Source organism: Dama dama, chromosome 10 (genome assembly GCF_033118175.1).
Source record: "Dama dama isolate Ldn47 chromosome 10, ASM3311817v1, whole genome shotgun sequence".
Taxonomy (NCBI): domain Eukaryota; kingdom Metazoa; phylum Chordata; class Mammalia; order Artiodactyla; family Cervidae; genus Dama; species Dama dama.
The window spans coordinates 41,827,844-41,964,783 of NC_083690.1; the positions used below are offsets into that span (position 1 = coordinate 41,827,844).

At 64.0% G+C, this 136,940-nt stretch overlaps 2 protein-coding genes across 5 annotated transcripts; both read left to right on the forward strand.

The window, feature by feature from the left end:
- Nucleotides 1-6,922: 6,922 nt before the first annotated feature.
- INTS1 (integrator complex subunit 1) lies at nucleotides 6,923-31,260 on the forward strand. Its single transcript, XM_061153816.1, has 47 exons — nucleotides 6,923-7,252; nucleotides 7,889-8,179; nucleotides 10,347-10,543; nucleotides 10,636-10,773; nucleotides 11,029-11,188; nucleotides 11,282-11,387; nucleotides 11,481-11,667; nucleotides 11,756-11,901; nucleotides 12,043-12,184; nucleotides 12,414-12,590; nucleotides 13,056-13,164; nucleotides 13,769-13,889; nucleotides 14,256-14,333; nucleotides 14,935-15,092; nucleotides 15,559-15,655; nucleotides 16,152-16,243; nucleotides 16,402-16,462; nucleotides 16,926-17,123; nucleotides 17,337-17,466; nucleotides 17,691-17,870; nucleotides 17,995-18,144; nucleotides 18,477-18,656; nucleotides 18,848-18,952; nucleotides 19,793-19,960; nucleotides 20,038-20,149; nucleotides 20,925-21,086; nucleotides 21,707-21,853; nucleotides 21,995-22,093; nucleotides 22,318-22,442; nucleotides 22,731-22,985; nucleotides 23,188-23,347; nucleotides 23,547-23,687; nucleotides 23,840-24,014; nucleotides 24,091-24,214; nucleotides 24,803-24,933; nucleotides 25,474-25,561; nucleotides 25,649-25,875; nucleotides 26,051-26,174; nucleotides 27,091-27,224; nucleotides 27,527-27,719; nucleotides 28,194-28,321; nucleotides 28,563-28,675; nucleotides 29,408-29,521; nucleotides 30,271-30,341; nucleotides 30,554-30,645; nucleotides 30,761-30,870; nucleotides 30,967-31,260. The coding sequence occupies exons 1-47, from the start codon at nucleotides 7,195-7,197 to the stop codon at nucleotides 31,080-31,082; spliced, it is 6,570 nt and encodes a 2,189-aa protein (XP_061009799.1). The 5' UTR covers nucleotides 6,923-7,194; the 3' UTR covers nucleotides 31,083-31,260.
- A 7,791-nt stretch (nucleotides 31,261-39,051) lies between these two features.
- MICALL2 (MICAL like 2) lies at nucleotides 39,052-58,347 on the forward strand. 4 transcript variants are annotated; one of them, XM_061153817.1, is made up of 17 exons: nucleotides 39,052-39,258; nucleotides 46,496-46,544; nucleotides 48,122-48,263; nucleotides 48,913-49,100; nucleotides 49,649-49,761; nucleotides 50,498-51,241; nucleotides 52,620-52,879; nucleotides 53,619-53,709; nucleotides 54,205-54,365; nucleotides 54,721-54,873; nucleotides 55,459-55,523; nucleotides 55,610-55,730; nucleotides 55,876-55,966; nucleotides 56,268-56,341; nucleotides 56,882-56,996; nucleotides 57,395-57,441; nucleotides 58,152-58,347. In XM_061153817.1, exons 1-17 carry the CDS (start codon nucleotides 39,116-39,118, stop codon nucleotides 58,244-58,246), a joined length of 2,652 nt encoding a protein of 883 aa, XP_061009800.1. In that variant the 5' UTR covers nucleotides 39,052-39,115; the 3' UTR covers nucleotides 58,247-58,347. The 4 variants fall into 4 exon arrangements, with proteins under 4 accessions (XP_061009800.1, XP_061009801.1, XP_061009802.1 ...); XM_061153818.1 differs by having other exon boundaries at nucleotides 57,402-57,441; XM_061153819.1 differs by lacking the exon at nucleotides 39,052-39,258 and adding an exon at nucleotides 41,893-42,244.
- Nucleotides 58,348-136,940: the final 78,593 nt, after the last annotated feature.

The window sequence follows — 136,940 nt, forward strand, 5'->3', positions numbered from 1 at the left end:
AACTCAATTCCACTTGAGCACTCACTACCCGGGTCAGTGCAGACCCGGCGGGTGAGGGCTCGGTCCCATAAGGCCCCCCACGATTTCAGGAGCCCATTCTAAGCCCCAGGTCCCCAGGCTCCCCACACATCTACCTGTCTGACAGCAGATTTGGGGGTTCTCATGACCCCAACCTCGGGTTCAATGATTCACTCAAAGAGAACAACGCACAGGATCCAGGAACGACTTATACTCAGGGCAGGGTGTCACTGAGGGTGCAACCCAGGAACCACCGGGGCGCGCTCACGGGGAAGGCGCGGGGAGGCCCGGGGCGCGCTCACGGGGGAGGCGCGGGGAGGCCCGGGGCCTGGTCACAGGCCGTGGGTGGGGCGGGCCGGGGCGCAGACATCCTCCCCGCACAGCTGCGCCCGCAGCGGCCTGGAGGCTCCTAGGAACGCTCCTTCCAGAGTTTCTATCAAGGTTTCATTATGTACACAGGATCGATCCAGCCCCTGGCCATTGCCCATTGCCCTCACTGGACCTTCTCCGGTCCCCCCGCCTCCACCTCCTCCGGGTTTGGGGTGGGGTGCAACTGTAAGCTCCGCCCCCTCCTCACGAGGGCGGTTCCACCCGCAGGTGCGCAAGGCCCCGCCCAGAGCCTCCTCCTTAGCGTGAACTCTGGTGGGGTTCACGGGGGCTTGTTAGGACCAACCGCAGGCCACCCTGTCCTTCAGGAAGCGTCAAGGCTTCAGGATCTCCCTGCCGGGAGGTCTGCACAAAGACCAAACACATCCGTCATTTTTTTTTTAAAAAAAGGTCATTTGGCCCTGGTGGGTCTTAGTTGTAGTCCAAGGGATCTAGTTCCCTGACCAGGGATCACACTCCCGGTGCTGGGAGCGAGCGGTCTTAGCCGCGGGACCACCGGGGAAGGGCACACCCTTTTTGCTACACAGCGTCTCTCTGCCTCCTGACCTGGAAACCCGGTGTCCTGCAGTGAGGAGGAGGCCCGAGCTGCGGGCAGCCGCCTCTAAGGAGGTCCCAACCTCTGACCAGACTGACTGCCGGTGCTTCCATGTGGCCCTCTGTCCCTGCCTCCCCCGCCCCACACGTGTGCATGCACACACACACACACACACACACAGACCAGAGTGACCGCAGATGGCTGCAGCCCGTCCATCTGTGCCTGCCTCTGTCTCCCTCACTGCATGCATGCCCGTGGGGACACAGACACACACACAAATACACACACAGACACACACGCACACAGATACACACACAGATGCACGCACGCGCACGCACACACAGATACACCCCAGAACTGCACAGCTGAGCCCAGTGAGCCCTGGGCCAGGAGAGATGATAACAGGAGCTGTGAAGAGTCCCGTGACCCGTGGGGCCTGCAGGTCAGCCACCTGGGGGCGCCCCCCGCCACCGGCCTCTGCTCAGCCTGAGAATATCACGGAGACCAAGCCAGCCTGGGGACATCTGACTCGTTTCTGAGCCAAAACTGGAACACGTGACGGAGTGTGAGTCTGTGAGGGCACTTCCCACAGAAAAGTGTCAACTGGGAGAAGCGGGCCTGGAAGGGGGTCGGAACCTCTGGGACATTTGTCTGTGTATCTGCGTTTAAGAAAAGTAGGAAGAAGAAAGAAAAATAGGTGAGGGTATTTTCCTAATTTCAAACCTGGTGCATACTCTTTGCAGGCAGCCTGAGCAAACCCCACAAGGAACCTGAGCCCGGCCGGCGGGGCTGGGAGGTGCCGCGGCGGTGTCGGGAGTGTGGACCCGGGGCTGCCCTGGGCAGAGGGGCGCTGTCCTCGCCGTGGTGGTCACAGGAGCCCCCGTGCGGCCCGCCAGTGGAGGACGGGAGAGGAGGAGGGGCTGGGCTGAGGGTCTCCGTGCGCTGAGCAGGGCAGTGCAGGCCTGGAGGAGCCCTCCCACCCAGGCCGCCCCCCGTCCCGTGATGTTGGCCCCGACACCAGTGACCCAGTCCTGCCAGCCCCGTGCCCTTGACCCCTGACCTCTTCTCCCCACCATTGCTGACTGGCCCCCGAGGTGCCCCTGGGGCTTCCCAGCCACAGTGGAGGTGCTCAGCCTCCACCGTTCCGGGGAGCCGGGAACCCGGCGAAGCACAGGTCGGGAGGGTCGGACTGGGTCTGGGGTCCCTGCTGCCTAGCCCGCTTGCCCTGTTTCCCCAGCGGTGTTCCCTGGGGCCCCAGGGTTCCGCAGGCAGAAGAGTTCGGCCCCCCGCCCCCCGCCCCTGTTCCGGGGCACCCGGCTCCTCCCGCCCGGCTCTCTGTGGCTGACACTTGCTTCCCGCCGCCTCGCAGGCTCTCGAAGGCGTGGGAGCAGCGTGTCATAAGTGGGTTGGCGTTTCCACTGGAGGTGGGCCCGGGCTCAGTCCTGTCCCCAGAGGCACTGAGCCTGGTCCTGGGTGCTGGGGTGGGTGGGTGCCAGCCCTCACTGCGCAGGAGGGGGCGCCGGCCGACATGGGACCCCCGTCTGTTTCCCCATCCCTGGTGGGAAACGTGCCCTCAGAGAGGCGCTCCCGTGGGGGGCTGCCCCCCAGGCCTGCTTCCTCAGCCAAACGTCCCCACACCCGCGCGGTGCCGGCGGAGAAACTGAGGCCTGGGGCCCCTCCGGGCCGGGCAGCCTTCCTGCTCCCACCCCTTCCCCTGACGGGTCAGCTTCCTCGGGAGCTGCCTGTTCTATTTTCAGACCATTGTTGGAAGGCGCTTCCCACCTCCGGCCAGAGGCGGCCTCCCTGGGGCTTCCGCTCCACCTTCCCAGCTCCCCGGTCCCCAGAGAGGTTTCAGGCGGGGGGTGGGGGGGTGGGGGGCGCCCAGGGCACCCAGTCCCCAGCTGGCCTCATCACAGCCGCACCCCACGGCAGGCCCCTGCGCCCCCCGACAGTCCCAGCGTTGGCGGAGGGAATTCCCGAGAGTCCCCACGGCCGCTGACTCAGGGCTGACCCGGCCTCCAGCGCGGATGAGGCGGCTTCCAGATTTAGGAGCTGACGGTCGCGCGGGGGCACCCATCTCTCAGCCCCCCCCCGCCCACCATGAGTGCCGGGCTGGGCCAGGCCTGGCTGGGCTGGGGACCCCTGCCCCGGGCGAGGAGACCTCAGCCGGAGACACCCTGCCCCCCGGGGCTGGAGCCCAGCTCAGGGGGCGCCCAGGGCCCCAGGCTGGGGCAGCTGCTTCCTGCGTGGAGGCCGTTAGACCACACGCAGCTGCAGCCCTGCCCCCTCCCCAGGGGAGGTGCCTCTCACCTCTGACCCCCTCCTCCCAGCCCGCTCTGCTCTGAGACCCGCAGATTCCTCCTGCAGAGCCGCGGGGGCTTGGCGGAGGTGCGTGCCGCCACGCGGCCGCTAGGTCGGGAGTCTGGGGGCCGAGGGCTCTCGCCCAGGCTCCGGGGCTGCCACCCAGATGACCTGGGGCTGCGGGGGTCAGAGGCCGGGGCTTGTCCAGCCGACGTGTCCGTCCAGGCTGAACCCCGCTCTGGCCCATCACGGCTCCTCTGCTTGTGATCTCGCTCTGCCCACCCGGTCCCCTCACCCCACCCGCGTTCAGCTGGCAGGGGACACGCCGGCGAGGTGCTGCTGGGGGGAGGCAGGAGGAGGCAGGCCTTAAAGAAGGAGGTGAACGATAGGATTTTGGGGTGGTAGGGGCTCCAAAGGGAGCTGCTGGGGGCCCGGGCCACAGTCCTGGGGTGAGGACGGCAGCGCCTGGGGTTTCTGACGCAGGAAGAGCCCTGGCAGGCAGAGGCCCGGAGACAGGAGCCTGGCGGGCACAGAGATAAGAAGGCTGGGGAGCCGGACGGGGTCTGGGGGCGCGGCAGACCAGGCGGGGGTCCTCGGAATGCAGCTGCCGCGGGAGGGAGGGCAACCCCAAAACACATGCCCCCCCCCCCGGACCCGCAGAGTGGACCTTGTCGGGAAACAGGGTCTTTGTGGCTCTAATTCAGGGAACGCTCTCTAGCTGAGGTCATGCTGGGTTGGGGGCCCTAAATCCACCGAGAGAAAAGGAGGCCTGGGCAGCCCCCGCAGGAGGAGCCTGGACAGCCCCGGGGGGCAGGCGCACGGCCCTTCATTCCCTAGTGGGAACCTTTTCAGGGCCATTCACGTATCAGTGAAAACGAAGCACAGAGGACGGCTTGTCCGCTGTCCCCCGCCCCAGCCCGGCCCTGCTTATAGCCATGGGGACCACTGGGTGTGCGTCTTCCCAGGCCGTTTCCACCGTTACATAGACGTGGTCACTTCCGGCCTCCTGACGCACGGATGGCCTCCTTCTCTTCCCCGCCGATCAGGCTGTTCCGTCACAGGAGGTCTGCTTGGTCCTTCCGCAGCAGCTTCGAACGAGTGCGTCGTCTGGACACCTCGTGGCTGTGCTGACCGGTCCAGGCAGCTGGACCCGGGGCCTCCGAGAGGATCAGCTTGGTGCTGGGATTCCTGCACATTTGGGGTCAGACCCTCGGAGCGCTGGCTGGGTCAGAGGTCGGGCAGAGCTCACAGAATCAGGCTGTTGCCAGACACCCCCAGGATGGTCGTGCGTTCACGTGGTGTGGGGGCGGCTGGCAGTCCCGGGGGAAGGCCTGCGTTGGCAGAGCCTCTGCCGGAACCTGGCCTTGGCGTGACGGCTCCCTGGGCCGTCTTCCTAGAACCCCGCTGTCTGCAGCAGCCCGGCTCCCACTCGGTGTTTGAGAAGGGGGCCTCTCCAGCGCCGCCAGGGGCAGCCTTGATGGGGAGCACTGGGCGGGCCGCCGGGAGTCTGATGCAGAGGGGTTTTCTTTCTTTGTTTCAATTTTTTTAATTTATTCTTAATTGAAGGATAATTACACTGCTGTATCAGTATCTGCCACACACCGACACGGATCAGCCGTAGGTGTACACGTGTCCCCTGCTCTGGAGCCCCCCTCCCATCCCCAACCCCGTCAGACGGGGCGTGTCTTGATCTGTCCACCCAAACGCACCCCTGGCTGTCCACCCACCCCAGCGTCCCTACAGCCAGGCCTCCCCACCTGTCTTCCCTCTCAGGAGGCGGGCACCTCTGTCCTCACTGAGCATCCCTCCCTGTTCCACCCTTCATCTTTCACCATCCATTACTTCTCTGGGCAGACGAGCTCCAAGGAGGCAAAACAGAGAGTCCAGCCCTCCCTGCAGCCTCTGCTGAGCCTTTGGCCCTCCTGCCTGGTCTCAGCAGACCGGCCCCCGCTCCCTGGCACCTTCCAGGGCTTGCCTGGCCCCGTCCGGGGGGCTCAAGGTCAGCCTCTCTGGCGCTGAGGGTCCCTGGAGAGTGGTCCTTCCTGCAGACGCCCCTGGGAGCCTTTGGACCCTTGGCCTAGAACCTCAACACCCCAACTGCAACTGATGTTGTCATCGCAGAGGGAAGAGTGACCACGGCCCACCTTGCCCCAGGTGGACAGCAGTGGCCCGAGGGAGCAGGGGCGGGGCTGGTGGGGTCAGGGAAGACCCCTCTCGGGCTGGGGCTGGGTTGTGAGAACCACACACCATCTCTGCTTAGGGGGTTCCCTGGCGGTGCAGTGGAGAAGAATCCGCGTGCCAATGCAGGGGACACGGGCTCGGTCCCTGGTCTGGGAAGACCCCACATCCCGTGGAGCAATTAAGCGTCTGTACCGCAATTTCTGAAGCCCTTGCGCTCAGAAGCCCGTGCTCTGCGTCAAAAGAAGCCACTGAAGTGAGCCACTCGCACCCCAAAATCCCAAAAGAGTAGGGAAGCCCCCACTCACCGCAGCTGGAGGGAAGCCCACACTGCAAGGAAGACCCAGCACAGGCACAAACAAATAAACTTAATTTTAAAAAACAAACAAGAAACCACCTCTGTACAAACACCCTCACTCAGAGACGTGACCGAGACCAGCAGGGCTTCTAGCTGACGCCGCGTCCCAGGACGCCCGCCTCCGTGTGCGCTCCCGTCAGGCAACGTCGGGGCAGCCAAGAGGACTGACTGTGCAGCCAGCGCCTGCGCCCCCGCCCCCCGGACCCCTTCCCCTGCAGGAGCCTCTCCAGGATCGCAGCCCTGTCTCCGAACACCACCCTCGGAAGGCCGTCCGGGGCTCGGAGGGCAGACCCCCGCCTCTGAGAGCCGCTGGCAGCTGACCCGGTGCGTCCACACTGACCACCACCCGCAGGTTCTCACCTGAGCCCGCGCCCTCTGCACCTTTGGAAACCCAGCGCTGCCCCCACTGCAGCAGTTACTGCATGAAATCCCTTTCTCAGCTCCGGCCCACGTCCGGCTTCCTTCGTCAGCGGTGCCGCCTTTCCGACGAGCTCGGTCGGTGAGTGGCGCCCGCGTCCTTCCCACGGTCACCTCGTCCTTCTCGCGGGGACCCTCCGCTCTGCCTTCAAGGGAGGCCGCCCACTGCAAGTGGCCGGGTGGGGCCGGGCTGTCCGCCCGATCCTCGTCCCTGGTTAGGAGATGGGGACGGCGTGGAGACCCGCAGGAAGAGGAGGCTGAGGGTCCGACGTGGACCCTCACTCGGCGCGTGGTGGGCTGCCACGTCCTCAGCGAGGGGCCCCGCTGCGCAGGCCGGCACCCCGAGGCCCTGCCCGGTGCCGGCTTCGCCCACTCCCGGCCGCCGAGCTACCTCCTAGACGCCCCCAGGGGACCCCGCCACCTGCCCTTCGGCCCACAGGTGGGAGAGGACGCTGAAGGCCCAGCACGTACGGGAAAACGCCGCGGCCCCCGTTCCGAGCGGCGTGTCCTTGGGCTCGACACTCATTAAGGGCAGCCGCACCTGCCGGAGCGAGTGACAACCCGCCACACCGAGGAGGCGGCACCGGCCTCCCGCCGCAAGGGGGCGCTGCAGGCACCGCGGACCTGCTCGTCTAATCCCTCCTGCCCCGCCCCCTCGCTGTTTTGCTTCCAGGTGTTCCGGAAGTCAGGCTCGGATGACGACTTCCGGTTCCGGGGAGGCCGCAGCGGTACCCGGGCGCCGCTGCGATGGGCACCTATCGATCTCACTAGAAGTGACTGGGCCGCCTCTGCCGGAGAGACAGAGCTTCCCGCGATCCGAGGCGGAGAGGCGGGGTCGCGCGGCCGCTTCAGGAGTTGCTGCCCGCGGCGGGGCGGAGCGTTCGCCCCGGGCCCCAGTCCCAGATTGGAATGAATGGGCGAGCGGCGGACTGCTGACTAGCGCCGGTCTTCCCCCCAGTGCGGCGTCGGCAGCGCGGAGCGGCGAGGGCCCGGGGACAGGATGAACCGGGCTAAGCCCACCGCTGTCCGCAGGCCCAGCGCTGCGGCCAAGCCTTCGGGTGCGCGGCCTCCTCGCAGCACGCGGCGCTGCGCCTTCGGGTCGCGGCTTTGTTTCTCCGAGCCGAACGCGGTTCCCAGGAATGGGGTCTCAGACAGCAGCCCTTGGTCCCGGCGGCCCTGGGAGTCCCGGGGCGGTGGGTTGGGACCGCCGCCACCGCCTCCTCGACCCAGGCCGTCTCGTTGGTCTGCGCGTCCGAGGCCGTGGACAGCATCCCTGGGGGGAGGAGGCGGCGGCACAAACGCAGGGGCTGACGGCAGGCTGGAGCCAGACTGGCCTACAACCCGCGCTTCGCTCCTCCTAGCTGAGTGGCCTCGGGCGCTTTACTTAACTTCTCTGTGCCTGGTGGTACTCAAACTGTAAAGTGAGGTTAATGATGCTTGCTTCAGAAACTTGTTGAGGATGATGGGAACGGATGCCAATCAGCTGGAAACGGCCTGGTCTGCAGTCAGCGCCAGTGTGACTGGCCGTTGTTGCTCACTGTCTGGTCCCAGCACTGCTGTGGACTTGCTGGGTGTCTTGTTTTTTCGCCTCCCCTGACCATAGTTGAATCCCCATGGAAATCGTGGGAGGTTGGAGTTGTTCTCCGACACCCTTTCCACCTAGCTGCTGTGTGAAGGTGCATGTCCCTCTGCAGGTCACCCTCCACCAGGAGACTTCATTGCTCTGGGCTCAAAGGGTCAGACCACTGAGTCGAAAACAGCCTCTACCCTGCTGAAGCCTGCCCCTTCCGGCCTGCCCTCGGAGCGGAAGCGCGATGCTGCGGCTGCGTTGGCGGGTGCCTCGGCCCTGCCGGGGCTCACCAAGCGCCCCAAACTCTCCTCCACGCCCCCACTGAGTGCCCTGGGACGCCTGGCTGAGGCTGCAGTTGCAGAGAAGCGTGCCATCTCTCCCTCGATTAAAGAGCCGTCCGTGGTCCCGATTGAAGGTAAAGACGGCCTCTGGACGTCCCCCAGCCCCTGTGTCGTCCGTGCACCGGGGTTCAGAAAGGCTCCTTCCAGGCTTAGCAGTGTAGGCTCTTTGGAGAATGGAGAACAGGAGTCAGCTGTGAGTTTGTTTTTTAGAGCGTGTCTCCTAGGGCCGCCTTCACCACACTTCTGCTTCAGACTGTCAGTGACACGAGGTGCTTATGTCACTCAGGGCAGGGTGGCCTGCGTCGATCCGGGGCCCGAAGGGGCTGCTGCTGCGTGCGCGCCTCCGTGGCCCTCCCTGGGGAGCAGACAGCCGTGCAGGGGCCTCCGGCATTGGAAAACCTTGTACGGATTTCTGTTGGCCCAGCTCCGGGGCTGGAGCCGGTGTGAGCCTGATGCCCTCCTGGAGGGCTGCCTGCTCCTGTCCTCGGGGAACAGGATCACTCTCTTGTTCCCTTGCTGGTCTGGTGTATTTTCCGAGGCCGCCTTTGTGATAGTCTTCTCTGAGTGCAGGGAGTCCAGGGCAGTGCAGACAGACAGGTGCTGTCCTTGGGGGCTGTGCGTCTCGTGAGGACTCTGTCCACCCAGGATGGGGTGGTTTGTGCTGCCTCAAACCTCTTCCCAATTCCTAACAACACAGAGTTTACCTGCTTGCTTTTTATCTCTTAGCTGATGAGGTATCATGCTAGCACTAGAGACAGGTATAAAGCTTATCCACAAGCCCGCTGTTTACACAGAAGCTGTTAGTTCTGCACGTGACATTGCCCTGTTTTTCTGTAGATTGCGTCTGTTTAACATCACTCCAGTCCCAGGTGTTAAAGTGTACAGGTGCTCACGTGGCGGCATGGGGAGAGGGCCCATCAGGGAGCCTGGGAGAGAGGAGGCCCATCAGGGACTGTGGCGGGAGATCGAGCCCGAAAGGCTGGGCTGGGATTTGACTGGCAGCGCGGGGCTAGGAGAGAAGCTGTGGCGTGGAGGCCTTCGTGCTGGTGGAGGGACCTGTGCTTGGGGACTGGCCGGGGCTGCGCTGAGAGGGCTGCGCTGGGGGGTGGCCCCCTCGGAGCCCTGACTCAGTGCCCCCCCCCCCCCCCCCCCGGTGGCTGGGCCGGGTCAGCGCTGGGAGCACTTGAGGGGCCAAGTCCCGACTCAGGCTGCAGCTCTCTCCTCACTGGCCGTGCATTGGTTTTATCATCACACGAGTCCCAGATAAGGTGGATTTGAAGGTTACGTGGAGTATGGTTATGAAAGGCCTATTACAAATGAAACACATTTAGCAAAACAGAAGAGGCTGAGTTCAGCTATTTCGTGGCGTCTGGCACTTGGAGTGTCTCCACAGCCAGGACCTTCTGAGCTCCACCCCTCTGTCCTGCCTGTTTGTGTTTCTCCCTGGCACATGGAAAGCACTCGGGGAGTATCGGTCAACCTCTGTTCTCCATGCATTTGAGTCAGAAATCCGTCGCGTCGCCATCACTTGGGTATCTAAAAACACAGTCCTAAAAAACTCTTTGGTTCAGAGAAGAAATCACAGTGGAAGTGAGAGAACAGATGGGCCCAAGTGATGGCAAGTGAGGTACAGAGCAGACGTGGGTGGAGCCGAGCCTGGCCCGGGGGGACCCCCAGAGGTGGGGGGTGGGGAGGGGGGCCTCCAGTCCCATCAGAGAAGGAAGGTGGGGGCCAGGACGCCTGAGGAGGTAGCAGGAGGGAAATAGCAGAGGGCAGCTGCACAGGGGGGAAGAGTTGGAGCCCCTGGCAGGCTCTCGCAGAGATGCGGGGAGCAGCCTCGGAGGGGCAGACGCGAGGAGACCACGCAGGAGCGGCCGCAGTGGAGGAGGAGGCCACAGGTGGCACTCTGCCGGCTCGCTCGGAAGCTCAGAGAAAAGGACCAATTTGTAGATAAAGAGGTGTTCCTAGGCCAGGTCACCCTAGAGTGGCCATGTGGGCGCAGCACAGCGGGAGGGCTCTGGCAGCGCCTGATGGGCTCCAGCGTGGCCCCTCCTGGGCCTGCTCACTCCCGGGGTCGGGCGATCCCTGCCCTGCGCTGCCCGGCTGCCCCCACTCCCTGCGGTTTCGGCCCAGGCCCTCGGACAGCTCTCTGAAGGTCGCCCCAGGCAGCCCCTGGCCTGAGGGCCCTGCGGGGCAGTCTCGCTTGGGGCCGCCCGCCTGACCGGCCGTCCCCCTGGCCAGTCCCGCCGACAGTGCTGCTGGACGAGATTGAGGCGGCCGAGCTGGAGGGCAACGATGACCGGCTGGAGGGCGTGCTGTGTGGGGCCGTGAGGCAGCTGAAGGTGACGCGGGCCAAGCCGGACAGCGTCCTGTACCTCAGTCTCATGTACCTGGCCAAGATGAAACCCAACATCTTCGCCACGGAAGGGGTCATCGAGGTGAGGGCCACCGTCCCCTCCTCTGTGCCGGGAAGCGGGGAGGGGCGGGCGGAGCCAGCCAGGCCTCCCTGCCACCGCACTGTCTCCTGCAGGCCCTATGCAGCCTCTTGCGGCGGGACGCCTCCATCAACTTCAAGGCCAAGGGCAACAGCCTGGTGTCTGTGCTGGCCTGCAACCTCCTCATGGCCGCGTACGAGGAGGACGAGAACTGGCCCGAGATCTTTGTCAAGGTGAGCGGCCTCTCCCAGGTGATCACTCTGGTGAAGGCAGAGGGCTGCGATCAGGGTGGGCAGACCACTGGACCACCGGGGGGTTAAAGGCATCTGAGCCCCGAGGGCTGCGTGTGGCAACCCAGGGCATCTCCTCTCCCGAGCTGCTGGCTGTGAAGGGGCAGCGGGAGGCCGGAGAGGCTCCCAGCTTCCTCCTGCTCATGCGCAGGGGGATGCATTGGAGGGCAGGCTGAGGTTCTGGCTCCGTCCTCACAGGTGTACATTGAAGACTCCCTAGGGGAGCGGATCTGGGTGGACAGCCCGCATTGCAGGACCTTCGTGGACAACATCCAGACGGCTTTCAACACCAAGATGCCCCCCAAGAGTGTGCTCCTGCAGGGGGAGGCGGGGCGTGGCGGAGGGGACCTCAGTGCTGGTGAGACCCCCCGCCCCGCCCCGCAGCTGGGCTGGGTTCCCCGTGGCATGTGGTGCCGGGGGAGCCGGTGTCCACGAGGCGCTCCTTCTGCAGGGAGCAGCCCACACCCGTCCCTCACGGAGGAGGAGGACAGCCAGACAGAGCTCCTGATCGCTGAGGAGAAGCTCAGCCCCGAGCAGGAGGGCCAGCTCATGCCCAGGTAGGTGTGCTGCGCGCCCCCCGCCCGCACGGCCCCAGGAGAGCCCCCCACCTGCCTGCCTTCCTGCCCGCTGCCGTCCCCCCTCTGGCCTAGGTACGAGGAGCTGGCGGAGAGCGTGGAGGAGTACGTCCTGGACATGCTGCGCGACCAGCTCAACCGCCGGCAGCCCATCGACAGCGTCTCTCGGAACCTCCTGCGGCTGCTCACCTCCACCTGCGGCTACAAGGAGGTGCGGCTGATGACGGTGCAGAAGCTGGAGATGTGGCTGCAGAACCCCAAGGTGAGGGCGCACGAGCACGTGCACGCGGGGCCCTCCCGGCGCCCGAGGCCGTGGGGCTGACGAGTCTCCCCCACCCCACCGTCTGCAGCTGACGCGGCCCGCCCAGGACCTGCTCATGTCCGTGTGCATGAACTGCAGCACGCACGGCGCCGAGGACATGGACGTCATCTCCCACCTGATCAAGATCCGCCTCAAGCCCAAGGTCCTGCTGAACCACTACATGCTCTGCATCAGGTGCGCGGGGGGCGCGGGGGGCTCGGGGGCGTGGGGGGGCGTGGCGGCATGGGGGCGTGGCCTCCGGGGGCGGGCAGTGGGGGCGTGGCCGCCGGGTGTGGGGGGCAGCTGCTCCAGCTCCCTCTGCCTGGCCGTGCCCAGGGAGCTGCTGAACGCGCACAAGGACAACCTGGGCACCACGATCAAGTTCGTGATCTTCAACGAGCTCTCCAATGCGCGGAACCCCAACAACATGCAGATCCTGTACACCGTGCTCCAGCACAGCTCCGAGCTGGCGCCCAAGGTGGGCCCTGGGACCCCCCGCCCCGGCCCCCGCGGGAGAGAGGGCGTGAGGAGGCCCTGGCAGGGGCCAGGGGCCGGGCCTGGCCGTGCAGCAGCAGCCGTCGGGGCCTGTCCTGGGGCCTCTGGGTCGCGGGGACTCTGGGCGGCCTCCTGTTGTCCCAAGGATGAGAGCTGCAGGGGCCGCGTGACCTGGGGCAGGCGGCCGGCAGCTCCCCGCTCTCTCTCCCCAGTTCCTGGCCATGGTGTTCCAGGACCTACTGACCAACAAGGACGACTACCTGCGGGCCTCCCGGGCCTTGTTGCGTGAGATCATCAAGCAGACCAAGCACGAGATTAACTTCCAGGCCTTCTGCCTCGGGCTCATGCAGGAGCGCAAGGAGCCCCAGTACCTGGACATGGAGTTCAAGGTGTGCAGAACCCCGCCGCAGGCCACCGGCCCTCACGGTCTCCGGGATGGGTGTGGGGGTGGGGCGGCCGAGTCTGGTGTGCGCAGGCCACCGTCCAGGACGGTCTCCAGGATGGGGGTGGGGGTGGGGCGGCAGTGTCTGGTGTGCGCAGACCGCCGGCGCCCCCAGGGCGGGGAAGTCTGCTCAGGGTAGATTTTAGGAGGTGGAGGAGGTGGGAAGGGCCTCCTGAGAATAGGACTTGGGGCCGAGGGTGGCGGATCTGGAGTGCCACGTGAGCGAGTCAGCAGACAGCCCGTGGGGGTCCTGTTCTCGGGAGGGTAGCTCTGTGGGCTGAACCTCCCGCTGTGGCCCGACCTGGCCTTGCTGTGGCCAGTTCTGGGTCCCCAGCCTCCTGCCGTCCGGCTGGCCGTGTGGGGGGTGGGGGGAGACAGGGATGTGGACCCGCTGAGCTGAGCTGTCCCACAGGAGCGCTTTGTGGTGCACGTCACGGACGTGCTGGCCGTGTCCATGATGCTCGGCATCACCGCCCAGGTGAAGGAGGCTGGCGTCGCCTGGGACAAAGGAGAGAAGAAGAGTGAGGAGCTGGGGGCGGGCTGCCTGCTGCGGGGGCTCTCCTGGTGGGGAGGCGGCCTGGGGTAGCAGAAGGGGGCTCTGCTCTGAGTGTGGGCCAGGGAGGGTGGGGCGGGAGGGCAACTTGCCTTCTGGAGTCCCAGAAGCTTCTGAAACTGCTGGTTCCCACTCTGTCCAGGCGGAGAGCAGCAGCGCCCAGCCCGGGGTCCTCTCTGCTGGTCTGCTTGTGCGATCCTGGAGTCTTTGGGCTGGGGGTAGGGTGGGGGGCAGGGCAGCGGTGTCAGGGTCAGCCTGCTCTGGGTCATTACTGACCTTGGAAAGGGTTGGCTGCAAGGCCCTTTAAGCGATTGGCTGGAAGGACACTTGGGATTTCAGGGTTTCATTTCCCTGAGGTGCCCTCAGCTCTGGAGGGCGGTCAGGTCAGGTGCTCGCTGAGCCTTGCTCCAGCGTCTCGGCCCCGCCCCGTCTTGGCCCCGCCCCGTCTCGGCCCCGCCCCTCTGTGGGGGTCTCAGGATGCTTGTGCCGCCCTCCTAGCCTTCTCCGTGCGCCTGGCCTTGAGGCCACCACTGGCCGCCGTTCAGGCACCGTAACCATCTCCTCCTCCCCAGATCTCGAGGTGCTGCGCTCCTTCCAGAACCAGATTGCCGCGATCCAGCGGGACGCCGTGTGGTGGCTGCACACCGTCGTGCCCTCCATTAGCAAGCTCGCCCCCAAGGACTACGTGCACTGGTACGGCCAGCTCTGCCCCGCTCCCGACCAGCTGCGGCTCCCAGCTCACGGTGACGAGTGACAGGGTCCCTCCCCGGGTGACAGTCACTAGCTGGCGCCAGCCTCTCAGAGACCAGAGGAGCCAGTGGGCAGCAGCCAACACCTCGTGGTGTCCGAGCTTCCCGCAGGGCCTCAGGAAGGCGGGGTCCTGTCTGGTTGGAGTGGGGAGCGCCCTGTTGGGAGGGGCCCATCGCCTGCCAGCCTCCCCAGGCCTCACTGCAGAGCCAGGAGGCGGGTCATCCCTCTGCACACGGGCTTCCCTGCCCGTGGGGGCTGATGAGGTGGCGGGGCCCAGGACCCCGCCCTGATGGCCCTGCCGCCCTGCAGCCTCCATAAGGTTCTCTTCACGGAGCAGCCCGAGACCTACTACAAATGGGACAACTGGCCGCCCGAGAGTGACCGCAAGTGAGCAGGCCAATTGGTGGGGGCGGGGCTGGGCACCCAGACCAGGCAGGCCGCGGGCGGTCCTGGGGGTCACCGTCCCTGTGCCCACACCTGTGCCGCCCTTCCCCCAGGTGCTCTGCAGTCCCCTGCTCCCCCCCCCTCTGGTGCTTGGCTGCGCAGGGGCCCGAGATGTCCCTGTCCCCACCCCCTCCCCTCGCGTCCAGGCAGGCACACACGTGTCCTCTGTCTGCCCCTCCGGCCCCCGAGCCAGGTCACTCTCCCTGAGCTTCCGACAGCTCACTCCCCTCTGTTGCCGCTTTGGGCCCCACCGCGGGGTTAGCGTGCTCCCCTCACATCCACCTGAGCCCCACCGCTGTCTGGGGGCATGGCTTGGGGGCGAGGCTGACTTGTGAGACCCCGAGGCCGGGCTCCCACTCACAGTCCTCCTCGGGGCTGCGGGGCCCGGTCCACACGGGCATGAGGCACAGGAGACCACGGGGAGGGTGGGCAGTGCCCCCTCTGCCCAGACGAGATGAGCTGGCGCTTCCTCTGCCCCGGGGGCAGGCGGGCCCTGCGGGCCTGGGGGCTTTCACGAGCCCGCCACTGCCCACTCTGCCCGCAGCTTCTTCCTCCGCCTCTGCTCGGAGGTGCCCATCCTGGAGGACACGCTGATGCGCATCCTGGTCATCGGGCTCTCGCGGGAGCTCCCGCTGGGCCCCGCCGATGCCATGGAGCTGGCCGACCACCTGGTGAAGCGGGCTGCGGCTGTGCAGGCTGACGGTGAGGGCCTCCTACCACCGGCTCCCCTCCCCGTGACCTCCGGGGCCTCACCTGGACTCGCATGTTCTCTGCATGGTTTAACCCGGCAGGAGCGTCTGTCCCCCGCCTCTCTGAAGGGTCGTGGGGGGACCTGACGCAGAGCGGCCCTCCGTCTAGAGCACGGGTCTCGCTGCTGGTGGGCCTGGGCCGGCGTGCAGTGTGGGGGCTCCCCGTCCCCCTGCCCTCTCTGGGGCATCCGCTGCACCCACAGGTCGGCGCATCCTTGCCCGCCCCCGAGCCCGGCCACACTGCACCCTCTAGAGCGCCAGCAGTGCAGATGCGCCCTGGCGCCCCGGGGCTCCTTGGCCGCACATCCCTTGCCGGTATCGTCCCCGCCCCACCCCCGTGTCCTCGTGCTCGGACAGCCACGGCCCGAGTCCGGGCGGGACGTCCGCCGAGGGACCCGCGTGTGGCTCCTGCGTTTCAGACGTGGAAGTGCTGAAGGTGGAGCGAGTGCAGCTGATCGACGCCGTCCTGAACCTGTGCACCTACCACCACCCCGAGAACATCCAGCTCCCGCCGGGGTGAGGCCCCAGCCCCCGGGTCCCCCTGCCCACTGCCTGTTCTCTCCCTGGCCCGTGTCACCTCAATGCTTATTTCCTGCTTAGTTCCTGTGTGTGAACTAGGAAACCATGTCTGGCTCCTAGACGGCAGTGCGTTCACGCTGTTTCCTCAGCACCTGATCGCGGTGCAGTTTTCACTTGTCGTGTGCGTCATTCGTTTGCAGTTGTGATAGGGTGGTTTCAGCACACCCGCAGCCAGGGTCTGTGTAAACTGACAGCGTCGTCCCTCCAAGAAGCCTGTTCCCATCAGCTGGTGCTCCCATCCCCTTCCCCTCACACACAACAGCCGCCAGACACCACGAATCCTGTAGCTTGGACGTTTCTGGACGTCTTACATCTGAGATGCGGTGTCCGGGTGGCCCTTCACAGGATGTCGGGCTGTTGGGGCCCTGGTCTGGACCCGTCCGCCTCGCGGACCTCGGGTGCCGAGGCTGAGCTGTGGACACCTTGGTTCCAGGTACCAGCCTCCGAACCTCGCCATCTCCACCCTCTACTGGAAGGCGTGGCCCCTCCTGCTGGTCGTCGCTGCGTTCAACCCGGAGAACATTGGTGAGAGCCCAGGCCCCCCGGCCCCGCCCCGGCCTGGCCCCGCCCCTGAGCCTGTGTGGGCCTCTCCTCTCCTGGTTGGGCTGGGGGCCGGGTGGTGAGTGGGGAGGGGCTGGGGCTCGGGCCAGGGTCCTGCCACCACCTGTCACCTTGCCCCCTAGGCCTGGCCGCCTGGGAAGAGTACCCCACGCTGAAGATGCTCATGGAGATGGCGATGACCAAGTGAGTCGCTCGCCGCCACGCAGGGTCAGGACGTGGGGGCTCGGTCACGTTCAGAACGTGTGTCGGGGGTCCCGGCAGTCGGGCCCCCAGAGGGCACCTGTGTCTCTAAAGTGGGAGTCGGCCTGGGTGCCTGTGCCAGACCACCTGGCCCAGTGGCCGGGGTCTCCCGTGGCCCTCCTCCCACACACATGCCGCTCTGGGGTCCGGGGCCCTGACACCTGTTGGCCAGTTTTGGAGGCACCAGCGTGCGGTCGTGTGGAAGGAGGGTGGCCGGCTGTCTGAGGGCCACCCGCTCCCTCACTGGGGTCTGACTGTGGCCGTGTTGCCAATGGCCCCCAGACGCCTTCCACAGTCCACTGGCTCCAGCCGGGCCAGGGCGGGGGCGTCGCCGTGGGCTCTGACCACTACTCTTGAGCGCCACCTGGGGGCGGCACGGCGACACACTCCTGTTCCCTGGTCCCAGCAACTACTCGTACCCGCCCTGCACCCTGACGGACGAGGAGAGCCGTGCCGAGATGATCAGCCGGGAGCTGCAGGTCTCGCAGCGGGAGAAGCAGGAGATCCTGGCGTTCGAGGGGCACCTAGCCGCGGCCTCCACCCGGCAGACCATCACCGAGAGCAGCAGCCTGCTGCTGTCCCAGCTCACCAGCCTCGAGCCCCAGTGCGTGAGGGGTGGGGCGGCTGGGCCTGGGGGGCGGCCGGGCGGGGGTGGGGGCGAATGGGAGGCCAGGCTGAGAGGGGAGGAGTCACGGGCCTGCGGGAGGACGGCAGCTGGCTGCAGGTGGGAGGCAGGCAGGCGCCCCCCACCCACTCTCAGCTGGGCAGGGCCCTGCACTTGCGGCTCTGACACGTGCGTGTCGCCTGGCGCTCTCAGAGGGCCGCCTCGGAGGCCTCCCCCTCACATCCTGGACCAGGTGAAAGGCCTCAACCAGTCCCTGCGCCTTGGGCACCTGCTGTGTCGTAGCCGGAACCCTGACTTCCTCCTCAACATCATCCAGAGGCAGGTGAGTGCCCCCGAGGCTGCGGGGGGGCCCTTCCCGAGGCACTGGGGGCCCTGGCATTAGATGAGACCGTGGGCTGGAGGGCACACCCTGAGACCGGGCCCCTCAGCGATGGCTCTGGGGTGTAGAGAGATGCCTCCGGAGTCCCTGCGGGTGGCGGGCCGTTGCGTGGGGGAGGGCGGCAGCGGGACTGACTAGAAAGAGCCGTGTGCCTGCTGCCCGCCCAGGCCTCCTCGCAGTCCATGCCATGGCTGGCCGACCTGGTGCAGTCCAGCGAGGGCTCCCTGGATGTGCTGCCCGTCCAGTGCCTCTGCGAGTTCCTACTGCATGATGCCGCCGACGAGCCCGCCTCTGGCGGGGAGGAGGAGGAGGGCGAGAGCAAGGAGCAGAAGGCCAGGAAGCGGCAGGTCAGTGCCGGCCCGGGGCCCACACACCCGCCCTGACTCCTGTCTCCTGACCCCCCGCCCCCCACCCGGGTGACCACACGCCCACCCCAACCCCGTCTCCTGACCCCTGACCCCACCCCCACAGCGGCAGCAGAAGCAGAAGCAGCTGCTGGGCCGCCTGCAGGACCTGCTGCTGGGCCCCAAGGCCGACGAGCAGACCACGTGTGAGGTGCTGGACTACTTCCTGCGGCGGCTGGGCTCCTCGCAGGTGGCCGCCCGGGTGCTGGCTATGAAGGTGAGGGGCCGGGCCCTCTGCTCCCCTGGCATGATTGTCTTTTCTGTTAAAACAACCGTTTTTCTCACCGGGGCTTCACCGTAAGAGACCATCAAGGAAAAGGGCACGGTAGTAGCGTATAGACACTGGGTCCTTTCCTGCTGGGCCCTTCCCGCCCCGGGGGTTGCCGGAAGTGCCCCAGGGGCAGCCCCGTGTCCGTCCTGCTGCCTCCCCGAGGCGCTGGCGCCGGACTCCCAGGCAGCCAGCCCTCCGTCGTGGCAGCTCTGAGCGTGCGGCGTCTCTGCTGGGCTGGAGGGAGCCGGCAGCCCCAGAGCCCGCGTGTCCGCTTGCAGGGCCTGTCCCTGGTGCTCTCGGAGGGCAGCCTGCGGGACGGGGAGGAGAAGGAGCCGCCCCTGGAGGAGGACTCGGGCGACGCGGACGCGCTGCAGGGCTACCAGTGGCTGCTGCGGGACCTGCCCCGGCTGCCGCTGTTCGAGAGCGTGAAAAGCACCACTGCGCTGGCGCTGCAGCAGGTGCGGCGGGGGCGGGGCAGGGGCGGGGCCGGGTGTCATGGGCGGGGCGGGGCACCGATGCGGGGGCGGGTGTCATGGGGCAGGGCGAGGAGGGCGAGGGGCGGGGCCAGGCGCGAGGGCAGGGGCTGGGTGGAGGGGGGCCAGGGGCCATCCCCCCTGCCGGCATCTGCTCACACGGCCCCCCTCCGCAGGCCATCCACATGGAGACCGACCCACAGACCATCAGCGCCTACTTGGTCTACCTGTCCCAGCACACGCCCGTGGAGGAGCAGGGCCAGCACAGCGACCTGGCCCTGGTGAGGGGGCAGGGATGGGGGAGCTTGTGACCCAACCTGGTCAAGAGCGGACAGGTGGCAGGGCCACTCCTTAGCTCTGGGCCCCAAGTGCCAAGCTGCCTCAGCAGGGACCTTCTGTTCAGAGCAGGAGTAGAGGGCAGGATGCCCCCCTGTCTGTGGTCACCCAGGGCTGCTTATCTCTGTGGCTCTGGGCCAGAGAGGTGTGGTTTGGCCAGCCTGGGAGGTGGAGGGGCCAGGTCCACGCATCCTGCTCCCGCGGGGCCCTGTGAGCTGGGCATGGGCCTGTGTTCTCCCGTGGCCTGCTCTTTCGTGGCTGTCTTTCTCCTGACTTTGCTCTTCTGTGAGTTTGTCGGCTGGCAGCCGCGGGGGTCCTGAAGGTCCCAGGTCCCTATAGAGGGAGTGAGTGGAGGGAATGGCCCAGGACCGAGGTTGGTGGACAGTGGGGATTCTGTCCAACCTTGGGTTCTTGCCGAGGGGCCGGCGGCCTCACCCTTCTGAGTCTGGTCTAGGGGCCAGCTTGCCCTGCGTCACTGCTGCCGGTTGCAAGCAGACGCGTGTCTGGCTGTGGGCAGGCGACTTTTCCCTGTGGGCCTGAGACGCCTGTGTTCCTTTCACTCCCTCCTCTCCGCGGGGCCAGCCCTTTACAGTTCACAGCCCATGTGTCTGAGGGGGCTGCACGTTGGGGCCTCCTCTGTCGTCGGCGTGCTGGCCGGTGTCGGGGTGTCTGTGCCGAATGGGATGCGGCGTCAGGTGGCCTTGGACGGGGATGGGCCGTTGGCCCGGTGTGATGGGAGGAGAGCCCGAGCCGCTGACCCCGCCCCCTGCCTCCCGGTCCCCCAGGACGTGGCCCGGCTCATCGTGGAGCGCTCCACCATCATGTCCCACCTCTTCTCCAAGCGCTCCTGCAGCGCCGAGTCCGACGCGGTGCTGGCGGCCCTGCTATCCATCTTCTCCCGCTACGTGCAGCGCATGCGCAAGAGCAAGGAAGGCGAAGAGGTCTACAGCTGGGTAAGAGGGCGGTGCCCCGCCAGGCCCCGCCCAGCCCCGTGCCCCGCCTCTGCCGCTCACCCCTGCTTCTGCTGCAGTCAGAGTCACAGGACCAGGTCTTCCTGCGCTGGAGCAGCGGGGAGACGGCCACCATGCACATCCTCGTGGTCCACGCCATGGTCATCCTCCTGACTCTGGGCCCGCCCCGTGGTGAGCAGGCTGCGGGCGGGGGGGCCGGGTCTCCCGTGGAGGCAGATGCCCCTGCTGGGGAGCACCCGCACCTCTCCCTGACGGGACCCCTGAGGTCCAGGCACTGTCCCGTTGTCCTGAGATGCACATGGGTGTTGCTGGACACCTGGGCCTTCTCCTGTCGGGTTTCTGGAGGTGGAGATGGCCACACGGCTGCCCGCCGAAGGGCCGCGGGGGCCCAGAGCACCAAGTCCCCAGCCCCCTCCACAGGCCTGGGCATGGCCCTTGACGCGTCGGCCGGGGGCTGTGTCCAGAGCTGGCTGATCCTCTGGCCACCTGAAACCTCCCGGCCTGGCAGCCTCTCCATCCCTCCTGTGAGGCTGATGGTGTGGGTGACTCTGTGTCTTATGTTCAGGGAGGTGGCCTTATGCTGGTCTGGTCTGCTGGCTGCCCAGGGCTTTGTGGAGACGAGGGTGGGAAGGAGCTGGTTCGGCCAAGCCCATGGAGTCCATGGTGGCCCATGCTGGCCCCGGCCTCACCTGGGCTCCTGGGGGGCCTGGCCAGCTCCCTGCACTTGGGTTTCCTTGACTGAGGGGAGAACACAGCGGTTGTGAGGATTAGATAAGCCCGCCCCTCGAAGCCTCTGGTGCTGATTGCGGTCGGTCTTGGTAGATGCCCCCCCTCCCCGTTCCTCAGCAGCCTTGGCTCCCCCCGTAAACTGGGGACATGCTGGCCTGAGCCTTCAGCGTGAGGTCCTGGAGTGGCCCCGGTGCTGACCCCGCCATCTCTCTTGAAGCTGGTGACAGCGAGTTCCAGGCGCTGCTGGACATCTGGTTCCCAGAGAAGAAGCCACTGCCCACGGCATTCCTGGTGGACACGTCGGAGGAGGCGCTGCTGCTGCCTGACTGGCTGAAGCTGCGTATGATCCGCTCAGAAGTCCCGCGGCTGGTGGATGCCGGTATTGCCCGGGGGAGGGGCACCGATACTGCTCAGGGTGGGGGTGGGGGGGATGGCCGGTACTGCCCGGGGCGGGGGGGGGATGGCCGGGGGGGGGGTCGGCCTGGGAAGGGGGACACTGGTACTGCCCGGAGGCGGACGGCCAGGAGCAGATGCTGGTACTGCCCGGGGTGGGGAGGGGATGGCTGGGGGAAATGCTGGTATGGCCCAAGGGGAACTGGGCCTTGCTGCAGGCTGTTGCCGAGGACAGAGGGCAGCTTGGGGGCCTCTGGCAGGTTCTGGGGCATCCGTTATTCGGCTTGTGTCTAGATCACTCAGGGAGCTGACCCTGTGTGCAAGCTCTTATGGCCTTACGAGGCCTTGGAGAGAACAGGGCACTGGAGGAGGGAGGGAGGCAGTGGTCTGGACTGTGGGGTAGGCTCAGGCAGCCTGCAGTGAGGAGGAAGGGTGCCCAGCAGCTGGGGAGGCTGGGCAGGTTGGGGGTGAGCTGGTTTGGAAAGCACAGAGGACACACTTGGGCGAGTCTGACGCGGGGCGCGGGCCGGAGGACCCAGCGGCCGCCCTCGGGGCTGCCCTCCGGCGCTGTGCCCGCCCGCCGGCCGCTGAGGGGAGCCGCCACAGCCCTGCAGGACCTGGAGCCGCAGCAGCTGCTGCTGTTCGTGCAGTCCTTCGGCATCCCCGTGTCCAGCATGAGCAAGCTGCTGCAGTACCTGGACCAGGCCGTGGCCCACGACCCCCAGACCCTGGAGCAGAACATCATGGACAAGAGTGAGCGCCCCGGGCAGGGCTCTGCGCGGGCGGCCTCCTCAGACCCCGCTTGCTGGTCCCGGGGAGGCATGGGGCTCTGTGGGCGCCCTGGGGAGGAGCCCTCTTCTCTGACCCCGCGGCATCCCCGCGGTGTCCCCGCAGACTACATGGCGCACCTGGTGGAGGTCCAGCATGAGCGTGGGGCGTCCGGAGGCCAGACTTTCCACTCGCTGCTCACAGCCTCCCTGCCCGCCCGGCGAGGTACCCACACCCGCCCGAGTCCCCGTGCACGGCCGCCAGGCTGCATCTGCCCCCGCGCCCCCCTGTTAGCAGGCTCTGTACTTCATAGGCCTCGGGAGCCCTGGCGAGAGCTCTCAGTAGGGCCCGTGAGCTGTTTTCTCTGTGGGCAGCTGGCTTTGGTTGGCAGGGTCCCCGTGAAGCAGGTGGGAGGGCCTCTCGCTGACGCTGCTCCTCCCTTTCTGCAGATAGCGCGGAGGCGCCGAAACCCAAAAGCAGCCCGGAGCAGCCGCCGGGCCAGGGCAGGACCCGCGCCATGACGCAGGTGCGAGTGCTGGGCCCGGAGGACGACCTGGCTGGCTTGCTCCTGCAGGTACGGGTGCCCCCGCCCCGCCCCCACCCCTGCCCCCCCGCCTGTCCCCCGACCTGGGCCCATGGTCTGGGCTCCCCGGGCCCAGTGATGGGTGCTGCAGAGCACATGTGCCGTTTCCTGGCTGACATCCTTGCACACGCACGTGTATGCACAGGTCCACGTGCACTCTCCCGGGCCTGTTGCCCTGGGCCCCGTCCCCAGTCCACAGCCCCCTCCTCACGCCCGCCTGGAGAGTGTAGTGGGTCAGGGTGCCCGCTGCTGGCCTGACGGCCCCCCTTCTCTGCGCAGATCTTCCCACTGAGCCCGGGCCCCCGGTGGCAGAGCTCCAGCGCGCGCCCTGCCGCCCTGGCGCTGCAGCAGGCCCTGGGCCGGGAGCTGGCGCGCGTCCGCCAGGGGAGCCCCGAGGTGCCGGGCGTCGCAGTGCGCCTCCTGCAGGCCCTCGCCACCCTGCTGAGCTCCCCGCACGGCGGGGCCCTGGCCCTGGCCATGCACCGAGGCCACGTCCTCGCCTGCCCGCTGATGCGCCAGCTCTGCCAGTACCAGGTGGGCCGGGGTGGGCCGCGACGCCTCGCCCGCCCTGTCTGTGCCCGCACGCGTGCTCGCCCCCGTTGTGTGTCCCCGGGTCACTGGGAGGAGCTGCACATGGGCCCTCACCGGCCGAGGGTGGGGCGCTCACGCGGCACCGCTGTGCGGCGGGTGGGTTCCGGGGCTCTGGCCCCGTCTGAGCTGTGCCCTGCCCCCCCAGCGCTGCGCGCCCCAGGACACCGGCTTCTCGTCGCTCTTCCTCAAAGTGCTCGTACAGGCCCTGCAGTGGCTGGACGGTCCCTCCGTGGAGGCCGGGCCCCTGCAGGCCCAGCTCAGACTGTTTGCCGCCCAGTGCTCGGCGCGGCGCCGGATCAGCAATGGTGAGGCAGGGCTCCTGGGCTCTGCCGCTGTGTCGGGGGGCCTGTTCCTGGGGGGCCCAGAGGCATCGGGGGCGTGGCCCAGTGGTTTCAGGGCCGGGACCCAGGGGCGGCCCCTTGGGGAGGAGAGTGTGTGTGGGAACCTAGGGGGTCACGCCTGGGGTCCTGGTGGGAGTCCAGCTGGTCACATGCTCCCCTGCAGTGCGGAGCGGGTTCGTGCACCTGGCGGAGGCCCTGACGTTCCGCGGGGACCTGGAAGCGGTCAGCTCCACCGTGCGTGCCATCGTGGCCACCCTCAAGTCTGGGGAGCAGTGTGACGTGGAGCCCGAGCTCGTCAGCAAAGGTGCCCGGGCCGCGGGCTCCACTGGGGACCCCTCGCTGCTCCAGAGTCCCTCTGCCGGGCGCCCCCAGGAAAAGCGAACCCCGGGGGCGGGTTGTGTGCTGGAGTCAGGCGCGCCCTGGGCCAGTGTGACACGCACCCCCTCTGCCCCGCAGTCCTCCGGGGTTTGATCGAGGCGAGGTCGCCTCACTTGGAGGAGTTGCTGGCCGCGCTCTTCTCCACTGCGTCCGCCATCCCAGCCTCGGGGCCGGTGGCGGTGGTCAGCTCGCTGCTGCTGCCGGAGCAGGAGGAGCCCCTGGCCCCAGGGAAGCAGGACGCCGACAGCTGCAGGTGAGCCAGCGGAGCTGCGGCCGGGCCTGGGGGCAGCCCTGGGCGGCTGTGTCTGACCATCCCCCCTCCCCTGCAGCCAGGAGGCCGTGCGCCTGGGGCCCTGCTCGGGGCTGCTCGTCGACTGGCTGGAGATGCTGGACCCTGAGGTGGTCGGCAGCTGCCCCGACCTTCAGCAGAAGCTGCTCTTCTCCCGGGGCAAGGTGGGCCTCGCCGGGCCTGGCGCGCGCTCTTCCCGTCGGTTCTGGCAGGCCCCAGGCCGGAGTCTCATTGGCCGGACAGGTCCCCATTGTGCCGAGCCAGTCGCCATGACCGGCCAGATCTGGTCACAGAGGCGGGACGGCAGGGGTGGAGTTGGTCCCTGTGGGCCCAGGTCCTCACAGGGTGCTGGAGGGAGAGTGGAGGCTTGCTCCCCTGAAGAGGGGCGAGGCCGGAGCCCACGTCAGGGCCCCTCTGGCCCTGGGAAGATGAAGAAACTGACCGGGAGGCCGGGGAGGGGCTGTGTGGCCCCGCCCCGTTCCTGCCCCATGCTGGCGGGTCTGCGCTTCCGAGGGTGTGGGTCACGCTCCTGCGCCCACAGCGCTGCTCGCGTGTCCCCACCTCTGAGAGGTGGGTTCAGTTCAGCCCACGTTTAACCTGCGGAGTGACCTGCCAGCCTGGGAGGCCCTGCCCTGAAGCGGCGGCTTCTCTCTGCCCTGTGCCGCCTCCCGCAGGCAGCCCGCTGTCCACTGACCCAACTCCCCAGAGCTGGGCAGCCCAGCGGGGGCCAACCCAGGTTTCCTCCGTCCCAGGGCAAAGGCCACCCTGGCCCCCAGGTGCCATCTTTCCGCCCCTACCTACTGGCCCTGCTCACACACCAGTCCAGCTGGTCCACCCTGCACCAGTGTATCCGCATCCTGCTGGGCAGGGGCCGGGAACAGAGGTGAGCCCCCCCGCCGGCCTTCCCCCGGGGTAAACCCCCTCCGCCTCGCCAGCCCTCCCCTGGGGTGAGGCCCCCCCACCGCGTCCCGCCAGCCCTCCCCTGGGGTGAGCCCCCCCCCCCCCCCGGCGCCCCACCGGCCCTCCCCCGGGGTGAGCCCCCGCCCCCACAGGCCGGCTCCTTCCCTGGCACCACGGGCATCGCGAGGCCCCAGGGTGCCGTGTGGAGCCGCCTGGTGCAGAGCTCGTCTGGGAGCCTGGCCCGGGGGATCTGGCCCAGCACCACCCCAGCCCCTCAGGAGCAGCTCTCTGGCCTGGGTGGCCGGTCCCCTGGCCTCCAGTCACATTGAAGGGCTATTGTCTGTGCCGTGTGGCTGCGAGTGAGGGGGCGGGTAGGGGCAGGGCTGGGACGAGGTCGGGCAGGTGGCCCATGTCCTCCGCGGCCAGCCGGGGTCCCAGCAGGCAGGGCATCTTGCCTGTCTCCTCCATCTCCCTCCCCTGGAGTCACGCCTCCTGCTGGGTCTGGCCTCCCCGCCTCCTCCAGGTTTGACCCCTCGGCCTCCCTTGACTTCCTCTGGGCCTGCATCCACGTCCCTCGGATCTGGCAGGGCAGGGACCAGCGCACCCCGCAGGCAGGTTTGGGGTGTCCCCTGCCCGGAGGGCGGGGTGGCCGGGCACGGCCGTCCCACGTGGGGCTGACCGATGGCGTCCGACTGCAGAAGCGGCGGGAAGAGCTGGTGCTGCAGGTGCAGCCGGCTGAGCTCGTGGGGCTGGTGGAGCTGATCCTGGCTGAGGCAGAAGCGCGCAGCCAGGACGGGGCCGCGGGCGCCTGCGGGCTGCTCCAGGCACGGCTGCCCCTGCTGCTCAGCTGCTGCCGCGGTGGCGACGAGGGCGTCAGGAAGGTGACGGCGCACTTGACGGGCTGCGTCCAGCAGTGGGGTGACAGGTGAGGGCCCACCCGGCTCAGGGCCCCGTGGGGGGGGCGGGGGGCGACAGATGAGGGCCCGCCCGGCTCAGGGCCCCGTGGGGGGGGTGGGGGGCGACAGGTGAGGGCCTGCCCGGCTCAGGGCCCCGTGGAGGGGGCGCCCTGGCCACACGGTAACCGTGTCTGCTCTCCGCAGTGTCCTGGGCAGGTGCGGCCGTGACCTGCTGGTGCAGCTCTACCTGCAGCGGCCGGACTTGCGTGTGCCCCTGCCTGACGTCCTGCTGCATAGCCAAGGGGCTGCCGGCAGCAGCGTCTGCAAGGTGAGGCCCGACAGGCTCCTGGGGCGCCTGGGTCCTTTGCTTGGGAGTAGGAACCCAGACTGGGAGGTAGGGAAGTGCTTTTTCTCAAACCTAAAGGCCGAGAAGGAATCGGTGAGTGGATAGAGTGTCTGAGGGTGGAGCCTGCCCTGCCACCCGCTCCTATCTGACCTCTTGGAGGGTCCTTCCTCCTCCAGGAAGTCCTCCAGGTGTGGAGCAGAGCAGAGTGGGCATCCCCCCATGTCCCCCTCCTTCCCTGATGGGGACTGTTGACAACCGCAGGCTGCATGTGTGTGACGTCTCCTGTGCCCCAGCCCCCTGCTCTGTCCCTGCATGTCAGCAGGCTCTCAGTGGGTGTGCTAGCTTCAGAGCCGCCGTGCTGGGCGCATGTGGACAGCGTGTCCCTCCCTGGCTCCTGCCTCCCCCGCCTGCCTAGTGTGGGTCCTCTGTGTGCAGTGTCTGCCTTCTCCTGCTTTCGGTGGTGCGGGGGGGCGTGTGGTCTCGCGGTCTCCCTACCCCCGCCCCGCCTTCCCCGAGTCGGCTCTGCCTCCAGCGCTGCTTCTCAGGATGGGGTGGGGGGGCGGCGTTTCTCCAGCCGTGCCTCCTTCCCTTTGTGTGTGCCGTGTTTCACGCACCTGAAGTTAAGCTTTACCTGTGAGGTTGGTCTTTCTCACCTGCGTTAGTTCAGGGCTTCTGTCTGCGGGGAGCGGCTGACGTCACACCGCGTGCTGAGGTTGGCTGGGAGCTCCGGCTTCGGCCAGCTTGATCCTCCGAAGCCCCAGAAGGCAGTGGGGGCAGGTTTCTCTGGGACACCGTGTGGGTCCTCGGGGACCATGCCAGGGTCTCAGGGCTGAGGCTGGGTGGGCAGGTGGGTGCGAAAGTTGCGGGGGCCCTGGCCCTGACTCCCTGCCCCTCTCAGCTGGACGGCCTCATCCACCGCTTCATCACCCTCCTGGCGGACACCAGTGACTCCCGGGCGGCCGAGAGCCGAGTGGCCGATGCCAGCATGGCCTGTCGGAAGCTGGCGGTGGCCCACCCCCTCCTGCTACTGAGGTACCGCCTGGCTATCTGGTCTGGTGTCTCCCCACCCCCAGCCAGGGGCAGGCCCCACACCTGGCGTTCCTGCAAGAATGGGCTCTGCGGCGGAATATGGCCGAGGGTTACGCTCCCGTCATCCTCAGGGCGGTCAGGGCCGGAGGCTGCTTGCTGACAAGCCAAGCCTGGTGGGGCGGGGCTGGGCGGGTCAGTCGAGCGGGCATCCGCGGCCGGCGGGTGGTCTGGGTCCCAGAGGATGAGGTCTCTGAGAGGAGGGGCTGGAAGACGCCCACAACCAGGCGGCTCTTGCTTGGCTGCAGGCACCTGCCCATGATCGCTGCCCTCCTGCACGGCCGCACGCACCTCAACTTCCAGGAGTTCCGCCAGCAGAACCACCTGACCTTCTTCATGCACGTGCTGGGGGTCTTGGAGCTGCTGCAGCCGCAGGTGTTCCAGAGCGAGCACCAGGGGGCGCTGTGGGACTGCCTGCTCTCCTTCGTGCGCCTGCTGCGGGTGGGTGCCAGCCCCGCCCCGCCTCCACCTCCCGGCCTCCCACGCGCACCGCCCCCACTCCGCCCCGCCCGGCCCCGCCCCCATTCTGAATTCTCTCCCCAGTCGGTTTGTCCTGCTTCCACAATTCCGGCAGGCTCCTCCTGACCAGGTCCTCCTGACCAGGATTGGGGGCCTGTCCCCAGAGGCTGCTGGGTGAGGGCAGACGCGGCTCCAGGGAGCCCTGCGGAAGAGCAGAGCCCCGGGCCGCAGGAGGGCAGGGCAGGGCCAGGCCCCCCCAGCTGCCCCCCTGCCTGGGGAGCCCCTGCAGGGTGTGGGCCTCGGCCACTCCTGAGCCTTAGGGACCCAGCAGAGGGCGGCGCCTGGGGGTGTCCAGCCTGCGTTGTGAGGCTCCGGGAGGGGTGCGAGCGGGACCGGGGACACGGCCTCTGTCTCGGGCAGACCCGGCTCAGCGCTGCCTCGCGATGCCCTTTGCAGAACTACCGGAAGTCCTCCCGCCACCTGGTGCCCTTCGCCAGCAAGTTCGTGCGGTTCACGCACAAGTACATCAGCTGCAGCCCTGCGGCCGCCGTCGCCTTCTTGCAGAAGCACCTGAACGTGCTCCAGTGAGTGCGCCCCTGTCCGGGCTGTCTCGGTCAGGGCGCAGCGTGGCGGGGCTCAGGGCTGCGAGCTCCAAGGGTCGTGGTGCCCGGGTCACAGACGCTGGGTCTGCGCCAGGGCTGTCCTGAGCTGACTCCCTCCTCCCCGGCCCCCCCACCCCCATGCTCCTCAGGCACAGCCTTGCCCCCCGCCCCCCCGTGTGGTCCTCACGCAGAGCCTTGTCCCTCCCGCCTTTTGTCCCCCTAGTGACCTGTCCCTTGACAGCAGCGACCTGGTGATGCTTAAGTCACTCCTGGCAGGGCTCAGCCTTCCCAGCAGGGACGGTGGGGCTGACCGGGTCCTGGACGAGGAGGGTGAGGGTGAGTGGGGCTGGACTTCTGCTGGGCACGGGGTGTGTTGGACTGCCCTGGGTGGCCCTGGGGTGTCGTTGGCCCCAGCTCTGTGATGCGCATGCAGCCCCAGGTGGTGCTGTGGCCCTCATGACCTCCAGCACTTGCCCTCTGGGACCAGCCAGGTCCTCTGTTCCCCTGCCTGGCTGCATCCGCGTTCCTGCCCCCATTCCGCGGCCCCCACTGCCCCGGCGGCAACCTGTCGCCTGCAGCAGCGTGTCCGGCGAGTGGTGGGTTCGTGAACAGGCTGAGGACCAGGGACCGCTCTGATGCTGGCCCTTCACGGCCATCCTGCCCCGGTTTTGCCCAGTTGTCGGTGCTGAGTGTGACTCTCAGCCGTCCACCGACACGCCTGGCACGGTGCTGTGCGCAGCAGTGCCTTTATTGAGCACCTGCTGTCTGCGCGGCGGCAGTGGGGAGTCCAGGGCTCTCGGAGAAGTGCGCGTCTCACAGGCGCCCCCTGCAGGCCTGTGGGCTCGACACACTCTCTGAGCGCCCGCCGCGTGTAGGCGTTCTGCCCCGTCTTCGGGGGTCGGCTGTGACTCCAGATGCTGCTCAGCAGGGACAGCCCTCCCCTCCACGCCGGGGTCCTGTGGCCGCAGCGTTGAGTGTCTGGGCCGCACAGGCCCTCTGCAGCTGGCGGCCGGGGGCGGGCCATCCTGCCCCCCGGCCCCTGACTGGCCCCGGCTTCCTGTCTTGCAGATGAGAGCTCTGCCGGCTCCCTGCCTTTGGTCAGCGTCTACATCTTCACCCCTCTGACTGCAGCTGAGATGGCCCCCTACATGAAGAGGCTGTCCCGGGGCCAGACGGTCGAGGGTGAGTTAGGGGGTGTGGCTCCTCCAGGCCGGCTGCCCCTGTGGTGGGGGTGGTCTCCCGTTCTGTCCCAGCTTCTCCTGGGGGGCATCCAGGAGACTGCAGGGCCCCTGGGAGGGCTGGGTCTTTGCTCACAGTGGGGGAGGGGCCATGGAGAGGGGATTGGAGGAGGAAGCTGGAGACCAGAGTGGGGGCTGCTCTGCTGGCCGGTGTTCTTGGGGAACCCCCTGGAGTCCCTGTGGGCACCAAGGAAGGGAGGAGCTGGCCGGTGGTCCCTGGTCCCCTCCGTGGGAGCTGAGCCCGGGTGGCCCCTGGGGGCGGGCAGGGCGGTGAGTCTGCAGCGTGACTCTGAGGTGGCCAGGAACAGACACCCAGGGATGTGGTGCACACGCAGATCCCAGGCCCTGCAGACCTGGAGGAGGGTCTTGGGGGAGCGGGCACGTCCTGGTCGATCCCAAACCAGAGGCGCCGTCCTAGGAAGGCAGCAGAACCCCAGTGTTTGGCATCCAGAGGTGCTGGGGGCTCCCTGGCCTGAGCGAGCGCTGAGGCAGCGTGGAGGGTCCCAGGAGGCTCGGGTGCCTTGTTCTGAGCAGCTGTGCTGCATCTGGGACCCTGGGGCCTCGGCCAGGCTGGGATCCCTGCCCAGCTGGTGTCAGAGGGCAGTGGGCCGGCCCTGGACTCCGTCGCCTGCCTCCAGGTTGCTGGGGTAGGGGGTACACAGCTCCATCACACGCGCCCTCTGCCCGACCTAGATCTGCTGGAGGTCCTGAGCGACGTGGACGAGATGTCCCGGCGGAGACCGGAGATCCTGGGCTTTTTCTCGGTGCGGAGTGGCCACAGGCCCCAGGGGGCTGGGGCGGGAGGCACAGCCACCCCCACCCCCTTTCCTGCGGGGGCAGGGTGCCTCACCGGCCAGCCTGGAACCAAGGCAGCCCAGCAAGGCGGAGTGGGGCTGGGGGAGTGGGGTCCTCGGCCACGCTTGCTGAGGGGGTAGCCCCAATGGGAGATGACCTGCTGACGTGCGTCCTCCCACAGACCAGCCTGCAGCGGCTCATGAGCTCGGCTGAGGAGTCCTGCCGCAGCCTGGCCTTCAGCCTGGCCCTGCGCTCCATCCAGAACAACCCCGGGTAAGCCAGCGTCCCTGCCTGGGGCCGGGGCTGTGGGGGGCCTCGGGGCCTCAGCCGTCCTGGCTTGGGTTAGGGGTGGAGGGCTGAGGCTGCCCTGGACATGTGGCTTTTTCAGCATCGCAGCCGACTTCCTGCCCACGTTCATGTACTGCCTGGGCAGCCGCGACTTCGAGGTGGTGCAGACGGCCCTGAGGAACCTGCCCGAGTACACCCTCCTCTGCCAAGGTCCGTCTGCTGCCCCCGGGGGCCTCGGTCCTCTGGCCCGGAGCGAGAGCAGCCGGGGTGTGGGGGCAGAGCTGACAGGCCCTCGTCTGTCCGCAGAGCACGCGGCCGTGTTACTGCACCGAGCCTTCCTGGTGGGCATGTACGGCCAGATGGACACCAGCGCCCAGATCTCCGAGGCCCTGAGGATCCTGCACTTGGAGGCCGTGATGTGAGCCGAGCTTCAGGACCACCAAGGCGGGCCGCGGGCACTTGGAGCCCACACCCAGGGCCCTGCTGGCAGTGGGGGGCCGCCCGCCCCAGAGGCTGTCCCGCCTGCAGCTGCTGGGGGTGCAGCCGGGGGGAGGGGTGCTGACATCCTGCGGGTTCAAATGAAACTTGCTGAATTCCCTGGTCCCGCTGCCTGTGTGGTTTCTGGAGACCTTGGTGGGGGGGTCGGGGGGAGTGAGTGGGAGCCGGGAGCCTGGCCCCTAGACCCAGCCTGCCTGCCCCTGGGGGGCACGGGGGGTGTCCGTCTGGAGACAGGAGGCCCCCCTGCCTGGGCACGGTCCTGGCCCTCCAGCTGACTCTTCTTTCTGGCAGCGCTGGGGGGAAAGAGACGACAGTGCCCGGGCACTCCCTGCCCCCGGCCCGGCCTCATCGGCTCCCAGGGGAGTGGGGTGTGCTGGGGGTGCAAACCAGTCCCCGCTCCATCCCCAGAAGGGACCACAGGGCCTGGGGCCTGAGGCTTCAGGCTTCTCTTCCAGAAGCCTCTGTGTTCCACTGCAGGGGGACGACCAGCCCCGTCTGCCCACTGGGGGTGGGGGTGGCTGGCAGCCCCGTGGAGCCGCAGTGCTGGAGGATGGTCTGCCCGAGAATCTGGCACCGAGGGCGGGGGAGGGCCGTGTCCAGTGAGGGCCCGGGCTCCCAGGCGGCACTGGTTTCTCCAGGCCAATGTCCCTCTCACAGGGTGACACTGTCCCGCCCCATCAACGCTCATAGCAGCGGGGTGTTCCCCGCACACAGGGCGCTTCCGTCTTCCCTCCTGCTGCCCCCTGGGTTCATCACTGCCACCCCCCAGCAGGGTCACCGGGTTCCTGCACAGCCGGGGCCACCAGGGGGCGCTGAGGCTCTGCCGGGCCCAGGCCAGTGAGGCCGGCCTGGGTGAGGTGAACAGGCCCTCAGGGGCGGGGGCAGGCAGTGCCTCCAGCCCGCCAGGGACAGGGCCTTGCTCCCCGCCCCGGGGCCCCGGGTCAGCCAGGGCCTTGTCCGCTGCAGGACGGCCTCACCAGGCCCCCTCCCACTCCTGCGCCCACACCCAGCCTCCCTGCTCCCCGTGACCCTCATGGGTCAGCCACACAGCTGCCTGTGCGACGGCCCCTTGGTGTCCAGGTCCCACCCACTCCCCGGTGGAGTCCAGGGAGCCCCTCCCGTCCTGTCTGTGTGGCTCCTGCCCTGGGCACGTGGGATGGATGCCCCTCCTGGGGGCTGGAGCCCTGCTGCTGCCCCTGCAGAAGCAGGCATGGACCTGAAGGGTCCCCTCCCTGCCCGGGTGCCCTGTGGGGGGCCCCATGGCACCTCCACAGTGCCGCAGCCCCCCATCCGAGCCTGCGTGGCGCCGTGGGGACACCCGCAGGCCTCACCCCTGGCCAGGGTGGCCGGGAACACAGGTGCCCTGGGGTTTGGGAGGATGGGGGCTGGGGCGTTTCACCCCAGCATGGGCTCAGGACGGGCCTAGCTGGCAGGCAGGCTCTGGGGATCCTGGGGCTCCTTGCTGCCCAGTCCCAACGTCGGGGCCAAGGCGGGGGGCAGGCACAGCCGGGCCCTGGGGGAGGGGTGCTGCCCGCCCCCACCCACAGGGGCAAAGGCAGGGCTGCGGGCGGGTGGCTGGGGCTCGGCGGTGTCTGTGGCCCCCGCGTTCACCAGCCTGGGTGCTGTAGCGTTGCCTGACGGGTGGGGGCCGCGGGGCCCTCGGGGCCGGCTTGGGGAGCACGTGGCCATGTGCAGGGGAGGGCAGAGCGGGGCTGCCGGCGGCCTCCTGGCTTGGCCCCTTGAGTGCCCTCGGCCAGCTCCATCTTACACAGGGCCCAGCGGAGGGGGCCAGGGGCGGAGTGTGCATGTGTAGGGTGAGCGGGGGCGTGGGGACGCCAACTGAGCCCCTCTGGGGGGAGCAAGGCCGCCTGACGGGCACCTGTGTGTGCACAGCCGTGCGGGGGGGCAGCCCGAGTCCCAGCTCCCTGCAAGGCGGAAACTCGGGGCCTCTCCCCACAGAGCAGGGTGGGCTCAGCTGCCCAGGGGATGTCCAAGGTCCAGAAGCCTGGCTGGACCCACAGGGCCCAGCGGGGGTGGGGTGGAGCCCCCCGGCCCCAGTCCCAGTCCAGACGTGTGAGCCCCGCACCCTCCCTGGGCCTCAGCGCCCCTCGACAAGCAGAGGGAGGCAGTGAGCTGAGGAGTCCCGCCAGCCCGCAGCCCCCTCGCTGTCCAGGGAGGGCTGTCGGAGGGCGCAGGGGACCTGGCTATCCTCACCAGTTGCCAAGGGGTGGGGCCAGATGCACCGTTGCCATGGTGACAAGTTCACCTGTTTCCTTACAGCCTCTTTAACAAACACTTCCTGGTTTCATTTTTGGTCCTGGCAAGGGGGGGACCCTGACCTGCAGATGGCCAGGCGGCCAGGCAGAGGGCCAGAGGGGCGTGGGCAGCGGGGGCCCAGGGCCCAGGTGTCCTCACGGAGGTTCCCAGCAGCAGAGCCCCACCTTCACCCAGGGAGGGCCGGCTCATGGCCCCACTTTGCAGATGAGGCCCTGAGGCCCAGTTAGTTGTTCAGGTCACACGAGGTAGAGCTGCCCTGGAGTCCTGGGCCAGGATGCTCCCTCTCTTTTCCTCCCTCAGAGCAACTGAAAACTGATGCAGTTTGGTCTGGCTGGGCTGAGGTGGGGTTATTTCAGGCATCTTGGCCATGAGGAGTATGGCGGGGGGCTCCCCCGGGATTGCCAGCCCCTCGCTCCCGGGGGAAGTGGCCTGTTTGGAAGGCTCTGGGGAGAACAGGCTGGGCGGGGGTGGGGGGCGGGTGGAGAAAGAAGGGAAAGGTACCCACCCACGAGGCCCTTCCTGCAGGACTTCTCAGAGCCTTCATCCCCTGCCGAGCAGCATGACGCCCAAGGGAGTGGCCAAACTGACCCCCTCGTCAGGGCTGTCGGGAAGCAGCGCTGGGAGCCCGGGCCTGTGCGGACAACACGCTCAGACCCCACCGGACCCCTCCTGTGCTTCAGGGCAAGGCGGGCGGCTTGTCCCAGCAGCACCGGCGCTGACCATGGAAGTGAGGGCAGCTGCGGTTGTGGTCACCGGATGCTTGGGGGGAACAGCTGAGCGGAGCACCGTGAGGGGAACCAGAGCCACTTGCGGGGGCACCAGGGGGGTCACATGGACTTCACAGCGGAGCATCCAAGGGGCGTCCCGTCCTCCCCTGGTTCCCAAGGCCACGGTCAGTTCAGCCGATGGCCCACATGGGCGGCTGTGGATGCCAGCACCCCAGGCAGGAGGGAGCTGGAAGCTGTGACACCCCATTTTAAGGGGCCACCTATTAATTAATTAGGCCCCATGAATAATGCATGCTGCCTTGGGTATATTAATAGCATATTTATACGGCGTGCTATGGATAGTATACGTTCTCGTCTGAACACCTCAGGAATAATTCACGACCCGCTCCTTCCCCAGGATCCAGGGGAACCCGGCCGGTGCTTCGGCTGGGACTCGTGGTTTGCTTCCAACAGCCGAATTTTACATTTCATTATAAATGGCTTTGCTGGGCATGTCGGTAACTTTTACATTTCCATCCACTTTATTATTAATGGCTTTCCCGAACTGTAGCAGCCCAACATTGCACACAATGCATTATAAATATTTGATCCGGCATCTATAGTCTGCCATTTATCATTTATAACGGGTTACAAAAACATTATAAAACATTAACCGCACATTTATAGATCATTTTCGGCTACCACGACGATGTGTTATAAATACATTATTAATTCTCCTCATGCCATTTATAAGAACCCCGTGTAATGGGGCCCAGCCCTCCCATCCTGTTAACATTACGCAGAGGCTGGTGGGGGCACCAGCCAGTGGGACCAGGGCCAAAGGAAGCCCAGCCCTGCCTGCAGTGACTGTGTGTCCTTGGTGAGATCGCACCATCTCTCTGTTCAAAAAGCAGGTTGCAAGGACAGACCCCCTTCACTGAGCACTGGCCCTCTTCTCACAGCCACCCAGACCTGGGCGTTGTTGTCGCGTTTCATTATGTGGAAGCAGAGGCTGCAATCAGGATGCTGAGCTGGCCGTGGAGGCCTGGGGTGCCCCGAGTCACCAGCCCCCAGCTTGGGGGTGAGAGTTCAGACACGGCTGCTCCTGGCCTTGAAGGGAGCAGGACTGGAGGACCCCGGGGTGAAGCAGAGATTCAGGGTGAGGGCACCCAGGCAGAAGCGTAGGAGGCTCAGAGAAGGGGGGTGACAGACAGGGTAAAGCTGTGCCTAGCGGGGCTGCCAGCCTGGCCTGCCCGATGGGGTCCGCGCATGTCGTCCGCACAGGCCTGGGCTCCCAGCACTATTTCCCAACAGCTCTGACGAGGGGGTCAGTTTGGGAACCCCTGTGCAGCGTGGCCACTCCCTTGGGCATCATGCTGCTCGGCAGCGGATGAAGGCTCTGAGAAGTCCTGCAAGAAGGGCCTCGTGGGTGGGTACCTTTCCCTTCTTTCCCCACCCGCCCCCCACTCCCGCTCTGGTTTCCTCCCTCTGCTTCAAGGCTCCAGGCACTGCCAGCTCTGCCGTGTCTGGACAGGCACCCCCCATTTTGTTCCAGCTCAGGCCATCAGCCTTGACCAGATCTGTTACTTGCGGTTCAATCTACCGGTTAAAGGGTCTGCAGACCCCACCCCACCACTCCACGGTCCCCCCACCGCGAACCTGCCTAGGGGCCCAGCAGGCTTTTTGGATACAAATCAGTGCTGCCTGTGGCCGGAATGTCCCTGGTCCCCAGCACTGGGCCTGCCAGCCTTCCTTCCAGGGAGGGCCCCCCAGTGTCACCAAGAAGTCTGGAAAGCAGGAGGGGGCAGATCGAGAACATCCGGCCTGGAAGTCCTGCCCTGGACCAGGGTGTCCCCCCCATACAGGAGGCTGGCCGGGCTGACCCAGGCTCCCTCGGCCCTCCCCCACGCCGGGGCTGGGGCTCCGAGGTCTCAGCTCTGTCTGCCGATCCGGTGGTCCCCTCTCCCCTCAGAGCCTCATTTTCCTGAGCTGCAGAACAGATCGGGTCAACCCACTTTTCGTGAGAAAATGGGTGTGGAAATACTAGAAAAGGCTGGATTGGGGCCGGCCTGGCCCTGCTGCCTCCCCGAACCCTGCCAGCCGCCCCTGCAGCTGGGTCTCTCCATCCCTCCGGTGCTCCTCTGGTGCTCCTCCATCCCTCGGGAGCTCCTCTGGCTTCATTCCTGCTGCCGAGCTCTGTGCAGGCCAGTTCCTGTGCCTGGGACACTCCCCCCTTTCCTCTGTGACAAGCCAATTCCCACTTACCCTCAGGTCTCAGTTCTCATGTCTCCTCCCCAGGGAAGCCATCTCCTGCCTCTGGCTCAACACAGGGGCCCCTCGTTCACCATCTAAAGGGACTGCGGATCCCCTTGGGGTGCTGTCATGCGGGCAGTTTTGCCTTTGTCTGTGTTACGTGTATCAGTCAGGTAGGAATGCTAGCTGCTGTAACAAACAGGTCCCAGAGTTCCAGCAACTGGATCCAGCCCACCAGTGTTGCTCACTACCCAGAGGCCAACCTGGTCAGTGATGACCTTCTGCCGGACCCGCATCGTCCAAGCTCCTCCATCTGCGGCCCCATCACCTGGTAAGTTCTCTCCACCCAGCCAGCAGACCATGGAGAAGATGGAGGCCGAGTGCACCCACCGCCTCCGTCAGCCACAGCAGCCCCCTGACCTGCGGGGCAGGCTGGAGACACAGCCCCAGGCAGCGGAAACGACAGGAAGAGGAGGACGTCCGAGGGGCAGTGGTGGAAGGGGACGTAGAGAGCTGACTTTGGGGGAGGGGTGGGTGGCCCCATTTTGAAGACAGTGCTTTTCTGTTGAGTGGGGGGGCGGGTCAGAGGAGGGGTTTGAGAAGTTGGGGGGCAAGTTCTGGCCCCCACTGCTGTCAAAGATTTTGTGCTGAGAAGAGACTGAAGGTGCCACACCAGAAGCAGAGGCATGGCTAAGATGATTCCTGGATTCCTGGAGAAACACAGGCTTGCAGCAGCTGCTGGCTATGGAGGTGGTGGCAACCGTCAGCTTCCGGCTAGACTGGATGTGGGCAGGGAGAAGACAGGAGGCGAGGGTCATGCCCAGGCTTGCGGCCCCAGCCGCAGGACAGGACCACGTAGGCAGGCTGCGGGTGGGGCTGGTTGGGGGCTGGGAGGCCCAGGAGCGGACGATTGCAGGGGGCCCTGGGGCAGAGGCTCTAGGCCAGAGGGGCAGGGCGGGCATGGGAGGGTGGGGCCAGGGAGCAGCCGGAGATGTGATAAGAGGCAGGACTTCACTCGGGGTGCTGCAGGGGCCAAGCTGGGAAGGGCTTGTTCTGCTGGCTTTCTGGAAGGATCCCTAGGCTGCCGGGGAGGGGTGGACTATGGTGGCCGGAGGACAGGAGGACGGGAGGGAGCTGAGGGAGACGGGCCCACAGTCAGGGGCCAGGTGTTGGTGGCCTGGACGAGAGGGGCCGCGGCGGGGAGAATGGGGGTATCCTGTCTGGGGGGCTGGAGAGGAGCAGAGCTGGTGGAAGGACACGCTCTCTGTGAGGTGCTGAAGGGGACACCCCACACATGCTGCCTTCCACGTCACTCTCCCCAGAGGCAGCCACGTGGCCAAGGGTGCAGCTTAAACTCCTAAGAGTCAGAGCTCTGGCCACCTCCCTCTTCCTTCTGAGCCCCCAGCCTCATCCAGCCCTGACCGCCACTTCGTGGCCATGGCCTTCCCCTGCCTCACTGGCTTTTCCAGTTCTAAATTCTGCCCTGGAGTCAGGAAAACCCACTTGGCTCTAGGACTAACCAACAGCCCAGCCGAGCTGGCAGGACATCACCCTTTGTCCTCTATCTGGAAAACCCCAGCAGGTCAGGGCAGCGGCCACGGTCTCAGGTCACAGGGGCTCCCTGTCTAGTACCTGCTTGCCCCTGGTGATGGGAAGCTCACCACCACTGGGCCCAGTCGCAGAAAGGAGTTGGCTCTGCACGGGAAGACCGTCTCCACTCCTTCGAGTGGGCACAGAGGCCACCCTGTCCCCTTGCTGGGCCTCTATTGGGGAAAACACCTTCCTTCCTGCCCTTCGGAGGCCTTGTCTGGACAAGCCCTGGGCCCGGCCGGGTGGGCGGGGTCACCGCACATGTCTGGTGTCAGTGTTTCTGACCGGCTGTCCTCCCTACAGACAGGGTTCCCCGAGTTCGCGGACGGCCGGGAGCAGCCCTGTAACTGAGGTCCCCGCGGGGACCTTTTCCTTAATAGCCTGGGTCTCAGATGGTCGTAGTGGAAAACTGGGACACAGATCAGAACACCGAGACCCCCCAGGGGTCTCAGGCAGGGAGACTCCTGGAGGACGTCGCCCCACCGGCAGGGCCGCCAACGACGCCACGCCCCTTCCCCGGTCTCCGCTGCCTCTTCCTTGAATCCGGAAGGTTCACGGGCCCGCCGGCAAGACAAGCCGGATCGGAAAGTCCTTCCAAAGGCCAGAAATGCGAGGGCCATTCCTGCCGCGCGCCCGGAGGGCGTGGGGGCGGGGGGAGGCACCGGCCGGCCCGCCTGGCGGCACCCGGATCAGTCCTCAGTCTCCGCGCCCCAGGAGGGTGCGGGAGGGGGTTGGAAAGAAAAAGCGTCGAAGCGCCTCCGCGGGGCCCCGGGAGGGAGGGGCGAGCGGCGGGCGGGGCCTGGGCGGGGCCTGTGGGGCGGGGCTTGCTCGGGCCGAAGCCTTGCAGGGCCAGGCGGGGGCGGGGCCCGACCCTGCCCGGGGGCGTGGCCCCTCCGGGACGCATCCTGACTGGAGGAGCGGGGCCTGGTGGGCGGGACCTCGTGGTAGGGGGCGGGGCTTCGTCGGGGGCAGGGCCAGGCGGGCGGACTCCGGCCGCGCTCCCGCCGGTTCCTCGTCCCCCCGGGGCTCCTCGGCCGCGTCTCCCCGTCCTCCCCGCGCTCGGGCCGGGCGGCGGCCCCGGGAAGCGCTGTCCGAGCCCCGGCCCCGGCTGGGCGGACGCCGCCGCGCGCATGGCGGCCACCAAGGCTCTGGAGCAGTGGTGCCGGCAACAGTGCGAGGGTTACCGGGACGTGAGCATCACCAACATGACCACGTCGTTCCGCGACGGCCTGGCCTTCTGCGCCATCCTGCACCGCCACCGGCCGGACCTCCTGTGAGTGCGCCCGCCGCCCGCGCGCCGCCGGGGGGGCCGAGGCCGGGCTGCTCGGGCCGGGGGCGGCGCAGTGAGCTGCCCCGGCGGCCTCCGTTTGTCCGACCACCGGAGCCAGGACCTCCGGCCGCCCCCGCCGGCTTAGTCAGTCTGTGACTCAGGCCAGCGATCTGGGCTCTGGCCACAGCCGGCCTTCCTGGCCAGTCTCCTGGGAAAGGGCCGGCGCAGCTGCCCTTCTGGGCCCTCTGAGACCCCCCACTGTCCTGAGACCTAGCCACCAGATCAGGGGTCCTTACTGATGGGAATGACTGTGGGGTACTGCCCCTACCCGAGCCTGTTTAGGCACCTTTAGGAATGCAGCCCCGGGTCACTGTGGGGGAGGGGCCAACAGAACTGAAAGCTTGAGACCACCCGGTCCAGGTCCCACTGGCCAGGCCTCAGTACCAGAGGGTGATAGGGCCAGAGGCAGGATGGGAGGTGGGGAGGCCTGGGGACTAGGTCGTCTCCCCCCAGGAGGGTCTCGGTGCCGAGGCTGGGAGGTGGATCCTGCCCTGCTGCCAGACCTTGTCCCCATTCTGGGCCCTCCGTCTGTTACTCAGTCAGCAAACACTCTTTGGCTGGGATTGGGACCCAGCTGGCTGGGACAAAGCTTTGTGCTGTGAGGCCCTGGCCCCCCGCATCGTGAGAATTCACAATGAGTAAAGCTGCCCGGGCGGGTGCCTGGGCTGGCCAGACAGAGGCTTGGGAAGGGTGTCCTCAGAAAATGCCTTCTGGGAAAGTAGGGTGTTTCAAAGTTCTCCCCGAGAAGTCGTGGGTGGAGCCAGAGGTGGGTGGAGCGGGTTTTCCAGGGAGCCCGCGGGTGGGAGAGGCCCGAGGCTGCACCTCCCACAGTAAGTGCTGCCCTCAGGGGTCTGCTGTTCAGACCGAGGCCCAGGGAGGGGGCATCCTTGCTTGGGGCACAGAGCATGTCGGGCAGAACCAGGGCTGGCACATGCCCCGTCCCCCTCCACACCCAGATGCCCCCTGTACCCCCGGGGACTGTCCCCAGGCCCTCTAGAGGGAAGCTGGTCTTAAGAAAGAGGCCCGCAAGGATTTCCTCCTGTAGCCGGGGGTTGTGAAATGCATGTGTGGAGCTGGTGGGCCGTGCTCTCTGCTCCCAGCCCCGGCCTGGGGATGTGCCTTGGTCGTCCTTGGAGCCAAATATCAGGGCAGTGAGTGTTCCACACTGAACAGCTGAAGCTGGGCTTTGAGGGGTGGGCTGGGGTCTTGGAGACTGGGGCATGGACTAGTCGTGGAGGCTGGGGCAGGCAGAGTCCTGGGGAAGGCTGGCTGGTGACTGAGCCCAGGAAATCCAGATGGGGTCAGCGGGAGGAGTCTGCCATTGGCGGAAAAACCGGCGGGTGCGGCCCTCTGCCAGCCCCTCAGCCTCAGGACACCGCGTGGGTGTAGCTGGAAATCTGGGGCCTTTCCGAGCCCCAGGAGTGCCCATCTGTTCTCAGCTGAGCTGGGGTTGGAGGCCTTTTTGTGTGTGTGTGTGTGTGTGTGTGTGTGCGCGCGCACGCTCGCGCAAGCCTGTCCCAGCATGCACTGCCCACAGGTGAGCACAGGCGTGCACATGTGGGTGTGTCCGTGTCCTGGCCAAGCTGGTGTCTTACAGCCGTTCCGATAACCATTATTGAGTGCCTGCTGTATACTCAGCACTGCGTACTGTGCAAGGTGGCCTTGGCCCCTGCCTCAGGCAGGGACTGATGTAGAGACGGACAGCAAACAGACACATGGACAGAAGCTCCGGGCAGCTCCGGGGGGTGGTGAGGGTGGGGCAGGGGCCGCTGGGGGGAGGAGGAGGGGTAGAGTAGCCGCTTCCTGCTGGCTTGGTGTCACCTGCCCCCACTGGACTTTCAGCTCCAGGGGGTGGGGATGTCTGCTTTGTGCACTGCTGTGTCCCCAGTGCCTGGAACCATATCTGGCATGTGCCAGGCGCCCAGTAGCTAACAGCACGCAGCTGGAGGTCGACAGATGTGGCTGGTGCTTGGGGCCCAGCAGGTACGGCTGTCGTTGCCAGGTGAGGGCTCTGCAGGTGCCTGGGAGCAGCAGACAGGGGCAGAGGCGGCCTGTGATCACAGAGGCAGGGATGGAGGCATGTGCCTGCAGCCGGGGAAGGCCACCGGAGGCTAGAGGGACATGGAGCTTCCGCAGGGAGCTCAGCCCTGCCGACACCTTGATGTTGGACTTCCGGTCTCCAGCGTGGAAGGGAGTAAACATCTGTTACTCTCAGCCGTCCTGTTTGCGGATGTTTGTCACGGCAGCTGTGGGCGACGCGTCAGGCTCCTGTACGTGGCGGGGCCTGGAAGGGACTCCAGAGCTACTAACTGGTGGGATCCCATGAGCGTGGGCCCACGTGCATCACGGGCCTCTGTCTGTGCCCTAAACACCCCTACGCCACCTCTGGTTCCGGCCATGCCTCTGGGCAAGGGGGTGGCCTCCCCAAGAAGCTCTGAGCCGTCCCGCCGGCCCTGTGGTGCGGGACGGGGAGGAAGCACGTGGGAACTTGGCAGGGTGGCTGTCCTCCCTGGTCAGACCTGGGTGACACTTGCCCCTTCCCTCCCCATCCTGTGAAGACCCCCCGGCTGCAGGAAAGTGGACATCCTGTCTCCGCGTCTCCTAGCTTTGCCACCAGGAAGGCCTTCCCTTTATCTCATCTCAGCCCTTCCTGCTGCCTGTCTCCTCCTGGCGCCCAACGGAGGAGCAAAGCCCTGGAGGAGGGGGCGCTGAGCCCGCCAGTGGGTCCTCACGGCGGCACTGCCCAGCGGGACCTGGCGTTCCCGTCTGCCCTGCGCTGGGTGGGGAGGCAGGCTCTCCCAGCCATCTGTGCCTGCCCCCAGCCCGCCTGCCAAGCCCACCCTGCAGCTGCAGCTTGCACAGCTGGGCCTGGAGGTGCCTGCCTGCAGGGTCTGCTTCCCGACTGACGCCACACCTGCCCGGCAGCCAGGTGAGCTCAGGAACGGCTCAAAGTAAACACTCCCGTTCCGCCTCCAGGCAGTAAACCTGTGGGGCTGGACCTGGAGGGACCAAGGCTCCAGGAGGCAGGAAGGCGGGCGGGCACGGTGCCAGGGCGGGAGCCCTTCCCAAAGGCAGGGCTTCCTTCTACAGGGCCTTTGGGGCGGGCGGGCCGCTGGAGCCCACCCCCTTGTGCTGGGCAGGAAGCCACCTGGGGACCAGGCCCTGGCTCTGGCCCGAGAGCTGCAGTTGCCGCCTTCCGGCCAGCTCTTCAGGGTGCCCGTGGGAAGAGGCTCGGGTCTGAACCCCCGCCCCCCGACTCCCCGGTCCGCCGCTGCAGGAGCCCCAGGCTGACCCCTCTTGGCTGCGTCTGCTCAGGTGGGGGTCGGTCTGCTCCGGCTTGGGGGAGACCTGCAGCTGGACGGCAAGCAGTAGGGTGTCCTGGGACCCAGCTCCGTGCGTGGGGACCACACCCCGCCTCACCCCGGTCCCCCAGCTCCGTCTGCCCTCCCCCGGCCTCTTCTGGGGCGTCTGCCTTGGTGTCTCTGGCCCCAAACCAGCTCCCCCCGCCCCAACACTCTCTTCTGCCCTATGGCCTCTCCCGTCTCCTCCCTGGTGCTTTGGTGCCCACGTGTCCCTCCGTCTGTGTCTCGGCCTGTCTGTCCGTCTGTCCCCCCCTCTCCTCCCTGCTCCCCTTCGCCGCAGGATTAGCCCCAGATGTGCTGGGGGCACCTGGAAAAAAGCTCTGCTTCTGGCATTCCCCACCCCCCTCCCCAGCCCCAGAGCCCACCCCCATGCAGCTGCTTTTAGTTCCAGGAAATAAACAGTGTGAGGTCAGCCCTCCAAGAATTTGGAAGGGGGTACACCCTCCCAAGAGCCCCCGGGGCGTTGGAGGTCAGCAGCCCTGCTCAGCTGTGGCCACGGGGGGCAGGCCAGCAGGGGCTGTGCGTGCCCGGGCACTCGGCCAGGCTGGGCGCCGGCCAGGGCAGGGCACGCAGACCCAGTGAGTTCATTCATTCGGCCAGTGTTGCAACAGTGAACAGATGCCGCAGGGGCCGCTCGCTCAGCCAGCACTGGACAGAGGAGCTCGTCAGCAGCGTTTATGGAGCACCAGCTGTGTGCCTGGCCCCAGCCAGGGGCCTTGGAGTCCTAACAGAACATCCATGGTTTTATCGTTGCTGTGGTTATTTTATTTTTATTTTTGGCTACACCAAGTGGCTTGCGGTATCTTATTGCCCGACCAGGGATTAAACCAGTGCGCCCCCCTTCCCCCGCCCAGGGGAAGCAGCAGAGAGTCCTAACCAGTGCACTGATGGGAAAGTCCGGGAACATGTCTGATTTACCTGGGGCGAGGGGGCGGTGCTCTGGGTCCCCGCCCACGGGTATGAGGTTCTGACCCCTCCAGGCCTTAAACCAAAGCACAAGCTGGCGATGGGCCTCCCCGAGTCAGACCAAGGGATCAGCCCGCAGGGCCTGTTGAACAAGGTCCCGCAAACGGCGGCTGAGACACAGAAGGAAGCCGCCCCACCGGCCCGTCCAGGAGCCCCAGGCGGCTGTCCGCGGGGCCAGTTCCCTCTGGGCCTCTGCCCTGGACATGCGGATGCGGTCTGCTCCCCGAGCCTTCACTCTGCGCCTCTCTTCGTCCACGTTTCCTGTTTAGAAGGACGGCAGGTGTTTTGGGTTAGGGTCCCCACTGACTTACCTTGATTCTCTCTGTGAAGTCCCTGCTTCCCAGCAGGGTTACGTCCTGAGGTCGTGGGGGTTAGGGCTCCAAAGGGCCCCTTGGGGAGGATAATTCCGCCCATCCCAGGGGATTCGCTGGCGGCCTGGGGTGGGCGCTCCTTGGCGCTCTCTAAAAGGGTTTGCGAGGCCTCTCTGACTCTGGCAGTTTCCACCACCCCGCTGGACCAGGGCGATGCTGGCCGAACCCCCTGCTGAGGGAGCTGTGAGCTCAGGTTCTGGGAGAGGGGAAGGGGTGCTCTGCCTGTAAGGAACAGCGTGAGCCAAGGCCCGGAGGCAGGAGACAGGGAGTTTGGAGAGAGCCGGGTCTGGGTGGGGCATGGTCGCTGTGGGCCTGACCAGGGTGGTCTGGCCCAGCAAGGCGCCTTCGGGAGGCAGGTTGGCTTTTGTGCTGAGGGTGGTGGCCTGCAACGTGAGTGGAAGGGCGGTTCTGCACGCTCTGGCTGGCACACCTTGAGCCTGCTCGGCGGGGCTGGCCCTGAGTCGTGGGTGCCTCGACCTGCCTTGGGTTCTGAGACGCTCACTCTGGGTCTGCAGGCGGACAGGGTCCTGCGAGCAGCTGGCTGCCCTCCCCGCAGGACGGAGCCTCTGCAGCCCCCCGGGTGGACCGAGGCCACCGCAGGGGGCAGAGGGCTTCCTTCTGCTTGTTTGGAGACAAAACAGACCTTGTTATCCTGCCCTGCAATGCCGAGCATCTTGCTGAGGACACGGCCGTTTTGGTCAGTGACCCAGGGCAGATCTGGAGAAGAGATTGGGCTTTCAAAGGGATGGTTGGGGGCGGCGGGGAGGGGGTGCTCCCGAGCCCCCAGATGCTGAGGTCAGAAGGGCCAGCCTGGCTGGGAGTCCCCGGGCGATGGACAGAGCCCGGCCAGTCCTCGGGCCACGGACGGTGGGGGAGGGGAGGCCAGGCCGCCACGCCCACCTTCCCGCCCCGCCGTCATTTGTCCCCGCAGACAGGTCTGCCGGCCGCCCTGTCCGCACAAAGCACCTCTGTTCTCCCGGGTGGTCTCACATCTGGGACACATTACCTGGGAGGTGGGCGTCCAGGCGGAGACTGGGAGGGTCCCGAGGAGCCGGGCAGGGCAATGAACAGCCAGAAGCCCGTGGGCCCCTCCCGGTGTGTGGCCCAGGGCCGCCTCAGTTTCCTCACTTGTGTGCTCGGCCTCCCCGGGACGTCAGGGGTCGGGGGTCCGTGCACAGTCAGGGCTGGGAGCCAGGGCCTCCCGGGCCAGGTGGCTGCAGGGTCTCCTCTCCGTTTGTGACCCTCCCAGCTTCGAGCCAGCGCTGTGGCCGTCAGCAGCTGTGGTCGCCCTCTTAGGTGGGGCCCCAAGAGAAGAGGGCCCTGCCCGGCTCGGGCAGCACTGGGGTGCAGTGCTCAGCTCTCTGCTGTGCCCCGAGGCTTCCGGAGCAGTTCCCCCCAAAGTGGCGAGGCTGCCGCCCAGCACGTGGACAGACAGATGGACCCGTATGTGACCAGGCCTCCCGGAGGCATCGGGCCGCCCAGCTGAGCGTCCAGGGCCGGGCCGGCTGCCTGCTGGGGCCCGGCTGTGTCTTCTGCCCGGACCGTCCTCCCGGGGGTGCCATGCGGTGCTATGCAGAGTCCCAGGGCCCGCCTGGAGCCGGTGCTAGGCTTCTTCCCCTTCCGGAGCGACCTCTGTGCCTCGGCTTCTCCAGGCCGGGCCTGGGGTCCCTGCACACTCGCGGGAAAGTGCAGGGTGGGAGTGGGCATGGGGGCTCTGACATTCTCAGCCTGGAGGGTCTGCCCCCCTTAGGAGGACGGCTGGGCACTGGTGGGCACGCTTAAACCTCAAACGCCAGGACTCTGGGGCCTTGACCCTACTCTGGTCCTGTCGTCCTGCTGTGTGGCCTCAGGCGTGTTACGGAGGCTCTCTGTGCCGCCTCCCTGTCTGTGAGGGGGGCGTGGACAGAGCCTGCAGGTGCGGGGCAGTGTTTGTACGGAGCCGAGGACAGCAGGGGGCTGGGTTCATACAGGGAGCGAGGGGAGCCCGGAGCTGGCGCGGGGCCCGGCCTGCCCTGACCACTGGGCCGTGCGCACCTCCATCTATGGGGCCACTCGCTCGGGACGCTGGCCTCTCGGGACCCACAGGCCTGTCAGCTGCCTGCCAGGGGGCTGCCTTCCCTGAGTGGGGGCCTGGCCGGGCTGACCGCTCTGCCACCCGGGGCCTGCTTCCAGCCACACCTAACAGGCGGCACGGTGCTTGGGGCTCGGCCTCCACAGGGCGAGAGGTGAAGGCTGCAGCTGGGGGCCCGTGTGGGCCGCGGGGGCCCGCGTCGGCGGAAGCGCTGGACGGCCTCCCCGGGCCAGAGCGGGGCCGGAGCCTGCAGCCTGCTACCCAGCCCTGCCCTCCTCACGGTTGCCGTGTGACCTGGTTCCTTCCTGGCCCCCACCCCGGCCTCAGTTTCCCCCTCCCCCCAGGCTCTTCTGGCCCCTCCCTTTCTTGGACCCTGAGCTGCTTTGAACACCAGTGTTCTTATTTTCCAGAAACTTCGATGCTCTCAGGAAGGAGAACATTTACGAGAACAACAAACTGGTGGGTGCCTGTTGGTGCCTCCGGGCCCGTGTCCCAGGTGCCCTCGTGGAGTGACATCCCCAGGGGCTGCCTCAGGGTCGCCACTGCCCGCAGGCGGTCGGGGAAGGGCCAGCCCGCACGGGGAGACCCCCGCTCCCAGAGCAGCCCCTGATCTTGAAGCCAGGCCTTCCCGGTCCGTCTTCTTGGACCCTCCTTCCCACCCGCAGCAGAGCAAGGGGGAGTGGGCTGGGCAGGGCTCCGGGGGTCCTGGGACGGCCTGCTCTCAGGCTAATGGCCTCAAGTGCTGCCTGGCCCTCCTGCCGTGAACCCTTCTGGGCCAGCCTCAGCTTCTCTGCTGCTCAGCGAGCTCCTGACTGCCCACTGGTGCCCAGTGTGCCGGCCCGTGCTCACCACGCTCCCTTGCGGGCCCGTCCGGGTGCAGGACCCGCTTGGCGTGGGCGACGGGAATTTAAACATAACTTAATTGATGTGAAATGAAACGGTGTTTTCAGTTCCTCAGCGGTGCTGGCCACGTTTCAGACCCTCACCAGCCACGCGTGGATGGCTTGGAATGGGATGGGACGAGGGCGGAGGCTGGAAAAGAAAGAGGAGGCTGGAACAGAGGGAGAGGCTGGAACAGAGGGGGAGGCTGGAACAGAGGGAGGGGCTGGAACAGAAAGAGGAGGCTGGAACAGAGGGGGAAGTCTGGAACAGAGCTGGAGGGGAGGCTGGAACAGGGAGGAGCCTGGAGCAGCAGGCAGCCTGGGGTGTGGGGAGAACTTGGCTTTTTCTCTGAAGGCTGTTGTTCTGGGAGCTGCCCCTGGTGCCACAGGGTCTGTGCAGGGCGGGGGGCAGCCGGAGGAGCCAGATCCCGCCTGTGTGTTGAAGGAGTTAGAGGCGGTGGGAGGCCTCTGTATCTGGCGTGGAGGGGCCATCACTGCTGGGGGGCTGCAAGTCTGCAGGCCCAGGAGCCTCTTGGATGCACAGAGATTGGGGGAGTTGTGGTAGTTTAGGGGAGGACTGGAACACAAAGTGGGGGGCCCACTGGGCGGGCAGGAGCGGGGAGGCAGGAGGGGGCAGGCCGGAAGAGCCCTCACAACGCAGAGCCAGGCAGGGGCGGAGAGGCGCAGAGGCCGCGGCCAGTGGGGAGCCCCTCCTGCCAGTGCCCCTCCCGCTGCCCCCGGCTTTGGCTCCTAGGACACGGGGCCCCATTGGCCTGGGGAGGGCTTCTCCCATGGAGAAAGCTGCCCCCTGACCTGTAAGGCCCGCGTCAGCCAGGGGCGCACAGGTTTGCGGGTGGGGACCATTGAAGGGTCTCCACAGTGATGGGCTGGAGTCCCTGAGGACCAGGGCCCGGACCGGCCCCCGGCTCCTTCAATCCTGTTGTCAGGGTGCGATCCCCGTTGTACAGAAGGGTAAACTGAGGCCAGGGAGCCCACGCAGGCCGAGCAGACAGCGAACCGGAAGCAGACCTTTCTGGGCGCCAGGCGGTTCTGCTGCCTCAGGCCCCTCCCCCTCCTCCGGGGGGAGCTGGTGGCCTGGCCCAGGAGGGTTGGGGTCTCCCGGCCCCCGCCCCACTGGCCGCCGCCCTCCCTCAGGCCTTCCGTGTGGCGGAGGAGCAGCTGGGCATCCCGGCCCTGCTGGACGCCGAGGACATGGTGGCCCTGAGGGTGCCTGACCGGCTGAGCATCCTGACCTACGTGTCCCAGTACTACAACTACTTCCAGAGGCGTGCCCCCGGTGAGGCCCCGCCCCGCCGCGGCCCGGGCCTGCCGTGGCCCCCGCGGACACAGGCTCGGCCGTGCACCTCCCTGTCCGCTCCCCCGTTCCCCTCCGGGCCTGGATCTGCCTGTCTACACCCCTGGGGTCTGTGCCCACAGCTCTTGCCTCAGGCAGCGGGGCCGACCCCACATAGGCTGTCAGGCCTGACGCGGAGACCCCCCGTTTGGTGCTGACGGTCAGCTGGCCCTGGCAGAGTGCGGCTGCGAGCAGGCTGGACTCGGGGGCCGTCACTCCGGATACTTTGTGCAGCAGTACCCCCGCCTCCCGCCTCGCCTAGCCTCACTCGGGCTCAGAAATCCCCGGATCGCTCTGGGCTCAGGGCCAGCCTGTCCTAGAGCCCCACTCGGTGGGGAAACAGAAAGTCCCTATTCCCTGACCGCAGAGCAGGGCTCCTGGGGCTGGGGGGGGGAGGGTGGAGGGAGCGGGGGAGGCCAGGCCCTGCTGGGAGTGGAAGCCGTCGGGGCCACCCCCCGCCCCCGCCCATGCCCCCCACTCCAGCTCCCGAGCTGGCACTGGCACCTCCAGGGAACCCGCATGGGGTGGGATGGGCCTGGACTCTCAGAGCCAGCGTGCGGGGCCTGGGCCCTGACCCCACATCTCATGCCAGCTGAGCGCACGGCCGGTGTCAAAAGGCCCCCATCCGACACCAGTGAGGAGCCATCTGGAAAGAAGGCCCCGTCCCAGCCTGCCCAGCCCACACCCGTCCCGGCCCGGGGACAGCCGCTGTCTCCAGTCAGCCTAAACCGCACCGTCCAGCGGAAGGATGGGGGCTCGGAGGGCCCCCCGCAGAAGGCTGTAAGCGCCCCGCCCCTCCCTCTGGTTCAGGGGTTCTCTGTCAGCTTCCCCCAAGCAGGGCTCTGGGGCCTGAGTGCGCCTGGGGTGGGGCGGTCCCCCTGGGGCCCAGACGTGGCCGCAGCTGCCCGCAAGACTGGCCCCCTGAGCTCCTTCAATGCTGTGTGATGGTGGGGGTGTGATGCCCACTGTACAGATGGGTAAATGGAGGGCAGGGAGGCCCCGCAGGCCCAGCAGGCTGCAAGCAGCTGCTTTGCCCCACCCCTCCCCCGCCCGTTGGGCCCGGAGGACGCGCAGTGTGTCCTTTGCTCCCAGGCTGGCCCTGCAAGGTGAGGTGGAGACAGGATGGGGTAGGCAGTCACTCCAGGCTTCCCCGCCCTGGGCGCTGGGAATGGGGTTGGCTTTCTGCACCTTGGGGTGGGAACGGAGGTGTTGGAACCTGTCCTGGTCCTCAGGGGCCCCCAACATCAGCCCCCAGCCCCCCTCCCCTTGGGCCAGGCTGGGTGTGAGGAGGGCGCGGGGCAGGCAGCTCAGCGGTGCCCAACCCCCAGGGCCAGGCCGTAGGGGGCTCCCTCAGCAGCACCTGCGGCGTCTGCGGGCAGCACGTGCACCTCATGCAGCGCCACCTGGCGGACGGGAGGCTGTACCACCGCGGCTGCTTCAGGTGGGCGCGTGTGTGCACGCTGTGTGCGCGTGTACTCGTGTGCATGCACTCGTGTCTATGTGCATGTGTATGCACTTGTGTGTGTGTGCACTTGTGAGCGTGTGCACTTGTGTGCGCGTGTGCACTTGTGTGCGCGTGTGCACTTGTGTCTATGTGCGTGTGCATTCACTTGTGTGTGTGTGCACTTGTGAGCGTGTGCACTGTGTGTGCGTGTGTACTCGTGTGTGCCTGCACTCGTGTCTATGTGCATGTGCATGCACTTGTGAGCGTGTTCACTCGTGTGTGCGTGTGCGCTCATGTCTGTGTGCATGTGCATGCACTCATGTGTGTGCACTTGTGAGCGTGTGCACTCGTGTGTGCGTGTGCACTTGTGTCTATGTGCGTGTGCATTCACTCGTGTGTGTGCACTTGTGAGTGCATGTGCATGCATTTGTGTGTGCATGTGCAGTTGTATGTGCGTGTGTGTGTGTGAGTGCCTGTGTGCACATGTGTGTGCCTGTGTGCACATGTACATCCGTGTGTGTGCTGATGGGTATGGGCACTTCCCAGGGTGTCCACAACCCTACTGAGGGCCTTGGGGGAGACCACCTTAAAACGATTAGGGGATGGGGTGTTTGTTGAGTGACTCACCAGGCACACGAGGGGACACGGGATGCACATGTGTGTGCTCTGGGGAGGAAGGAATGAACATGCATGTGGTTGGAGCCTCCCCTGGTCTCCCCGCCCCGCCCCCCAGGTGTAAGCAATGCTCCGGCACACTGCACTCGGGGGCCTACAGGGCCACAGGAGAGCCCGGCGTCTTCGTCTGCTCCAGCCATCACCCCGAAACCGCCTCTGCCAGCCCCACGTCGCCCAGCCTGGCCTCCAGGTGGCCTGGAGCCACGTCCATGGACTTGGAGACCCCTGGAGGCCTGAGGAAGACGCGGGAGGCGAGCGGACAGAGAGACACGGGGCCAAAGGCCAAGCTGCCCGGCTGGGACCCTGCGGCGGGCAGTGCGTCTGCCAGAGGTTCCACTCCAACTGCAACCAACCCGCCGGCCCCTACCTCATCCCGAGTCCCCGCAGGGAGCCCAGCTGCACCCAGGCTCATGGCGGGCCCTGTGGGGGGTAAAGCCAGCACTCACGTGACCAGCAGCTCCCTGACGATATGGCCGTCGCCAGCAGGCAGCCCCCCTCCCACCGGGACCTCGTGTGCCCCGGACCCTTGCCCAGCCACACCGCAAGGCTGGGCCACGCCCCGAGTCACAGCCCCCCAGACCAAGCTCAGTTCCAGGCCAGCATCTCCGGCACCAGCAAGCACCCCAGCCTGGACCCCGTCATCCTCTAAGACCCAGCAGGCCCGGGAGCGGTTCTTCCAGACCCCCGGAGCCACCCCCGGCCCTGGCCCGGCTGCCGCAGACACGCCTTCCGGGGACAGCCGCAGGGAGCAGGCGCTGAGCTTCCTCCGCAAGGCCCTCCCGGAGCTTGGGGCGCCCGGCAGGTGGGTGAAGGAGGGGCCTGGGGCCCGGCGGGGTCGGGGCAGCCGGGGAGGCGCTCGGGGCTCCGGCCCTGCCTGGCATGTGGCGCTGGGGCTGCCCGTCCCCGGCCTGTTTCCCGACCGGGGGGTGTGGGGCCTGAGCTGGCCGCGGAGAGCCTGGTGGCCATAGGCAGGGTCCGTGGCTGGCCCTGTAGAGCTGGCCGCGTGTGTGCGGGGCGCCTGGCCACGCTCAGTCCGCCGTGAGGACACCGTGCACAATGAGGGAGCGGGGCCGCGGGTGGTCCGAGCGTCGGCGGGGCTGAGCACGGCCCAGCACCTTCGGCGCGGGGACCCAGGGCAGGGGGTGGTGGGTAGAGGCGGGTCTCTGGGCTCGCATCCTGGGGCTGCTGGACAAGCAGGGCCTGGGTGGCTGCAACCGCAGGCATTGTTCCTTCACGGAGCTGGAGCCCTGGGTCCGAGCTCCAGAGGTGGGCAGGGCCGCGCCCCAGCGCAGGCTCACGGGGCGCTCGTGGCCCCCGGCTCCTCTCTGCTGCCTTCACGGGCTGCTGTCTGTCTGTCTGTCTTCTCTTCTCCTTTCCCTCTCGTCTTTGGCGTCAGGGACCCCCCCATCCAGGATGAGCGAGTCCTAGCTTGATCTCACCTGCAAAGAGCCTGTTTCCAAATAAGGTCATGCCTGGAGCCCCGGGGGGGGGACGGGAAAATGGGGGACACCGTGGCACCCAGTACATGCTGGAGGGTCCAAGCCAGTCCGGCGACAAGGCTGTACCCACTGCCCGGAGCGGCCCCTCCCATCGGGGGCACTCCTGGCTCGGAGCTGCTGACACCGGCAGGTGCCAGGGCCTCCCAGGGCGGGCACGGGCAGGCAGACCCCCTGCCGCCACAGCACTGAGGGGTGTCCAGAGCTCTCGGGGGCCGCGGCTGTGTGAGCGCTCCCGGGGGAGCTCCCCTGTGGGGAGCCCAGTCTACGGGGGCCTGGGGGAGAGAACTGCCTTGCCTGAGGGGCCCAGGGCCCCATTTCCTGCCCGAGTGCGCCCCCCGGGGACGCGGTGGCCGTGGGCAGGCCTCGTGCGAGTCATCAGGATGGAGCGCAGACTCCACGGTGCAGGCCTGGCTGCTCCATGCAGGCCGGGGGGTCAGCGAGGGAGGTCTGGGTGCCGCCCTCCCCCACGCCCTGCACGTGGCGCCTCGGGGGGTGTTCAGTGCCAGCCGACCCCAGAGCTCAGAGGAGGGTGACGCGTGCCAGGGCCAGATGAGAGGCCCACACCCGCGGCGGCCCTCTGGAGGGTGGGCCTCGGGAAGCATCTCAGGGAGACGAGGGGCTGCTTACTGCCTGGGGGTCGAGGGGGCTCCCACCCCTGCTGACACCCGTGCCCCCCCACAGGTCCCCCACTGCCGCTGCCCCCGTTCCCAACTCCCATCCCAGATTCGAGGGGCCCGGAGCCAGTCCACCAGCCAGAGCGTCACAGCCCACATCCCCACAGACCCTCAGCCCCACCACAAGGACGGGGCCGCCCACCGCCCCAGGTGTGGGCAGCTCCTCACAGTCGTCCCAGGAGGCCAAGAAGGGCCCAGCTGTCTCCTCTGGGGCCGTCGGAGCCGGTGCTGGCTCCCGGCTGAAGCTGGAGGCCCCGCCGGCCAAGAGTAAGAGCCCCGAACGTGGGTGGGGCAAGGGCTGGGCTGTGGGGGTGGTGGGGTCCCTGGGGTCCCCGCGCCCAGCCTCCTGCTCTGTTCCCGGCCCGCGGTCTTGTTTCACAGCCCGGCTCCTGGGGGCCCGTCTAGGGGGCAGTCACCTGCTGTCCCAGCCCACCTGCCCCGCCACTCCATGGTGACGGCGCCCGGCAGGGTACCCCTCCCGTGGGGGGTGCACCCACGGCCTGTGTCCCTCATCACTGCCCCGAACTGGCCATGGGGGCCCTGTTCTCTGAAGGCCCCGAGGTCCCTGGACTGCCCGGGCCTCGTGTTCCAGGGCCAGTGTTGCGGACACTTTGCTGTAGGACTGTGGACCTGGCTTTTTCTGGGCTCCGGGGCTGCCCCTGAGGGCACCCGTGGGGTCACTGGGCGGGTCAGAGAACGCAGGACCCAAAGCATTCTTCCCACTCATTCGTGGTTGAGCCCCCGGCCCGAAGGCCACGCTGCCCGGAGCCGAGGAGGCCTGCAGACGGTCACCCCACACCCGCGCGGGGTCCCTGGGGCTCACACGCCCTGTTTGGCAGCAGAAGCGGGCAGGGACCCCCCCAGGCACACAGCACAGGGGGAAGTCCTGTGCCCAACTCAGCGCCCCTTCCCAGGAGCCAGGCTGGCTGCGGGGGCACCCGAAGGTGGGGCGGTGGGAGGAGGGGGAGGGGCAGCCTTTCCCAGCAGAGCCCTCGCTCCCACCCAGGCCCGGGCGCCAGCCCCCAGGACGGCCCAGAGGACCAGCCGGCGGGGTGGAGGGCCCGCCTGAAGCCCGTGGAGAAGAGCCCCGCGCACAGGTGCGTGCGGCGGACTCCCCGGGGGCACCTAGCCTGCGGACACCCAGCCTGCGGCCAGGGCGGGCCCACAGCAGGCGCTTCTCACAGGCCAGCCACACGGTGGCCACTTGGCACCCACGGCAGGGCCGTGTGCCGTCGGCCTGTGTGGGTCAGCTGTGGAAGCAGAAGCCTGCGTGGACAGGCCACGTGCCTTCGGGCCGCTGGACTCAAGGGGGTCAGACGGCTCCAGGGAGGGTCCCCCAGCCCTCGGATCCTCACTGAACCAGCCTGGAGGCCCCGGGGAATGAGAGCACCTGATGTGCGTCCCCCCAGGGCTGACCCCGGAGCCTGGCCGGGACCCCCACTCGCCACAGGCTTGGCAGAGGGGCGGGGAGGGCGAGAGGGCCACTCCAGGTCCGCGGTGCAGGGCGGCCGCCTGTGTGAGCCACGGGGGACCCGCCCTCATACATGCTCCAGGGGGCCCGTGTGCCTCCGCTGACCTGCCTCTCTGCCCAGGGCCCCAGAGCCAAAGGAGCCTCGGGTCCTGGGAGAGCCATGGGCAGGTGACGCAGCTGGGAAGGCCTCCGGGAGCTCTGCGAGGGGCATCCGCATCACGGTGACCTCCGTGCAGGTGGACAGGACACCGGGCGCGGCCGGCCCCGGGGCCAGCCTTCCAGGTACTGCCGGCCAGAGGCCCCCGACCCTCCTCAGCCAGGCAGCCCTGGTGTAGCGGGCCCTTTCCCCGGGGGCAGAGGAGCCAGTGGTCCCGGTGGGCAGGCGTGTGTGCGTATGTGAGGTGTGACTGCATGTCTGCTCCCAGCCGCGCTCTGCCTCCCCAAAGCAGATCCCCAGTGCTCTCAAGGGTCAGCCTTCTGTCCCCTTCCCCTCCCATGGACGTGGCCAGCCAGGCAGACGTGGATCGTGGCCTGGCACCCGTGTGGGCGCCCCTCCAATGGGGCCCAGCTCAGGAAAGCAGGAGGGGGATGGCCCGGGCCTACCGGCCTCACACGTGGCTCATCCCCCCGCGGGCAGCCACGTCTGCATCTGCATCCCCTCTCAAGAAGCTGGCCGTCCCAGCCAGCCTGGATGCTTCCGGCGACTGGCTGCAGCTTGAACCATCGAGGAAGGAAGGTCCTGCTCGGAGCCAGAAGGAGAAGGAGAAAGGCCCTCCCCAAGGCAAACCAGGTGAGTCCAGGGCACACCGCATTCCTGCTTGGGGTGGCAGTTGGGGGGGGCTCCTTTGGAGAACGTGCCCTGTGGGGCTTTGGAGGATGCATAGGAGCTCATGGAGCCCAGAATGGAGGAAGACAGGCCTCCAGTGCCAGCAGGCTCGAGCACACCTGGAGGTGGCTGGGCTCTGTGTATCTGAGGTGGGGCTGGGGGTCTGGAGGGTCTGGGCTGGGCCCCAGGCCCTTCCGACGTGTAGGGACTGCAGGACGGGATACAGGCCCTGCCTTCCTCCTGGAGCCTGAGTCACCCTGGCAGCGATGGGGCGTTTGCTCCCAGCATCTCATGGGAAGGACGGCTGGGGTGCTGGCAGGGTGTCCTTGCTGCCAACCTGGAGGAGGGCAGGGCCCGGGTGGGCACAGCGTCTCCCAGGATGTGTCTGCCAGCTCGCACCCTTTGGGCACCAGCAGGGGCTGCTGGGCCTGGCAGGCATACCAGGATGCCAGGGCTTCCTGGGGGCAGAACTGGGTGGGCCCCCTCCGGACCACGTCTGGGTCATGCTGGGCCTGGTTCCTGAAGAGGCTTGTTCTGCCCCTTCCCCAGGGAGGCCCCCGGGCCCAGCCAGCGTAGCCACTCCACCTGCCAAGTCAGCAACCTCCCCGGTCAGGGTGAGTGGGCTGGGGTGTGGGTGGGTGAGGAGCTCATCCCCGGGCCCACGGCCACCCCCCACCTCTCACCACCCCCTCGTCCCCAGCTGCACCCTGACTACGTGCCGCCCGAGATCCAGCGGCAGGTACAGGACATCGAGAGGCAGCTGGATGCCCTAGAGCTCCAGGGCGTGGAGTTGGAGAAGCGTCTGCGAGCGGCTGAGGGTGGTGAGCACCCCCCACACCCTGGGTTGGGCCCCCCTTTTCCTCCCCCGGTCGGGCCTCCCTCCCCGCCCAGCACCCTGACCTGGCCTCGGGCAGCATGGCCCTGGGCCCCTCGGCCCGCCCGCACCCAGCCTGCTCCTCTCCGTAGATGACTCGGAGGACGCCCTCATGGTGGACTGGTTCCGGCTCGTCCACGAGAAGCAGCTGCTGCTGAGGCTGGAGTCAGAGCTGATGTACAAGTGAGTGTCTGGCTGTGGCCCCCTGGATGGGCCTTCTCCGTGCACGTGCACGGGTGCACACACAGGCATGCACACGGACGTGCTCACCAGCATCCACACAGGTGTGCTCACAGGCGTGCTAACGGGTGTGCTCACGGGCATGCTAACGGGCGTGCTCAGGGGCGTGCTAACGGGCGTGCTCAGGGGCGTGCTAATGGGCGTGCTCACAGGTGTGCTCACGGGTGTGCTCATGGGTGTGCTTGCGGCTCTGCTCGCGGGCGTGCTCGCAGGCAGCGGGCTCACAGCCACAACCCCTCGGCAGGGCCAGGGACCAGCGCCTGGAGGAGCGGCAGCTGGACCTCGAGGGGGAGCTACGCCGGCTGATGGCCAAACCGGGTGTGTCCACCCAGCGGCGCGGGGTGGGGCCGGCGGGGCGTGGGTGGGGCTGAGGGGCTCCGGTTCAGGCTTCCCCAGGCCCTTGGGCTGGCTGCCTGGCTGAGCTCTCAACCTCTCTGTGCCTGGGTTTCATTCCTGGAAAGTGGGGCCAGTTCTAGCACCCCTCCTATGGTGGTGGTGAGGGTTGTGTGGGGCGTTCAGGGAGCAGCTGACGAGAGTCTGTTGGTGTCATGGTCCCCGCGGCTGAGTGCTGGGCTGGGGGTCCGGGTCCTGGCAGGCCCACCCACCCGCTGTTTGCCACCCCGAGTCCGCGGAGTCTGGGACGGGCGGGCGGTGGCTGTGACAGCTGGGAGGGGCCCACAGCGCCCGCCTCCCGTTCAGGCGCTGTTCACTCACTCCCTCAGCCAGCGCTGCCCCTCACGGGCCCAGGGACCCCCCTTCTCCACCGGGGGAGGAGCCTGACCCTTGGGGAGTGGGGACACCGCGTCCCTGAGCAGGGTGGGGACAGCAGGGCTCCGCTGACACCAGCTGTCCCTGCAGAGGGTCTGAAGTCCCCCCAGGACCGGCAGCGGGAGCAGGATTTGCTGGACCAGTACGTGGACACGGTCAACAACCGCAGTGACATCATCGACTTCCTGGATGAGGACCGGCTCAGGTGAGGAGGTCCAGGGGGGTCCGGGTAAGGTGGGTCGGGGTGGAGGGGTACTAGGTGAGGGGGGTCCGGTGAGGGGGGCTCAGGACCTCCCCTCCTGATCAGCCGGAGGAGACTCACCCTGTGCATTTTGCAGGTGGGGCCCGAGGCTGAGGGTGGGCCCTGCCAGGCAGCCCAGCTCCCAGTGTCTTCCCCAGTGAGGCCCCTGGTGCATCCTGGCCCTTCCGGCCCCGGGTCACTGTCCCAGGTCCTGCGGGGCCGAGAGGCGAGAACCTGCGCCGGGCGGGAGAGGGTTGTTCCATGCTGTGGCCCGCGGGCAGGTGGTCAGAGGGCTGGTGAGGTCGGGCGGTGTGCAGGGGCCCGCACCCCCGCCGCGTGCCCTCACTGCCGCTCCGTTTCAGGGAGCAGGAGGAGGACGAGGTGCTGCAGAGCATGATCCAGAAGCTGGGTGACTGGCGGCGCTGGCGCGGGGGCGGGGCCGTGGGGGCGGGGCGGGGCCTGTGGGTGGGAGGGGCGGGGCCCTCGGGGGCGGGGCGGGGAGGAGTGGGGCCTGTGGGTGGGAGGGGCCGGGCCCTCGGGGGCGGGGCCGGGGAGGAGTGGGGCCTGTGGGTGGGAGGGGCCGGGCCCTCGGGGGCGGGGCCGTGGGGGCGGGGCGGGGCCTGTGGGTGGGAGGGGCGGGGCCGTGGGGGCGGGGCGGGGCCTGTGGGTGGGAGGGGCGGGGCCCTCGGGGGCGGGGCGGGGAGGAGTGGGGCCTGTGGGTGGGAGGGGCCGGGCCCTCGGGGGCGGGGCCGGGGAGGAGTGGGGCCTGTGGGTGGGAGGGGCCGGGCCCTCGGGGGCGGGGCCGGGGAGGAGTGGGGCCTGTGGGTGGGTGGGTGGGGGCGGGCCGGCCCGCAGGCCGCAGCGGTGCGCGCCTGGTCAGGAAGGCTCACCGTGAGGGAGTGAGTCCCCCAGGCTTGAGGGGCCCCGTGGTCGGGGCGAGGGGAGGCCTCGTCGTCCAGATGTGCCCAGCCAGGCGGGTGCTCTCGGGGCAGGCGCTCAGTGTGTCCCCCTGGGGAGGGCGGCGGGTGCTCTGCTGTGGCCCCAGGAGGCCCCGCCAGTGGGAGGCCGTGGGGAGCCAGCCTCCAGGTGGGCGAGCGAGGCCCCTGTGTTCACCCCCAGACCTGCAGAGGAGCGGCGAGGAGCAGAGGAAGAAGCCCAGGTTCCGCTTGTCCAGCATCTGGTCCCCCAAGAGCCGGAGCAGGACCCCCGAGTAGCCGCTTGGCGGCGCTGCAAGACCTTCGCCCGCGGGCGGGGTGGGACCCATGCTGCCCGCTCTGCGGGGTCCGGGGTGTCTCAATAAAGAAACTGACCTGTGGCCTGGGCTCCATGTCCCGTCTGGCCCTGAGCTCCTAGGCAGCACAGAGGTCTCAGCCACTGTCCACCTCTGCCGCCGCGTGGACCGGCCTGTGGCCTCTGGCGCTTGCTGCCTCTCTGGGCCCGGCCTGGGCCCTCTGGGATGGGCCTGCTGGCTGCTTCCTGGCCTGGCTGCGCAGACAGGCTGACGTGAGCCTTCCAGGAGCCGGGACAGGGCTGGGTCTCTGCAAACCGCACCCCTTCCTGGGGATCTCGGTCTAGATCTGTGACTTTGACCTTTGAGGTGGAGGCCAGCTGGACCCATGTGGGCCGCGTTCCTGGCGTCCAGCAAGGGAGCCGGCACCGCCCTGCCCGACCCTGGATGAGGGGGCCACGGTCACGTGCAGCAGGCCTGAGGGAGCAGAGCTTCGTCCCAGACCCGCATCCTCGGTGGCGCCAGCCCAGCCCCCTGGACTGCAGTCCCCTTCCCTCCCAGGGCTCAGCCTCCCAGCCTGGCACGCCGGGTCACAGCCATGTCTTCCTGTGGGGTCTGCAGCCACCGCGGAGCCCACCGTGGTGGTCCCGCCTCAGGGCCCCTCAGCAACAGCAAAGCACGGACACTCCCCCAACTGGTGACAAGTGGCGTCAGGACCCTGTGGGTCCCCATGGGGATGGGAGCCCCCGGCCGAGTGTGCCGGGCCCACCGGCTCTCAGCTCCGTCCTCACGGGCTGTGGGGGTCTCTGCTGGGGTCAGGATGTGACCTGAGAGGGCGGGGGGCTGCCTGGTGTGGAGGTGGACTCCCTGTCCCGGCTGTGCTGCTCAGCCGCGTGGCCTTGGGCCAGGGCCCTGCCCTCCTTGAGCCTTTGGTGGCGATGACTGCGTGCTCCCTGTGAGGTTGATGGGGTCACGGGGCTGAGCCTGGCTCAGCAGTGATGGCGGAGGGGCTCAGAGACCTCCTGCCACCCCCTCATCGCAGCCAGATCCCGCTGGAGGGTGGGGTGACGGGGTGCATGGACAGCCTTGGGTGGTCAGTGGGGCCTGGGCCCTGCAGGGTCTTGGCCAGGTAGGGCAGCCAGACATCCTTCCGCAAGCTCTGGGCACCGTGGTGGCTCTGAGCAGAGGCCCCGGGGCCCTCGCGTGTTAGGAGGAGGACCGGGAAGGGCAGCCTGGCGGTCAGCGCCCACGCCATCCTCCCACGCGGGCCCCCACGGCAGTGCGGCCTCTTCACCACCAGGGGGAGGCAGAGGGCCGCTCAGCAGAACTGGTAGGTCCACTTCACCGACAAGGAGAGGGGCTCAGAGAGGTGAGGCCGGCCCCCCGCGGTCACACAGCAAGCGAGGTGTGGCGGGGGGCTGGAACCTGCGGCCCTCCACCAGCACTCCTGCAGCAGTGCCCTCCACGTGGCTCGGGAGCCCGGTGGGTGGGTGCACAGGGCGTCTCGAGACGGGGTGGGAAGGATTCCTCCGGGCGTGTGTTAGGGGACGGCCCTGCTGGGGACATGCACCTCAGAGGCACCCCCTGCCCCCCCGGGGAGAGGGGGCTGCCCTCCATCATGGCTCCTCCTTGGGGCCCTGGAGGCCACCCTGGGGGTGCTGGGGGCTCAGGGTAGCAGAGCCCCTGCTGGCGGTCACACTCCCAGGGTCTGAGCTGCTGGCAGGCTGTGCTTGCTGTCCATGCCGGGTCATGGTGGTGTCCTTGGGGGCAGAGGAGGTACTAGGTCATACAGAGTCCATCCATCGGGGGCAGGGCAGGAGGGGCTGCAGGGACCACCCTCGAGGGGTATAGGTGGGGCCTGGCTTCACTGAGGCCCCCAACTTGGAGGGGAATCAGCTGGTGCTCCCACCCCAGGGGACCCCGACGACTGCAAGGGGCCCGCAGCCCAGACGGGAGTGGGCACGGCAGTGTCCAGAGGGCACAGCGCTGAGTGGGAGGCTTAGCTGGACCCAAGGCCACATCTGCCGGGCGGCTCCTGGGGCTTCGAGATCCACCTGTGCATACAGGAGGCGCTTAGTATGGCCTTTCGCTTCCCAGACATGGCCTGGAGGAACCGTGCTCCCCTCAGCGGACACGGTGGTGGGCTGTGTGTTCGGAGGCTGTTCCCCGGGGGCTCTCCTGGGGCCCACACGCGGGCCTGGGGCCTCACCGACGGACTTTCACGGCAGAGGCGACCCTCAGACCGAGGCCTGGCTGCGTGGAGGGTCCGGGGTGTTGAGGGGAGCTCAGGGTGGGGAGTGGGTGGCGTGGCTGCAGGAGGAAGGGTGAGGTGGCCCAGCAGGGGCTCCTGTCTGCCGGACCCCGAACCCACCGGGAGCCTCCAGCCTGGCCTCCTCCCTCTGCTGCCACCGGAGGCTCCGCCACCCCGGCCTCCCCTCCACCTGGGGCAGACGTATGGCAGCCCTGACCGCCCCTCGCCTGGAGCCCTGCCCTCCACAAGCCTGGCTCCTCAGAGGCTCCCTGAACCCCCGGCTGCCCACCACCCTGGCCCATCTGGGGCTCTGGAGGTCACCCTGGTTTAGGTGCTTTGTCTCCTCGCCCTTCCTAGGCCTGAGTGTTCTCACCCGGGGAGGGGCTCGCGATGCTGCTGGGCGGCCCCGGCCCCTGGAGAGAGCCGGCCTGAGCCCTGGGGTGGCACCAAACTGCTGCAGGGAGGAGGGGGTGCCGCCCGGGGCTGGAGAGCTGCGTGGGCTCAGGGGGGCAGAGCGCCCACAGGTGGGCGGCCCCTCCTGCCCTGCTCGGACCTGAGGGAGCCAGGGAGGGACGGGGCAGGGGTCAAGGCCTGGGGGTTCCTGGGGCATCTCAGGGCCGGCGGCCCCGCCTCCCAAGCCCAGAGGGCGCTCAGCCTGGGGAGCCCCGGGCCCCCTGGAGTGTCAGAGAGAGGGTCTCCCTCTGGGGACCCCCTCCCAGCACAGCCCGTGGGCAGGAGTGGGGGACGAGCATGCATACGAGGCCCCCGTGGCTGTAAACAGCGGAGACCTCAGCAGGGTCCCGCGGCCTCCTTCACCCCCGCAACCCCCACTGGCTCCTCCCGACCCGCTTCTCAGCCATGTCCGCGGGGCTGGGGCCTGCGGGGCGTGCCCGGGGCAGGAGCGTCGGGCTGTGATGGCCCCTCCCACGGACTGCCCGGGATCCCTGCGCCCAGCCCCCAGCCACCTGCACTCCCACCCTAGACGGGGGAAGGGCCCCCCTGGATCAGAGGCAGGAGGAGGAGGGGTCAACAGGGCCGTCCTTGGCTGGGCTGGGCTGGGCTGGGCTGGGCTGGGCTGGGCGGCTGGGGCGGGGCCGGCCCTGGGGCTAGCGTGCAGGTGTGGCCCGTCTGGGAGCCGAGGAGTCAGGTGAGCATCACTGCCTCTGCCAGGGAGGTGAGTGGGTCCCGGAGGAGGACCAGGTCACACAGCGGGCGTGGCGGGGCCTGGACTTGGGTGTCCTTAGCCTCCATCTGGGAGGTGTGAGGGGCAGAGCCTGGACCTGCTGCAGGCCCCCCTCCTGTCTGGGGCCTCACTGGGGAGGGGCCCTGTCTGGCTGGGCCCAGGCAGGAGCCACAGTCGCCCCACAGTCTGTGGTCACCGCTGTGGTCACGTTTTCACCTCTCAGCATCTCAGGCGTCCCAGGAAGAAGGGGCTGCCCAGGCCTCTAGGGGACACAGGCAGGGTGTGCCCGGCTTCCGCCAGCCCGCCCGAGTCCCTCCTGGGCCACGGACCCCAGGGCTGGCCACGGCCCTAGTGGAGTCAGTGTGAAGGCGCTGGAGGTCGAGCTGGGTCTCTCAGGGGAGGGGCCTCCCTGGAGCCCGTGGGCCACACTCTTGTCTCCCCACGGGGCCTGTCCTGCCCTGGGAGGGGTCTCCTCGCCCGTGGTAGATGCAGGAGTGGGCCTAGGAGCATGCACACCAGTGGATGGGGGCTCGTGAAGACCCCAAGGGGGGTGTCAGAGCTAGGCTGTCAGGTCAGGGCACCCTGGAGCCCGGGGACCCAGAGCACGCTGTGTGGGCAGTGGATGTGAGCTCAGGGTGGACACCCCTCGGCCCACAGGCGCCCAGCCCTGCAGGAGGGGTGCGACGGGAAGATGGGGGTCCCTGCCCTCCTCCTGCCTCACATGCAGCCCCCCCGCCCCTGAGGCTGCTGGGGCTCCCACTCACCCCCAACAGCAGAGCTCTGACTCTAGGGCCTCCCCATGCCTCCTCCCACCCCTCCCAGCAGAGGCCTGTGCCCGGGGGCCGGGGGGCCTGGGAACCCCTCTGCAGGTCCACCCAGGCTCCTCTCCCAGCCGTCCTGTCCCGGGGTCCCAGGTTCTGTGCTGACGGGCTCTGCCAGGTGGGCCAGAGACCCTGATGAGGGCGGATGGTGTGACCGCCGGCCCATTATGCTGTTAGCCAAGAATGTCCCCCTGACACACGCCTCACCTGCAGCCGCTGACACCTCCCAAAGTCCGTGAGGATGGAATCCACTCGGAATGCAATCTGAGGACATCTTATCTCATCACAAATTGAAATTATATCGTATTAAATTAAAAAGCTGAAACCGCACGGCTGTGTGAAACTTCATCAGTGGTTTTAACAACGTGATGCTTCCATATGGGCCATTTCTCCTCTCATTTATTGAGGCGGGAGGACCTGCTGGGGAGAGGGGATGGGGGCGTCTGGGGCTGGCCCCCGGGGGTGGACCTGCCCCTCTCTGTGAGTCAGGGGCTGGGGTCAGGGTCCGAGGCTCCATGGGGGGACGGGGGCGTCTTAGTGGGAAAATGCTGTCTCTAGGACAGAGCGGGAGAGGCAGGGATTGGCGGTACCATGAGGGACAAGCTGAGCGGCCAGGGGGGCGCGTAGGGGGGGAAGGAAGCCCCTCGGAGCTGGGGGTTGGAGGGCGGGCAGGTAGGTGAACACCGGGGTGACCCTGAGTGCAGCTGGGCTTCCTTGGGGCAGAGGAAGCTGGGCTGCAGCCTTGAGTTCTGGCAGAGCCCCCCACTCGCCAGTCCGGGGAAGAGGGGCGCTCAGAGGGCCTGGGTGATGGCTGGGGCATCGCACACCTGCAGCCCGGCCAGTCCCGGGAAAGCTCACCCCAGGGTGAGAGGCAGGTGGGCTTTCCCACACTGTGCCCGCGGGAAGGACAGGACCGCCGTTCAGAGCATTTTATGTTGATCACATATTGAAATGGAGACTTTTCACACATATCGGGTTCAATAAGATATATTACGAGACTGATCTCGTCTCTTGCTCGTTTTTTTAGTGCAGCAGCTAGAGAATTCACCATCACGTGCCCGGCCCTCACGGCTGTGGCCTGAACCCTCTGTCCTGCAGTCAGGGCTGCTGCCCCGTCAGTGGCTACGACCCCGCCTGCCCGCTGGGGACGTCCACCTGTGCCGGCTCGGTGGCTGTCTATTCCTGCCCACCTCTAGGGGTGCGGACACCACCCTCGCCCACCACCCCTGCCCCTGCCCTCCTTCCAGACCCCGCCTCCCCTCTTATCAAAGGGCCTGCAGTGCTGTGACCAGGCTGCTGTCAGCCGGGCTGAGAGGCTGCTGTCTAGTTCCCACAGGGGGCCTGTTCCCACCCGCTGCCCCCCAGAGTCCCCACAGCGTCCCCTCTGCTGCTCACTCCCAGGGCCCTGTGTGTGCCGGAGGGCAGACCCTGCTGGCTTCCCCATTTCGTCTGGTTGTCCCCCTCCAGGGTAGATGGCTCATGGTATCCTTGGCTCAGGGCAGATGGCCCCCTCCCCAACCCTAGGAAATGAGTCATACATCGTACAAGCCAATCATGGCCATTCTCATCCCCAGTAAAGGAGGCTCTGGGAGGCTCAGACCGTAAAGAACCCGCCTGCAATGCAGGAGACCAGGGTTCGATCCCTGGGTCAGGAAGATCCCCTGGAGGAGGGCATGTCAACCCACTCTAGTGTTCTTGCCTGGAGAATCCCATGGACACAGGAGCCTGGCGGGCTGCAGTCCACGGGGTCACAAAAGAGTCGGACACGACTGAGAGTCTTAGTGCGCACTCAGAACCTCTGTATCTTTGGATTTCTTATGGTGTATGAATTTCCTAGGGCTGTGAAAACAAAGTACGACTAACTTGCTAGCTTGAAAAACAGACATTTGGGGATTCCCTGGGAGTCCAGTGGTTAGGACTCTGAGCTTTCACTGCCGAGGGCCTGGACACAATCCCTGCTCAGGGAACTAAGATCCCATGAGCCAAGTGGTGCGGCCAGAAAGTACCCCCTTCCGGAACCCAGGTGTCTGTGGGGCTGGCTCCCTCTGAGGCTGTGAGGAAGGCCTGTTCTGGGCCTCTCACTAGCTCCTGGTGTTGCCAGCAATCCCCGGTGTGCAGGTCTGGGTCCAGACGCCTCCTTTCACATGGACACGTCACACCAGATCAGGGCCCTCTCTGATGACCCCATTTCCAAATAAAGTTGCATTGTGAGGTTCCTGGTGGACATGAAGTTTTAGGGGGCATCGTTCAACCTACTCTGTATGGGAAAATCATCCCCTTTCTGTTGTACTCAGATTTTCTGATATTTGTAGATGACTGGGAATTTATTTGCTGGAATGGAGGTGTGGCCACTAGCAGAACCTCAGACGTGGAACTGTCTGCAGGAGGGCCGGTGGGCGGCGGGCAGTGAGGCCCGGTGCTCTGGTTGGGAAGTTGGTGATCGTAACGATGAACTCATGGAAAGTTAGATGCAGCTGTTAACCTGTGCTGCCTTGGCTTCCAGACCACAGATTCATCAAAGCTTGGGAAATAGTAGGAAAATAGTCAGAATATCAGTGTTAACTGACTGTTTCTTGTGGCCTTTGATAAGTCTTATGACAGAGGTGTTTGGGGTGAAGGTAGTCAAGCCGAAAGCTAGAGGAAGGACACTGCAGATTTGCTAACAGCACTTTCATCCAGACTGGTGAAGCATTCCACGAAGGAGCTCTGCTGTGGGAGGGAAGCCAGCTCTCATGGGCCAAGCTGGAGCTCTTGCCAAAAGCAGAAAGGAAGAAGGCTCGTCGGGAGAAAAGCTCACGTTTCTAGGCCTCCCTGCAAACCTGCTGTTAAGACAGTCATATGATTAGCGAGACACCACTCCCCTCCCATCTTTGCTGGATGCCACCTGGGATGTGGGGGTGCCATGCGACTGCCGGTGCCACAGCAGCCAGTTTGGGACCACGAGGGAAGATATGGTCGCCACACAGAGACTGGCAGGGCAGAAACAGGGAAGGCTCCTGGATGTTTGCTGACATCCTGTGGCTGTTGCCTTGCCCCGAATTAGCTGATCTAGAACCTTCCTACGTGGAGACTTCTTGTTCCAAGGGATGATAAACCAGGGTTGTCTCAGCCTCTGCCTTGCGTGTTCTGAGAGCCAGGTCGAGCCCCCTAAGGACACCCAGCTACGCGTGCAGTCCTTCCCCTTGCCTGTGTGAGCCCCACGGAGATGAGGCCCTGGCCCTGACCACGGGATCACGTGCTCCCTCAGGGCTGTCCCCCATCTGTGGCAGTGTGGCCCGGGACCAGCAGCCCGCCCTCCTGCGCTCCCTGCCCTCCCTGGGGCCTGCGTCGGGTCTGCGGTGAGACCTGGAGCTTCCCGGAAAGCAGAGGCGCCAGTGACGGCGTTACACCCCTTGCTGTGCTGTGGGCAGGTGGCTGTGTGCGCTTTGTCGGCTCATCGGGGAGTGTGGCCCGCCGGGGGGGCGGATCTCAGCGGCTCCCCTTTCCTCTGGTCTCAGGTCTACCTGCCACAGGGGGTGGGCAGCCCTCCACCCTTGGGAGGGTTGGAGCAAAGTCAGAGAAGTTCTCCAAAGCCAGCTCCACCTGCTGATGGACGTCAGAGAGCTGGGCACACAGTCCCACCCCCCCACCTGCTCCCACGGTCTCCAGTCTTTCTCCGCCATGTGGGATAATCTGTGCTGACTTCCAGCAGGCCCAGGAAGTCCCCCGTTCTATCTGCCCATTGCAGAAGGCTGTGGGCTGCCCAGGCACGTCAGCCCATGGGCTTGGATGCAGGGCTGGGAGGGCTGCCCTCCTCCCCCACGCTTGCTCAGGCTGACCTTGGAGTGACCCCAGACCCAGTGCTCCGGGTGGGGGCGGCTGTCACCTCAACAGGAGGAGTGGGGGGGGGGGGGGGCAGGACCAGCCAGCAGCACCTGGAGGGGCTCCAGGCAGCAGCCAGGTAGCCGGCTGCGTGCCTCCCTCCCCTGGAAGTGGGGGGCCCCCAGGGGACCCCCGCATCATGTGACCCGTCAGCTGACAAAACAGGATGACTCAGCCGGCAGCTGTCGGCCCCTGAAATAATGACAAAAACAATTAGCAATCCAAGCAGTAGCCTTTCCTTAATTATCTCCTCCGAGTTTAATTAACTAGCTAAATTATCAGCAGTAATGTAGGCATTAATTATGTCAAATTACAGTGTAAAACTCACAAAGTGTGGAAAATGTCAATTCAGCTTGGCTCACCTGCCAAGCGGGGGCGGCGGTGTGCGCGCGGTACCTGCGCTTCAACCTGCGGGCTGAGGCCACGGGGGCCCTGGGCCGGGCGGGCTGGCTGCGGGCGGCGACCACAGAACTGGACGCAAGAAGGTGTGGGGACCAGGGAGGCCGGGCCCCGGGGACACGGACAGCGTGGTGGGGACGCTCCTGCAAGGACCAAGGGAGGGAAGGGAGTCGCTCCTGGACCAGATGGCCAGGATGCTGAATTATTAAATTATGAATATTAATACAAATCAGACACAAAAGAGGTAATAATTTTGCTGCCCTACAGAAATAATTAACATAATTTTGATAAATTACATGATAAGAGAATCTCAAAATTGAGGTAGATTTATCTTAATTAATATCTTGGACCGGCTCTGAAAGGTAAATTGTTCCTTGGGGGCCGGGGCAGGGTGAGTCCATGGTGGGCCGCAGCCCCCGGCCCAGGCATCTTTTTGTCACGAGGCCAGGGGGACAGGGCAGGAAGAGGGGGCACTGTCTGACCCAGGTGCCCTGGAGCTTCTCAGGAGCTGGCAGGCCTGCTCCCGGCCTCAGTATCCCTTTCTGGAAGCCCAGTTGGTGGACCCAGCTGGCCTCGTAGGGCCTTTAGCTCTGCCTGGCACTTTGACTGGTTCTCCCATCGGAACAGTCGGCTGTGCCCTGTCACACCTGCCCAGCAGGTAAGCCATGCACCTGCCTGCCTACCTGTATACACCTGGCCGGGGAAGCAGGGGATCCAACAGCTAGTCCCAGAAGCTTGTTCTGAGTCTCCTCTGAGCCTCAGTTTCCCTTTGGCATGATGGGAGTTGGGCTGCCCGGATTCTGAAGACCGTTGGCCACCCCTCCTGCCCCATCCCTGCTTGCCCCCATTTCCCTGCCAGTCCTGTGATGGGCGGTGGGGGGGTGGGCATTCAGTAAACCAGAGGGAGACTTCTGAATATAGTGGAAGAGCCTGGTGCAGTAGGCACCCAAGACATCCAGGGCCTGCCAGCCGGCCAGCCCCCAGACTCCAGCAGCCTGGTCCTGTGTGACCTGGGACCACGGACGTCCCACTGGGGGGCTTGTCACCCAGGAGGCCCTGGTCTCCTCGAGTCCCCTCACTCTGCTGCAGCCGCGCTGGCCTCTCTGCTGTTCTCAAGCGGAGCAGATGAGCGCCCGCCTCAGGGCCTTTGCACCCGCTCTCGCGGGCCTGTGATGCTTTTCCCTGAGTTGTTGCTTGGCTCCCTCACCTGCTCAAGGAGGTCTTGGTGTTTCTAGGGGCCTCCTGGGACATCCCCCTTCACCGCCATGATCTCCCATCCCCCTGGCCTCTTGCATTCTTCACAGACCTCCAGTCAGTACAGTATGCGCCTGTTTGTGTACGGTCAGTTGCCCCCCGCCGCCCCAGAACACAAGCCCCACCCGGGACTTGAATCAATGCTATTGTAAACCCAGGGCTTGGCACATAGAAGGTGCTCAGTAAAATTACTATGGTGTCCTTCACCCTAGTGTTGAGAGGTAACAGGGCCCAGAATACAAGGGCCCCAAGATTTCTTCCACCCAGGCTGGCCTTGTGGCCCCGGAAACAGGGCCAGGAAGGCAGTGAGGTGGAAAGCGCTGGTCCACAGGACAGACTCTGGCTTCTAGCCCACACCCCTCTAGTCACTGGGCGGCCTCAGCTTCCCCATCTCTGAAATGGGAGAACAACGCCTGCCTCACAGGTGGCCCCTAGATCTGGGCCTGGGGGTAGGGAGAGCTTCATGCACCACAACTCGTGATGTCCAGTGAGGTGACCCCTCAGGGGCTGGGAATCTGTGACCCCTCCCTACAAAGGCTGGATCTGCCAGAGCTGCAGGCGGGCAGCCTGGTCCAGGGGCCAGAACCCGGCAAACTTGAAGGCGTTTGTCCCTGTGTGACATGGAAGCCAAATGCTGGGGATTGGCCAAGCCTCGTGGGACATCAGAGGGCAAATCCCTAGGGATTGGCCAGGCCTTGTGTGACGTTAGAGGGCAGAGCCCTAGTGATTGGCCAGGCCCTGTGTGACATCAGGGTAAAGTGGTGGGCGGGAGAGTCCTGGGCTGTCTTGGGGAGGAGGTTAAGAATTTTGCACTAAATCCTAAAGTTTAAGGGGGTCTTTGGAGGGTGTCAGGGCTGGGTAATGTATTAGATTTGGGTTTGTTTTTTCTTAAATGTTTAATTATGAGACATTTCAAACACACAGAAAACAATGTAACAGATACCAGCTGCCTCACCACAGCCGCTGAGTCATGTCCGACACTTGTGACCCCATGGACTGTGACCGGCCAGGATCCTCTGTCCATGGGATTCTCTAGGCAAGAATACTGGAGTGGGTTGCCGGTTCCTACTCCAGGGGATCTTCCCGACCAAGATCGAATCCACGTCTCTTAACCTCTCCTGCACTGGCAAGAGGGTTCTTTGATTCTTTACCACTAGCGCCCCCCAGGAAACCCCCACTCCCAACCAAGATTAAACAGCTGTGAACATTTCACCATACTTTAATCAGATCCCTGGTACGCACTCTACCTCATTTTAAAACATTTTTTATTTTAGGATAGTTTAGATTTACAGAGCAGGTGCAGAGACGGCAGGGAGGGCTCCTGGGCACGCGCAGGCCACCCCCTCCTGCAACACCTCACCTCATCTGGTGGGCTGTGGGTGCTGGCGGAGACACCCAGGCTGGTACCTTCCTGGTAGTTCACCTCACACTTGACTCAGATTTCCTTGTTTCCGCTAATCCCCTTTCCTGTTCCGCTATCCCACGTGACATTCCGTCCCTGCGTCTCCTTTGTTTTGTGACAGTCCTTGCTTCTGAGGGCCTCTGGGCAGGCATTTTGCAGGGCGCCCCTTCGTTTGGGTTTATCTGAAGCTTTTCTCGGGCTTAGGCTGGGGTTCTGGGTTTCTGGAGGAAGAGTCCCATCGTCAGATGCGGGTTTTGAGAACATGAGTCTGGCTGCCTGGGAGGTGGTGGAGGGGCTGCATCCGGGCCCCTCAGGGTGGGCCGGACAGGACTCGGGGGCAGGGGTGGGTGGGAGAGGGCTGGAGCCCAGGACAGTAAGGGAGGGGCAGGTGGGCAGCTCAGGAGTTTAGTCTTGAGCAGGGCCAGGAGGACCCCTGTCTCTGGCCTTGGCGCCTGGGTGGGCGGCTGCTAGAGCTGGGGGTGGGAGGGGGCCTGTGGAGGTGGGGTGAATGGGCTCTGCTCTCCTAGAACATCGCCCCCACTTCGCAGCTCAGAGCCACCACTGCACACTGGGTGGGGAGGAGGAAAGCGAGGGGTCTGTGTCCTGGTGATGAATTCATCAGGCCCCGTGCTGGGGTATCTGATGACACTCAAGTGTTTAATTACAAGCTTCTGAGTACTGTGCGCTGTGAACGCTGTGGGCGGGGAGAGTTCCGGGCTTCATCCCGCTGTGTGCTGCTTCTGAGCCCCTCGGGTCCGGCCCAGGTGGGGAGGGGGTCTAGAGAGCCAGGTGTGGCAGGTCCCCAGGCCACTGGGGCCTGACCTGCAGGCCCGGGGAGCAGGTGGCCCCCGGTACAGGACTGCGGGAGGTGCTGAAACCAGTGCCTGAGACCTGCATGGCTGTGGTGCCAACACCACCGGCGTCACCAGGCCAGGCGGGCGCCTCCCTGGAAACTGGGTCCTGGGCATCACTGAGAGCTCGCCGTGTGACCCGTGCCAGTCACTTCATACCTCCTGCCTCTGTTTCCTCATCTATGACATGGGTTCATAGCAGGCCTTAGAGTAACCTGTCTTGACCAGGAAGCAATGGGGGTGTGAGCAGCGCACTCAGCTTCAACTTTTCTACCCACCATCTGCCTGTCCGTCCCTCCCTCCCTGTCTATCCTTCCATCCTTCCAGCAACTGCAGTGGACATTTGTCTGCCCAGCGTCAACATATGAAAGCAGGTACCTGACTTAACTCAGCCTACAGCCTACAGGCACACCTGTGGTGGGTGGGTGGGCAGGTGTGAGTCTGGGCACACCTGTGTGCATATGTGTGTGCACATGTGTCTGTGTGTGGGGGGATCAGGCAAATAGTTACAGCCCGGAGGGACATCTGTCCTGGGCCCTTGGTCTCAGGCCTCCTCGCTCTGAGCTGGGGGTTGAACCCAAGGATGGAGGAAGTCAGGCCCTGACCCCTCGGCTCTTGCTGTTCTCTGGGGCCCCAGAGGGGAGCCTGTCATCAGCGTGGGGGTGTGGCCACAGTATGCTCGGGGCTGTGTGTGCCGAGTGCCATGTGGCTGGGGGTCCAGGTGGCTGTCCCGCCCATGGCATGTCCAGCCTGAGGTGGTCATCAGAGGCACGCACACTTCAGGCTCCCCCAGCTCTGCCCCAGCCTCTGGCTGACTGTAAACCGGGTTGAAGGACTCATGAGCACCACAGTCCTCGAGCTGTGCAGATGTCCTCCCTCCTGGGGTCCCGAGTCCAGCCCCCAGGTCAGGCAGAGGTGAGGCGGGGGATCCTGGCCTGAAGATGGATGCAGTGATCCACTTCAAGCCCTGTTTACAGCTTCCATGTGGAAGACGCACTGCCCGTGCCTCCGTTGTCCCACCTGTAAAACGAAGGCCCACTGGCCTGACTGTTGGGCCGGCTGTGTGGACGGAGTGAACCAGCAGTGACCTGCACCTGTCGCCGCGACATCCCACGGTAGGGTCTCCGAGGCTGGTTCTGGACCCACACCCCAGCCAGAGCCAGCCCAGGCATCAGCCCATTTCCCAGATGATGCCATTGAGGCTCAGAGACGTGAAGCGACCTGCCCAAAGCCGCACAGCCAGTCAGGAGCCCAGTGGGGCACAAATGGAGCTCTGCGTGACTGGGTGCCCACAGAGCTGGTGGGCAGGGGTTCGGACAGCAGGGCCTGGGGGGCTGGGAAAGGAGGGCTGGCAGAGGGACTCGCCGAAGGTCAAGCTTGTCAGGGACATCGCAGAGCCAGGCCGGCAGCTGCCCCTCCCTCACCCCCCTCCAGGGTCTCCCTGGCGTGACCCCCCGCCCTCCAGGTGCAGGGCCTGCCATGCACTTGGCAGAGGCTTTCCCAGCAGCAGGCTCTTCCTGGCTCCTCTGGCGACTTTAACTGGGCTGGCACCCGGGCCGACACCATCTGCCCTGACAGCCCCTTCTTTTCCAAGAGGCCCCTCCCTTGGAGCAGGATGGTGGGCGTGGGGGCCTGGGCAGGCAGAGGCACTCGAATTTCCCATCAGGGACTGGCATGGACGCCGGGAGGGACCCTGCAGGAGGCCGGACGCTTGACGTCCTGAACTGCCAGTCCCTGGACCTGCTCAGTCCTTCACGGGTTCCTGGCATCCTGCACTGCCTTGCGGGGTCGTGGCGGGGGTGGGGGAAGGCGGGCAGCAGGGACAGAACCTGAGGAAATACCTATTCTAGCCACCCCCCAACACTGTACGGCTAGGAAAAGCCAGGCCTATGGGGGTCAACCCTACTGACTGCTCTGAACTCCTGACCATTTCCGCTCCCAACCCAAATTCCTACTCCTGTCAGGCACTGGCGGCAACCCGGAAGGCAGGGTGACCCCTACCCCTCACTTCGAGATATACGGAGGGCCCTGCAAGGTCAGCACACCTATTGGAAAGCGGTGCGAGGGCTAATGGGGTCGGTACTTGTAAATAACTACTAATTAATAGTTAACAAATGCATCTCAGTTTGCTGGTCGTGGCTGAACGCACATTGCACTCAAACTTCACCCCACCCTCCACCCCCGTGGAAACTTGGTGGGTGACATTTTCTGCATCTGTAAAATGGGGCCATGTCAGGGCAGTGCGCTGTGCCCCTGGTGCACGTTTAATCCTCGCAGGGGTCCCCACTTCAGTCGGGCCCCCAGAAGCTCAGACCCCGGTGCCCACCTCTCCCAGGCACCAGTGGGTCAGGGTCCCAGGGCCGCCTCCTGGGCCACGCCTCAAAGGGCGGGGCCTGGGCCTGGGGGCGGGGCATCGGGAGGAGGGCCTGGGGCGGGGCCACCGGGGCGGGGCCTCTTGTCCCGCCGCGCGCCCTCCGTGCGGCCGGGGCGGGGCCAGCAGGTGGCGCTGCGGCGTCTCCTAAAGCGCGCGGGCGGCGAGGCCCCGCCGGGTGCGTGGGGCAGGTGCTCCGTGCGCACAGACACGATATGCACGGGTGCGTGTGCACCCGGTTGTGTGCACACGTAAGCCGCGTGCCTGCGCCTCCCTTACACACATGCACACACGGGAGCAGACCCGCGCCGCGCAGGGCCACACTGGTTCCCTGCTCCGCTGAATCCCGGGCTCAGGCTGTCCGCAGACCTTTGTCCCCGTCGTGTCCGCCTCCTGGCCGGCCTCCTCCTCCTGCAGCCCGGGGTCCTGGAGTCTTTCCCCACCTGGCCTTCAGCAGACCTCAGCTCCGGTTTTCTCTACTCGGGGCTCTCAGAGTCTGCAGTCCCCTCTCCAACTTGCAAATGCGGAGCCCAAAGGAAGCCCCTCAGACCTGGAGTGGACCCCTCTATTTGGCGCCCCGGTGGGCAGGCAGGTCCCGAGTGGGGCGGGGCAGAGGCTGCAGCAGGGCTGCCGACCCTGGAGCTGGGACAGGAGCAGTGAGACGGCAGCCCCACTGGGCGCTGGGTCAGGCAGGACTGGTGGGCTGGTCACTTTGCCATGATGCCCCCATCAACCCTGCCTCCCAGGGGAGTAACTGACATCGGAGTAGGCCTGGCGCTGGCCAAGGTCACCCGCAGAGGGGGCCAGGACCGTAGGTGGAGGGTGTCTCAAAGCTGCCCTGGAATTGAAGGACACTTATTTTCAGCCTCCAGGCTGTGGTCAGGAAGGACCCAGCCTGCCACCAGTCCGCTGTGTCGCGGACAAGCCCCTGACCCCTCTGGGCCTCGGCTTCCCCGTCTGTCCAGGAGAGATGAGTTTTACTTGGGCCTGCCTTGAAGGTTGGGCCATGTGGCCTCACCTGACTGGGGCCGAGCCCAGGCCCAGGCCCCCGCCCCCCAGACGCGGGCTTGTCTGGCGCCCAGAGGCCTCTCAGAGTCACCGTTCTCCACCTTAACACAGGCGTCTCAGGCCTTGGCTTCCTCATCTCTGATAAGGGTTGTTAGGTCCACCTCAATACATGGCAGGGAGGGGCTGTTGAGACAGGAGTCGCCTGGCCAGGGAGGCCGCCTCCCGTGTGCCTGTGCATCTGTGTGTGTGCACAGAGGTACACGCAGAAACCCGCTGCAGTGATAAACGCCCCCCAGGGAAGACGCCCCCGCCGCTGGCACCCAGGGCTGACAGGCGAGTGGGTGGCTGGTGCCCCGCAGAAAAGAGCAGCCGTGTGCCGCCCACCCACCGCCCCCAAATTCTGCGTAAGCACAGTTTATCTTGCAGGTCAACAGCTTGCATTGTCTGCTCGCGGAATTGTTCCAACACCCCGGATACGCAGAGAACACGCCTTAATTAGATTCTGCAGAACCCTGACACACAAACAAAAGATATTAATATCAAGCGCTGCAGCTTCAGTTGCAGTTTACACAGATCAGAGAACATTTTGGGTGCAAAGAGGTTGTGCGTGTGACAGGTTGTTACTTTACAAGTTGGGGATGTGGGCGCCTGACAGGCCTGGGGTGGGGCGTGGGGGAGGGCGGGAGGGGCCAGGAGGGTGGGCGGGGCCAGAGCTCAGGGCCGGGCCAGGGGCGGGCTTTCCAGGAAGGCCCGGTGATGAGGGCAGCCGGGACCTACAGTTAGGCCAGGGATCTGGTTATCACTGCTGTCCTCGGACATTATTCGAGAGATTATTAGGGAGCCCAGCGGAGAGTCGTGTCTGCTCTTCCCAGACTGGTCACTTCCCAGCTTGATTCAGGCTCCGTGCCCCCTACACTGGGGTATATTTCTTTTCCTTCTATATTTTAATGTTTAAAACTTTCTAGAAGAAATAACAGCTTCTGTCCAGGGAGTCACAAAGAGTCAGACACAACTTAGTGACTAAACAACAATAATTGAGATATGATTCACAAGTGCAGTGGGATGGACTGTGACTGCCCCCTGCCAAAGATGTCCTGTTCAGTTCAGTTCAGTTGGTCAGCCGTGTCCAACTCTTTGCGACCCCATGGACTGCAGCACGCCAGGCCTCCCTGCCCAACACCAACTCCCAGAGCTTGCTCAAACTCATGTCCGTCGAGTTGGTGATGCCATCCAACCATCTCAGCCTCTGTCATCCCCTCTCCTCCTGCCTTCAATCTTTCCCAGCATCAGGGTCTTTCCCAATGAGTCAGTTCTTCACATCAGGTGGCCAAAGTATTGGAGTTTCAGCTTCCGCATCAGTCCTTCCAATGAATATTCAGGACTGATTTCCTTTAGGATGGACTGGTTGGATCTTCTTGCAGTCCAAGGGACTCTCAAGAGTCCTCTCCAACACCACAGTTCAAAAGCATCAATTCTTCGGCGCTCAGCTTTCTTTATAGTCAAACTCTCACATCCATACATGACTACTGGAATGAGGCCTTACCTGGAAATAAGGTCTTTGCAGAGGTAATCCAAGTGAGATGAGGGCTTTAGGGTGGGCTGATTCGAGATGACTGGTGTCCTTACTAGAAGAGAAGTCACGGGAAGATGGAGACAGGGATTGGAGCGATGTGGCCGCTAGCCAAGGATTCCCCCGCCCCAGGCGCCAATCCTGGAGCAGCTGGCAGTGCACCCCAGAGTCCTTGGAGGGAGGCGGGCCCTGCCGCCACCTTGACTTCTGGCCTGCAGGACCTGGGGTTCCGGCTGCCTAGCTTGTGGTTCTTTGTTACAGCAGCCTCAGGGAACTCACATGCTAGACGCACAGCTCTCTTTTCTGAAGCGTACACTTCAGCGTTCTCAGTGTGAGTTCAGAGCAGTGCGGCCGTCAGCACCACCCCACCCCAGAACGGGGTCGTCCCCCCCAGAAGAAACCCCGCCCCCACCAGCGGTCACTCCCCATCCTCCCCAACCCCCAGCCCTCTCTGTTTCTATGTGTGCATGAGTGCTTCAGTTGGGTCCTCTCTTTGTGACCCTAGGGATCGTAGCCCTGCAAGCTCCTCTGTCCGTGGGATTCTCCAGGCAAGACTGCTGGAGTGGGTTGCCCTGCCCTCCTCCAGGGGATCTTCCTGACCCAGGGACGGAATCCTCATCTCTTACGTGTCCTGCATTGGCAAGCAAGTTCTTTACCACGAGCTGCACCTGGGACGTCCCTGTGTTTCTCTAGAGATTTGCTCATTCCGGACATTTCTTCTCAATGGGACACGCGTCCTTTCTGCTGACTTCTGCCGCTTTCGTGTGTACGTCTTCAAGGCCCGTCCATGTTGTAGCGGGCTCAGTGCTTCCTTTGTCTCTGAAGCTGAATCCTATAACCACGTTTGTTATCCCCTCATCCTGTGATGCGCGTTTGGGCTGGTCCCACGTTTTGGCTGTTGTGAGTCACGCTTCTGTGAATATCTGTGTACAGCTTTGTGCATGGAGGAAGATTCTCAGTTTTCATGCTGGACATTTAGAAGTGCTTGAAATTTCTTTGGAAAGAAAGTAACACAGGTACGTGGTGAAAAACACGCTTAGGGCAGCACTTCGGGCTGGAGCAACAAACAAGTTTGCCTGTCTGCAGAGCCCAGGCTGCCAGCGGTCTCTTGTGTATCCGGAAGGGCTGTGTGGTTGTACAAGGACTCATGTCAACCGACCCTTTCCCCACAGGGACAGCAGCAGTCCTCTGTCTTGCTGGCCCCATAGCAGCCGGCAAAGGGCATGTGCCATCCTGGCCCCTGACCCAACATGGCACCCCCCGCAGGGCAGACGGGGTCCCCCAGAAAGCAGGCGCTGACAGAGCCCCGGCTGTGCACCTGTGCGCACGGCCAGGGCCTTGATGGCCCGTGACGCAGACCAGCACGGCTCCCACGTCCAGCCCTTCCTCCGTCCCCCAGCAGCCCGCAGCCCCAGCCCAAGGAAGGTGCAGTCTCCAGGCTGGTTCTCACCAGACCCTGCCCGGCCCCCTGCATGACCTCAGGCAAGTGGCCCTGGGCCTCAGCGTCCTCACTTGCACTCGGGGACAGCCTCCTCTCTCGGCCCCGAAGGAGGGCTCCGTTGCCGGCATCACTTGGATTTCATATTAACTGTATTTCCTTATTTTCTGTCTGTTTGAAGCTCTGACACGCATGGGGGCCTGGCTGAGCACCCGCTCCAGGGTTAGCCGAGTCCTGGAGACAGATAAAACTCACCTGCCAGGATGCGCTTTTCAGACGCAAACCAGCCATTGTGGAGCCCGCCTACCTCCTCCTCCTCCAGGAGCTGGCACCCTCCTGCCGTGGTCTACCTGCCTTCGCCTCCAGGCAGGTCCCAGACCACCAAGGGCAGCCCCAGGCCTGCAGTGGCCCTCGCGCAACCTCTTGCCCTACCTTGGGGCTTCTGCGTGTGGCCCTGCGGGAACGTGACAATAACACGAACTTCTTTCATGACAGGCACGTCCGAGTCTGTGTCCCTCACACCTGATGAAAACAGATCCCAGTACAGGGTGCCTGCCCTCTGGGATGGGAGGCTGGAGGGTGCTCCCAGTGGGCACCACGCGGAGGGCTTTCCAGGCATTATCTATCGCCTTGAAGCCTCACACCAGCCCTTTGGGGCAGAGGCTGTCACAGAGGAGAAAACTGAGGCTCAGAGAGGGCAGGCAACTAGCTGGAGGTCACACAGCGAGAAGTGGCACTGTAGGGGCGGGCCCCACGACAGTCGGATTTTAAAGCACCCGGTACTCCGTGGGTGAGGTGGTCGGGTGGTCCACAGGCCTCCTTCCTCCTCGAAAGGGTCAGAAAGTTCTCAGCAGGAGCATGGAGGCCAGTTGTGAGGAGAGGATGCCCATGGTCCGGGAAGGGAAAACATGATTGCTTAAAAGAAACTGCCTCTGATGGATTCAATTATACGTAATTTATATAATGGTGGCTGGAGTTTGCAACCAAAATATAATAATAATCGCAAGACTTTCCTTCCAGGGCCCCAGAGACAAATTAAAATAATGCAGAGTGAGTTCCTAATTGGTGTGGGCTGTGGGAGCCTGGAGGCCTCCAGGTGTGCGCCCGGCTCCCCGAGGCCAGCTGGCCGGCCCGCGTGTGCACCTGTGTGGATGCAAACGGCACGGCCACGAGCACCTGGGCCTTGATACAGGACCCTCCCCGGCCACAGAAGCCCCCAGCACACAAGCTGTCGACGGAGGATGGAGAGCATGGCGCGGTCACGTGGCTGCCGCGTCCAGCCATCCGATTGGCCAGCTGTGGCCCCGCCCCTCCCCATCACCTGCGGGCCTCACAGCTCCTCCTACCCCTACACCCGCTGTCCCCACCGCAGGGACTCTGGGACTCACCCCTGCTCGGGAGGAGAAAGCTCGTCAGAACACTTGCTGAGCAAAACAATCTTTTCTTTCTGCTGAGAAATAAAGTCCTGGAACCACGGGCAAAGGTGACCACCTGGCATTGGACGGGGACACGCAGAGGGCCGGTGACCCTGAGCCGTATCCACCCCTGGCCCCCAGCCTCACTCTCCTCACCGGTACACTGGAGCGAGGCCCCAGCCTGGGGACCACATGCTCGGCCCCAGTACAGGCCCCTGCCTGTACTCAGGAGCATTGCGTGAATCCTCATCCGTGGGCCCGTGGCCTGTGTGGCCTTGGGTGGCTGCATTCTCTGCTGGCCCCGAAGTCGCTGAGCCTTTTTTTCCTTGAGAGCACAGCTGCGATGCCCCCATTTTGCAGGCTTGAAAGCAGAGGCCAAGGAGCTGAGGCCTGGCTCTGGGACTTATGAGGGGCCACCCCCTCGGGGCTCCAGCAGCCCCCCACTTTCCTTCCATGTAACATCTGGCACCCCCACTGTGCCACCCCACTAACCCACATCCTGCCCCCCAAAGCCACCTCCCTGGCCTGTCCTCTGCCCCTGCTGCACAGGGGTTCCCCAGCCCATCATCAGAGCACGTGTTGGGGCTCAGCTCCCAGGAGGTCCCGGGGGCAGGGGTGTGACCGTCACCTCGGTCCCCGGGGGCGGGGTGCCACCATGGGGCTGCAGCTTGCAGCCCGGCTGACGGGTTAATGAGGTGGCGTCACCTCCCTTCTCGTTTGGAGCAAGGATGGAAATGAATGTATTTTAAGAAATCAATACACTGAAACACAAACAGATGGACAAGTGAACATATGCACAAGGGGAAAACACCCAGGAAATGAGGAGGGTGGGGGACAGGGCCTGGGGGACCTGCATCGGGGGAGGGCAGCTTGTAGACTGATGGGGCCTGGCAGCCCCCTGCCCCCGACCCTGTCTGTGGTCCTCCTGGGGACCCCGCCCCACCCTCCTCTGGGAAGGGGTGCCTGGAGTAGGGGGCCTGGTTGGTGGGGGCTGACCGATCATCTCCTTCCTTCCTGAATCGATCAGAAATGAACAAAATCATTCTTGGCTTAGGAGACAGAACTCTTTCCTATAAAAGGCTGGAGGGTGGGAGATGGGTGGGGGTCCCGGCCATGCCACCCACTTGCCTGGTGCCCACAGGGCAGCTCCTCCAGGCCCTGCCTGTTGGCACCGACTGTGCAGCCCTGGCCCACTCCCATCGCCTGGCTCTGGGTCCTGGGTGCAGCCTTCATGCCCAGCCCCTGAGGTGGACCATGCCCCATTTTACATACGGGCCTCCCGGGGCGCAGGCCTCCCCAGAGATGGCGTGGCCGGGGCAGCGGGGTCCTGGATCCACACGGGGTGTGTGTATGCTGCATGGTCTTTGGAGAGGCTGCCGGGGGCTGGCCTTCCCAAGCCACCTCCACCCCCTCCCTCACCTTCTCTGGCCGTAGCCCCTCCTGCTCTGTACCTGCCTGGTCCTCTCCCAGCCTCATTCTGGCCCCCGGGCTCACTCCCTGCCCATTTCTCCACTCCTGTCCTCACCTCTCTCCCGTCTCCAGCTGCAATTACAGCTAATCAGATACCTGAGTGGCTTGGAAGCTATTAGCGGCTCTCCCTGCCCGCTGGGAAATCAGCCAGGCTGGACAATTAGCTCTTTAGTTGCAACTCAGATTCTGATGCAAGCAATAAACAACTCAGCACACTGCCCCTCCCCTGCCCTCGGCCTCCCTCACGCCCCTCCTCCCTCTTCCCTTCCTCCCCACCCACCCCCCACTCCTCACCCACCTCGGCCCCCCACCAGGCAGATGCCCAGGGGTGCTGGGGGAGCCCTCCAGCTGTCCCTTCCCCCTGACTGGCCTGGTCCAAACACCTGACACTGTCCACAGCGCTCAGCTTGGCCCTGGGGAGGCTGAGCCTCCCGGAGCCAGGAAGGGAGGCAGGAAATGATGACCTGGGTTACTTGGGGGGGTCTACAGCCCCCACCCCACCCCCCAGGCTGGCCCAGGCTGACTCCTCCCTGCCTGCCGCGTGTGCGTGAGTGCACGCGTGTGTGTGTGCGTGTGTGCACTCGCCCGTGCACGCGCCTGTTTGTAATTAAGCAGTTAATTGCACCGGTTCTTGATTAGCTTTGGGGGATGGTAATGTTCTAGTGAGATGAGGTGTTGTGTACAGTTCAGAATCATTTAGAGAAATTGGAGCTAATTTTGCTGTCTGCGCTTATTACTGCATTAATTTAATTTGGGTTGCTTTTAGCTCATTAACACATCTAATTAATTCGTTGACATCACTATTAAGATGTCTCTTTGAAATTGGCGTCTCCAGATAATCAGGATGGAGAGGCTGACACGTCGGGCGCGGAGCTGCCTGGGAACGCGGGCGGGAGGGAGGACCGGACCACTAATGAATTTTCCATCAGAGCGGCTCGGTTTGTCAGGAGGTGCGAGGGGCGGAGGGGAGCTGAGACAAAGGAAGGGGGAGCCCGCGAGCTCAGGCAGCGGCTCGCCGGGTCTTAAATATTGAATTGGTTATGAAAACAAACAGACTCCGCGGAGGAGCCAGGAGCCGGGACGTACCCTGGGCAGGGCCTCTGCCTCCTGCCTGCCTGATGCCGCATTCCCAGGGGCTGGGGCGCCCAGGACGGTGCTGGTCCGGCCAACGTCAGGGTCAGCCTGAGCGGAGGCACGGGCCTGGTGGCTAGGAGGGCAGGGAGGGCAACCCTGCCATGCGGGGTGGAGCAGGGGGAGGTCCCCAGGGCGTGGGGGTGACCCGGGTAGAAGAGGTGGGTGGCTGTGGCCCAGAGCTGGGAGTGGTGTCACCTGAGGTCTCGGGGGCGCTTGAAGACACCCAGCTGATCTGAGGGATAGTTCAGGGGCCTGCGGGAGGGCGGCCCCGCCCGTGGTCACCGGCGAGTGGTGAGAAGCCCCTGCCCCTCACTCACACCCCTTTGTCTACTGGGACCCCTGTTCAGGGGACGGAGGGCTGACCCTCCAGGCTATTGAGGGCGGCGCCTGTGAGAGGATGGGGCCCGTGAGAAGGTGGGGCCTATGTGAGGGGCGGGGGCTGTGGGCGGGGCCTATGAGAGGATGGGGCCTGTGAGAAGGTGGGGCCTATGTGAGGGGCGGGGCCTTGAGGGGCGGGGGCTGTGGGCGGGGCCTATGAGAGGATGGGGCCTGTGAGAAGGTGGGGCCTATGTGAGGGGCGGGGCCTGTGGGCGGGGCCTATGAGAGGATGGGGCCTGTGAGAGGGCGGGGCCCGTGAGAGGGAGGGGCCTGCCGTCTAGAGGTCTGCTGTGGGTCCTGAGCTGGGCCTCTGCCTGTGTGGGGTGTCCTGGGATCCCCCTGCCAATCTTGTCATTCACCGCCTCACTCCCTTTCCTCACCTCGGGAGTGTTCCCAGATGTCCCCTGCTCCAGGAAGGCCTCCAGATTCCCCTGAGACTCTGGTGGACAGCAGGTGCCCGTGGCAGGGCCCCAGCTGGCCGCATGCTCCTTGTACTTAGCAAAGTGGGGCTCGTTCGTCTGAATGGCTGTGCCTAGGAGCCCAGCGGGCTGTGGGCGGGGGTCTTGGTTCTTCTCCATGTTGGGGCTCCTTCCCAGCACAGCGACTGGCTTTTAAGAGAATACCGTGGCAGCACCTGGCATTTTTGTGACCTTCCCTTTGAAACTGCTCTGCAACTGGTTGAACAGCCACTGAGGCCCACCCAGATTCGAGGGGAGGGGACGTGGACTCGACCACTTGATGGAAGGTTCTGGAAAAGCATGGGGACAGCAGCCATCCTGGAGAAATGCCGTCAACTGTTCTAGTAATAAGAAAACATACGATGTATGAGCAAGAAAATATGAACTGTGTCATTTGATGATTTTGCATAGAGTTGCATATCCTTATATTTTCATTTAAAGCTGACATTGTACAATACAAAGGTGAGTGGTAAAATTCATGCTAATAATTAAAATTAATTTTTTTTTTTTACTTAGAATGATGTGAAATAAATAAAACCCACCATTTGGCTTTCCCAGTGGCTCAGTGATAAAGAATCCACCTGCAATGCAGGAGGCTCAGGAGACACGGGTTCAATACCTGGGTCAGGAAGATCCCCTGGAGGAGGAAATGACCACTCACTCCAGTGTTCTTGCTGGGAAAACACCTTGGATGGAGGAGCCTGCTGGGCTACAGTCCCTGGGGCTGCAAAGAGTCAGACACAACTGAGCGCTCATCGTACCAAGGCTATTCAACTGGGAAAGGTCAGTCCTTTCAACAAATGGCTCTGGGAAAACTGGAAATCCACACGCCAAGAACGGAGAATCCACACACTTCTAGAATGAAGGTGAATCCTTGTCTCACACCACATACAAACGTCGACTCAAAGTGGATCAAAGACCTGAACAGAACAGCGAAGCCATAAAGCTCTTCGAATAGATGGGAGCACCTTTGTGACTTTATATCTGGTAGTGACTTCTTGGAGGTGAAACCAAAACACAGGCAACAAAAGGAAAAGTAGACAAACTGGGATTCATCAAAATGAAACCTTTGTACACCAGAGAACATGATCCATGGTATGAAGGGTTACCACAGGAGGGAGAAGATATTTGAAAATCATAAATACAATAAGAGGTTAATATCCAGAAATATATCTAAAAAATCACTCCACAACAGCAATGAAAACTGAAGCCAATTAACAAATGAACAGTAGAAATTTCCATGTTCATATTCAATGACTTAAATACAGACATTTGTCTAAAGAAAATATACAAATTGACAAGTGCATAAAAAGATGCTCAGCATCACGAATCATGAGAGAAATGCAAATCAAAACTACAACGAGGTAACTACCACTTTACACCTATTAGGACGGCTACTCTAAAGACATAAATAAAATGGAAAATAGTAAGTGTCAAAGAGGACATGGAGAGACTGGAACACTTGCCTGTGGGAATGTAAGATGGTGCAGCTACCAGGGAAAACAGTATGATGCTTCCTCAAAAAATGAAATGGAATCACCCCCTCTTCTAGATCTATTCACAAAGAATTGAAAGCAGGGACTCGAAGAGATACTTCTACGCCCATGTTCAGAGCAGCGTCGCTCACAGCAACCGAACAGTGGAACAATCCGAGTGCCCGGCGATGGGCAATGGATAAACAGTGTGCTCCATCCACACACGGGCTGTGATTCAGCCTCAACACGGAAGGGAACGCTGACAGCTGCCGCAGCACGGATGGACTGAGGACGTGATGCTCAGAGGGATAAGCAGATGCCAAAGGACAGACACTGGGCGACTCCACTTCTGTGAGTCCCCGGGGGAGTCAGGGTCACGGAGACAGGAAGTAAGGGGTGGAGGCCAGGGACGGGGTGGGGGCTGGGGGGTTGGTGTCTATGGGGACAGAGTCTCAGTTTGGGAAGTTGAGAAAGTTCTGGAGATGATGGTGGTGACTGTTGCACAACAACGCAGATGTTCTTAATCTCTCTGAACTGGATGCTGACAAATGGTTAATGTGGTAAATTTTACGTTATGTGTGTTTTGCTACCTAACAGTGTTTTAGCATCTCTTCGCAGGGTCCTGAGAGTCTCTGCTCGGTAGGAGGGAGGCCACAGAAGAGCAGGAGCAGCCTTGGGTGGGGGTCCTCCAGGATCACCTTTCCCAGCTTTTGAACAAGAGACCGGTGTCTTCAATTCACTCCTAACCCTGCCGGTCACCCTGGGTCCTGGGAGACGCTTCTGCAGACAACTTGTCACGGATGGTCCACAATGAGACTTTCAAGGTTTCCTGGAAAATCCATGAATAATGGACGTTTCTTAGTCGACACCCTCAAGGATGGACGCCCCTCACCCAGGCCCCTGCTCACTGTCCCTCTGAAGGTGTAAAACTCGCTGTCCCGGACCGGGGCCTTGGCTGATGGATCTAAGGCTCGACCATCAGCACAGCCACCTGGGGTGTTTGTCCCACCGGCAGAGCCGTACCTGCTCTCACGTGTGTGTGCAGGATGTTTCTGGAAGGGCTCCCAGGGCAGCGTCGACATTGACTGTGAGAGGGGAGCTCGCTGGGCTGGAGACAGACTGAGATGAAATCTTTTCTCTGTAAACCCTTTTCTGCTTAAAAAATTAAGCCCCCAAAGCCGCCTTCCACAAAGTGCCTCCTCCCAGGTGAGAAGCCCAGTGGATCCTCCAGAACAGCTGGTCCTGGGGGCCCCTGCATGGAACCCCGTGAGGCCACTCCACTCATTGTCACATACTGAGACCCATCAATCCAGCACAGCCGGTCCTGGGGCCCCTGCGTGGAACCCTGTGAGGCCACTCCACTCATTGTCACATACTGAGACCCATCAGTCCAGCACAGCCGGTCCTGGGGCCCCTGCGTGGAACCCCGTGAGGCCACTCCACTCATTGTCACATACTGAGACCCATCAGTCCAGCACAGCCAGTCCTGGGGCCCCTGCGTGGAACCCCGTGAGGCCACTCCACTCATCATCGAATGCTGAGATCCATCTATGGTGCAGGCAGCCCGTGTTCTTTTTCACTGCTGCGTAGTATTCCACTGCTTGAATACCCCAAGGCTTATTTATCCATCCTCCTATGGACGGACACATTGTTGCTTCCAGTTTCTGGTGCTTATGGAAACTTCATAGGTAGCCCTTGGCTTCTTTGGGGTGCACACCTAGTCCCCTCTCTCTTTTTAAAATCTTAAACATTACCTATTCAGCAAGTAAATAAACTGGGAAATGTTCCTGTGGAGCCTGGGCCCCTGGGCTGGGAGATGGACCCTGGAATGGGCTTCGCGAGGGTCAGGGAAGTGGGGAGGACAGTGTTGAGGCCCATCCCAGGGGGCAGTGTGAAGGCCCCCTCCCCGCACCTCAGTTGGGGTCTGGGGGTCCTCTGGCTGCCCACCCTGTAGAGCAGAGCCACGTGTGGACCCAGAGAGAAGCAGCAGGGGGAGGAGCCGAGGGGCCTGGGCTGGCCAGGCCTCAGCCTCGTGAGCTGCGTGGCTTCTGGGGGCCACAGGTGGCTGTCTGTCTGCACAGGGGCCGACTGGTGCTCTGCGCCCCTCTGCCTGCTTCCTAAATTTAGGGGTGTCCGTCCTCTGCCTTCTTCCTGGGTTCGGGGTCCCACGGCACGAGAGGAACGCTCTTCTGCTAGTCGCGTTATTGGAGACTCGCGCTTCATGAAGCGCGTTAGTTTAAGAACCTTAAGGGGCTCCCGTGGTCGGGAGCAAAGGGCCGCATCAATTAACACCGGGCTCTCGGGGCGCACGCAGGGGCGAGGGCCCCCCGGAAGGTGCAAGTTAGACTCCGGACGCCGCAGGGCTGGTCGTCCACTCTCAGCACCACACTGATAGGACTGGCGGCTCCGGCTGCGTAAACGGCCTCCCCGCCTCACAAGTAAAGCTGATCTCTGGATGAGGTCTAAAGAGTGAGGCCACTGAGGGGGCCCCTACTGCCAACCCTGCGGCCAGAGTGGGGTCCTCTGTGAGTGGAGGAGGCTGAGGCCCCCCTTGCGGTCTCCCCCGGGCACAGCCTCCGCGGCTCCTGGGGCCGGGTCCCGCTCCTGCATCCCCGCTCCTCATCTTCCAGGCTCTGCCCTTGCTCATCAGGGCCTCCTCCCCGCCCTCCAAGAGCCCGACCCCCACCTGCAGGGCAGGGGCTGGGCCCGGGGTGAGCAGACTGGGCTGGACGAGAGCACGGGCCCTCCTTGGGGACAGCGTGCCCTGGCCAGCCGTGGGGACCCCCCTGCCGAAGCCCAGGGGAGAGGTGCAAGGGACATGCTCTGAGATGCTGTCTTCCCGGTCCTTACGCCTCCACATAGCCCCCTCCCAGGATGAATTGGAGTCGGTGGACATGCCAGCCTGTGAGCCCTGATGCAGGCCACAGAGGACGCTGATCCTCTGGGTTACCAGCTCCAGGAGGCCAGCACGGGGCTGTGAGGACTGTCAGCTTGTGCGGGGCTGGGAGGCAGGAACTGAGGCCGCGGCCATCGGCCCCCAGCCGCCTGGACGGCAGCCTCTGGCCTCTGTCGAGCCTTCAGGTGACCCAGCCCCAGCTGAGTCCTGAAGCAGCGGCAGGAGACCCTGAGCCAGACCCCCAATCAAGCCACCCTCCCATCTGTGACCCAGGAAGCCTGCCGCGAAGCCGGTGTTCACTGTTGCGGTAAGCCGCAGAGCCCAGGAGCTGCTTACCTTGCGGAGACGCTTAACTGAGGTACCAACTTTCACCAGCAGTGAACACATGCTCTTTTCATCCTCCTGCACTGTGACTGAGTTACTAGTGGTTTCTCTCTCTCTCTTTTTTTTTTTTAAATAATTGAGGGGAAACCCAAGATCAGAGAAGTTAAGTCGCTTTGCTGGAGACACACAGCAGGGCCCAAATTTGAACTGTGACCTGTGTGACCGCAGAGCCCGGACCTGTCCCCCGGCCCCTCCTCCAGCCCCTCCACCCTGGGGCCGCCAGCCAGGGTCCTATTCTCCCCTAATCGGCTCTGGTGAACGGAAATTTCAATCCAATAATGGAAAGCTGCAATAATCGTTATAATTAATTTATACAAAAGACATTATAAAACCACCCTCTACGCATTCCAATCCCATCCGTGAGGTGTGCCCGCTTCCCGGTTAAGCTACGGGGCCTCATGGAGACAGACGGGAAGAGGTATTTCAATATTTCTTATAATTTTATATTCTCTCTAATATCTCTCATGCTAATTTCATTATGCAACAGAGTCGGCATGGTGATATAATTATTGAAAAGTAATTTTGCAATAAATGGATTTAAATGTGTTGGAGTCCGCTATAAATTCAATCTCATGGTGAGGGTGGTGCGTGCAGGCAGGAGGCGGCGAGTGGTCCGGGTCCTGGGTGGAATCGGAGAGGCCCTGCGTGGCCCCGGCCGGGAGTCTGCTTACACCGACCAGTGACCGACCAGGGCGTGAAAACCCGAAGCACAGCCCTCCCCTTCCCCCCACCGTGGCCCTGCCTGTGCCAGAGTTGCTGTCTGCCTCCCCTGTGACACCTGGACCCTCTCTCGGCTCCAGCAGCAGCCCCCCAAGGCAGCCAGTGGACCCCAGGCCACAGCCCCTGTCCCTGTGAAGACCCCAGAGTAAAAGCCAGACCCCTGTCTCAGCTGACCTCCTCCTTCCTGCTATCCCAGGCCTGCTTCCCTCCAGCGCCCTGCACCTCCGTGGCCTCGCTGGCCGTGAGAGCCCTTCCCGGCCACTAGGCAGCACGTCCCAGGCGCGGAGGTCACCTTAAATATTCACTGTGGGTCTCTCCTTGGGATCGGCCCCTCTGCCGGCCAGCCCGAAGGCTGACCCAGGGGTACCCCCCGGCCAGGAGGCTTCCAGGTTACCTGAAAGCAGAATGGGACTGGGGGGACCTGGGCAGCGTGGGGGGGCAGCAGAGGCAAGTGGGGTCTGTGGGAGGAGAAGGCAAAGACAGGCTTCTGACTTGGCTCTCTCCTCCCCTTTCAGGGAGCCCTCCTTGATTGACCCAGGTCACAGGGGCTTCGTCGGACTCATCAGGCCAAGTCTTCCTGGGTCAGGTGCCAGGATGCCCACAACGTGGTGGGGGCAGAAAATGAGCGTCACCGTGGCACTTGCGGGATTTCGGCTTGTGGAGCCGGGGGCCACGCTCAGGCCCACCACCCTTTCTGGGCGTGGCGTCCTTACCTGTGAAGAGGGACAGCAGGATGCCTGGAGTGGAGAGTGAAGCATGGCGTATGTACATGCTCAGGAAAGCGCCGCTTACTCCTTGATGGCCGGGGGAGACAGTGGGTCTCACGGCAGCCAAGGGCGGCTCGTCATCCCCTCCATCCCTGCGGGCCCTCCCGGCCTGCACAGGTGAGAACTCACTCACCCACCCACCTCCCCGCTCCTGCCTCCACGGCGGCGGCATCGGAGGACAGTAGGGGGTGCCCAGCTGCCCCTGCCCATCACCCGTCAGTCTGGAACTCTCTCTGCCCGGGCTGGCACCAGAGCCCTCTCCATCACAGGCCAAACTGAATTTGCAATTTGTTCTTGGGCGATGTGTAAATTGGCACCTCATTGATTATTAATGAGGTGCTAATTGCTCTTTGCAACTAATTTTGATGCAGATGCAGCTGGGGCTGTTGGTACAGTCTTGCGGACTGGGAATTGCTGACCACGTGGGCCTCACAGCGGCTGGGACTCGGACCTCAGATGGGGACACAGGGCGCTTTTCAGTTTTCGAAGCCCTGTTTACCCCGTCCCAGGCCGGAGAAGACAGAGCACCCCGACTGACTCCACAGACGTCTCCTCCTGCTTCTGGCTGACAGCTGAAGGACAGGCCCTGAGCGCTGGGCTGGACGCCGCAGGCTGACGGGGTCCTATATGCCCTGTGGCTGGGTGGGTCAAGGGCACCCCCCATTGGGCCTCCACTGGACTCCAGTGTGACCCTTGACTGGCGAGGCTGGAGAAACCGAGGATCCGCGCCTGCCCCCCAGAGATGGGACTCAAGGCTGCTGCTGCCCTGGGCCGGTCCGTCCTGGCTCCCGGGGCCGAGAGCGCTGACGCAGTGGAAACACAGGGGCCTGGGTGAGATCAGGATGGCGGTTGCCCTGGTTGCACCAGGCGGTTGCCGGGCAACAGGCCTCAGGGACATCCCAGTGGTGAGAGGGCAGCTCTGGGGACCAGCTCCCCGGGCACAGGAAGTGTTATCTGGAGAAGACTCTGCAGGCCCAGGGAGACGCTTCCTCGGAGCAACAAGAGTGGGGTCCTGACCGGGCAGCCACGGGACCCCCAAAGCCCCCCGCCTCCGGGAAGGTGCCTGGAGACCCAGTTCCAGACGGGATGACACAGGCCCCCCACCCAGCCCCCCACCCGGCCCCCCACCCAGGCCCCCACCCAGCAGTGCCCGGAGAGGAGGCTTCCCAAAGGGAGGGTCTGAGTGCGAGCGGGTGGCACCTAGAACGAGAGGCTGAATTCTGGAGTTTTCAGGCCGTTGAGGCTGGGCTGATGGGTGGTCCCTCCCTGGCGTGGGCGGTGGGTGGGTGGTCTCAGAGGACCCTGCAGCCCTGATGGCATAACCCTTCACCCACTCACCCCTGTGCCAGGCAGCGTGGACAGGAGGAGGGTGTGATGGGCAGAAGTCCGGGGCGGGGACTCTGCACAGTGACTGCTATAGCCCAGGGCTGCAGGGCATTGTGGGAAGATCTCTGGCTGGGCTTGCATCCTGTGCAAGTGGAGCCCAGCGCCACTCACCTCTGGGCTCACATCTCCTGTGAGAAGGGGTCGGTGCCCGCCCTGCTGCTGCACCCGCCCAGCCAGACCCCTCTCCCCTGGGCCGGGAGAGAGCCCACGCACCCCTGCAAATAACCGACAAATAAGGCTGCATCGTTGAATGTCAACAAAATGTCTGCCAGGAGTCTTGGAGGTGGGGAGACCCTCAGACCCCAGTCACATAACTCAATAGAGCAACCCAGCTGTGGAGTCTGGGGGTCAAGGGAGCAGAGAGCAGGAGGGCCCCCACACGGCTCAACCTGGTCCCCAGAAGGGGATCCAGGCTGAAGCCCAGCTCACCCCACCTGACGGCTCCCTGGTCTGGGGGCAGCCAGGCCCTGCAGCTTGTGGAACCCAGTCCAGGAGGCGTCTGGGCCTGGGGTGCGCTGGGGACCCTGGGACCTCCTCTCCCTCACCCTCAGTGTCCTGCCTGCCCTGGCTCTGTGGCAGGACCTCCTCTGCCCAGCCTGGGTGGGTGTGACCCCACTCTACCCAAGCCCCCTCCCCTGATGCCCCTGCGGTGCCCAATGCCAGGTCGTCACCGCTTCCAGGCTGTCCAGGACGCCCACAAGCCAGCTGGCGGGGGCGCGGCGGGAAGCTCAGGGGCTGAGGACCGAAGACGGGTCGGCCTGGGGACCCCCGCCTCCTGAGCTGCCGGTGGGCCGGGAGCCTCACACGTCCCGCAGGAGCCCCATGTGCAGAGGGAGGGCGCGCAGGCAGCGCCCGAGGGTGCAGGCCGGTGCCTCGTGAGCTGGTGCTGCTCGTCAGGGAGCCAGGGAGCCCATCTTCTGGGCGTGAGCTTAATCCATAGGAATTCAGCTACAAACTGACGGGGGGTGAGAGAGAGGAGAGAGACAGACAGACAGAGACAGCGGGAGAGGAGAGGGAAGGACAGAGCCAGCCAGCCGCCCGCTGCCCCCGGGCGTCAGGTGGCCTTGTCTCAGCTCAGCTGTCCCTCAAAACCTGTGCATTTGTCACAAACCAGCCCAGCCGCGCCCATGTCTGCCGAAGGCCCAGGCCTGACCGGGCTCTGGGGGCCGGGTTGGGACAGCCCCCAGGCGCTGCAGGCTACAGTGGGCGTCTGAGGGTGGATGGAACCCCAGGCGAGGCCCCAGGCACCAAGTTAGCTGGGCCAGGATGACGGCGAGGTGGGCAGGCCCAATCCCAGCCCTGAGGTCCAGTGTTTGAACCGCTCAAATGAAAACAGAGAGTCCAGGCAGGAAAAGCTGTGTCTGATCTCCTTTCGGCCACAGGCTGCGATGGGCAAGGTTCTGCTTTCACCACCGGAGGACAAGGTGGGGGGTGAGGGGGGGTGTGTGCTTCAGGTTGGTATCAGAGGCAGGGGCATCCCCAGCCCCGGAGCCAAAAGGGACAGACGGGCACTGCAGAGGGTCTCGTCCATCCCGCGGCGGGGTGTGTGTGGGAAGATGGGGCGGGCCTGAGCAGGGCTGAGGGGCCCACCCCCTGCAGGCTCCCTGAGGCTGGCAGAGGGAACCGGGGCACCTTTGGGACGTCTTTCTCAGCGGGTCCTCAGTGAGGTGAAAGTCGCTTAGTCATGTCCAACTCTGTGCAACCCCATGGACTGCAGCCCGCCAGGCTCCTCTGTCCGTGGGGTTCTCCAGGCAAGGACACCGGAGTGGGTGGCCATTCCTGTCTCCAGGGATCTTCCCCACCCAGGGGTCAAGCCCAGGGCTCCTGCATGGCAGGCGGATTCTTCACCGTGGGGCCTGACCGTCTGCACATCAGACACCCCTCCCCGCGCTCCCCCAGAGTCCGGCGGCCAGCGTCTTGTGGCCGGATAGGCAAGGACGAGCCCTGGGCTGCGGCCCCTCCTCGCTGCCTGGCCCTCCGTGCCCGCGCCCACGCTGGCATCACCTCCGGGCCCCTCTGGCCCGAGCACGGTCCCAGCCACGCGTCAGGGGCTGCCTGTGAGAACATGCATCGTCCCACGGGCACTGCCCCCACAGGGAGAGCTGCGTCTGGACGGGGCTGAGCGCCGAGCCCCTGGGGATGTGGTCCTGGCGCGGGCACAGAGCCCCGGCTCCCCGGGACAGGTCCTGGCGGGCTGACCCGGTGACCACGTGGCCCTCCCTGGCCTTGCCCTCCATGCGATGCCCCCACCCCCACCTCTCCCAGCCTCCCTGGCTGTTCCTTCCGTCATCAGAAAACTCCGTCTCCAGCAGATGTGGGGGTGGGTGCAGGGAACGGGGGGCTTCAGCTGGGGGAGGCAGAGTTGGGGGGTCCACATGGAGAGACGGAGTGGTCCCAGGTCCCGGGCCCCACAGACCCTCAGGAGGTGCCCACTCTTGGTCTCGGGCGGAGTGGCGCTCTCTGGGGGTCTCGGATGCCCGGAGCCCAGGGTCTCTACAGCCCCCTCACCCCAACCTGTTTCCTCTGGCCCCGGGCAGGCGCTGTTGGGGTCTCAGCAGCCTCTGCGAGTGGCAGTCAAGGGTGGCGGGGGGAGCTGAGAGTGCTGGCCAGGGTGACGGGAAGGCAGAAACCCAGAGGCCAGGCCCAGACCCCGGGGGCATCTCTGGAGCCGTCTCGGTCCCTGTCGCTCCCCGATGCGGCCGTCTCTCCCCTGCCTGCCCCTCCGGGCCCTGTGGGTCCCGGTCCCAGGTGCCTGGGGGTCTCCCCCACCCCCCTCTCCCCCACACCCCACCAGCCACGCTGCGGTTTCTGAGAGGTGGGAAGGGGGTGTCCTTGGAATTAAACCTTGGGGGCCAGGAGGGGGCGAGGAGTGGGGCTGATATATCTGAAATACAATGCATACAAAAACGTCATGAATGTTTAATTTTATTTTATTAAGTACCACATGGGTGATGGCTGACACTTTATTAAAGTGTCAAAGCGAGTGTCCGAACGGTCTAATTACTTATTCCAACAAGGCGGGCGGCCCGGGAGTGCAGGGAGGTGCGGGCGGCAGCGCCTGGGTAAGTCACACCTATTAAACTATTATTTGCACCCAGAGGCATCTCATTAATACCTCAGCCAGTGCCTGTGCGGGCTGACCCCAGGCTCAGGGAAGCGGCGGCTGGATTCCGCCCCCGGCACAGCCTCCAGACCAGAAAAGCCTATAAAATTAATAACGGCTCTGCCACCTAATTGAATTCCTGACAAACGGTGGGCCCGCCGCCACGGGCACCTCGATTGTGGGATCCGGGGGCTGGTCCCGCCCGGGGGCTCTGCCAGCAGGGAGGTGCGGGCCCTCTCCCGCCCAGGGCTGCCCACACGGGCCTCTGGGCCCTCCTGTCTCTGCCTTCCTCCCGTGCCACCTCCCGGGGGTGACCTGTCCCTGGCACCCTGCCCCTGCCCAGCCTGCCCCCATCCCCCGCGCCCTGTCGCTCGCTGTGAGGGGCGCCCCCGCTGACCCCGCCGGTGCTGTGGGAATAACAGGGAGGCAGGGCAGGGACCAGCTCACACCCCACCCCGCCTCCTGGGGCTTTCTGCGGCCCGCCCGACCCTGGGCTTTGGCAGGAGCTCCCGCCTGGCTCAGCCTGCCTCGGCCCGGCCCTCTCCTCCGTCCTCCGGTCCGGCGCCTCTGCTCCACGAGGACCTCTCCCTCTCTGACCCAGTGGGCAGGACACCAACTCCACTCTCTCTCCCATCTGCACCCTTCGCCCTGATCATCTCCACCTCTGTGAGCACCTGGAGCTACAGGCAGAGTCCAGCACACCCGGGAAGCCCTCCCTGCCAGCACCATCCACCCATCACCCATCCCCGTATCCACCTGTCGTGTAGGGACCACCGACCCATCAGTCATGGATCTACTGACCTATTCCCATCCCTCGTTTATCCATCTATCGGTGATATATCATTTATCTATCAGTCATCTCCCATTTCTCCATCTAACACTGCTACCTATCATCTATATCATTTATGTATTGATCATTATCTGAATGCAAGAACACAGGTTCACTGTAAAAATTGGAAAATGCAAAGTAGACACGAAAAAACGTTCCATCTGCCGACCACGTTCCTGGCAATGTCTGATTGGATGCTGGGGAATGTGTGTGCTGTGATGCTGTGTCAACACGCGGGCCACCTCTGACCCCCGAGGTGAGAAGGACTCTGCGGTCTAATCCAGGTGTGGCGCCCGAACCACGGCCCCAAGAGGTGTCCTCGTCTTCATCCCAGGTCCTGTGACCGGCTCACCGCACACGGCAGAAGGAACGTAGACTCTGTCAGCAAGTTAAGGCTGTTGAGGTGAGCAAGGGAGCCTGGATTGTCCAAGCGGGTCTGACGGAGCCCAGGCGTCCTTAGGCTCGGAAAGCTGAGAAGAGCGGGGAGGGGCCCCGAGCCAAGGCGTTCAGGCGGCTGAAGAAGCTGCCAAAGGCCAGGAAACGGCCAAGAGCCTTCAGAAGGAAGCGGCCCTGCACGTCCCTTAGACTTTCTGACCTCCAGAACTGTAAGAAAACCGATTTCTCTCTGTTGCGTTGTTTCGAGCTCCTAAGTGTGGGGGAGTTTGGTACAGCAGTTCTAGGGACCTGATGCATGAGGTTTGGCCAGAAAGGGTGCGGGGTTGGCCAGCAACCTCTGCCCTGGGCTCGGGCTGGCCCGCAGCAGGACCTTTGCGTGTTACGTCATCTGTCAGAGGCTTTCTTTGAGGTGTACACCCCCGTGGCAGGAACGACATTCACACGGTTGTGCTGACATCTCCACCATCCATCTCCAGAAGTTTCCCATAGGAAACCTCCGTCCCCATAAACACTGAAAGCCCTCCCCACCCCCAGCCTGCCTGGTGCCCATCACAGAGCCCTAACTCCTCTGAGCCTCAGTTTTCTCCCCTGTGAAGTGGGCGATACCGTCCCCACATTATCATGAGGGTGCCTGAGGTCTGGCACACGGGGTACTGAGTCAAACCTTGCTCCCTGCCTCCTCTGCTCTGGTCTTGTGGGCCCTTCTCCCTTGACAAATGCTTGTCCAATCGATGTCTGGTATGAATGGTTCCAGAGCTCAGCGTTGGAAACTGAGGGGCAGAGGGCTGAGAAAGGAGGAAGGATTCTCTCCAAATAAGAACGGACTTTGTAATTCTCCAAAATGCCCAGACTAACCCTCTGGGCTACCTCTGGGGGTGGTGATCTCCCCATCAGTAGGAGCATTCAAGTGGAGACCAACTGTGTGTCTGCACCTCCACAGCTGAGCAGGGTGGGTGCTGGGAGCTCTGGCCCCACCCAGGTGTAGCTGCTTGGCTGGCCTCTGCCCGACCCCTCTGTGAGCCTTGTCCTTCCCGGGTACCCCAGGCCCGCATGGGACAGAAGTACTCGTATCTGTGCTCAGACATCCATATCGGGGCTGAGAGGGGATGCTGGACCTGCCGGCCCTGCCCAGGTCCCAGGGTCGTCACTGCTGGCTTTGGCGACTGGTGGGTGGTCTTAGACAAAGACCGTTTGGAAATCCTTTGTGCAAATACCCCAGGGAGACGCCGTAACCCCTGTGAACACCTTCCCTGAGACCCCCCTCTCCTCCCCGGCCGTGGACCTGTCTCAGAGTCTGTCCCCACCCTCTGACTCCGGGTTTCTCTCTGCTCCCGACACCCTGTCTGCGAGTCTGTCTCTGTCGCTGGGAGGCGGGGGCAGGGAAGGCCCCTGGGCAGAGCCCCCAGCTGAGGCTGTGCCGGGTCTTTGACCTACCTCCCCTCTTCCTAGCTCTCTGAACCTGTGTCTGTGTGCGGAGCGCCTCTGCCATGAGGCTGGTGGGGTCCCCTACTCTACCCCAGAGCCCCCAGGACCTCTCCCCGCGGCAGGCAGCGGTGCAGTGGACAGGGTCCAGGAAGCCAAGCAGAGTCTGCACCTGACCCAGCGCTCATGAACCGGGCTCCTCCTCCCCGCCTTGGCCACGCCCAGACTCAGCTGTCCTTATTGTGCTGCCCACCGCTCCCTGCTGACCCCACCGCCCTGCCCGCCAGGCCTCAGCGTGCTGGTGGACAAGTGACCAGACCGCAGCTCAGAGCGGGAAGCGACTGCCCCCACTGCGCTGTGCCCCCCGCAAGAGGCCTTCCCCGGGCTCTGCGCCTGGGCCCCCCCGCAGGGCCTCGGCGTCCTCACCTGTGAAATGGGGTCCCGCAGCGGGGCGGGCAGGGGCGGTTCCGCGCGCCGCCGCCAGGGGGCGGCCCTGGCCGCTCCGGAGGCCGCGCGCGGGGATCGCCCTGGATTTGCTTCTTTTCATCACCCCTGCGCGTCCAGCTGCTCCTGTCAACACCTTCTTACAGCGTGTAATTCATCGCCCCGCTGACAGCTGGAGCCGCCCGGCAGTGCTGCGCACCTGGGGCTGGGCCTGGAGGTGGGCGTCTGCGTGGGGGTGGGGGTCTGCGGGAGAGGGGTGCAGGGGGTCCCCCCGAGGACGGGCCAGAAGGCACCATCAGTGGGCCTGGACCGGGCCTCCCTCCCCCTCCCCACCCCACCCTGCCTCCTCGCCCCTGGGGTACCCCGGGCGGGGGGACGATTCCATCTGCCACCCCACCCCCAATTCCCTCCCCCTGGACTTCTCACCTAGCTTGATTTTATTCCATCTGCACTCCCCTTGAACCACTCCCCCACCCCCCACCCCCCGCAGGACCTCAGCCAATGAATAGAAATACACACTCCCGCGGGGGCAGGGTCAGCGGGCTGACTGCCCTTGTTCCAGGCTCGCAGGCTCCGCCTCGGTTTCCTCGACTGAAACAAGGATGCTGGTAGCATCTGCCTTGATAACTCACCCCAGGGCAGCTCGGCCGGGTGCCACCACCTGGAGGCCGCCCAGGAAGGGGGCCCGCTGTGGAGTCCTGCCTGCTGGCTGTCCTCACCCACGGCCGGCTGAGTCCTCGATCTGCCGGCCTCAGAGCTGAGAGGGAGCCAGCAGGAGGTTTGAGTGTGTGCGTGTGTGCTGAGTTTTGCTACCAGATGCTGTGTGGTTTGGGGTAACTTACTTGCCTTCTCTGGGCCCCAGAACATGAGCAGGTGGGGAGAGATGAGGGCTGGGGCTCCTGACACTGAGATCTCAGCTTTCCTGCTTGGTTTCAGCAAAGCTGCCTTCCTTCTCCAGGGGCAAGACTGAGACCCTGGGGAGAAGGAGAGAGCAAAAGAAAACAGATTTTAACGCACACCCAGAATAGGGCTTCCCAGGTGGCGCTGGTGGTAAAGAACCTGCCTGTCTATGCAGGAGACAAGAGACGTGGGTTCAATCCCTGGGTCGGGAAGATCCCCTGGAGGAGGGCATGGCAACCCACTCCAGTATTCTTGCCTGGAGAATCCCATGGACAGAGGACCCAGGTGGGTGATGGTCCACAGGGTCGCAGAGAGCCAGACACGACTGAGAGACTTAGCACACACACAGAGAACGGATATTTCCCTCCCCAGCCCTCTCCTGGGTTCCTCCGGAGCTGATGCAGTCGCACAAAAGTGGACAGGGCAGTCCTTTGTCCCAGGCGCCAAGGGTCAGCCTCCCATGAGGATGCCTGGGAGACACAGCCCACACGACGTGTGCCTGGCTGACAGGACGGGGACCTGACGGCGTGGAGGGAGGAAGCCGTGCCCAGCCCCGCCACCGGCAGGGCGATGAGCAGGCCAGCGAGGAACAGATCCCAGCCTTCCAGGCCATCTTCCCACGCGCCTCACCCCGGGGGCGAGAGCGACCTTGTTGCCTCCCAGCGCCCGGCCCCACCGTGATTTATGAGGGTTTCATGTGTTTGTGTCTTCTTGGAAAGCAATTTGGGGCTGGAAGCTTTGATTGTGGAATCCAGAGTCTGGGAACCTCTCCGTGAAGAATGATCCAAAAACCACACATCGTCTGGAGCACAAAGATGTTTGGTGTGGTGTTTATAACCGCGAAGAATCGCGCCCAATCACGGTGTCCAGGGAGGCCCTGGGGGGCGACGATCCGCGAGCTGGGAACAGCCCCGGGGAAATGCTAATCCTGGGACCAAGCGAGAGGGCAGGTGTGCACCCCAGTCCACACGGGGAGCTCGGCATGCGGAGGCCCCACGCACGGACTGCCCAGGCGCGAGCGGCCCGGGGAGGCGCTGGACGCTGGGGCCGCCGGGGTGGGCTCCCGCTCCCCGCTCCATCAGCCTGGACTATGCTGATCGTAGGAGAAACCAACATCATTTCAACAGCAGATTATTTAGAGCCCCATTTGTACACTGAAGTATTTATGAGTGAAATGATATGGTGTCTGGGATTTGTTTTAAAACTCACTGCAGATGTATTCGTGCATTACTTGTGCAATTAACAAGGAAGTTTAATAAAAACCCACCATGTGTGTTTGGGAGGGTCTGCGTGGGCCTTGGCAGGACCAGGGGCAGAAGCTGCGGCTGGCGTCACTTCGTCCCAAGCTGGGTGTGCATTGGTCCAAGAGTGTGACCTTCTGGGTGACAGTCTTGCTCCCCCAGAGCCTGTGTGATGGGATGAGGTGGGAGGAGGGCCCGAACCGGGGACTTGGGGGCGCAGCGTCCCAGCCTGCGGGCTTGGCACCCGAGATGAGTCTTGGCTTCATCAGGACTGAGCGGGGGCTCTGGGCCCCAGAAATTCTGGCACACTCGGGGCGCAGGGAGAAACAGAAGCCTGAACGGGAGAAAGGATTCGCGTCCTGGCTACAGCCCCAGGAAGGCCCTGGGCCAGGAGGGCGGGTGCCCTGGGCTGGCTCGGCTCCCGTGGGAGCCCCAGGCTTGTTTATGCTCCTGGGGGTCCCCCGGGGATGTGCTTCTTCTCGAAGCCTGCAGCCTGATTCTGCCTGCGCATCTGGTCCCTGCTGAGCAGGGACAGCGTGAGTGTGTGTGCACATGTGTGTGTGTGTGTGTGTGTGTGTGTGTGTGTGTGTGTGTGTGTAGTCTCCCCACAGCTTATGGGCTGGAGCACCTTGACCCAGAACTCCTGACGGCATGTGTCTCCTGCCGAGGCAGAACAGGGTAGAAGCATTCTGGAGCCTGTCGGCCTGGACTGAAGCAGCTCTGCGGCGGGGTCGTCCCCCCCCTTCCCTGCACCTGTTTCCTTGTGGGGTCGTCTGAGTCCCGGCAGTTCACGCCTGCAGCAGCCCCAGGGTGGGGGAAGGGAGGGGAGGGGTCCCACGGTCATCCTCACAGCAGGACCACCGAGGCTTCACTCAGGACACCAGAGTCTCAGGGAGCTTTGGGGTCCCCTCATCACCTGCCAGTGCAGACTGGAATCCGGAGCCTGGAGTGTCCCCCACCCGGTGACCTCTGGCCGGCCGGGTCTTTGGGACTTCCTGCAGGGTCATCTGATTGGGGGATTTACCCCTGCGGCGAGTGCCTGGCTGGCACGTGGGGATGTGGGCTCTGAGTCCTGATTTCCAGCCTGGCGGGTCTCACTGTGTGACCCTGGGCAGCTGGGTGGCCTCTCTGAGCCTCAGTCTCCACCTCCCACCTGCAGGGCTCCGATGAGCCCCTGGGACCCTGCGGCCATGCTGTGAGGAGCCCCAGCAGCCACCTGGAGGCAGCCGGGCCAGCGGGCCAGAGGGTCGGACGGTGGCTGGCGGGGGCCCTGGAAACGTGAGGGAAGACGCCTCCCGATGGCCCCCAGGCAAGTCACGCCCAGCTCCTGAGGCTCCGAGCTCAGGCCTCGATGCTGGGGCCTGGATTCCCCAGTCCCGGGATCGGTCAGTGCAACGACGCGGGTGTTGGTCTGTTTGGGGACCTTGACCCTCAGCTCTAGATGCTCCGCCGGACTGTTTGCTCCATGTTTCTAGCTTAAAAATCACTTGTTGGTTCAAGCTTGATATACTCCTCACGGTCTGTCCCAGCGGATGGCTTGCTCTGGGCACAGGCCCTGCCCTCTCACCATCTCCCCAGCACCTACTGCGGCCCCTGGTTTATAGTAGGTGCTCAACACATTCTTTTGATGTGCATATAGCCCATGGGGCTTCCCTGATAGCTCAGCTGGTAAAGAATCCGCCTGCAATGCAGGAGACCCCGGTTCAATTCCTGGGTCGGGAAGATCCCTGGAGAAGGGATAGGCTGCCCACTCCAGTATTCTTGGGTCTCCCTAGTGGCTCAGCTGGTAAAGAATCTGACCGCAATGCAGGAGACCTGGGTTCGATCCTTGGGTTGGGAGGATCACCTGGAGGGGGCAACCCACTCCAGTATTCTGGCCTGGAGCATCCCCGTGGACAGAGGAGCCTGGCGGGTTGCAGTCCATGGGGTCGCAGCGTCGGGCACGACGGAGCAGCTGACACACAGCACGGTGGCCTGATGGAAGCGCACGTGCGCTTTCTGTCACCCCCTGTTGTGTGTCCCGTGGTCTCTGGTTTGAAGTCCTCGAAAGCCGACTCTGGTAACAGGAGCCAAAGGGAATTCCTGAGAGCGCCAGGCAGAGGTTGGGGTTGGAGAGCCGACCGGAGGCCAGAGACCCCGGCCTGGGAGGCAGGACAGGGCAGCCGGCGCCCCCACAGGAGCCGGGACCGCACCACCCTGGGGCGGCTCCAGCGTCCAGCCTCCGCCGCGGCTCAGGGTGTGAAGGCCAGAGGACCAGCGTCCTAGGCGAGGGCTGGCCCCAGGTCCGCGGTGCCCTCGCGGCTGCTGTTACTCCTCCCATGGATGACGGGGAGCCCCAGGCGGGGTCTGGAGGCTGGGGCCAGTGGGTGGTCCACCTGTCCGCCTGCAGGGGCGAGCGGAGCTGAGGCAGGGACCACCTCTGAGAGCCCGGGCAGGGTGGGCAGAAAGGCGTGAGTTGTCAGGGAGGTCTCCCCGAGGAGGCCTGGGGCCTCCCTGTCCTGCCAGCCTGTGTCCTCCGTCCCCAAGGGACTCCAAGCGCCGGACCTGTCTGTGGTCCATCCGCGGGGCACCAGCTGAGCCTCTGAGGTCCCCTTGGGGGTTCCGGGCCTTGGGACCCCCTCCTGCCCCCTCCCCGCCCACCCTCGGCGACAGAGCTGCCCTGGGAGACCAGCCTGGGCGGACGGAAGCGCCGGCCTCCCCCAGGGACAGGTGGGCGTGAGCCCCCGGATCCTCTTTTAATGATTCTGTTCTGGAGGAGGCCGACGCCTCCCGCCTGTCCACAGCTCCTGAGGACAGCTTGCCCTGGAAGGCAATAACTTGCTTCCCGCCATGTAGACCCTGCTTCCTGCTCAGAGGTGAGCTGGAAACCCAGGACGTGCCCGTGGGCAGTGCGCGGCCTGGCCAGGGCACCGTGTAAATGCCAGGCCATGGGGAGCCGGTGAGGGTGCCCAGAGCTGGGAGGGAGACCCCACCCCCCCGCCAGCGAGCTGGGTGGGAGGCAGCTGGGTTAGTGGGCCTACCGACAGACGCAGGCCCCAGGCCCCGAGCAGGTCACTCTGGCCAGAGAGCCTGGGGCCCAGCGTGACCCACGGAGCTCTCCAGGAAAATGCCAGTGACCAGCAGGCATCCAGTGCACGCCTGACCCGCCAGGAAGGAGAGAGGGTCGGCCTCCTCCAGAACAGAATCATTAAAAGAGGATCTGGGGGCTCGAGCCCACATGTCCCTGGGGGAGGCCAGCGCTTCCGTCCGCCCACGCTGGGCTCCCAGGGCAGCGAGCGGTCGTCACCTCGCTCTCCTTTCCTGAGGACAGTGCAGGGGGAAGGGCAGCTCTCCACCCAGCACCCAGCAGCGTCTCCGACCGACTGACCCTCTGCGGCCATCAGCCCACGCCTCCCCATCACCCCCGGGGAGACAGGCGGCGGGGCTGGTTACGCAGCGAGGTGATGGGCATCGTGCCCCTGAGCTGGACCCTTAAAAATGGTCAGGAGGATACTTCCCTGGTGTCCAGGGGCAAAGACTCCACACTCCCAGTGCGGGGGGCCGGGGCTCAATCCCTGGTCAGGGAACTAGGTCACACATGCCGCAACCAAAGTCCCTGCATGCGGCAGCCAAGGCCTGGGGCAGCCACATACACAAACATTTTGAGAAAGTGGTTGGGAGGGTGAATTTCATGCCACGTGTTTTTACCACACTAGAAACACACAAGTGTAGCAAGACTGTCTCAGTCACGGCCCGGTGACCCGCCCATAGGTGAACATCCCGAGCGGGGAGGCAGGAGCGGGGGCCCCAGCAGGCGGGGGACTTGCGTTCCGACCCCGCCGGGGCGGTTCTGGGTGTGAGAGCACACTCCCACAGCCGGAGGGCTGGGCCCGCAGGACGGGCAGCCCGGGAGCAAGGATTCGGCAAGCCGGAGCTGGGCCGGTGTCCAGGGCAGGGCCAGCCAGGGCGGGGGCAGGAAGCCAGAGCCGGCGAGGGTGTCAAGGAGACGGGGCGGGTGACCCCGGCTGGGGAGGCCCCCCAGGAGCCCTGAGGTGGGGAGGTCTGGGTGGGGGAGCCGCACCCTTTGTCTGGAGACCGCCCTCCCGGAGAAGACCCTGGGGGGTGGTCAGACCTAATTCGTTAATAAGAAGGAACGGGAAGGGCATGGGCTGGCCATATTTCTATTATTACTCAAATGGATTGAATGTTTTAATCCTATAATAAAGTGACAATTTCCATTTTCCCAGGCAATTCATTTCCGTAAAATGACCCGGGTCGCGCCCCGCTTGGTGGGGATCAGCCCTCTGAGATTAAATCACAGACACAGACGTGTTCTCACGGGGATGTACCTGGCTTGGCCCTGCCGCAGAGCTGGGGTAGGGGCTCAGTGACAGGGGCGGGAGGGCCGCCCTGGGACCGGCCGTCAGCCCCCATGGGGTCGCCTCCTTGAGCACCCCAGGAGCACCCTCCTGCCTTCCCGGAAACACACTCAAATCTCAGCGCCAGCCGTGTGACCTCAGGCCCCTAACCTCTCTGGGACTCAGTTTTCCTGCCTCTGTAAATGGGGGTACCAGCGCAGCCTCCCTCCTGGGGGGTAATTAATTAATGAGGAAAACATGTAAATGCTCAAGTGCTCAATTCTGTCGATTGTTCCACTGATTGTCATTTTAAATAACGATTTATTATTATCGCCCGGACCCTGCATGAGGCGTGACCCTCTTTGGGGCTCTGTCTCCAGGAGCTCCCATCCCCTCCCGGTCGCCTCCTGCGTCCCAGGTCGGTGTGACTTCCACCGCCCGGCCCTTACAGGGGATTGGGTCCCTGGGGTGAAGCTGGGCCCCTTCTCCCTGGCCAGGGCTCCGTGGGGGGCTCAGGCCCCTCCCCAGATGGGCGAATATTTCCTGGGAGCCTGCCTCGGGCCCGGTGGGCATGACTCTTCTCGTCCCTGGGAATCAGTCTGGACCGGTGCCAAGGTGCTTGCAGCAACCCTCACTCTCAGCTACTATAATGGGCTTTTAAAAAGTTTTGTTTATTTATTGGCTAAGCCGCGTAGCATGTGGGATCTTAATTCTGCAACCAGCAGTGGATCCCGCGCCCCTGCAGGGGAGGCTCAGGGTCGTAACCGCTGGACCTCCAGGGACGCCCCTCTGTGTCATTCATACTTCTGATTCTCAGCATTTACGATCGCTCTCACACGTGAACCTCACCCCCCGCAGTGAGGCGGGTACTTACCCCCTTTAGACAGAGGAGGCATCGAGGGGCTCGGGGAGGCCTCAGGTCAGCAGGTGGAAGGCAGGGTCAGGAGAGAAGCTCAGCCCGTCCCCCTCCCCCTGACAGCCCTCCCTGGAGCCCCCCCAGGACCCCGCAGAGTGAGACCCAAAGTCCGTGCTCTTCCGGGAGGGGCCCATCTGCCTCTGCGGGTTTGGCATCCGAGCCTTGGAGCTGCCCAGGACAGAGCAGCCTCTCTCCCCTCTGCCGGACCGAGGCCCTGGATCCCCGAGAGCTGCGTGGAGCAGAGCCGTGTCCACGGGGCCGCCCTCTGAGGCCCAGCCCTGTCCAGCCCTTGCCCCTCCTGACGCAGAGCTGAGCCCCCAGGTAGCCCCGCGTGCGTGAGAAATAAGCCGGCGGGCTGTCAGGACACGGGGCCTGGGGGTCGATCCGATCCCTTCACATACAGCACGGCACGGTCGCATCCTGGCCCGGAGCTCTGTGGTCGTGATGGCTGAGTGAGGGGCACTGAGGCCCCAAGATGCAGCTGCTCTGGGGGGGCAGCCCCAGGGCTCAGCGCCCACGGGGTCCGGACCGGGCTGGGCAGAGGCCTTCGCAGACGCGGCGGACCACGGCCTGGGCTGCGGCAGGGAGGCTGGCATCCTGAGGAGAGTGAGGGTCTCCAGGGGGGTTCCGGGGGCTGACCCTCCGGGGAGATACGGTCCGATTTGTCAGACGAAGTTCCCCTGACTGCTGGGGATAGATTTGGCATGGGGGTTGCTGCTGGGGCGTCGACGAAGCTGGTGAAGGGCTTTGGGGGCTTGAGCGGGAAACTGGGGCCACCGGGGCTGCAGGACCGGGCGGCTGGGTGGTCAGTGGGGGTCGCGGAGGGGGCCGGGGAGGGAGCAGGGCCTTCGCCGCCTGTCCAGCCCCCAGGCCAGCGCGGGACCCGGCGGTGCCGCCGCCCCGCCCCCCGCGCAGGGAACACTGTCGGCTGGTAATTCTCCTGATCCCTTTATCCTATGCTTTAATAAATAATTTACCTGAACTACTCACATGGAAATTTCAACATTATTAAAAATTAACTAACGTAAATGAGTCCATGGTAAATAGCTGGCGTGGCTCTTCCGAGGCGAGGAGCTGCAGGCCGTGCAGGACAGCGGGGGAGGGCAGGTGACAGGGTGGGCTGGGTGGGAGCCGGGGGCTGTGCACCCCGTCCCGCAAGGCTGAGCCGCCTGGGGAGAACACAGCCTCTCTGGGCCCCTGGTGTGGCGGGATGACCCTGCCCGGGCCCCAGGACCACAGGAGGACCCAGAGGAGGGGAAGCAGCGTGTGACGGGACCCGGGGGCTGAGGGCGTGAGAGCGCGCTCCCTGCCTGGCTTGGCCGGGGATGGGGCGCTCCCAGGGCTGGGCGGGCTGTCCTGACGAGCTCCCCTTAGCCGCAGGGCCGGGTGCAGAGTGTGGAAGGGCGAGCAGAGGGTCAGCCCACGGTGTTGCTGTGAGCGTGGTTCCAAGTGCCCCACCGGCATCTCTCCCTTGAGACAGAGCAGCACCCTAGCCAGGCAGTCTCCCCAAACAAGGGTCAGTTTTCATTAAAGGATGCCGGTGCATCCTGGGATGCTGAGTTTGCACAAGTGGTCCAGCTTCCTAAGTGAACTGTCTTTTGTAAGCAGTGTCTTCACCAAACAGAGATGTGGCTACAAACGGTTTGGGAGGTGCCTCTGGACAGGGTGGCTGCAGGGGCAGCTGAGAGCCCATCGGGGGTCACACACATCAGTGCTGCCCCAACGCCCCCTCCCCTGATCCCCAACAGGCCTGGGCCATGGGCACCACTGTCCTAGGCCACAAGCAGGAGGCTCAGGGAAGGGAAATGACAGGTTGTCCTGCAAGGTCGGGGGCGGTGCAGAGAGCTAGGGTTAGCACCTGGGGGTCCTGCCCCCTCCCCTGCTCCCCTGAGTCCAGCGGGAAATGAACCCCAAGCCAGGGGCTGATGACCCCATGGGAGCTCCACAGTGGGGGTCTGGGGCCACCTGAAACTCCATCCTGGCAGTCTCCTGTGGAAATCGACGTACTGATTCTACAGGTCACGTGGAAATGCACAGGATCTAGAATAGTCAGGACAGACCAGCGGCTAAGACTGTGCTCCTAACACAGAGGCCCGGGTTCCATCCCTGGCCGGGGAACGAGATCCCATGCGCCACAGCTAAAGATCCCACACCCGGCAGTGAAGCTTGGAGACCCCGTGTGCCACAGCTGGGACCACCTGATTCTGACTTGTTATCAAATGACAGTAATCAGGGCAGAATGGCCCCGGAACGAGAGACAGACAGACAGACGGACAGATAGAGCAACGGAACCAAACAGAGGCCAGAGCTGGACACACATGTCACGGACAGCAAATGCACAGAGGCAGCTCAGGGGAGAAGGGGCGGCCTTTCAGAATACACAGACACGCCAAGAAAAGAATCGACTTGGATCCCAATCTCACACCACATATAAGGAACTCCAAACGGATCATAGGCCAGGAGGGGCAGGAGGAGCCTTTTGGGCTGATGGCTGGATGGCATCACTGACTCAGTGGGCATGAGTCTGAGGAAACTCCGGGAGATAGCGAAGGACAGGGAGGCCTGGCGTGCTGTGGTCCCTGGGGTTGCAAAGAGTCAGACACGACTTAGAGCCTGGACAACAACGCTCTTGCCCTGCCTGCAAATAAGGTCAAGGAATCGCTTTCCTCTAACCCTCTGCCTCCATCTCCCACCTTCTGGACCTGATGGGGGGCCGTGGGGGCCAGAGGCCAGGGTGGTGACCCTTCTGGTGATCCCAGTGTGTGGAGCCCACGCCCAGGGCCGGGGCTCTGCAGACAAGTCACCTCTGATGTTCAGCCTCCACGACAAGCCCAGGGGGCGGTGTCTCTGTCTCCAGCTTCACAGACAGGAGCATGGGGCTCCGAGGGGTACGGTTCCCCGGGCCGGGGCTGGACCTCAGCGGTGGGGCTGGGCTGGAGCGCAGGGACGCTGCCCTGCACCAGGCCTGGCCGACAGAAGCCTCATGTGGCCCCTGATTTCATTTTAAACTCTCAGGTGCGTTTAGAAAGCACTGGAGACAGGTGACGTCGATTTCAATAACACGCTGTGTTGACTCATGTTCAAATGTCACCGTTTAATAGGTGATCAGTATGGAAATCATTAGTGAGATATTTTGGTATTTTTTTTCTCCTCCTGGGCTAAGTCCTGGGAATGCCATGTGCGTTTCATGCACACGGCGCACCTCAGCGGGGCCCGACCACCTCTCAAGCGCTCAGGGGCTCACGCGGCCCAGGGCCTCCTGAGCTGCGTGGGGACAGGGGCCCCGTCTGGGCCGTGAGGCTGTTTCACGAGAGCAGGGTTGTCAAAGCTCATCGAACCATCTGCTGACGGTGGGAGCGGCCTATCACGTATAAATTATACTTCAATACAATTAATTGTAGAATTAAATACAATCGATTGATTTTGATTGATTACATAAGAAATTGATTCATTTAAAAATCCAGGCCTGCTGTTCAGAGGCAGGTGGGCGGGGGCGCTGCGGAGACAGGCGGGTCGCGCCCCGGGTGGGAGGAGCCGCTGGGGGTCTCCCGCTGTCACCAGGCAGAGGCAGGCTTTAATTAAACCGGCCCACACCACACCTGGAGCGGGAGACCAGGCGTCCAGCCCGTGCGGCCCAGCGGGAGGAAGCTGCTTAACCTGCCGCAGGCCCGACTTTGTTAATAAAATCGCATCCAAAGGATGACCTCGGAGCCCTCCTCTGCTCTCCTGAAGGCCAGGGCGAGGCCCCTCATAAAAGGTTATTAAGGAAAGTAAATAACTTGGCTGTTGGGGGGTGGGTTTCTGGCAGAGGCATCCTGGCCCCCGGAAGCGGAGGGCCCACCCGCAGCCACAGCCAGGGGTGGGTGGGAGGCTGAGCCCTGCCATTCGATTATCCATCGCTGTCAGAATCCCACCTGGAAACTCCGTCATAAATGTGGGGAGAGGACTGCAAGTTGGAGCAAACTGGGGTTCTTCCGGGCGCCCAGGCTTCCATCTCTCTGGGACGCAGAAGCAAGCTTACCCGGAGAGGGGCCGGCTATCCACTTGGGGACAGAGGGGAGCCTGCCCCCCACGCACTGAGTGGGCTGGTCAGGGTCTGGAGGGTTAGGAGAGACCCTCTGTCTGCATCGTGACTGGGGGCCCCTGAGGCTGCAGGAGGGCCTGGGATCTGCGTCCCGAGCACCCCCCGGGGCTCTGGGATGGAGCCGCCGGACAACTGGCATGCCTTGTGGTCTGGGTGTGACTGTGGGAGCCTGTCCACAGCGACGTTGACAGGCCCAGCCCAGGGTCAGAGTCAACCGTGTTCTCAAGAAGGCTTTGCAGACTATAAAGGGCTGTGCGCGCGCGAGAAGGAACAGGCATAGCTCCCATGACGTGCGGTGGCCTCCCTGAGCCCGGGGTTGAGGCTCTCCGCTCTGGGCCGGCTTGGGGACCCCGACAGAGCAGGACCAAGGGCCAGCCCGCCCCGAGGCCTCCTGACTTGGAGCCCCCCAACTCCAGATGCTGGGCCTGGGTGTCACCCGCTGGAGGCCAGACGCCCAGAAACGCCGGTGGCCACGGCGTCACCGCTGTTGCCCAAAGTGGCCTCCTGCGCTGGCTTTGAAGTCCGTCCGCAGAAAGCTGGCAGCCACATCCCTTCCCTTGAGTGTGACCTGGACATGTGACCTGCCGCTAAGGAGGAGCGTTGGCGGAGGGGATGGCAGTGCCTCCCCGAGCTGGGTCACCTATCCCCGGCGAGGAGGCACCATGTCGTGAGGGACCCAGGCAGCCCTGGGGCCCATGAGGCAGGGGACCCACGCCTTCTGCCAGCAGCCGTGGGAGGCGCCCCCGGGGAGTCCTTCGCCCACACCTGACAACACCTCCTGAGAGACCACCCCCAGCCAGGCCCACACAGCTCAGCTGCTCCCCGCTCCTGAGCCACAGACACCTCGAGATGAGACGCAAGTGGTGTTTCAAGCTGCCGCACTTGGGGGTAAATTTTCTGCAGAGACAGACAGCTAACGGGGGGTGACCCTCCCGCACCCCAATCCTGCCTTCTACACAGTGTTGGGGACTGTCTTAACCCCCCTGCCGAAACCAGCACCAGAGGGTTTTCCCAGTATGTGTGCAAAACAAGAACGAGAGACTCAGGAACAGGTTTAACATCCCCCTGCTTTAGGGGGACGGAGGTGCTCTAAAACTGACATGTGGAGAAGGTTGCCCAGTTCTGTGGATATGCTGAACCAGTGAGTGCCCACTGGGTGCTTTGCATCCCAGGACGGCTGCTGAGCACATGTGTGTGCATGTGTGTGCCTGTGTTTGCATATGTGCGTGTGCACATGCGTGTGTGCCTGTCTACTGAGCGGCCGGCGGGGTCAGGTGCCATCGCCTCATCGAGCTCCACGTCTGCTCTCAGGCTCCGCTTCCTCCCTGGGGGAAGGCCTTTGCCAGGACAGCGAGCCCTCACCTTCCCCAGCTGCTGCTGGCTCACGGGGGCCTCCTCCCCAGAGTGGTGTCCCCACTGGCCAAGGGGGGACCCCGGACACCTATGCTCCTCCCCCAGGGGCAGCCTGCACTGAGCGCCCCAGCCCCGGACCCCCAGATGGGCCATCGCCCCTGAGGGGCACAGGATGCAGCCTCAGAGGGACCACACCTCCCTGGGCCCCCACCTCACCCTCCTCCCCCGCCCCCACAGGCCTCTCCTGTGAGCCCTTCCCCAGCACTGGGCTGACCACGGAGCCCTGTCACCTGGCCTGCCCCAGCCCGGGGCCTCCCTACTAGGTGATTGGGGTCACCCCGACTGTGCTTGCGAGCTGGGGCGCTCAGTGGAGGGAACACTCTGGGGCCTGAATCCAGCTCACCTATGAAGTGGGAGCCAGAACGTGCATGTGTGTGCATGTGAGCACAATGTGTGAGCATGTATGTGTGCACATGTGTGCAATGCATGTGTGCACACGTATATGTGTGTGCACGTGTGTATGTGTGTGTGCATGTATGTGGGTGCACACGTGTATATGTATGCACACATCCCAACACATGTGCATGTGTGTACATGTACAATGCATGTGTGCATGTGTATGTGTGTACACGTGTGTATGTGTGCACGTGTGCGCATCCCAACGCACGTGTGCATGTATGTACATGTGTGTGCGTGTGTGCACGCATGTGTGCAAGTGCCTGCACGTGTGTGCTCCCCACGTGGAGCCTGGTGTGCCCCACTCGCCAGCCCAGCGCCGGGTCCCAGAGCTGATGTCATTCCCTGCCTGCCCGCACTCCCAGCCAGCCCGTCTCGGATCCAGAGCTTCCAGCACCTCCAAGGGGAGCATCACAGAAGAGGGTCCCCAGGGAACCAGCCTCCCCAGGGACCCGGAACCAGCGCCTGCTTGGGCCCAGCAAGGCCTCTTCCCAGCGGTCGACTTCGACTCTGGATTAATCTGGATTTTTAAGCACAATTAAAGAGGTAATCAGGGTCGGCGGTGCCTTTCAAACACAGTTTAGCACAAAATCCTAATGCAGGAATTACACAAATGGATATTGTCAATATAATGGATTCCCACCAATTGTGGCGAGTCAGGCTGGCCGGAGTTGTGTGCCAGGCGCCGTCAGGCTAATTCAGCCGCGCGAACTGGGTGCGCCCAGCCTGCTGCTCCACGTTCATTACCGGGGAGCTTGTAACATGTTTCTGAGAATTCATTAGGGAAAGAAAACAGTAAAATTTGAAGTTATTTGTAAACCCGACGGGGAAAACATGCATCCTTTTGAGGAAGGAAATGTGTCGACTGCAGACAGAACCGGTGTGGGGGAATGGAGGCTGCGGGGGGCGCTCCCCGAGGCTGCAGGGGGTGGGGGCTCCCCGAGGGTGGGGGCTCCCTGAAGCTGGAGGGGGTGGGGCCTCACTGAGGCTAAAGGCTCCCCAAGGCCGGAGGCTGCAGGCCTGAGGAGGTTGGGGCCTCACCAAGGCCGGAGGCTGCAGGCCTGAGGAGGTTGGGGCCTCCCCGAGGCTGGAGGCTGCAGGCGTGGGGGGTGGGGGCCTCCCCGAGGCTGGAGGCTGCAGGCCTGAGGAGGTTGGGGCCTCCCCGAGGCTGGAGGCTGCAGGCGTGGGGGGTGGGGGCCTCTCCGAGGCTGGAGGCTGCGGGCCTGGGGGTGGGTGGGCACCCTCTATCCGTGCACCCTCTTGGGCCTGTGTGTGCCGGGGCCCCATGAGAAGGCAGGTGAGCAGCACCAGGGTGCAGGGGGCCTGGACGGGCAGGGCCTTGCCCACAATCTCAGCACAGAGGCAAAGCCCGCAGACTGGCCTCCTGCTGCGGTCTGTGGGCCCCGGGAGCTGCGAAGGAGGCCACATGGCCCAAGGCGCCCTGGTAGGAAGACGGCCCCTCTGCCCCTTCTCCTCCCGGCAGCTGGCGGGAACTTCCAGCTGAAAAGCCCCCCAGGCGCTCCCTCCCATCTCCCTCACCCCCACTCCGCCGCATGGGCTCTTTCCTGCCTCGGTCTCTTCCGGGCTGACCTCCTGGATGCCCGCCGGCTCCACCTAAGCCCCGTCCCTGCGTTCCCAGAGACTCTCCCGGACCCACCAGTCAGGCCTCTGCCCTGGCCCTCCGCACACCCCTGGAGACTGCCTCCATGGTGCCTGTTGCCTCCAGACCCCAAGCTCCAGGATGGGGCCGTTTGTTCACCGCCGTACCCATAAATTGGGGAGCCCCTGTAAGCCCACGCTGAGCTCCTGGACTTGGGGGAGAGACTGCGTTCACGACACGCCCTGCTTGTTCCTATGCTCGCTGTGGGGGGGTGTCCCCCATTTACGGATGCTGTGTCTGTACCTGGGTCACATGGGGCGAGTGGGGACTTGGGAGCTCCTGCCCTTGGTCCAGCCAAGCCGCTGTTCCGGGCGGGCCAGGTGAGCAAAGAGCATCGCATCTGGTGAGGCTGAGCTGAGGGTCTAGGGTCTCAGTGGGTGGCGTGGGCTCAGGGCAGTGACAGCTGCCCTGTCCCCAGGGCTGGAGCCCTGTCCCCTCGGGGACAAATGACAAGCGCCACCATTACAGCATGAGAGCCATGGCGAGCCGGAGGGCGGAGCGGGGGACCCATCATGTGCAGAATCTGAGGACTTGCTGGGAGGAGCAGGGGTGTCCCCTGGGCCCGGGGGCAGACCAGGGTGGGGCTGGACGCCAGCCTGAGCTCCCCAGAGGGTCCAGGTGGGCGGGCCCCCCACAGGGTCAGCAGGCTGGGGGGCGCTCCCCACACCAGCGTGGGGCAGAACGAGCCCTGAAGGGAGGTGGCTGGGGCTGGGAAGGGAGCGGGGGTCACAGGGAGTGAGCGGGATGAGAGGCAACCCAAGGCTCCCCTGGGGCAGGATGAGCCCTCAGGGCAAAGAAGCTGCCCTGCTGGGGGTGCCCGGCCTGCGGGGCCAGGCTGAGCCCACCAGCGTCCACTCTCTCGGGCAGAAGTGCTGGCCCGGGTCACCCAAGGCCCAGGCTTTTGGGACGGCTGCCTGGGGGGTCCTCTCCCCTGCAGGACCGCCCCGAAGCCCCACCCTCGGGGCGCCCCCGCCGTGGGAACTGGCCAGGGCTGCAGCTGCCCCTTCCGGCCGGAACGCAAAGGTTAATGGAGGCAGTGGGGTGGGAAGGCCCAATGTTGAGGGAGCGGGCGGGGAGGACCCCTGTCTTTTCCGGCTGGGAGGCAGTGAGGACAGATCAAAGCCCAGGGGTTTATGAGCCGCGGGGGCGGCCGCCGGAACCGAGTGGGGCCATGGTTTGGGGCTGGCGCTGGCATCCTAAGATTCCCAGCCTTGACGGATGGGCTAGGGGTGACCTGCAGGTCCCTGCTAAGAGTCTGTTCTGTGTGCCAGGTGTTTACCATGCTCACAGCCGCCAGGAGGCTGGGGTTCTCGCCCCCTTTACAGCTGGAGAAACTGAGGCTGGGGCCAGGTGACTCGCCCACGGCCACCCAGCTGGCCAGTGGCCAAGCCAGTAGTGGACCCAGGCCTGGATGGCTTCACAGGCTCCCCGGGGCCCGACTGCCGCGGAGAGGTCTCCCTTTCGGTGGGCAGACGGGCCTGGGGGCTGTGGTGGCGACACCCTGGGCTTTCGGGACTGGAGCTGGGGGTGGGGGGAATCCCCACTGTGTGGGGGTGACACAGCGAGCCTGGGGGCCAGAGGGAGGCCCTGGATTCTCCGGGTCACAAGCCAAGGCCACTGGTTATGTCTCTGCAGCGGACACCTTCCTGCTCCCACGCCAGAGGTCTCCCCCCATCTGTCTGTCTCTCCCTCTGTCCCAGCCCTTCAGCCCCTCCCCAAACACCTCCATCCTCACAGCCCCTCCCACGTCCTCAGCCATGTTTGTCCCCCCAGGCATCGGGCCCCTCTGGGGTCCTGGTCCCATCCCTCCAGGCCCAGCAGGGCCCCAGCCATGAGGGCGGGAGTTCTTTGCTCCTGGGAAAGCAAAGGGTCTGGAAGCTCTGCCCCATCACCAGTGAGCTGTGCCCCCCTCCCCGGGGCCTGCCGTCGACCCTCAGAGCTGCCCCGCTAGGCAGACAGACCAGGACCCCCTCACGGCTCAGGGCTCAGGACAGGCCGGCTCCTCTCCCCGCTGCAGGCTGAGCCCGGGCCCCAAGTCCCGCCTCCCAGCGGCCTCACCTGGCCTCCCCGCCTCCTCCCTGTCCGGCCCCGCTATGCTGCGGCCTCTCTGAATCTCTGGGCCGTCCCGTCTCCTGGCCCTGGCCTCTGCCGTGCCGTCCACCAGGTACGCCCTCCCCAGGACAGCGCTTTTTCAGTGAACAAGTCCAGCTCGTCCTGTAAGGCCCGGCGCCACCGTCTCCTTCTGCAGAGGGGGGGACGTGCCTGGGCTGGAAGGTCCTGCAGGCCCCAGACCCCCGTGCTGGCCACACTGTGGGGCTTGCACCCTCCGGGACCCTATGAGGGTCAGGCCTGGGAGGGAGGCCCCTGCCTTCCCCAGGGTCCAGTTTAGCCCTGCTAGGCACTGCTGTGTGGCCCGGGCAGGGCCCTTGGCCTCTCTGAGCAGGTGAGCTCTGCATTCTATGCCCCCGACAGTCTTTCTGGGTCAGGGGTTAGTATCGTCCCTACTTTATATTTGGGGAAACCGAGTTTTGTCCCAAGGAAAGCCCCCCACCATCTTCCTTCCCTGCCGGGCTGCCCCCCAGTGCCTTCTGAGGGTAGATTTTAATTAAGCCGGTTTGTAATTACCTAGTTAGCTAATAAAACTCGAGGGAGTTTTAATTTTTTTGGCCTTATTTAAAAATTTCATCACTGTCTGCCAACACGGGGGAGAGAGGTCCTGGCAGAGTTGCCTGTGTGCCTGGCTCCGGGCTCAGGAGGGAGCCGGGCGGGGCGGGCAGGCTGTCCGCACAGACGGGCACCCGGGAGCCCCAGGCTGGCCCATCCTGGGTGTCCCCGCCCCGCCCTGACCGTACCCCATCTGGGTAACGTCTGCCCGAGGACACCCTCCAGGTCCGAGGGTCCCTCCTCCCCCAGCCCCACAGGCCCTGCCGCCTCGCCGGCACGTGCTGGGGCTCAAAGCCCTTTTCAGGGCAGTCGCAGCAAGTGCCAATATCCTGGGGCTTTGTGGGCGGGGCCGTGGTGGGGGCGTGGCCAGGGAATCGGAGGCCCAGGGGGGCGGGGCCAGACGCAGAGGCCGCAGCAGCAGTGGGCTATCTCCCCAGCCGCCACCTCCAGCTCCATCCACCCCCACCCCTGCCCTTCCCGTGTGGTCTGCTGAGGACCTACTGTGTGCCGGGACGCAGGTGCCGGCGTGGGTCTCTCCACACAAGGGCTGTCGGGCTCACCTAGCTTTCGCAAGGCGGAGTCTGTTATTCTGGAACTGAAAGAGCAGGAAAAATCGCACAAAGCTCACTTCTCTGGCTTCTTATAACTCCCCCGCCCCCGCTCCCCGCCCGAGGGTAGCCTTGAGCCCCTGCCCTGGCCTGGCAGCACCGCCTATGGCAGCAGGGCCCTGTCTGGCCCAGTCCCCACCACTCCGGGGCCTCAGCATGGAGCCCTCCCCCAAATTCTGGGCCCCACCCTCCTTCCCCCATAAGTCAGCCCCAGGCACTGGACCCAGAGCGGCTGGGACCCTGAGCTGGAAGCCGGCCGCGAGCGCTGCTCAGAGGCCCCCAGCCCGATGAAGGGCACCCTGCCCTCCCCCTGCCCCCACACTCAGGCCCAGAGGCCGGGGCCAGGGCACCTAAGCTCAGCTCTCGGACCTCAGTGCAGCCCAGAGGGGGGACCCCAGGGCCAAGGGCTGGCCAGGCCAGTCTTGGCAGAGGAGAGGAGGTGGGTTGGGAGTCCAGGAGGCCCTGGAGCCAGGACGCCTGGTCACTGTCCTCCTACCCTGGGATGCTGTCGGTCTGGGGCCCAGCCCGGAGCTGACAGGTTGACGTAGCAGGTTGACAAGTGCCTTCCCTTCCTTCTCAAGGCTAATTAAATATTAATCGGCCTGATGAGGTCAGCAGAAACCATTCGGCAGCCAAGAGTGAGATGTGTTTAATTAATTCTCCCACGGGGGGCCTGGCCAAGGGGCCCCACGCGCCCCCAGCTGCCTCCACAGCAGCCTGGCCTCTGCTCGCCGGCCCGGTCCCCCGAACACTCACTGTCCACACGCTGCGGTTGGCCCGCAGCTGCACGAGCCCGAGGCCTGCTGGACTGGGGCTTCCTCCTCTGGTCTGTGGTGGGGGTGAGACAGTGCGGGGCTGGGGGGCCGGGTGGGCCTGGGGCAGAGACTCTGGGGCGGGTGGGGTGGGCCTGGGGCGGAGACTCTGGGGCAGGCGGGGTGGGCCTGCCTTGGCCCCTCCGTCCACCACCTGGTCCCCATCAGGGAGGCCCTGCCTGCCCACCCTCGCAGCCTGGGCCATCTGGGGCTGGGAAGGGCTGGGCTGCCCCCAAACCTCCCCCAGAGAGACCCCCATGGGACGGGTGGGCCAGAGGTGCAGCCAAGGGCTGGCCGTGGTCCCACCCCCAGGCCCTCAGAGAGAAAGGCAGGGCCCCCGTGGGTGGGGTTCAATGGGAGAGATTCAAGGGCATTCGGGGGTCACCTTGTCAACCCCCGGGCTTATTTATGGAGGTCACAGCTGAAGCCTGGAGGGTGGGCTGGGAGGAAGGAGGCTGAGCCCCGCACCTTGGCCGGGTGCGGGGCCCGGGGCCTGATTGGAGCCTACAGTACCCTCAGCTCACAGGGGTCCCCAGCAGTGGTCTGCAGGGCCGGCGCCCCCCGCCGCCGCTGAGATCCTAGATGTGACAGGTGGACCCTGGGCCAGGGGCACAGGTGTGCCCGGCAGCCAGCTCCTCCCCTCTGGCCTGGAGCCCTGCCAGGGGCTGCGACACAGAACCCCCCCAGGGGCACTGCCCACCCCGGCCTGGGCACACCTCAGGGAGGGGCTGGGACCCCCAACCCCGGGTCTCTGGTCTGTCCCATGTTAATTTTTTATTTATTTGAAAGCGGGACTGGAAGCGGTTTCAAAGTGAGTCTAAAGTAATTAGGAGCGCCTGCTGATGGACCGCACTGGAGGGACGTGGGGATTATTTATTACCAAGTCACTTGCCGGAAAGGTTAGAGGCTGAGAAGTAATTATTTTTCCCTCCTCACTCCCCCACCCATCCTCTCCAGTGGAACGGGATGTTTTGCGGGGAGGGCAGCTTGGAGGTCTGGGACCAGGCCTCTCCAGGTCCTGCCCCAGGGAGGTGGGCCAACATTAGGGCCTGTTCTAGGAAATTCTGGGGTCACTGGAGCCTCTGGGGGACCCACCCCTCTCTTTCTAGTCCCCTTCCTGGCATAAGGTTCCAAGAAGGGGACGGGCACGGCCTTGCTGTGTGCCCAGACCTGTGTGGGCATCTCGGGCCCCTGAGGCGTGTTGTGGAGCCACGCAGACCCCGGGGGTGTGGCCCCGGCAACTGGCGCGGCAGGAACAGGGGCAATGGGCTGGGAACGAGCCGGCAGCCTGCAGGGCCGGGCCCGGGTGACGGGGGCAGGAGAGCGGACGTCAGAGGCCTGGCCGTGGCCGTTCACCCTGAGGGCTCTAGGTTCCAAGTGTTTGGAGAGCTCCCTGGAGGGTTGGGAGTGGGAAACGTGGGACCCGTGCGCTCTCCTCTCCTGGCCAGGCGAGCCCAGCCCTGCCCCTGTCCCCGCCCGGCCCAGCTTGCCCTCACGCCCAGTCTCTCCTGCAGCCGTATCTCGCACCTCCAGGGAGCTGCCTTGTGCAGCCAGGCTTGGACAGGAAGCTGGCAGTAACAAGGGGCAACTTAAACAGAAGACGGAATCTGCTGCCTCCTAGAGCTGAACTGTCTGGGATAGATCTCTGGCTTCAGGCCTGGCTTGATCCAGGTTTCAAATGTCTCCCTCAGGATTCATGTCTGGGCTCCGATTATCCTGCAATGGGAACTCAGGATTTCTACTTCCACCCAAGATAAAGTCAGGGGACTAGATTTATCTTCCCATCTGAAACAACTATTTTTTAAAAAAACAGACAAAATATTAAAAAGAATGATTTTTAAGATACTGGGTATCAGGCAGTGAAGGACAGAGGTTCCTGAAAGATGGAGGAGAAATGAGGTGGTTCCTGACATGGGGAGAATTCTCATACTGTGAGGCAGAAAGGAAGAACCCAGACATGGCCTGGCAAACTCCCCGAGAAAGAGCTAAAAATCTGGGGATATCAAGGTGGAATTTGTAGGACAGGCACCCAAAAGGAGAGAAAGAACTCTTTACTGATTACTGCATGAAGTTAGGGAATCATCTACGTCCTGGGAAAGAGCCATCCCAGGATAGGAGGACAATGTCCTGCCCTCATTCAAGCCTGGGAAAAATGTCTTTTTCTACCAGCAGTCTCACGTGGGAGGAGCCCATCGTTCACAGGGCCTTGGGGAGGAAATTCAAGGAGGCCTTGCCTGGTACTGGGGAATCATTAGCTCTAAGTTGAGAGCTGCACAGAACCAACAACAGTGGCAAGACTGGAAAGGATCCGTTTCCCAGGAACTTAACTGCAAAACACAGCTCATGTGTATTTGCTGGCTTACAAAAACATCCGGCAAACAGCAAGGCAAGATTCACAATGTCTGGCATCTAATCAAAGATTATCAGGCATTAACAGAAGCAGAAAAACTTGACCCACAATGAAAATACTCAGTTAGTTAAAACTGACCCAGCACTGACACAGATGTTAGAATGAACAAAGGATGTTAAATAAGTTATTACAGCTACTCTATATGTTTTTAAAGCTAAATAGAGACATCGAAGATATTAAAAAAAGACCCAAATCAAACTTTTAGAGTTGAAAACAACAATGACTCAGACAAAAAAAAATATGCTAGATGATCTTAATAATAGATTAGACATAGTAGAAGAAAAGACAGGTGAACTTGAAGGCACAGTAAGAGAATTTATCCAGAATGAAAATGGAACAAATAATTTTTTTCTAATGAAAAAATCATCAGTTTTCTGAAAGACAGCATCCAGTGGCCTAGCACATAGGTAACTGGAGTTTCTGAAGGAAAATGCATAGGCAAATATATTTGAAGAACTTTGGCTGAAAATTTACAGAATTTGATGAAAACTATAAACTCATAGATAAAAGCTCAAAATACTCTAAGAAACAAAAAGAAAGCTACAAGGTACATCAATCAAATTGCTCAAAAGCTGGCCTAAGATAAGAAAACCTTAAAATCAGTCAGAGAAAAAAGCCATATACAGAGGAATTGGAAAAGGAAATGGCAACCCACTCCAGTATGATTGTCGGGAAAATCCCATGGACATTGGAGCCTGGCAGGCTATAGTCTGTGGGGTCACAATGATTCAGACACAAATTAGCACCTAAACCACTGCAAAGGAATAAAGACAAGCATGTCAACAGATTTATCATGAAAATATTGAAGAAGACAGTAGAGCAGTATCTTAAAGTACCTAAAACCCCATCAATCTAGAATTCTGTACCCAGCAAAAATTCTTTCAAAACTGGCGATAAAGATGTCCTCAGACAAAACCTGGAAGGACTTGCCTCGCTAGAAATGTTAGAGCAAGTCCTTCCAGCAGAAGACCGGCGTGAATCCCCCCAAGGGATGAAAAGAACTGGAAATACAACGACCCTCCTTCCAACACCTCACGTCCTGACACCGCGAGCTCAGAAGACAAGAGAAGCCTTTGTGATGCTTTATTTCTGTGTCTGTAAAATGAGCGTGATTATACCTACTTCCAAAGCTGGCTGATACCCCCACGCCAGAATGTGATTTGGCCCCAAAGGAACGAGGCTCTGACACCTGCTGCAGTGTGGATGGACCTCGTGGGCACGATGCGGAGCAAAACAGGCCCAGCACCAAAGGCCACAGGGTGCACGATTCCATTTAGTGAGGCGTCTGGAATGCAGGGTTTGGGAACCAGGTGCAGGCGGCGGCTGCGCAATGCTGTGAGCCTGCTAAATGCCACTGGAGTACTCACCTTAAAGTGGTCAGCGGTTAATATCATGTTGTATGAATTTTACCCCCATCAAAAAAGTGGGTGGGAGGATTCAATCAAACGAGGCGACCTCCGTGAAGACCTGCGCCAGCCCGGCAGTGGCCAGGGGTGCGCCTGCAGCAGCCGGTCATACTGCCCTCCGCGTCGAGTCCTTCCAGTTACCCAGCTCCTGTTCCCACAGCAGTGCCGTCCGTGGGTGGGGGTATTTGCTCCCCCGTTTCCCAGGTGAGGAAACGAGGCTCCGAGAGGGAAGGCGGCTTGCCCAGGGTCACACAGGCCCGAGCCTGGGTCCCCGATTCTGGTCCAGCTCTTCCTGGGTGCCGTCCACAAGGTAATGCATCTGCACCTGAAGGGCAAGGGGCTGCCGGCGTGTGAAGGCACGTCCCCACAACCGCGACCTCGACAGGGTTCAGGCAAGGCTGGCAAACGTGGCCCTGGGGCAGGAGATTTAACAGGGAGGCCCTTCCAGAAGCTGTGGGCCAGCCTGAGGGAGGAGGCGGGCGGGAGCCCTGCTGGGCCAGCCTGGGGCAGTGGGGGGGCTGGAGGCAGGGCCATGGGCTTCAGAAGCCGAGCCCCTCCTGGGCCCACGCCGGCCGCCTGGAGCCCAGAGGCCGAATCCACAGCGCCCCCCTGCTCCCCTGGCCCCTCAGCCTTCCCTCGGGCCCCGTCCACCCTCCTCAGAGCCGGTCTTTTAAAAATGCAGGGTGAACAGCCTCACACAGTGCCCGCTTGCTCCTGCTCAGGCTCAATCACTCCAGTCGTGTCCGACTCTGCGACCCCGTGGACTGTAGCCCGCCAGGCCCCTCTGTCCGTGGGATTCTCCAGGCAAAGATACTGGAGTGGGATGCCATGCCCTCCTCCAGGGGGTCTTCCCAGCCCAGGGATTGCACACTGTCCCCTTAATCATCCTCAAAGGCCCCCATGACTCCCAGAACAAGACCCTATCCCTGGCCCCCTCCCAACGTCTCCCCCGTTCTACCTGCAGCTCCAGAGCCTCCTACCTTCCCCCTGCCTCAGGGACATTGCGTCTGCTGTTCCATCAACGGGGAATGCTTTTCCCTCCACTCTTCCCACTTGCCTCTGCCCCCTCCTTCAGGCCCTGAGCTCAAGCTTGGGGGAGCGCCCCCATTCTACTTCCTCCATGAAGACTCTCAGAGCACGTCTCCCCCAACTCCAGGTGCCCAGAGGAAATCGGCAGGGGCGGACACCAGGTCCGCCTGCTCACTGCCCTGTCCCCCCACCCGGTGCCGGGGAGGACCCAGGGGCCACAGAGGATGCGGGTGAGCAGCACGGGGCGGCAGGCAGTTGCCTGCTCACAGCAGCGGGCAGCGGGCGAGGACTCGGCCTCCCTCCACAGGCCCAACTGTGGCACTCCTGCTCCCACTGGCACTCCTCGGCTGCCAGGCGCTTCCTCCGCTGATGACCACCCCTCCTCCCCTGCGGGGACAGGGTACTGGGCACAGGTAGCAGACGGGCTGTGCCCACCTCCAGGGGCTGCTGGTCCCGGGGGGGGAGGGCTGGCTCCTCTCCAGGCTGCTTGGTCCCTCTGGCCTCAGCTTCCCTATCTGTACAATGGGCACGTTGATGGTTTTCACCCTGCAGGGCTGCTCAGAGTCAGAGTCCTATGGATGGGCCCCTGCTGCTTGAACTACAGAGGGCCGTGCATGCGGAGGTACCGCAGGTGGGCCAGAGCCCCTCGCCCCTGCCCCTCCACCCCCAGGATCCCGGTGCCCTCACTGAGCCCCCCCAGGGGTGCAGGAGGGCGATAGGGGCCAGGAGGCCCGGGGCCTGGGCCCTGGCGTGGCTGCCCGCGGTCAGTGTGTGGGGCCGGCCCGCCTGGCGGGGCTCGTGGGTGGCTGCAGGGCGCACAGCTGTTTGCTGGGCCTTGTCATGAACCAAACACGGTAACTGTGTAATGATTGAACTGCTCTAATGAATATTGGGCCAGATATTTTCGAGGCCTGTTCCGACTGATTACTTGGAGAGCTGAGTACGTCTCCCAATTACCCAGGCAATTAGGCGACTAATTAAACACTTACCCTCCGCTCCATAAACAGGCGCGGGCGGGTGGGAGCCACAGCGGCTCCAGCGTGTGCGGAATGCTAGCTGGCGGGCCCCCGCATCGCGCACCCGCTCCAGGGCCTCGGCCACCCATGGGCAGCCGGCCGGGGGTCAGACCTGTAGGGGACTGGTCCAGACGCGCCGGAGGGTCTGTCCCACAGATCTCCGCGGGGCAGAACCGGCCACTCAGGCCCTGTCAGTCCCTCTGCTCCAGGAAGACCTTGAAAATCTACCCAAGCCCTCTGGCCGGCCCTGGCCCCAGGACCTCTGTGCTGACCACGTGTCCTTGCTCAGCCCCCGCCTGGCCCGCGCCTGGGGTGCCTCTCCTTTCCCCGGCCCGCCCTCCACTCCTCTGCAGAGGCGGTTGTGATCTGCTCGGAGGAGCAAAGCTCACAGGCCTCCAGCCTCTGGCCTCCACTCCTGGCTTCCAGCCAGAGGGATTTTTCTGGAAAATCTATCCAACCACTCCAGTTAGGGTGGTTTTAAAACATGGCCTCAAAGTAAAGCATGGCCCCATTGTTCTGCTGTTCCTCGTGGAGGGGGTCTGTACCTAGCCCTGGACTGTGGGCGGGGCTGTGGAAGTTTGGAGGCACGGGGTGGGACTAGAAGGATACCCGTACCCCAAAGGCCAGGTTGGGTGAGGCAGGCAGCCTCCACTGCGCTTCTAGAATGCTCTGCTCAGGTCTGCACACACACACGTGTACAGACACGTGCACGCACGCATGCTCGTGCACTCAAACACCCACACACATACATCAAATCCAGCTCTGGACAGGCCTGTCCACGCTCCATGGGCCCCGCGGACAAGCGTGTCCCGTGATCCGTGGGCCACGTGGTCCAGCTTCCATGCAGCACTCTTCAGGGAGCATCTTGCTCATCTGCTCACAGGCCCACCTCTCCTGCTGGAGCGTCTTAGCCGGACCCCAGACTCTCTGAGGCTCAGTGCTCCCCACCCACTCTGGGGAGAAGCTGCCTCAGGAAGCCCCGGGCCTGCGGCGCTCTCCGGGGGCTCATCTCGGCATCCATCCCAGGGGAGACGTCAGAAAGGAAGGGGGAGGCCCTGCCACGCACCCTGGCGGCCGGGACTCTGTGCTCCCGAGGTCCAAGGCTCCCGAGGCGCTGCTGTGGGCATTTGGTAGATGTGGCTGGCACATATGAGTGTAGCCAGCGTGGACAGATGCGGCCGGTGTGGACACATGCGGCCGGTGTGGACAGATGCGGCCAGCATGGACAGACGTGGCCGGCGTGGACAGATGTGGCCGGTGTGGACAGATGTGGCCGGTGTAGATAGATGTGGCCAGCGTGTACAGGTGAGGCTGGTGTGGACAGTCAGCTGCCCTTAAGTCCAGGAGATGATCCTAGATTACCTGGTGGCCGGATTTCATCAGTTACAGGCTTTCCAGAACCGAGCTTTCCTGAGCAAGAAGGAGTTTCACGGTGGCCGGCAGCTCCAGCCCGTACTGGGAGTTCCAGCTGCCCTCCTGGAGGCCTGCCTACAAACTGTGGCCTTGCCTGCCAGCTCCCACCTCAGCTGCCGATTGCTGGCGATATCCATGTGTCTGTCTATCTGTCTACCTACCTACCTACACTTTCTCTGGTGGACTCTGACTGATAGAAGTGCTTCTGCTCTCTCTTCATTTAACAGGTGCATATTGAGCAGCTACTGAATGCCCAGATCCATGCTAAGGTCTAGGATCTATGGTCTAGGGGAAGAGATGCGGCATAGAGACTGACATTTGCTAACTAACAACACTTGAACATCGTACAGAGCTGCAGACAGGGCCTGTGCTCTGAAGGAGGATGAAAGGAATAGGTCTGGGCAGAGATCAGGGATGGCTTCCCTGAGGTGGTGACCCCAGGCTGAGCCCCAGAGTAGAGTGGGTGTGACCTAAGGGCAGGGTCAGGCCTTACCCTCTGGGCCTTATGTGGCCGCCAATGCCTCGTGTGACCGGGTGCGCTTTCCAAGGATGGCTGCAACAGCGTCTTCCACCCTACACGCTCTTGAACCTTCCTCTCCTCCAGCAAGAGAAGGGTCTATTTCCCCTGCCCTGGAAGGTGGGCCCAGCTTGGCGCCCCGCTCCCGTGGAACATTGCCAGGCAGGAGGGCAGCGCATGGTGTCCAACTCAAGGGGGACAAGGGCTGCAGCCTCTGCCGGCCCGCGCTCCAGCCCCGGCCCTGGCTCCCTCCTGCGGGCTGTGAGGAGGCCCAGGCCCTGGGGGAAGCTGGAGCCTTGGTGCCTGACCATGACGTGGGGGCGGGCAGGTGGTTCTAGCTGATGGGATCCCAGGTAGAGCAGAGACCAGCCCATCTGGCCGAGGTGCAGGTTTGTGAGCAAAGCAGATGTGGTTTTGAGATGTGGTTTGTGGGTTTTGCAGAGTGTTCCGGGTGCAGGGGCTGTGAGCACTCAGTGACCCCGGATGCCTGTGTGAGCTGCCACAGAGGGTGCTGAGCCCCAGGGAGGAGCTCCCGGGCGGGGGGCAGCCCAGACCTGTGGGTACATAAATAAGGAGGAGAGGGAGGGAGGGAGGAGCACGGCGCTGGGTGAAAGGAGCTCCGGGATGAGTGGACAGACATGAGTGAAGGAGCGGCTGAGATGGCAGGCTGGCCGGCCGCATGGGGCTGGTCTGAGGCCTGGGGCTCTCAAGAAATCCAGGTGACCCAGGAGTCGCTTCTCCATGTTGAGCCTCAGTTTTCTCATCTCTCCAGTAGGCGACATCATCCCCACCTGAAGGGGTCTGTGCAACTTGGTGAGAAGGTCCTAAAGGGGCTTACCAGGGCTTGGTGCCCACGTGGCCCCTGGGAAGGGCCATCCAAGGAACCGAGGCCCAGGGCAGAAGGGAGGCGAGTGGGCCTGGCTCTGGGCCATCCGCTGGGGTGGGCATGACTCCTGGGACAGCGTCCCCAGATCAGGGTTTCGGCTCCACCCTCATTTCTGGGTTGTAATCTTCTTGCCCCCCCGGGACAGGGGAGTGTCGGGGGGCTCCAGTGAGCACCGGCCCACGGGCCAGCAGGCAGGATGCCCTGGGACCCGTCCACGGGCACCCACAGCCCGGGGACCCGCCCTGCCCAGCGCCGGGGCCGACAGGGCTCGCCAAGCCAGACAAAGGCTCTGTGTTGGCCCAGCGGCGCCTGGAGTTTAAGAAAACAGGGGCCTTGCGTCCACGGGCGAGTGCGGCCGGCGGGGGAAGCCCGGAGCTAATTAAATCTGCGCGGCCGGGGCCACAGAGGCCGATTGTGCAGCGAGAGGATGTTAATGTGCATTTTAAATATTTATTGTAACTGAGGTAGGTTATGAAAACAGACATTCCTCCTTTCAACACTCCGTGCGTCAGATTTAGGGCTTGTCTGGCCGCTGAGTGATTTCGCAGCGGTCGGCGGGGCCGGGAGCCCATCCATCACGCCTGCGAGAGGCCAGCGGATGCTGAAAGATTAGTGGCCTGATGGATGGGCCGGGCGCGGGGCCGCAGCGGCCGCACACCTGTCTGGGCTGGTGGCCGCCCGGTGCCCTGGCAACAGAGGTGAGGCCCCACAGCCGCCCTCCTGGGTCCCCCTGCAGCCAGGCAGGGGGCCAGGCGCCCTGTTCCTCCCGGCTCAGCGTCCTCGTCCAGAACTTGGGAGCAGAGGAGCCGCCAGACGCGTCCTGGAAGTAAAAGATGGTGGTGTTTGAGGGTTTCCGTGGTGGGAACACATCCCCCACACGGCCTGCCTGAAGCTGCCAACACGGCGTCTCAGGAGGCAGAGCCGTGAACAAGAGGTCCTTTGACGGTGCTGCCGAGTGTCCAGGGCGGAGTCTCCCTGGCGCACAGTCAGGCCTCAGCAAGTGCAGAGGCCCCGATCACCCTGCGTGAAGAGCACAGAGGACCCCCGCCCGGGGGCTGTGGGGTAGGGGACAGGCAGCTGGGGCCGTCGGGGCAGGAGCAGGAGCACTGGGCAGCCGCAGCCGGGCTGCAGGCCTTGGAGGGAGCGGGCGGTCTGCCATCCTCCGGGCATCAGTGTCCACCGGGGTCACTCCCGTCAGGAGACCAGCTGCCGGGGGAGCGGCTGGATTCTGGGGTGCTGGGGAGATTGGGGTGAGGGGAGCCCCTGGCCAAGCCAGCGATGGCCCTGATGCAGAGTTAGGAGCCCAGCTGGGGCCTCCCGCTTTAGGCCATCCCTTGGGAGAGGGTCTCTGGGGACAGGACCTGGCTCTCTGCAGCCCGTGCTCAGCTGAGCAGACCCCCGGGGGCACTTCTGAGGTTTACCACGTTCACGCTGAGAGCCCTCCTGTCTCATGCAGAGCTGGAGTCCTCCTTCAGGCCTCTAGCTTGCACACCCCCATGGACGGGCAGCTCACTACCTTCCGGGCGGCTTCAGCTCACCAGCCCTCACTTGCCCAGGTCCACGAGGGCTCCCAAGGGCGGGACAGAACAGCTGAGGAGGTGAACGGCCGCCTTCCTGCGCCTGCAGCCTCCACCCTGTCCTGCCCCCTCTGAGGCTGCCCCACTCACCTTCCCTGTGTGAGTAACCCCCGGCCTCCTTTGCTCCAAGTGCCAGGGGCCCAGGTTCCCACACCGCATACCTGCCTCCCCTCCTCCCCTCGCCTCCCGGCTCCCCTACTGGGGACAGCTCTAGGTTGCCTCTGGGATTGGGGGGCCCAGGAAATCTCGGGGGGCCGCTAACTGGCCCCTCATCCCTGCTGACAACCTGCCTCGGGTGTTTCCCCTAGAGACCAGGTGGCCTCGGCCGGCATCCCACGGGGCCGGACCCCGCTGGGGCCCCGCACCACTGCCTGCCTCAAGCTACGGGGGCCGGGGGCAGGCAGCAGCCAGGCTCCCAGACAGACACGCACCTGCCGGTCCCGCCAATTAGGCCCCACAGCGCCGAGAGATCGGCTTGTTAGCGCAGAGTGGAGGGAGCCAGCTGATGGTGCGCCTGGTCGATGGGGGACGTGCCGCCCGCCTGCATGGACGGCCCCCCGTCTCGAGGATCAATGGTCCCCCCACCATGGGGCTGAGGGCACAGCGGAGGCTCCCCGAGGCTCGGGCCCAGCGAGAGGCTGCCTCCCCGCCCCCCACTGGCTGTGGCAGGCAAGACTGGACCACGTGCCCCATTTATAGAAGCAGAGACCAAGGCTCGGAGGCGCTCCGCAGCTGCCCAGCTCCTCGGTGCCCTCTCCTGGGCTCAGCCGGCGTAAGAGCCCTCCCCGCAGTGATGACGCAGGGACCCCACTGCTGGCGGGAGCGGGCAGGTAGGGCCGGAGTGCCCAGAACCCCAGAAGGCAGGACCCCAGCCCGCTGGGCATCCTGGGATGAGTCTGAGACCTCTCTGGGCCTGTTGGGCACCTCCCGCTGTTCTTGACTTGGATCCCACGAGGCTGAGCCCAACAGCAGGGCCTCAGGCAGCTCTGGCCGGCACCCCCAGCACCTCTGCCCCCACCCCACAGGGACCACCGGTCCTTGTGGCCCTGGCCCTCCTCCCAGCAGCCACATTGTAGGAAGAAGCCCTCTGCTCCTCACTGACCGGCGGTAACGGCAGGTGCGGGAGGCGCCCAGGGGTTGGGATGGGGTAGGGTGCTCTGGGACCAGGTTCTGAGCCCCGAGGAGCCCTCGGACCCGAGGGGAGAGCGGAGGCTCATCTCCAGGGCGGGCTGCTGGGATGGGCAGAGACCTGACTGTCCCCCAGGATGGCGGGGGTGTGGAGTCAGCGTGTTTAGGGGCTGGGATGGCGTGACTCCATGGGGTCTCTCCCGCCCACTCCCCCCTTCTCAGCACCACCTCCCATGTGCACGCATGTCCAGGCGTATAGACACAGGTGTGCTCAGACACAAACTGAACTCCTCCCGTCCGGAGAATTACCTGGGGCCACACACGCGCAAACACACACACACACAGAGGTTTGCACATGGCGTGCACCCCACGTGACTTCATGTGAACATGAAGCCTCGGACATGTGAACACACAAGTGAACGTTTGTGGATCCATGCACACACACGTGTGCAATCGCATTCACCGTCTCTAAGGCATCCGCACACACCTCCAGACCCTCAGCTCCCCGCACATGAGGACGCAGACACGGAGACACACATGTCAGGTCCACACACGTGCCCTGGGGATGGCTCACCGTGCATGGCCACATCCAGGTGTGCATGTGAACACGTGTCCATGAGCACACGCCAAGTGCACACATGTGCACACTCTGGCACCCTCACTCTGGGGCGTGTGCTGCTGGCTGCCCGCTCGGTGGGCACGTGGGTCCTTCTCTGGGGCACTGACTGGGTCTCCTGTGGTCACGGCCTGTGACGCAGGCGCTGCAGGTGTGGACGGGAGGGCGTGGCTCAGGCCCACTGTGGGCGCAGGCTCTGGGTGGTGGCTCCCCGGCTCCCCAACACACACCTGGAGGCCCCAGGGTCACCGTCCCAGCTGTGACTCCTGTCAGACTGGAAACCAGCCCTGAAGAAGCAGCAGGCCAGCCCCACTGACGTGACTCCCCAGAAGGGCCTGTGATCCCGCAGTCTGTCAGTTCTTGGGAGTCCAGGAACGGCTGCTCCAGATGGAAGGACATCAAATGGCCGTGATGACCACTGCGGGAGTCTGAACTGGACCCTGTGCTGTGAAGGCGTCAGTGGGACACCCTGGAGCTGGAACAGGTCTGAGGGGCAGGGGGCAATCATGTATCCGCGCATCTGGTCTTCTGTTGCGTAACAAACTAGCCCAACCCATCTGCAGCTTTGACAACAACCATTTCACTGTCTCTCCCTGGCGTTTGGTCAGGAACTCAGCAGGGCTCAGCTGGGCGGCTCTCCTGTTCCATGCGTCAGCATCTGAAGTCACTCAGCAGGGCTCAGCTGCCCTGGGGCTGCTCTGGGGAGCCCTCATGGGGACAGCTGGGAGGCTGGGCTCAGACAGGGCAGCAGACAGAACTCAGACAGCTGAGTGCCACAGGCGGCCTCTCCAGTAAACAGACTTCTTCCTTGGCAGCTCAGGGTCACAAGAGAAAGATGCCGTACGCCTTCCCATGATCTGGTCTGGGGTCCAGACGTCACTCCCACCACGACCTATTCAGGTGAGCTGGTCAGGTAGGTCAGCAGGTCCAACCCGCCTCTCACAGGGCCAGACTCCAGCCTGGGGCTCACAGCCATGCCAGCCTCCCCCATCCCGCCTGCAGCCCCGCCCCGGTTTACATTGTTGAAAGCACACGTGGTAACATTATTCGTAGCAGCACCGTCCCGAGAAATGGAACAGAACCACACAGGTATGTGATTCAGTTTTCTAGAAGCCATAGTGAAAAAAGTGAAAAGAAGCCGGTGAAATTAACCTTGATATAGTTTCATTAGCCCAATAGATCCCAAACACCATCGTCTCAAACGCGGTGACAAAAGCAGAGTCGCTGCAGAGAGGCTCTGCGCTCTTCTCCTCACACGTCTTTGGAGCCTCCCGGCCCTGCATGCACAGCGCCTCCCGCTTCAGACATGATCACGGCAGGCGGCCCTCATTTTGGGCAGCGTAGGCCTGAGGGTGCCCAGAGAGCAGTCGGCCCTGGATGCCCGCCTTGCCTACCCCGGGGCCCTACGTGGTGAGTGCGGAGTGAGGCTCAGCCCTGGCCATGCTGTGTAAAGAGCCGGGCCGCCCCTAATCCTTAGGAAAATAGCAAACCCAGCTCCTGAGTCAGACATGCAAACACCCACTTAACAGGACGACCAGGAGCCCCCCCTCAACTCTCCACCTCCGGTTGGGGGAGGGGCTTCTGCCGAGTCCCTGGGCTCTCGCCAGGGTCCCCCACGTCACAGACACACAGACACAAGGGCCAGGCTGTGGGCAGGGGCTGGGAGGCCCTCTCCTGATGACCCCGCCCAGGCAGCACCCAGGCCCCCGTCTCTCCTGCAGGCTTCAGAGCAGATGTCCCGGCCGGGCTGGGAGGGAAGGGCAACGCCCTCCACCCCCTTTACAGAGGGAGGAGATGGGGGGCCAGACGGGGGCCCTCAGCTGCCCACTGCCACCTGGCCAGCAAACAGAGGTGCCGAGCCTGAAACCCAGGTGTGGCTGACAACATGGAATGGGGGGGCCGGGGCAGAGAGGCCTCAGGCAGCCCACCCAGGCAGCCATCCAGCCTGGGCCCCCTCTGACGTGTATGTATATGTCATCCTAATGGACGTCAGGGCTCCCCAGGTGGCACTAGCAATAAAGAACCTGCCTGCGAACGCCAATGCAGGAGATGTAAGAGACGGGCATTCAGTTCCTGGGTCAGGAAGATCCCCTGGAGGAGGAAATGGCAACCCACTCCAGTCTTCTTGGTGGGAGAATCCCACGGACAGAGGAGCCTGGCGGGGTGCGGTGCACGGGATCGCAAAGAGTCGGACATGCCTGAAGCAATGTCACGCACGCAATAGGTATGGAGCGGCCCCATTTATTTTTTTAAATATTTTTTTATTTTTCTGCACCAGGGCTCAGGGGTGCAGGCTCACGCCTGCTCGGGGCCACGTGTGTCCACACACGCAGGAGCCCACTTCCCAGGCCGAGGACCGGGGGCCGGGGGGCAGCTCCTCTCGGGCGGCCCGCTGCAGGCCTCTTGGGGAGGCACCCACCCTGGCAGGGCCCAGAGTGCCCGGGAGCTCTCAGCTTCATGCCCACCCTTCCTAAGGGTCCCCCTCTGGAGCCCAGCCCACAGGGAGGCCACGGACGTGGCCCCCTGGAGCTCTCAGCCTTGTACCCACCCCCCACCCCGTCTAGGCACCCCCACCCCAGAGCCCAGCCCATAGGGAGGCCGTGGATGTGGCCCCGGGAGCAGCTTAGCCACAGTTCCCCGGGTCAGTGTGTTAGCCCAGCCCTGGCCCGGCGGCCAGATGGTCGCTGCTGCAGGGAGAGAAGAACCCGACACGCCATTTCAAACTGATTTCACGGCAGGCCTCCAGAGAGCCCCGCGAGCTCCCGACAATCTGATCTGTTGTGAATAAATATGACAAAATTGCCAATTATGGGAGGGAGGCTTCAATGTCGGGCCAGCGGGGCTGGCCGTGGCCCTGCATGGGGAGGCAGCCCGGTGGACAGAGGAAGGGGAGCTGGGCCGCGGCCAGACGCCGACCAGCAGGCATGGGCTAAGGCGGCCGGGGCACCCCCTGGCCATCGCCCGGCCCCCTATCCCCAGCCTGGCATCTGGCCCCGCCCACCCTCTGCTGCCCCCAGGGTCCCGGGCAGGGTGGCAGCGTTCCTAGGCCCCCCGGCCCCCTCCGGCCTGGCTCCAACAGCACCCTCTGGGCAGCGGCAGCTCTAGGCCCAGGTCTCCAGTCCACAGAGAAGGCCCAGAGATGGGCAAAGACTCGCCCCGTCACCCAGCAGCAGGAGAGCAGAGAATTCAGAAGGTGGCTCTCCCCCCGCCCCGTGGTCCACCCGCCCCATAGCACCACGGCGGCCCCTCTGGATGCCTGCTCACCTCTGCTCACCCCACTGCAGCCCTCCGTGATGGGCCAGGCAGTGGTGATTGCACCCCAATCCTCCCGCAAGATGGCCCAAGGCCACCCCTGCCATCTTGGCATTTGCACCCAAGATGTGTTTTAATTAGATATGTACGGTGGCAGACGTGGAGACCGCTCCCATGAAAGAAGAATTTATCACTCATGCTTCCCCAGGGGAGGGGGCAGCCATGCGGGGCCACAGGGGCCGCACTGGTGGCCAGGAGGCAGGAGGAACCCGGGTGGGGCAGGCCCGGAGCCTCTAGTGCGGTTCTCACGGCGAGGCCTGGCTGAGCGTCCCGCAGTGCAGAGGGGGCCCGCAGTGCAGAGGGCTTAGGGCTGGGTGGGTTGGAGACAGGGGCCAGGCTGGGGCTAGGGCAGGTTGCGGTCTCCAGTTGCCTGGCTTCTGCGTGGGGTGACCAGGGGCAGGGGAGTGCTGGCCTGGGGGCCTGAGAGCCTGGGTCGGGAGAGGGGTGGGCCCCGTGCGGGTTGGTTTCCCACGAAAAGCACGTCCACGGGAGTAGCTTCCGTCTCTAAGACCAGCTAACCCTGGGGCAGTTTCCTCCTGGCCAGCAAGACACCTGAGATGACAAAGCATCATGAAATACAGAAAATGGAAAACGTGGCGGATACGCCGGCCCCTCTGCGGGACCCAGACTTGCCCTGGTGGCTCAGACGGAAAAGAATGCGCCTGCAATGCGGGAGACCTGGGTTCGATCCCGGGGTTGAGAAGATCCCCTGGAGAAGGAAATGGCAGCCCACTCCAATATTCTTGCCTGGAGAATCCCATGGACACAGGAGCCTGGTGGTCTACCGTCTGTGGGGTTGCAAAGAGTCGGACACAACTGAGCGACTAACACTTTCACTTTTCTGCAGGACCCAACCTCCACCCACAAAAAAGGAACGTGAGCAGGTGGACCCCCTACCGGCCTCTGACATCTGCACCCCAAGGGCTTCCTGCCCCAGGGCGGTTTGTCTCCTCACTGCCGGGCTGGCGTCACCCCTCCAGGGAAGGACCGTGTCTCCCTCATCCCCCTATTCCGTGCGGATCATCTCTGCCCATCACATTTCCTCTCCTTCTGCTGGGGTGGGCGGTGGGCTCCATCTGCACAGACCCCAGTCCTAGCCCCTTTCACCCAGCCACCCCCAGGCCTTGGTCCAGCCCAGGCCCAGGAATTGTGTGGACTTAGGTGAAGATAGCAGCCCTTCCTTGACCAAATAGGCGGGTAGTACCCAGCACCCACATGCTTTCTCTGGAAGACAGTCAGTACCCAGGGCACTGAATAAACACTGGTCACCCTCACCACCATCACCTTTGCCGCCAGGATCCTCGATGTCTTCACCATTAGCACCGGCATCATCATTATCATATTCCCTCCTCTCTCTCTCCCATCCAAGGACTAACCAGGCCGGACCCTGCTTAGCTCCCGAGATCAGACGAGACCGGGCGTGTTCAGGGTGGTCTGGCCTTAGACGCTCCTCTCTCCCTCTAGTCTCTGAGTTCCCTGAGGACTAGGACAGCATCTCACTTGTCTGGTTCTGGCCAGGACCTGGGGCCGCGTGGGAAAGTGCAGACTCTGAGCTCAGGCTGGCCTGATGCAGGTCTCGGACGGCGGTGCCAGCTGTGCCCTGCACAAGCCTCGGAGAGCCGTCCCTGCGGTGCTCACCCGCTTACCAGCCGCACAACTCCAGGCAGGCCACCTGAGGTCTCCAAGCCTCCCTTTCCTCCTCTGAAAAAGAGGCTTGGGCAACCCACTCCAGTATTCTTGCCTGGAGAATCCCATGGACAGAGGAGCCGGGTGGTCTACAGTCCATGGGGTCGCAAAGAGTCAGACACGACTGAGTGACTTTACTAACTAACTAACTCTCGGCATGAATGAGCTGGTGCCGGTAACACCTGGGCAGGGTAGGCACAGAACAACCTCCAGCTGATCTCAGCATCCCCTAGCGTGCACCCCACAGCCCTCTGACCTCCTGATTCTCCGGGTGGAGACCCCTGCATAACAGCCCGGAACCTTGGCCTGAGGCTTCCTGTGATGGGGACACCCCCGGACGCCAGCCCTCCCTGCAGGGCAGCTTGTGACCCACCAGGGCCAGCCCACCCCCAGGACCCTGCGGGCACGTCTGCCCCTCCACCCAGATGGCCCGTCTGAGGACAGGAGGGGTGTCCCTGTGCCAGTGACCCCATGAGAGGTGGCCCCCACCCCAGCCACCCTGGCACTCTTTGGCCCCACCCCACCTCCTCCCACCATAGGACCAGAGCCTCCTCTTTGTAGGAGAGCATTTGAGAAACCCAGAAAAGTGCAAAGAACACAAAACTCCCCCGTCCCGACATCCTGCAGTACCTCCTTCGTTAAGTGCAGGCACACGTCGGAGATGCCGCAGGTGCGGCTCCAGACCACTGGGAAGGGGCGGACGTTGCAGGAAAGCGAGTCACGCCGACGTCTGGGTTTCCCAGTGCAGATAAAACCGTGTTTACCCCACACTGCGGTCTATTAAGTGTGCAACAGCCTTATGTCTAAAAAACGACAGACACACCTTTATGAAAAAAGAGCATTGCTAAGAGATGTTACCCATCACCTGAGCCTTTGAGTTGTAGTCTTTGGACTGGTGGAGGGTTTGAAATAGTTCCAGAATTACCAAAATGAGGCACAGACATGAAGTGAGCAGGTGCTCTTGGAAAAACAGCACCACCAGAGTCCCTGGACGCAGGTCCCCACAGACCCTCAACCTGTGAAAAATCCAACATCTCTGAAGCACAGTAAAGCGAGGCGTGTGTGAAAGTTGTTCAGTCATGCCTGACTCTTTGCGACCACATGGACTGCAGCCCGCCAGGCTCCTCTGTCCATGGGATTCTCTAAGCAAGAATCCTGGAGTGGGTTGTCATTCCCTCCTCCAGGGGATCTTCCCGACCCAAGGATCGAACCTGGGTCTCCTGCATTGCAGGCAGATTCTTTACCATCTGAGCCACCACATGCCTGAATCCTAAGTCTCTAACGCGATACCATAGTTTAAAGTCAGAAAACAGCCAACAGCAGTCGCCCTCTGTCTCCCCAGCCCACCGCGCCGTCTTCTGCTGCTCAACCCCCTCCCAGGCTTTCTCCCACTGCATATGTTTCTTACATCATTACACCCCTAATGTACACATAATTCTATACACTACTCCCCCCTCAGCCTACACTGCGGACACGTCTGCATATTATGGCCCAGTCTTCGTAATTATCACTTTTAATGACCATCTAGTATTCCATTGAGTCTGTGGACTATAATTTTCTAAACTACTCCCCGATCGTTGGATATTTCAGCTGCTTCCAATTTTTTTTTGGTCATTAAAAATAATGTTGCAGTGAATATCTTTAGGCTACCACTCTCCCCATATTTTGGATAATTTCCTTGGAAGAGCCTCCCACATGTGGCATTACTGTGTCAAAGGCGCTGAGTGTTTCCACAGTGCCAAATTCATGCTGCCAAATTCCTTGCCAGGGCCAGCCTGGCTTCCAGGACCCCTAACAAGGGGGCCCTGTCTCCCTGCACCTCTGAACTGGGGATCCTGGTTTCAAGAGCATGCCTGCCCTTGGACGTTGGGGTCCGTCAAACACTGTCTAACTCACTTCACTCTTGCCATGTGTCGGGATCAAACGAAGAGGTGGTCGCAGGCTTGGAGTTGACCGTGAATCTCGGGGGTGGGGAGAGGGGAGGGCGTGATCATGGCCCCTGGGATGTGCTGAGGGCCGGGGTGCCGGGCAGCCACAGCTCCCAGCTTTATGTCTCTTCCCCCCACCCCTACCCCATCATACCGCGTCCCTTCCCTCTTTTCTCGCTGGCTTGCTTTTCTCCCTGTTGGTACATGAACTCTAGGAGGTCAGGGTCTCTGTCTGTTTTACTCATTACTGAGCCATAAACCAGAGCAATTCCCTGCATTTACGTTGCTCAAAAAACACAGTAAATGGACGGATGGAGGGATAGAGGGGAGGAGGGAGGGATGAATGTATAGATGTGTAGGTGAGTGGACGGGTGGATGGCTGGATGATGGATGGAGGGATGGATGCTAGACAGATGAGTGAGTGGATGGGTGGATGGGGGGTGAATAAGGTGAAGGGAAGGATGGATGGATGGATGAATAGAAGAAATTAGAGCCTATTTTAAAAGTTGAAATGGACTGAGGAAAAGAAAGAAGCCAGGAGATGTGGTTACACAGAGCTGAGGGAAGAGGGTGTCAGGCGTGAACAGTGTCTGACACTTCTGGAGGACACAGAGATGGAGTTGGTTTGCCAGGAGCTAAGTCTCTGATCTTAGAATTTTTAAAGAACTTTTTATTTAGAAGTAATTTTAGACTTGGAAAAAGGCTGCAAAATCGTGCACAGGATTCCGGTTGGCCCTCAGCCAGCTTCTCCTCACAGAAGTGGAGTGTGAGTGTAGGCTGTTACCCCGCTCCCTAAGAGCCCAGTTGCCGATGTCCGTGGTGTAGACGCCCACCACGGTCGATCTCAGTAATTTCAGCTGGTTTGCAAAAGTCCTGATTAACGGTCGACTCTTGCCAGCTGGCCTGGGCTGGTCCTGCACCCCGAGAGTGGACAAAACTCCTGACCCGGGCCTTCCTCGAGGGTCGCCGGTCATCCCGCTGACCCCCGTGTCTGGCCTCAGGACTCCACGCCGCACGGGACCGTTGTCACCGTCATCCTGGGACAGCATCTTGGTTCTTTTTGTGATGCCATTGTGTCCAGAGCACTGGCTGGCTGTTCCACAGGACGCCCCTCCCTGTGGCTTTGTGGGGTCCCCTAGTGACGGGGCGCAGTCAGGCCATGCGTCTGAGGCAGGAACACCCCGGAAGTTGTGCACAGAGGGCCCTCTGCTCTTGCCCCTCACGGTGCCCTGCACCCCGGACCCGGCCACATCTTGGGGGCTGCCTGAAGCCTCAGAGCACCTCTGGGCCCAAGACACGGGTGCCCGCCTGCAGGGCCAGCCTGGGCTTCCGCCTGGTGTCAGATGTCTCAGGAGGTATGCGCAGAACCTCCTGCCCTGCTCTCCTGCTCAGGCAGAGGGACGGCCGGGTGGAGCAGGGGCCCTTCCCAGGCGGGCAGCCACACCCCGTTTGGCCCCCCGTGCCTTGGAGCCTCTGCCTGGCTTCTCTGTCTCCTCTCTCCCAGGCCTTCCAGCCAGAGCTGCAGCCATTCATCATGGCCAGATGAACACTGTCCGGAGTGGGGAGCCGAGGCCCAGGTGATGAAAGGCCCCGCGGGCCGAGCGTGAAACTCCGCCTGTGACAGGCGTGACAACCATAACACGCCTTGTGGTCTCATCTTTGCTGGCTGGGCCCCGGCTCCCCGGCTCCCGCTCCTCCCGGCAGCCCCTGGGGGAGGGGGAGGGGAGGGAACAGGGCGGGAGGGGCCCCGGCCACCGTCCAGGAGGGAAACTGAGGCCCAGGGGGCGGAGGCGCTTACCCGTGACACGCGGCTGAGCCCACACGGCCAGCCGGCCCCTGTCCGGGTCCTCCTTGCAGGCAGCGGCCATTCCTGGGAGTGTGCCCTGGCGGGGGTGAGCAGGGGGATCCCAGACCCCCAGCCTGGAAGCTCTGGGGGAAGCGGTGTGGCCCCTGCGCACCGTGAGGACAGCAGGCACTCCCAGCACGGAGCGGGCGGGAGGAGGGTCCTCAGGCCTCCCCGGGGGTGCGGGCCGCGGGCACCAGGCCTCCTCACTCTGAGATCACCGTGGCTGGTGGGGGCGGCGGGCCACCCGTCTGTTTGTGAGAACTTCCCACGGCCGCCCTTCTCACCTGACCCCGCAGGGCCCACCGCCAGCTGCCGGAGAACTTACCCAGCAGCTGTGAGGGCCCCCGCCTGCCCCGGGCTGGGCTGGGCCGGGCAGGGCCTGCAAATGCTGCAGAGCCCCAGGCCGGGACGGGAGGCCGGCTTCCCTGCAGCTTCAGCGGGCCATGGCTCCCACATCTGAAAAACACAAGGCCCGGCCACCTACAGCTCCTCCACACCATGCCACTGCCGGGGTCCCAGTCCCAGAGGGGCTGCTCGCTGCTTATCTGAGACCCTGCAAGCCCCTCAGGCCCCTCTCCTGAGGCCCCTCTCCCGAGCCTCAGTTTCCTCATCTGTAAGATGGGATGAGAAGCCCCTCGAGGCCTCTAGGGATCGAGGAGACCCAGGAGGGAGTTGAGGAGCCGGGCAGACTCCGGGGACCCCTCCCAGCCCGGCGCCCGCCCACAGCCGTTGCTGGGAGTGCGGGCTCTCTGACCTGGACTCCCCAGCGGCTGCAGCCGCCCCTGTCCAGGCCGATGCATCACCTGCTGTGGCGCGCCGCCCACAGCCGCTCCCCGCCGTCTGGTTCTGCTGTGAGGCCTCTCAACCACCTGCTGGACTCAGATGAAACCTGCAGTGTGTTTCTTTTTTTGGAGGGGGGTTGCTGATCTGCTGGAACACAGGCCTCTCAGCCAGTCTGGGGCTGCCGGCTCTCAGGGCAGCCAGAAGTCAGGGGTCAGGAAAGTGAGGACAGGCTGGGTGCTGGGACCCTGCAGGGGCCGGGGCAGAGGTCTGGGGGCCCCAAGACCATGCCGGTGTGCGCCCAGCACTGTCCACTGTGCTTCAGTTACCCCATCCCCGGGGGTGCATCTCATACCTTTGTGGTCCAGGCCCACCTCTGCGTGCCATCTCCCCACAGCAGGCCGTCCACTCTCCCCAGGACAGCCGCTTGGCCTCTGTCCAGTAGCGTGTCCCCACCACCCTCCGAAGGAGCCGGCTGAGGGCCCTCCCCAGGCCTGGACGTCTGGGTGGATGCGGCCCCTTCTGTCGGCCCGCTCCCGTCCACCTTCCTCTGGTCCCCCGTGGCCTCTGCACACACACCCTGGCCTCGGCCAAAGGCCCAGCCCGGCCCAGAGGGGCTCAGTAGGGGCTCAGTAGCCTGCCCGACCACTGTCCACATCTTGGCTGCATGAGACGCTGAGAAGTCACACAGACGGGCTTGTCCACCAGCCTCCCACATCCACAGGAGCCCAGGTCGAGGGTTGGGAAGGGCTATGGAACCCCCAGACATTGGGACAGGGTCCTGATGGCCTTGCTAGCTCGTGCTGACCCGGGCTAGCTCACCGAACCAGGGTGGGGACCCCGCGGGAGTTGGCAGGGGCCACTGAGTCCGTGCAAGAAGCCCAGCTCCCCTCTGTCCGGCTGTGTGAGCTTGCCCATGCCCATTCTCTCCCGTTTCCCGTCCGTGGGATGAAGTGATGCCACCATCCAGGGTCAGGGGGGACAGCGCTGGGGAGGAGCGCTGCCGTCTAGGG

Coding starts and splice junctions, on each gene's coding strand:
- INTS1 (XM_061153816.1), top strand. CDS start 7,195: ATGAACCGGGCTAAGCCCACCGCTGTCCGCAGGCCCAGCGCTGCGGCC. Junction 18,145..18,476: donor CCCGGGTGCTGGCTATGAAG/GTGAGGGGCCGG, acceptor GTCCGCTTGCAG/GGCCTGTCCCTGGTGCTCTC. Junction 27,225..27,526: donor CACCCCCTCCTGCTACTGAG/GTACCGCCTGGC, acceptor GCTTGGCTGCAG/GCACCTGCCCATGATCGCTG.
- MICALL2 (XM_061153817.1), top strand. CDS start 39,116: ATGGCGGCCACCAAGGCTCTGGAGCAGTGGTGCCGGCAACAGTGCGAG. Junction 55,524..55,609: donor CAGCAACCTCCCCGGTCAGG/GTGAGTGGGCTG, acceptor CCTCGTCCCCAG/CTGCACCCTGACTACGTGCC. Junction 55,967..56,267: donor GAGTCAGAGCTGATGTACAA/GTGAGTGTCTGG, acceptor ACCCCTCGGCAG/GGCCAGGGACCAGCGCCTGG.